Source organism: Pezoporus wallicus, unplaced genomic scaffold, assembly GCF_028554395.1.
Source record: "Pezoporus wallicus isolate ANWC-B61680 ecotype Strahan unplaced genomic scaffold, APGP_CSIRO_Pwel_v1 contig_6644, whole genome shotgun sequence".
NCBI lineage: Eukaryota > Metazoa > Chordata > Aves > Psittaciformes > Psittacidae > Pezoporus > Pezoporus wallicus.
The window spans coordinates 306904-451082 of record NW_026637098.1 but is presented as its reverse complement, the minus strand read 5'-3'; the positions used below and the strand labels follow the sequence as shown (position 1 = coordinate 451082).

Genomic DNA, 144179 nt, shown 5'->3' with positions numbered 1-144179 from the left:
TATGGCTGCTCCAACAAAATCCACTTTCCTAGCAGTTTACGGGGTCAAAACTCTTCCTTATGGATGGTCTGCTCACAGCCTGTGCAGCTAAATTATCTATTCCGAGTCATTTGCCCAGCAGAAGACATGAATGAATAAATTATTGGCACCATCTATTGGTGAAAAAGGCAAATTATACAGGACTTGTAGGTTAGGTTATATATTTGGACTAAATATGGCTTCAGATGTTCCTCCTGTTATGATTTAATGATACAACCCAATAAGGCCACTCAGGCTTTGCCTTTCCCTGGGCCAGGGAAGTTTGACCATGAGTTTGACCATTTGACTGGAGATACAACTGCCACAGGGGTCACCCAACAGAAGAGGCAGGGCACAATGCTATGGGTGAAACAGGTCTCACTAACCTGAATTTCAGGTTCTTTTAGGTATTTTTCTGCTAGGATGCAAGCACAGCTCTATAGGACTTTTTTCCCCTCCATCACCACAAACACCAGCCACAACTAGTCAATGGATCTGAGCAGCCTTAGCTGCCTTTGGCTCTTGTGACCAGGAAAGAAGCTGCATGATACAAACATGCTGAGGCAGATGCCAAACTATGAGAGTCTCATAAGCAAAGCCCAAAATAACCTGCTATCTTTGCAAAAGATGATGATGTGAAGGTAGCCACAAACATTGAAATCATGATGTGGGGGCAGAAGAACCTGCATTGTTAGCTCTTGTGCTCATCCTGATTCTTATATCTGCAATAAGCTGCAGCTATCAAGTATCTCTAGTATATGTTTTGCTAACTGAAACACAGCTATGTCAAGTTATTTTGTGATGAGCCCATAGAGCATAAAGTAGTGGAAAGGATCTGGAAATATTTCAGGTGTTTTTTTTATTTTTTCTATCAAGAAGTTCTGACTTGTATTGTCTATATTAGTCTAGAACAAAAGTGATGAAAAACCTCTGGGCTATGGGACATGCTGGTTCTTTGGGGCTACTGGTGAGCAGACTTGTTTAAATGATTTGCATTGCCATTGAATAGAAGAGAGGGGGAAAGGGACATTTTGCTTCAGGCTACTTTTCCTCAAATCCCAAAGAGTTGGTTTGGGATGATATTAGCCCTAAGTTATTTACTGATAGGAGTTTTTAGCTCTTGGTGTGATAAACTATGTATTCAGGTAACAGCATTATGTTTTGGTGCAGCATGGACTAACTGAAATGTGGAAGAGGTCTGCTGGCTACTTTAGCACAATCATAACTTAACCTCTGAAGTTTCCTTGAGTTTTGCTTCTTTTTGTCTTCCTAGATTGGCAAAAACATTGGTATGGGTGAAGCACTTCTCCATCTCTCTAAGATCTTCCAACCGGAGGATATGTACCTCAGCATCCTGGCTCTCTTGGTGTTGCACATGAGTTGATTAACTCGTATAATCATAGATAAAAGTAATCATTTGCTGTTATTACCTTGCCCAGCAGGATGGGCTCCACTGCTCCAGTTCTTTGAAATAGTAAGAAAAAGTAAAGGACACTTGATGGACACAGACTCATGCAGACTTTCTGAAAGCATAAAGCACTGCTCGATCTCTCTAAATGCATATCTACACACTGCCATGACCTAACCATCACAATATCTGAGTGCTTATACTCTGTGGAGGAGGACTGGCTGTGATACATAGCAAATATTTAAGCTCAAATATCTTCCTTCCTTAGTCATTAAAGAGAATATTGTTCTACACACTCTTAGATGAAAAGTGGTTGTGGTCAATTTTAGCCAACTAGCCCATGCATGAGGCAGTGCTAATGGCAGAACAATTTTCATTTGCCAGTTGATTATATTTACCTGATAGAAAGAACATTAATAAAGATGTCCTATTGTGTCTGAGCTTCTGCCTTGAATGATTAAGAGAGCAAATTCAGCTCTCAAAAGATCAGTTTTCTCTTGGCAACACACCTTTCTCTACTTCTTTATAGTTAGTGTCTGTTATCTTTAGAGAAGTTGATGATAAAATATAAAATCTTGGAGACTGAACTTAGAAAGTGCCAACTTTTATTATTATTATTTAGATTTATAAACCAGCCAGTAAACTACGGATCACCACCACTGTATCCTGTTTAAATGAATTGAGAAGAAAGCAAGAATTTAGCTTTTCCTTAATGCAACTGTAAGATACAAAGCCCTTTTCCTGACACCTCTATTCTTAGGAAGACTTAGGGCATCCTGCACAGTTTACACCCATAACATGCAGTAAAGTATTAAGCATGTATTGACCAAGGAGTGATCACACAGTGTGATTAAATGTCTGCAATAAAACCCCAGAGATGGTGGTATAGAGGTAAAATGTCAATGAAATCACTTTCTCCAGCTCTCATCTGGTCTTCAGTGTGCATATTTAGGGGTAGGTGGGGTATGTATAATGGCCTGTCCATAGTCTAACATCCTCCATGGGGTGAGAAAAGGCCTGCCATGCAAAAAGCCACAATTGTTTCGGTGTGTGATTTATCTGGTCGAGCCAAATAGCGTCGTACTTAACTGATATTGACTGCGCAGCCAGTTCTGTATATTCCTGGTCAGATGGTGGCAGATGAGTTGTATGGATGGCCTTTCCCAGAAGCCTGCAGCTGTTTAAATAGCCACCCTGCAGGAGCCACAGCACAGCAGCTATGTTTGTTTGGCATTATTATACCTCAGCAGGGACAGGGAGAGCCATGGGGACAAGGAGTCCTTCCCATTTCCTGGCTTCCATACATAACTTTGACTGGTAAAACTATGTTCCTGTCATTGGAGATGACATGTCATAAAACAAAACATGAACAAAATCCTGAGCCTAAGAATTCATTAACCCTTCTGGATAAAGCTGTGTCTATGGCGAGCCAGAGCTCCAGCAGAGAGAGGAATCCCTTGGAAAAGGGACAAGCTTGTCACACCTCTCAAAGGGGGACATCTAAACAATCTCTATGGCTTCCTGCCAGCCTTCTTCTTTTCCCCAGTGATTTTTGGCTTTTCCACCTGAAAAAGTACATTCATCCTTAATGCAGAGTCATCATCTTTCTAGTGTGAGAGAAAAATAAAGCTGTTTATCTGTACGTGTGTGTGTGTGTCTGTATGCATAGATGGATGTAAAAGGGACATTGTTCTAGTGAGGTGCCTTTTTACTGCTTCCACGTTGAATTCACTTATGGCAAGCATGAAGGCATTACTGAAAGTGGTGCATAGTAGCTCTCACTTTCAAGCACATCTTTCTTTTCTAAACAAAAATGTTTTACTGGAACAAATACTTCTGATCTGTGAGTAAACTTTAACAAGTGCTGTTAAACGGGTTCTAGGGACACAATAAACTTTACGGTTTTAAGAACAGAAAGAACTGGGATTTGAAGATAAACTATGCTCTCTATATCGTAATCTAACAGTTCCCTGGGTACTCTGTCTCATACAGCCTGTATTAATCCCATAATAGATGTGAGATAAAAATCATCTTTAGGTGCTAAAAAGATAAAGCAATCCTACTACAATCCTGATATCGCCTACAGTTGTTCTAGAAACTTACTCTCCAACATCTCTGCACTGAGTTATTCTGTATAAAATCAGTAAAGAAACTCAGGTGTTCTTGCCTTTAAATTTGCTGCTGAATGATAACTGCTGTTCTCCTGAACCTAGTTCCTTGATTCAAACCCAATTGATTTTCCTGTTGAAAGTGCCTTTGGCAGAGTGTGCTCAGGTCCTGTTCCTCGAGTTCCAGCACAGCCTGGGCACGTCCTTGCTCTTCAAGCATAGAACTGCATAAGGTGAAAGGGTTTCTTCCACCTCAGTTTTCCTCCACAGTACTCAACCATTCCCCTTTCCAAGCTCAAAAGGAAATAATTTACTTTTCCAGGGTCTCCAATGGGGCTATGAGACCCTTTCTCACTCTCCCAAAGATCTCTGCATAGTAGAATAAGACAGCATGGTGGAGGTGCTCATATTGTGTGGAGTTTTCCATGGACCTCAGGCAATATCCTGTAACCTGAAATCAGCAAAGGTTCAGTAACTAATACGTTTTAAAGGCTGGTTTTGAGCTTGCTACTCACTGAACTTTAGCAGGATGGAGCTACATCCATAATATTTGTTTCAGTCGTATATATTTTAGTTTAAATTAAAAACTTCAGGTATCTTCAAGATTAGTTCATTGAAAGCAAGATTTGATCAACAGTTCAGTGTTGCTCTGATAAGTCTGGTTTACGGGTATCTGACTTTATGTCATTCATGCAATAAAGGAGAAACAGAATAGTCTTTAATATAAGGGGGAAATGGTGTATCTGACAGCCTTTAGACTGCAAATCCATGACACAAAAGCATGGGAGATATTGTCGCAACATCTCCATGTCTCCCACTCTATAAAAGCTCACTGTATAAGAAGTTCCCATGACCGGAACCCCAGTTTCATTCCATAAGCATTTACTTTGGAAAGAAACTTGTTCCTGCAGCTTGTATCCATGTGATCTCTTCCAGCTTCTAAATGCAACTTGGTTTTGTTCCAGAAAATGCTGCTAGATTGAAAATCCAAGAGTGAGAGATTTCCTGCCTCTATCACATAATTGCAGTCGGATGGAGACAGAATCGGTGTTTGATCTGCAAGCTGGCTCCAGATTTTCCCTCTCCACCATGAACCGTCCCATATCTTAGCTCCAAGCTTTCAACCTATTTGTGCAGCATAGGAAGGACAGCACATAATCATAATCAATCCTTTAAAATTTACTAGATAATAAGGTATAAATAGCCCTTGGAACAGGAACTGGAAACCAGCCTCCGCATTTCAGGTGATGGTCCTACTGCTCTGGCTAGCAGATGGCCTTCCTGCTACCCAGATTTGACCCCAGATTTGCTGCATAAAGGCTAGTTTTCAGCATGATAGGCAAAGAATGCTTTCCTTTGTCTCGTCAACACGTAGACTGTCTGCTGACAAAGCCATTAGCAGAGCTTTGTAGGAGAATTTGAACCTCCACAGATGATAGGGACTGGAATGCTTTCCACTTGCCAGAATATGATTGAAAGGGGGCAGCAAATTTCTCCTCATTTTGCAGGACCTGAAGAGAACAGACAAATCCTGCTTCATTCTTTTAACAGCAAAAATGTACACATTGATGCTAGAAGAGGTGGCCTTGTGTCTAAGACACAAGAGTTTAAGACACTTTTGGAGGTAAGACACTTTCAGAGGTTATTCTGATGTCTACCACCTTGTGTCTGTCAGACACTGAATATCCCTTTTGGAGCCATCTCTTTTACCTGGGCATATTAAAGCCCTGAGGCTGAAGGAACCAGCTCAGGACTCGGGAAACTCCAAACTAGATGTTGTGAGTGGTGTTCATCTCACCTATTAAATTCCTTTTAAAAGAGGCCTTTGGTCAAAGACTGTTAGCTAACGTAAGGTTTGTGTAGAAAGGGGCTCTTCCAGGGTAAGACTGGTTGGATCATACTCACAGACCCAGTGTCTTACATCAAAAAGTTTTACTTTTGATGAAATAAATCCTATCTGATTTAGGTGAAAAATCCTATCGAGAGCACTTAACTTCTGCTGGATTTAACCTTTTAGCTTGTTGAGTGAGGCTTTTATAAAAATGGAAGGAATGAATGAGCTCACACAGATTTTTGTCTGCTTTCTCTATTTAGATGGCAATTTTCCCACAGTAGGGTTGCCTTTTAGTGTGTGTCTAACTTGCTTGCACAATGGCATCTGAATCTTAGAAATGTGACAGGCTGGAGGTGTGCATTTGTCGTGTACAACCTGTTTCATGCTTAAAGGCAGACTTTTAGCTTTCCCATAGACTTCAGCTTATCTCAAAAGTGATGTATCTACATCTTTTGTAGTAGGCACTTTAAATACACAAATTATCCAATGAACGACAATTATGGCTGTTCCCAAGTCTCCTCTGTCTCCATTGTTGGTTTATTGGGGGGGGTATTAAAGTAAATGTTTATTAAAACATTTCCACAGGGTTCTTATTGGTGAATTTTAAATGGATGTATCAGATGGAAAGTATTGATTTTTCAGTCAAATTCTTTAAACAACCCCACACAATGTGGCATACTTTTTACAATGGAAAAGTTCACACAGGAAATAGAGAAAAATGTTTCCTTCCCAGTTCAGCACAGGAGCTACACAGCATGTTCCAGCTCAGAGAACACACAAACAATGTTCAGTCTTCAGGCAAGGTCAGCAAAGCAGATGTGACTTTAAGTTTACCGCTTGTATAGCGTGAGAACAATCCCCGGATAATGGAAAGACCTTATGGGGAAGCTATGAAGTTCTCTAAGTGTCTTGGCTACACACACCATGTGATTCACTGTGTGCCATTTCCACATTGCTCAATGCTCTTGGGGCTACTGGAACAGCAGTGATTGAAAAAGAAGAGTCACTTTGAGATAAGTATCTTTAGAGATTGGGGTGGGGAGGGAAGAAGAAAACATCAAGACTCCAGAGCTACGGTTGCAGTCTTCCATCTCCTAGTGAGTGCAGATCACTTTGCAGGATGCTTTTCTCTCCATGTACTAGTTGCATTACTAAAGAGGTGTGAAGTCATTCTAGGATAAGATACAGCTACTCTTGGCTCTCTCCTTGGCATCAGTGAGACAAGATCTTTAGCATAAAAACTGTATGTACACAGGGCCTTTGTGTTTGTTTAAGTGATTTCAGGCTCAACATTTAGTTTATTGGAACCTTGATCCTTGCCAGAGATTTGTGTATTGTATTTCAAAGAGAACAAGGAGATGAAAATATGAGTTAATGTTAGAGCAAAGAAATGGGGCATTTTCCTTGGAAACTTCTCAGAGACAGTTCAAAAAGTGAGACCTGTCCAAATAAATATGCAGCTCACTGACAGTTAAAGCTTATCCATTTGTAGTTCATTAGCAGTTTATCATAATACAAACGTTAAGGAGATGATATTCCCTTTCAAAAGCTTGGATGGGGGAGAGCAATAACATTGTCAAGTGATGTATGTGAGTAAATTAACCTTTCTCACTCTGAACAAGGCCAGGTGACTAAGGTTGGAAAATGCATCATAAACCTCCTCTATCATGTGGGTGCTAAGTTTTGCTAGCTCTGGAGCTCACTAGTACACTCATGTGAATCAAGCTCTAGCTTCCTGCTAATCTCCTATTCTGTAAAGTAATAATGAATTGGAAGCTGAAGCTAGTGAAGCTCTAATGTGATATTATACAGTTGGGTGTTTTTTCTCTAAACATACTTAATCAGTAGCACAAACACCCACAGGCACAGTCACATTCTCCTTCATGCAGGAGACTCTGAACTGGCAGTCTGTTTTTCCTGGAAAAAAAATTAAATTAGGCAGAATTGAAAAATCACTGGCTTGAGGTCTGCTTTTTATCAGCAATCAGCCTAACTGGTTTAACAGCATTTATTCTGCAGTTGAGGAGAGTAATGGATTTGGATTCATTTGCACCCCTTAGTGAAATGAATATCTGTGCAAATTAGTGTAGAAAATTAACTAGCAATGATCCCTTATCTAAGATACATGTCATACTTTGAAGACAATTTTACCTTAGTCCAGGTTCTGGAGCACAGATATACACCTCTTAAGAAAATAACCATAGATAAAATTATGATAAATAACCTTTCTGATAACTCACTTGTTTTTCTTACCTGGTCTTCAGCTGTACTTCTAGCTTTAGCTGATTTTCCCAAGATGAAATCTCTGGTAAGGTGAGGTGGAAAACTTGACAGCTTCTGCAACACAGTCATAGAACCATAGAGTGGTTTGGGTTGGAAAGGACCTTAAGACCACCCAGTTCCAACCCCCTGCCATAGGCAGGGACACCTCACCCTAGACCGTGTCACCAAGGCTCTGTCCAACCTGGCCTTGAACACCACCAGGGATGGAGCATTTATCACTTCTTTGGGCAACCCATTCCAGTGCCTCACCAGCCTCATAGTAAAGAACTTCTCTCTTATATCTAGTCAACTCTTCTGTGAAAAAATAGGCAATTGAAGTCTTACAAGACTGAAGAGCTTTGAATTCATTTTCTTTCTTTACACACAGAAAGTCTTACAGATGGATCGGTTCTCAGTTGCCCTGTTCCAGAACATGGGCCAATGGTTGCAGTGACTGAAAACCTCTTGAGCATCTTTAAAAGTTTAGAAGTCCGAAATCTGGTCTGTGATTAATTCATAGTCTTTTAGGTGCTGTCATAAAAATAGTCAAAATTTTCCTTTTACCTCCACTCTGTGCTAGAACAGAGACAATTGGAAATCCAGAATGGTTTGCTTTTGGCATTTAATTAACTTTTGCACACCAAATTTAATTAACTTTTTAGCACACATTTAATTAACTTTTTGCATTTAACAGTAAGGAGTGAGATGCACTTTGACTCCAAGTACACCAACTTCAAAGCACAGCTCCTGAATAAATGCATCATCATTTTCTGCATCTTTCATTCTGGGGATACAGCACTGAAAAGACCTTGCCTTGAAAGCAGTGAGGTGAGTTCAGAATTAACTTTCCCCATTATGTGCTTGACCAAAAAGACATATCACAGCAGCTATTCCTCCTCCTCTTATTCTCTATAGGACATAGGAGATGGGGTTGGATTTTGACATTAAGCAATTATTTGTGTAGCAATAATATTAATATGTGGTTTTCAGACTCAATTTTCATGGTGGATTGCCAGATTGCTCTTTGCCCTAAGATCAACTATGGCAGCTCTAGATGTCATCACTCTCCTTAGTGGCCTTAGATCAGTGGGTGCTAAGCTACTGGTGAGAAATTACTTCTTTGCAAAACAGATAATACCATTATTATCAGCGGATATGGAATTGAAGGATATTTTGAAGTGCAAGTCAGTGGTGGTGGAGGATAAGGCAGGGAGCATCTTGCATGTTGGTGATCCATGGGGACTTGGCAGACTAGGTTTTAACTTTCTAAAGATAGATGGGAAGCAATTACACCTCAGTGCAAGGACTGAGAAAATAAGTTATTTTTCTCTTGACTTTCCTGTTCTTGTGTGCGACCATAGCAATACTGCACAGCAGAACTACTAGACTCTATGCAACTTCACAGGCACTGTGTGTGTCTGTCATTTCAAGGGGTTTTAATGCCTGACTTGAAGATATGATTCCTTCATGCTTGCACTTTATGTAAAATTGCCAATAGCAGTGAAGATACAGTGAGAGATCACTTAGGATGGGGGGTGGAAAATGGAAGGAGCAACAATTTGGGTGAAATAGTTGTGAAAGTCTAGATGAGTTTTAATTGCTGCAATAGCTATCATGTATTTTTCTCTGCATTTCTCTAAATATTGGAATGTCATTCAAGCTCATGGATATGAGAGGGTATACATGTTCAATTTAATTTATCCAGCAGAAAGTTAGAAGCCATCCTGATAATAAGTATTTGGCCAAGCTGAGTAAAGATTTCTGATACAACTGCATACTTTCATTTATCAGAAAGATTCACAACAAGATTGAATATCTGCCAGGAAAGTTGAGCAAATTCAGTTGGAAGATCAAGACTCTCATTTTTGCCTTCTAAAGTAACTAAGCATTACGTCCATTTACCGCAGGACATAACAAACTCACTTTTTCTTAAGTCTTTAAATCAAGGCAGGTTAGTTTTCTAAAGCAACATGAAACAGCTCAACCATTTAGTGCCCTTAAAACTCAGTGAAATTCTCCCTCCTGCCTTTGTTCTGCAATACGTCAGTCATTCCAGATGAATCCTGACCTTAAAGCATAAAAATCTTTGAATGTTCAAAAGACTGAATTCAAAAGGTACAGAAACATGACATTTAAAGGACACACATGTATTTGCTAAAAATACATAGTCGGTAGTCACCCATTTGGATGACTGCTTCTGTGCACATCATTCTGTTCCCCAATGTAGTGATCTTTCTGCCTTGTTTATAGAGGAATTTATTGCATGTAGCAATTATTTTCTTTAAAAAAACCTAGGAAGACACGATCCTTAAACAGTAATAAAAACTTGTCCTTTTCTTCTGAAAAAAATGTATGGGATTTTGTGGTTCAGTGTAGCAGCATTGCCCATTGGGATGACTTTCTCTATCACAGTGTCCTCACAAAGAATAGTATTTCTACTGAAGCATCAAGAGTCTCCCTGTTCAGATGACTAAAGAACACAAGAACTAAGATAATGAGTCTGATGTCCACATTAACACGTACTTTACCCTCCATGGTTAACCAAGAAGTCAACACTTGCTCTACCTCAAACCTGGAAAGAGACGACTGTCCATGCAGGAAGGGAAATGCTGGTCTTGGAAGCACTCAGTCTCAGTCCTTGCATACAATGTGAGCACTGCACAGCCAGGACATTTTATGTCCCCAGGAAAACCACCTGGCAACACCAGTGGATGAACCATCGCGAGGCTATCACAAGAACAGTCCTCAATTTGCCAAAAGAGAGCTTTCCCTATGGTGGTGTCTTGAATGTTTACATCATTCAAACAAGCTCAATTGAAGGATTTTCCAACTTAAACCCCAGAGACACATTGCTACGCTTTCCATGATGACTACGTTGTGAAGATGTAGAGATGCTGGGGCACACAGGACATGTCTTTTTCTGCACCTCTGTCTACAGGGCGTCTTGGAGCAGGGAATGGTGGGCTGTCTTCCCCATTGCACTGTCCTGCCTGTAGAGAAGAGATCTGTTACTCCCATCTCTTACAGAGATATAAAAATGAACTGAGTATGATGGCAAGATAGAGGAAAGCTGGACAGGCAGAAAGGAAAGCAAAGGTGAAGGTTCAAGAGAAGGCATCCTAGCTTCTCCCTGCATCTCTTCTTTCTGAACCTTCACTTTCCCCCACACACCTTTCATCACTTCATTATCCATATATGACCCCTGTGCCACTTGCACCTTTATAATCCCTTGGTACCATTATCCTTGAAGAACTGAGAAAAATTTATTGGCAGGTCCACTGATGGGTCTTCGTTTATGGTCAAAAGTGTTTCTTTACAAAGATTCTCTGTTCATGTATGAATAGATCTGTATGCACAGCCCCTTCCTTGCTTAAAATCCTGAGCCTATAATTACACAGTAAGTATTTCAGACTCCCTTTCTTCTGCTGGGCTTCATACCAAGCACTTTTGGTTTCATCTTTTCTTTGTCTCCAACAGATTAATGGCACATTTTTACAGTTTCAGCATTTACACAGGAATAACTTTCTCAAGCTGTCTGCTTCTGTAGATGACTGCATCCTGATGATTTTGCCCCACAATGGATTTTTTACAATGTTCTCCAGACAGTCATCCAGATAGTAACCACTGATCATCAATGAAGATGTTGGTATACCCAGATACACCTCTGCCCCTGCCCAGGTGTTGAAAGGATTACCCAAAGCATGAAAACCATACTCTGAAAACCATGGAATGGGCTTGGAAATGCCTTTAAAACCTTTAACTCAAGCTGTGAGGGGACAAAAATTGGCTAGTCCTTAGCTGGGTTGTTTAACTTAGAAATATAACAGTGGTGTGAAGCTTAGGAAAATTAAGAGATAATCTGTTTCTTTCTCTTTTATACGCTGCCTGATGGAATATAAACTGTGAAACAACTGTAGCTGTATTAGGGAAAACAAGTGTTTCAACTGATCTTGCATGTCTCTGAAATAAATGCTCCAGAGCTGTCAATTCTTCAAGCCTGGATTAGACACTGGAAAAAGACTTGTGGAAGTTCAATGTGTGAATGAAACTAACACTGACAGGCACTTCCCCTACTCTACAACTCTTGAGCCTGTAAGCCAATGTCAATAAAATGTAATGGACAAAGAGCAGTCTCAGATATAATACAACTTCTTACGCTGTATAATTATGTGACTACACAGAAGAGGGAAACACTGCTTAATGACCTCTCTGAAGGAACCCATTCAAACGCTCACAAAAAAACCACAGGTCAGCAAAGCAGAGTCCACCATTCCCTTGCTCATGAACTGACCTCTGCATCTCATTGTAGTATTCTCTTGGAGATATAGGATTCCTGGCACTCAGCCACAGCTTGTGCTAGAGAGAGCTATCTTCAGTCCTGGAATTGTGTTCTCCTTCACGTATGACTATGAAACATTTTCAGTTATTTTCTTCTAAACCCAAAAACTTCCTTAGCAGGATAGAGAGGAAAATATGAGGCTCTCTCAGGAATAGATAACAACAAAACTAGAGTCAATACCAAAAACAATAGAGGTTTGACATGATGCAGTGTTGTTTTTGAATGCTTGTGATTTAGATGAAGTAGACTCGAAATCAGACCCCAGGACTCCTAACAGTTTGTGGCAGGTGTCATGCTAAGAGGTGCCAGACATGTAATTTTCTCCAATTAAAATAATTACATGATTGGTGATCAATTACTCCACTTCTGAAAAATAACGAGGAATCCTTCATCCATGGATGTTCTGAATGACTGTTTAAGACTTTCCATCAAAGAGATACGATAACCACTGCTCTGTGTGGAGTATCATATCCACAAGCTCTCTCATGACCAGTTGCCTTTTGGCAGGTTGTTTCCAGCTGTATTAAAATGGCTTCACAGATGAGAGCAAAATTCCCATCTCTCTCTGGCTGCAGTTTCTCTTGCACATTATCTTTTCCCCTTCTTAAATCTTATCCCAGAGGCACTGCACTGTTGCTGGTGAGCTCAGCGTTGGCCAATGTTGGGTACATCTTGGAGCCAAATGCATTGGCTGTATTGGACACATGGGAAGGTTCTGGAAGCTTCTCACAGAAGGCACCCTTGTAGCTCCCCGCTTCCAAAGCCTTGCCATGCAAACCTACTGTATTCCCTATGACAATCTCAGCTCCTGCACATCAAACTCAGCTACAGCCTCAAGACAGTGCAAAGCAAATGGAGAAAACTCTAGGATTTGTGTGAAGTCTTTATTGCCCCAAGACACCCACAGAAGACCAAAATTGAAGGTGTAACCTCAGGCACCAAGGCCTGAATGTGGACAAAGCATCACTGAAAGCACTTTGAGCTCTTGAGATGTGTAAAGTATTGTGTAGAAGTAGCTTTAAGTATAACATTCTGAGTGGCAAGGCTGTTCTCCAAACCACTGTGGAACTTGAGTCTTTGGCCACAAACGTTCAGCCTTCATGTGACACTTGGTTTTCATAGAATATAGTTTCAAGACAATAAGATGTGCCTCACAGAGCAAACAAGGCCAAACATTTCCTGGTTTGCCTTGAGCTCTATGCCTGATCTGGGATACCTAACTCCTGTGCTTATTCCATTTTCAGTCATGAACAGCTCACAGCCAAGGGCAGCCTTTTTTCCAATGGCTTTTCTTTTAGGAACAGGGTCTAAAGGGTTAAATGTTCTATTTATGACTCCTGCCAAGATGCTGGACTGTTTCAAATATATGGTGGTATTTTTAGACAGAGAATTCTAAACTTAACCATTCGGCCTTCTTAAAAATACCCTGCCACACTTCAATAGTTCCCATTGATGAGTCGTGAATACAAAATACACTTTAATTTCCTACCACCAAACAGAAGTGAAGGAAAAGGTTTCTCCCTCTAAACAGAAGGAAAGAAGTCTTTTCTTGAAGAGAGAAGTCTCACATCTCAACCCTGACATCTCTAGAAAGCCCTGCTCGGTGAATCATTGAATTTATGGAAGAAGGAGAAATAACCCTGCAGACCTCTGCGCTTGAGATATCAGGTGGAAGGCACATCTCTTTTGAACAAAGCATCTCAAAATCAGACGTAAAAGGGGAGAGAAATATGTTGTTTGTTTCATAAAGTGTTTGCTAGTTTTTCATGATATAATCACACTTTGTCTAGCATATCAGAGGTAAAATCCTGTCTCCATGGAAGTCAGCATTTCTGATGGATTTCCAAACCTCCAGAATTTCACCCATCATCTTTTCCTGTTTCTTCTCCAGTCTTTAAAGAAAGAGTCATGTGTGCAAACAAAACCCTCAGCTCCCTCACAGCTCAGGCACCAATAATAATTGCTGATTAAATGATGTAATTCCTTTAACATCATTTAACGATGATTAGAGCTATGATTATCCCTGACTTGATTGAAGCTTTCAGCCTTCCTCTGACGTCTTCAGAGCTTTGATACTAACTGCAACCATAGTCCAGGCTCAGGCAGGGGGACTACTGTAGCTGACACTTGAGTAGAAAAAGATGTATGAGCTTGGGAAGACAGCTCAAATACTTCCAGTTATGAAGCACCTTGCCCACATGGCAAATTGCCATAACTGCTTGGGGAAATAGGAGACTGGGACTATCCTCAGCCCTTTCTATCAAACAGCTGAACTCCCTGTATTGGTTTCAAAATCCCATATCATTTTCTCTGTGTAAAATCAATTATAAAACTCATATATGTTCCTTGGAGACACTTTTCCAGCTGATTTTTTTGGAAACTTCAGTGTTCTCACTGGTAAGTTGTCATCTTGTTGAACAGAATAATAATCACTGTCGGTTTTGTTCAGATCCATGCCCATAACTGAGCTTCCAGAATAATTTAAAACCAGGCTTCATTTTCCTTGATGGAAACTTTCTTCTTGAATACCTGGAATCAGCTTGTCCCCCACACTAACCACTTTCTGATTTCCTACCATGTTATTACAATCAGGGGTATGTAAACGTCTCTTTTAACAAGTAGCTATCATTTCAATGGCCAAAAGGATCAGTGCTTACGGGGGTGGGGTATCAATCCAATGTTTCCTAATTACTTTATGTGTTCAAAGTATTTTTACCATCAGGATGAAAGCTTTCTGAATAAATGACTTTTAGATGATGTTTGTTAGCCCAGTTGGGTTTCTGAAGAGCTCCAGAGAGACCTGGTAGAGAACTATTTTTACAATCTGGTTGAGAATACTTTAAATTGAAATAAACTGACTTTTAAATCTCCATCTCAGGGATGTCTTCTGAGACTACCACTTGTTTGTGCATGCAGGATCATACGCACTGGCTGATGAGTGAATCATCCTCCCTGCTACCTTATCTGCACAATACCATGCAATCTGGAGAATATGGTCACATCAGAAAGTGATTTTACTACTTGTGGCTGCCCAGGCTAAAAGCTGAAGCAGAAAAAGGAGACTTTTTCCTTTCCATGTGTTATGAAAGGCCAACATACTCTTCTTAATTTCCGATTGAAAACTGCCAGGAAATAAACCTTCCTTTCTCTGCAGCTCTTTTGCTCTTCCTTGTCTTAGAACCGCATCTCTAATTCATTCTGGTAATTAATGTGGCAGCCTTCCAAAAGAAAAGACCTGTCTTTACATATCTGAAAAGCAAGCAAGCTTACTTTCATGTTCCTAGCCATGTAAGCAAAATCAAGGCCAGGTCCCACATGCACTCAAGGTTAGGCACAGATGATGAAAGCACTCCTAAGACCAGACAAGAACCATGCTAACATCTTTACTACTTCACACATGCCAACTGCTGGGGCACCCAGTACAATTCCTGGCTTGGGCAATCCGCTCTGTTTAAAACAGAAAAATGCATTTTTATCCAAGCTAACACTTCTTGACCCATAGAATCATAGAATCATAGAATAGTTAGGGTTGGAAAGGACCTTAAGATCAACCAGTTCCAACCAGATAGCAGAGCTGGATGACAAAATGCCCACAGCTTCCCTTTGAGTGAATACGTATCTTTTAGGGGGAAAAAACCCCAAACACAGTTCCCTTGTGATTTAGGGAAAACAGGTGATGAAGAAACATGCAATCCCTAGGGGAATTGCTCCAGTGGTTAATTTCTCTCCCTATAAAAACATCTTTTCTTCATTTTTAGCTTGAATTTCTCCAACAGTTCTCTCTAGCCTGTCCCCCACCTATTACAGCATCTTTTTCTCCTAGATTAAAGAGCTTATTTCTGTAGAGATACTTGTAGAAATGAGACCAAGACAACTATTAACTCTCATGGTGAAGCCAGACTCTCTTTAGTCTCTTGATTAAAGCCATCATTTAGAGCACACTTGTTGCTGCTTTTAAAAATGTCCTTTACATATTTCAGTATTCTCACTGAAACACAAATATCAGGCCTGAATAAGCGCATATGTAATCATCCAACTAAGGCTGAATTCAATATAATACAACCTATCTGAAAATCCTCTGTTAGTATGTCGGAGCATGGCTTTGGCCGCATATGAAAGGCTTCATGCTTCTCAACAGTTTCTCCACCATAACCTTGTTGTAATGCTCGGTAGATGTTATTGACCCCTTTAGCACTGCAGTTTTAAATCTTCAGGAAGACAAAGGAAAATGCCGGTGTTCATGCTCCCTGTGATCAGAAAATACTGTTTCCCACAGCAGTGGAATAAAGTCATAGATGCAGGAAGTATCACTTCTCCTCAAGAATGGGGGGAAGATAAACCAGAAGAAGGTGCAAGTGTGTTCCTACTGCCTCTGAAATCCCGTTATATTTAAGGGTTTAATGACACAAAGTTTGTTGATAGTATCACTGCTTTTGCCTTTCCTTGTTTAATTATGGGAAGGTGCCTGCCCTGAAAGTGCCTGGAAAGGGGATCTAGCTTTGCCAAACAAAACCTGCCTATGTGGGGATGCCACATCCATCAGAGTATTGATAGCTCACCTCTCACTTCAGCTGACGAAGCCCTGAAATGCTTTCATTTCAATCAGCAGGCATTGCAGTGCTATTTCTTCACTGTGCTCTTGGTGACACGGTACCACACTGAGATGACACCTGACACAAGGATTTGGGCACAGAAGCAGTCACTCAGCAGGGTGTTTCCATTTACCTTTGCTATTGCCTAGTTTTGTGGGCTCCCTTTTATTTTGGGTCTATTCTCCCAGACTATTTTAATTCAAGGAACAGAAAACTAACAGGTGAATGGATAGTGAACCACTTCCATTTCCCCTTCAATATAGCTTAGCTCAGTCTGGAAGTGTCTCTGAATCAGTATTCGGAAGTCAGGAGCCTGGTACAGTTAAACCTTTTATTTCACTTCTCTATTACATTGTCTGTCTAGACAGGATCTATTTATACTTGGCTGTAGCACCTGATTTAGACAAATAAGTTAATTTTGGCAGAAGTCAAGTCATAAATGACACAGACGTTTCTTTCTTTGATCTTTAAACCTAAGCCATTTTACTATATACCTATCAAGGTTACTGCAAATGAGGAACTGCCAAGCAAAAGCAGATGGCACACTAATAGGAGGGGATTTAATGTCACACAGCTCCTCCACTGAATGCAATATCACAAAGAAAATCTGTTCTCAATGTAATTAATCTGTGGAGTCTCTTAGAAACCCCTCTTTTTCTCCTCTTCAGATTCCTACCACTGTTATTAGGCTTCATTCTCTGACCAGTGCTATCTGCTTCAAAAGAAGATGAACACCTGCAATGAGTCACACCTACTTGTAGTATCCTGTATCATGGGTTGAATCTATTTTCACACCCATGTGATAGATTAGCAAAAGCCCAGGTTGCTTATGTCTTAGTAAACTGCTGTTATTCTTTGTCCTGATAAAAGACCAATGCCTTCTTAAGGGGCAGCTGCAAAAGCTGTTTCCTTTAATAATACCTTGCGGCAGCAGCCCCTTTAATCCCTTTCTTCTCCAAAATGCTAAAGGAGGTCCCTAAAGGACCTGGGAAGAGGAAATGCTCAACTATTTCCTATGGCACAGGATGCTTTTGATGAAGTTTATGATGTTACCTGTGAACAGGAATCAGGGAACTGCGTGTGCCAGGGCACATCAGTAGCTCTAAGATGGGCTTGCTGGTGGTATTCACATTGCACCATTGAGTTCAGTCTACTCAGGACAGCAGCTATTTCCATCTAATTGCACAGAAAGTGTTTGCACAGGGTCTCTTTCCACCCCAAGCATTCTGTGATGCCACGAACCATGTCAGAAGTAATTGGAGAGGGCTGAAAAACACCTATTCTCTGTGTTGCTATAAAACTCTTGCCAGCAAATGGGGGCACCTAGAGGAGGCTTGCTAGTTAAAACTGTGCTGGGCTATGGAGAAAGCTGTGTAAAGCGAGGCTGATAACTCAGAGGTAGGAACAGACTGGAAAGAACTCCTTAGCATTCTCTATTCATAAATCATAGAATCACACAGTCACAGAATGGTTTGCGTTGGAAGGGACCTTAAAGATCATCTAGTTCTAACCCCCTTCCCTGGATATATCAACAAGTTGGTGGGGGGTATTTTTCCTCTCATGGTTGTTTTTCTCCTCAAGAGCCGCATCCCTCCATCCTCACCAGAGCTAGCTGCTGAGCAGGGGCTGTGACAACGTGCAGTTGTTAATGAAATGAGTTTTTCTTTCGCCTGCTCTGTCAAAGGTTTTCAGGGCTCACTACGATGTTCTGGTAAGCCAGGAAGAGATCTTGTACCTGCAGCTTCTCTTTGTCTATTTTTCATGATGGTGGCACCCTTTAATGGACAGAAAGGATCACAACGACATTCCAACCTGCTGCTGTCCAATGTCTGGGACACTTTTTGTAGGTACAGATTAAAAGCTCAAGGTTAAGGGGGACATTCGCAGACCGAGGAGAGCTCCAACACCTAAATCACTGCTTACAAAAAGGGGACCAATGCCTCTGCTCTTGGGTATGGTTTGAAAGAGAGGGATAGTGGCTGTAAGATAACAAAAGGATGAGAGAAAATGGCCTTAGGTTGCACCAGGGGGTGTTTAGATTGGATATTAGGAAAAGTGATGTCAAGCACTGAAACAGGCTACCCAGGGAAGTGGTGGAGTCACCATTGCTGGAGGGATTTAAAGGATGTGTAGATGTGACACTAAAGGACATGGTTTTGTGGTGGCCTTGGCAGTGCCGGGTTAATGGTTAGACTTGATGATCTTAAAGGTCTTTTCCAACCTAAACGATTCTATGGTTCTACTGCTCTTTGCTTCGCTCGGTAATGTCAGTCTGTAAGCATGGTATGATCATACCCATGGGCAGAAAGATCTATCCCATGAATCCCAAGATTATTTAGGCTCGCCATGGTTTTGTGACATTCTTCAGTTTCAGATCCAGCTTGGATGAGTAGCAGAATTTAAACTGTAGAAGGTTTTCTGAGGAAAAGAACATAAAGCCCCTTGTTCCCTCTTAATTGCCTAAAAATGCAAAGGTAAAAATTAGACATGGCTAACCATGGGCTTTGTCTTTGGGTTCTCTAGTGCTCAGTGACACCTCTGCTGCAGTTCTTGCTCTGCTCTACCTTACAAGGATGTTACAAGGATAAATGACATTTGAGTGCTGGTCATGCCCATCATTAAGAGGACCCTGTCAGTTCCAAGGTGCTTTTGAAGCAAGCCCTGGGGACATGAAAGAATAACTTGCACAGAGCATGTCTTCTGTTAAGTTTCTCTTTTGTCAAAGTCTCCACTTTGGGAAGGCATAGGGACACCAACTGAATTTGTTGTGATAAGAAAAAACATGGAAATGATTCAATACTTAAGGCATTTAAGCCATTGCACTGAAAAGGTTCAAATGCAGCCAGTTTCAGCACCCAATGTTCTTCTTTCTTATTTTTCTAGGGAAAAATAAAGAAGCGGCAGACAATATACCAGCCTCTGAGCTGTTCATTTTGTTTGCAATACATAAATAAAATGCCTGAAACTGGAGAAGAATTAAAAAGGGCAAATTGCTGAATACAGAGCTCCTGTCCCATCACATCTGTTTCCCTGCTTATGCACTTGCTGCACAAAGCTATTCTATTAAACGGGCATTTCCCCTTCTTCAAATGGAAGCTTCGTGATGGGACAGGGTCAGGAAGACACACCAGGTGAGCTGCAACCGTCAGGAGCTGTTTGGGTGTGTAGTGTGTGTGTGGTGGGGGCATTTCACTGGGTGTCCAGCAGTCAAACCGTGTCCAGGCTAAGCTCATTGTAAACCTATTGCAGCTGGGAAGACATTTTTGCTTAAGACTAGTGTGAGATTTTGGGTTTTTTCTTCTCTTATGACTGTACAAAAGTGTTCAAAAATTACACAGAAATCCTCATTCTGGGGCTGAATGAAGCTGATTTTATCACTTCCTACAAATAGTAGGGAGAAATGAGAATAATGAGCCTGAAAAAGCACAACATTTACTCTGTGCAGTGCCTTTTACTAATAACCCTTTCTCTAATGCCTCTAATCATTATCCATACTGCAGCTGCTTAGTTAGATGACTTTCTAGCTAGACTTGAGGACTGAAAGTAACTCTGCCTACATGCTGAGGAGAGCAGGGATGAGGCTATAATCAGTTACCAGCAACGAGAGCTACATAACATGCAAAGAACACGGTGTTATAGCACATTTGGTAGAGGTTTCCAGCTGCCCAAGAGGACAGTTACTGCAGCAAGGCTCCTATCTTTAAAACACCCTTGCTCTTTTGTACCTTTTTTTCTTCCTGTCTCACCCAGTTCCCACATCCAGATGGTTCTTCTTAGCTGGAAAGCATCACCTCCAGAAGCATTGAGTCATCCCACCCTCCAAACCTGGCTACTGCTGACTGCATCTAAAAGGCATGTCATGAGTGTTGTAAGAATGCTCTCCTAATCTCACCAGCCCTCTTTAACTTGTTATTTTAAGGGGACAAAAACATGACTATTGATATATCGGCTGTGGATGTCCTAGGGGAAGTGTATTCACAAGTCTGACAAAGCATGAGAGAAGTAAGGCTGTGCTGCTACACTCTGTCCCTGGGTATGGCTTTTTCTAGCCCTTATGTTCATGCAGAAGTTTTCACTAATTAACTTTTCTGCCCTTGATGCTGATTTGTTTAGTGCCATCATGGAAAACATGATCAATAACACAATCCCAAGTATGTTCCCGTGCAGCATCTGCAGGCCCTGCAACAGTTTGGAGACCCTCCAAAAGGACTTCCTCTGGGAGATGGCTCTGCAGCCAAATAGCTCTCACTGCTATGAAACGTTTCCTGATAAGCTGTGTGTTTGCCCCCGAGGGGACACCCTCACCATTTCCTTTCCCTCTGGTATCTGCCCCCTTCACACACTTCAGATGGACCCCTGGGCATCCTCAGGCCTGGCCATTTGGTGACGTGCTTATGCCATTGCAGCTTCGGAAAGATGGGTCCCACGTTTATATTTAGGTCATTAAATACAAAATCCTTTGCTTGGTGATGGTGCTGTGATGAATGTTCCTGCTCATGGATGCAAGCCCATGCCCTCAGAAATTCTGCATTCTGAGCTGTATAATCATCTCAATACAAACTTAAGGAACCCATTGCTGTATTTTATCTTCTGATGTAACATCAGAGGTTATCAAAAGACACTAGGGGTCATGAAATAAACTTCCTCATATGTGTCCCATAACTCCATGCAGTCTTGTTGAAGAGAAGGATTTACTTTCAATAACAGCTAGAGGACGGAATGTGAAAGAGTGTCGTCGTAGGGTATCATTAGGATATCATTTAAGGAAAAGTTCTGCATAGTCAGAACATGATAAACCAGAGCAGCAATGTACCTGCCCTGAATGAGAGGCCGAATTCCTGGTGTAACAGGGCATTTCCACTGCTTTCTATCAGTAGCAAAGTCCCAGTCCATAGCAGGATGCGCTGCCTTGCCTCTGCATGTGGAGTTCAGTGAGCTCCTCTCAATGCACTAAGACTAGAAGGCCTTTTTTTTTGCAAGGTTAGGGTTGGGGTTTTTTTTTGGTCTTTTTATTTCATATTGTCAAATAAACCCTAGAAAACCCCTGAAAAATGATGAGAGAATGAGATATCATTTAGGCTAAGAAGTTTTCATGATAGATGATCTTAAGGTCCTTTCCAAACCTAACTATTCTATGATTCTATGATTACCTTCATTCCTTTGAAAACAAGGAGGAGGAAGGCATCCTCCAATGTCAGTTCCTGAAGAAGAATAAGCTACTTCAAGAAACCAAAGCAAAACAAAAAGTGTGAGAGAGACCTGTTGCCATGGCAACAGTGTGCATCAAACTGATGTCAAACATCCCGTGAAATAACCTCACCACGTTGTAAGATGCGAGGATGAAGCAGGCTACTGAAGGAGTCAGTGTTTCGTTTATACCATCATTTATATACCCATGTGCTTGTGTGGTGTGGGTCTCTGACATTACCACCCACAGCACACAGGTGTACTTCTGGACTGTCTTAGCTCTGCTGTAGAAATTCAGGGTACAAAGAAGGAGGAAGGACAAGGAGAGGAAAAGAAAACAGCATTCAGATTTATAAAGAGAAAGAAACACTGCATCTTTTTAGTGCCAGGTGAACATTAGGTGAATGGGTCAGTTCTCACCTTGGTTATTTGCTGTACAGGTTTCAGTAGTGCAGATCCAGATTTTTATGGCAGTAGAACTGAGATCAGAATAAGCCTAATATATGTTAATAACTTCCTCTTTCATCTGTGTGCAAGTGTCAGTGCATGGACATCAATCAATCTGAAGAAACGGGGTTGGGGATGCTGTGTGAAGCAAAGTCATGGAATCACAGAATGGTCCAGGCTGGAAGGCACCTCCAGAGGGCATCCTGTCCACCACCCCTTCTCAGGTAGGGCCACCCAGAGCTGGTTGTCCAGGACCATGTCCAAGTGACTTTTGAAGATCCCCAAGGATGGAGACTCCACAACCTGCGCCAGTGCTCAGTCACCCTCACACTCAAATGTGCTTCCTGATGTTCAGAGGGACCCTCCTGAGTCTCAGTGTGTGCTCATTGCCCCTTGTCCTGTCACTGGGCATCCCTGCGAAGAGTCTGGCTCTGTCCTCTTTGCACCCTCCCCTCGTGTACATTGATGAAACCCTCTGAGCCTTCTCCAGGCTGAGCAGTTCCAGCTCTCTCAGCCTTTCCTCATACAAGACATGCTTCAGTCCATCCATCGGCTTTGTTGCCCTTCACTGGACTCTATCCAGTATGACCATGTCTTTCTTGCACTGGCGATCCCAGAACTGGGCACAGATCTCCAAGAAGGATCCCCTTCCTCTACCTGTTGGCAATGCTTTGACTAATGTAACCCAGTACACCACTGGCCTTCTTTGCCCAAGGGCACATTGCTGTATCATGGTCTACTTGGTGTCACCAGGACCCCAGGTCCTTCTCTTCCAAGCTGCTTTCCAGCTCAGTGGTCCCCAGCATGTACTGGATGGTGACTGGATACAAGAGGCAGCAGGAGCAGACTTCAGTTAGGCAACAGAACAACTGACTTGTCTTCATCCCCTCATGTTTCCAAAGGAGAGACAAAAGCTGGTGATGCGCTTTTGTGCTTGTAGACACAATGGGCCCAGTGAGCACCTCAGAGGACAAAACTGAGGTTTATAAACACTAGCATTAGCGTTTCTCCAGTTGCCAGAGGAAGTGTCTGGGCCTCCTGATGGGATCTTGGGAAATCAAGAGGAGAAACCGTGATTTGCAGCAAAGCAAGCAGAAGAGAATGAGCCATCATCCCTGAAGGCTGGTGTGAATTTGGAAGCAGGCAGCAGCTTTAGCAACCAGCAGCTGTTTTTTCTGAAGAAAATAAGAATGTTTTTTTCCCATTCGGCCTGCACTGACCTCTGTGTATCTTGCACTTTTTGACCTTCTGTATCTGTCCTAACCAGGTATAGAGATGCAAGCACATGTATCCATCCCTACACATTCTCTCCAAACCGCCCTGATATTCCCTTTCCTTTTTCTGAGAGCATTCCTTTGATTCATTAATGCTCACCCTTGGCCCCAATAAGCACTGGTCTCAATACCACAAGAGTTATTCTTACATAAGCTTTTGACTCACCTTTGCTGTGCGCTCAGACATGCTCCTTCTTGTTCATACATCTGCTCGCTGCCTTGTTGCCCTACCATCAAATCTCATACTGTGGAGCTTGGTAAGCCTAACCAACTTCCTCAAGCTCATTGTGGTCCTTCTTGTCCCACCCATGTCCCTGCATGGACCAGTCCTCTTCCAAAAGCTGGGCCGATCTCCATTCCATTCCATTCTTTGGCTACCAGACAATGCCCCACTTCACCTCAAAACACATCCTACTAAAAGGTCTCTTGCGAAGGCCAGATACCCAAATTACACCACAAAGCCAAGTCAGAAAAACATAGATGGGTGGTGTTGTAAATACATAAAGGGAAGGACAAAAATTAGAGCTACTGTACGTCTCAGCAGCTTCCTTGTTCCAGGTGACACTTTGGTTCATTACACATCTGCAGGGGACATGTGTATATACGACACCTCCTTGATGACCTTAACAATCTATCAAATTTAGGGGCATAAGAGCTGAACTAAAATATTGTACAAAATTATTCAGATTCATAGAATCATAGAATAGTTAGGGTTGGAAAAGACCTGAAGATCATCCAGTTCCAACCCCCCTGCCATGGGCAGGGACGCCTCACCCTAAACCATGGCACCCAAGACTTCATCCAACCTGGCCTTGAACACTGCCAGGGATGGAGCATTCACAACTTCCCTGGGCAATAAAACTAAGAACAAAGTTCAGAAGTTTAGAGCACCCAAAATGTTATCCAACTTAAAGGGACTTTCATACAGATATTCATAACGAGGTAGGATTTACTAAAACCTGGTCAGGTTCCACTCTTTGTCTTTTATTGCTGAAATAGGATTTTGTTCTACACAAAACCAAATGGCTTTTTATTACCTTTTCTCCTTTATTTCATGTTTCAATGGATCAAACCTCACGACAGACAACAATCCTGCGGAACAAAAATAAGGTTATTTTGGATTTCTTTTCAGGAGCACACCAATTTTGTGCAATCAAAGCTGTTTACAGGAAGCACCTGATTTCAGTGAAGTGCCTGGGTTTTAAACAGAAGATTTGTGAGAAAGCAGGAGGAAAGCTGTGATATTACACATCCCACCTTTGACACTTCCACAAGAAAAACTGATGTTTCCTCCTATGGAGCAAACTTTCATGATCAAACAGCTGGTGCTTCATACAAGTATATCCTCTTAAAGGTTGAAACATGAATAAACAGATCCATCTTTCCTTCTCTTTAGCAACTGGACTGTGATTTGCAAAGTCAATTTACAGCTTTGAACTACATGCAGAGTGTTGGACCAGTAAAGCCCAAGCAGACCCCTTCAATACCCACCTTTGCTAGCAACCTTACTCTGAAATGAAGATGAAATATCTTCACTATGTGATATTTTGTTCTTCAGTCCTAGACCTTTAGATTTAACAGGGATCTTGCTCATGAAATGCAATGCTAATCCAACAATAAAGCTGTGGGGTTAAGCATACAACACTCAGGAAGCACAGAGAAATGTTCTCTCAACCATGCATGGGGCTACCTAATGCTCTGTCACTGAGCCATGACATTGTCACCCTGGTATCTCAACCCTTATGCATGTTAGGCTTGGGTGGCAGGGCTGTATGAACACCTGATCCCAGCTGATGGGCTGGAGCTCTGACAGATGAGGAGCTCCTGATGTGGTACTGTAGAAGGGCAAGTTGTCATGTTCTCTTTCAAACATCTAGGAGATACCATTATTATAAGCTGAAAATGAACATTTTCCTGGAGCTTGGCTTTATTCTGTGGCTTTATTATCTACCTACTGAACTCCACATGAGTTAAAAAGAAGAGAGACACCATTACACCTTCTTACGTTCAACATGAAATCATTTGGAAACATGGAGGAGCAAAGAATATCTCCTCTCTATGTAACTGCTGTGTTCTAACATCTGCTAGGAAGTCTGGAATTCAGTGCCTGGAATTGCAGAGAGGATGGGGGGAGCTTTCATGTTTTGTTTATTTGGGGGGGGGATGTTGTTGGTTTTAATTTTCCCTCTTCGGAAACAAGCTGGAATGATGAGCCATTTAGAGCTGGCCCTTTGCCATGCAATGATTTCAGAACTCCAAACAGCCTGAGGGTTAAGCTCAGGAGAGAGTAAATCTTCTGCTTTTGCTCAAACAAATGAACACTAATGCTGTTGTTTTTCTGGCTTCCAGAAGAAGAGAGGTAGAGGAGTGATGTGGTTGTGATTTAGTCCAGACTGCTCCATGGTTGGAGTGGAGTCAGCAAAATGATGTTTAAGTCAAGTCTTCCACTCCCTCTCTTGCCACAGTTCATATGCCATTGCTTGAGAAGCACAGTGTCAAGGAATGAGACGGGTCTTCATGCTTTAGAGCTTTAGGAATGAATTTTCAAGTGATTCCAAAAGGAAAAAAGAGGACTTTTAAAACTCAAATGATGTCATGGGCTATTTTTGGATATTAAATCCCCAAGCCAATTTGGTGAAAAGCCCATGAATGGCAGTAAGTTGGTCTAGGTGGAGTTTAAGCCCGTTGAGCATCATCCTCACATTTTATCCATTAATGCCATCCAGAGGGACCTTGACATGCTTATGAGGTGGGCTGATGCCCACCTCATGAAGTTTAACCATGCCAAGTGCAAGGTCCTACAGCTGGGTCGGAGCAATCCCAGCACAGCTACAGGTTGGAAAGAAAAGAGATTCAGAGCAGCCCTGCAGAGAAGGACTTGGGGGTGTTGGTTGATGAGAAAATGAACACGAGCAGGCAGTGTGCACTTGCAGCCCAGAAAGCCAATCATATCCTGGGCTGTACCAAAAGGAGCGTGACCAGCAGGTCGAAGGAGGTGATCCTGCCCCTCTCCTCTGCTCTTGTGAGACCTCACCTGGAGCATTGTGTGCAGTTCTGGGGTCCTCAACATAAAAAGGACATGGAACTGTTGGAACAAGTCCAGAGGAGGCCACGAGGATGATCAGGGGCTGGAGCACCTCCCGTATGAAGACAGGCTGAGGAAGTTGGGGCTGCTCAGCCTGGAGAAGAGAAGGCTGCGTGGAGACCTCATAGCAGCCTTCCAGTATCTGAAGGGGGCCTATAGGGATGCTGGGGAGGGACTCTTCATTAGGGACTGTAGTGACAGGACAAGGGGTAACGGGTTCAAACTGAAACAGGGGAAGTTTAGATTGGATATAAGGAGGAAATTCTTTCCTGTTAGGGTGGTGAGGCACTGGAATGGGTTGCCCAGGGACGTTGTGAATGCTCCATCCCTGGCAGTGTTCAAGTCCAGGTTGGACAGAGCCTTGGGTGCCATGGTTTAGTGTGAGGTGTCCCTGCCCATGGCAGGGGTTGGAACTGGATGATCTTAAGGTCCTTTCCAACCCTAACTATTCTATGATTCTATGATCTTTTGTTAACTAGATATTGTACTTCCTTTCCCTAATTCTCCTGTTCACTTCTCTGGTGATCACAGATGGGAAGAACAGTAGTGCCCGTGGATGGGAAGAGCTTTAGTTACAGAAAATAGAAAGAGACATGCTGATATTTTTTAATCACAGGACTCTGATAATAAGATAATAAAGCCACACTGGATTCCTGGAATGACATGTAAAATAGGCATTGCAAGGAGGTGACATGATAGGTATAGTGCCAAAATTTCCTTGGGGTCTTCGTTTGATGAATGTATTTAAGTAAACCTTATGGATACATAAAAAAACATCATCAACTGGACTAAAAATACTTTACATAAATATCATAAATACATAAATACCTTTATATAAAAAGATCATCAACTGGACTAAAAATACTCCATGAACAAAGAGCTGTAGAAAATAATGGGGTTTGGTGTTTCCCTTTGTTTATTCCGGGTGAAAACTGGAAGTCTTCCATTTGTTTGGATTAGTATTCATGTCAGTGAACGTAGAAAACTACTAGTCTTGAGTTGCCAGTGGTTTCCAACTGTGATCCGTGGACCTCTCTGATGGGTGTGGGAAAGATCCCTACCTATTGTCAGTCAGCTGAAATCCATAACACAGATGCCTCTAATTCCACTAATGCAATTTTACAGCTGCGTAAGCTGGAGGAGGTTGGGAAATCACAAGGTCCAGATGCTCAGCTGGTGCAAGCTGATAGTACTCCATTTCAACGTCAGCAGACTTGGCTGTCTCCCCTTGGCTGTATCAGGAAAGCTCTCATTATTTGCCGTCGTGTAGTTCTTTGTACTCACAGCTATTCAACACATGTTTAATCAAGAAGCCACATCTGCCAGGCAGACAAGACTCTGCTGCAGAGCTACAGTGCATCTAGGGTCAATGTTACCCAAGCAGTGGTCAATAAATCAGGAGATCAAGTTGGCAGGCCTGATTCTTACAGTACAAGTGAAGTCCATAGCTTTCTGTACGTTTTAGTGTTCTTATATCCAAAAGGCTGAATATAAACTGTGTGTCACAAAGCCAAATGCTTTGCCTTATTTCTTGAACAAAAAGTGTGCGAGTGAAAGAGTTGGAAACTGGAAGGTGTTTGAGGATTTCTCCCTTAGGCTACCCTGAAGCACAGACTAAACAAGTGAACAACCTTGTTCTGAGCCAGCCAGACTATAATAGCTTCATTGCATCATTGATTCTGCCACAGGGGCTTCTACAATGGAAAAATGTATTTTACTGAATTATTTTTTTAGTAGAACTTTATTATTCCCTGGAGAATTTCTTTCTGGTGAAGAAAATCCCTTTTTGGGGAGGTTCTACAGAGCCCTCTGTAGGCAGTTAATGAATGCAGATAGTGGGTTCCATGCTGTTTGTGAGTCCCCCACTCACAAAGGGGACTTTTGGAGCATCATAGTCTGATTCATCTGCCCTGAATCACCACTTGTAGCCCTTTAACTCCCCTCCACTGGCCACATTTAGTCTCCTAGTGATGAACCTAATATGAAGCAGCCCACAGGTATCAGGGTGGCACAAAACAAAAGGTGATCTCCAGCACTGTGTGTGATGGCCTCAGCCTCTAAAACACAAAGCAATACAAAAGAAAAATGGTCAATGCGCAAGTTGCAGAGGAGAGATGAGTTTGCACCCCAAGTGGGTTGTGGCTTGGCTGAGCAATGCTCACATTACAAACCCTACACTGGGTGAGGCCAAAGCTGGTGGATCAGTTCCTGCACCAACATCCACCTTACTTCCATATGCATCATCCTGGTACCAACTGACATTCAATCCCCCTTTCTCACATCCTTTGTGGTCTGTGGGCAGGGCCACATACCTCCAAAAAGGTTTCCTTGCACTGCAAACAATACTGAAGTCTTCTTGGCTGTACTTCCAGCCTTGCTGAAGATTTGCTGTGCAGAAAGCTCAAGGAACAGTCATCATGGGGAGGAAATGGCTTGAATAAAGTATGATATCAAACCAGGCAGCAAATGGTTGGCTGGAGAAGAGACTGTGAGTAAACACCAGTCCTCCAACCTGATTCACCAGGGACCCTGGGACCCATCCAAAGCAGCTGCTGCCCCCAAGAAGATGCAAAAATGACACAGGAGCTTTGGGACCTAATTAAACTGTAAGGGTTGTCAAGCACTGCCCAGGGAATTGGTGGAATCACCATCCCTATGGGTATTTAAAAGGTGTGTAGATATGGCCCTGAGGGATACGGGTTAGTGGTGGACTTGGCAGTGCTGGGTTAACAGTTGATGATCTTAAGGGTCTTTTCTAACTGAGATGATTCTATGATCCTGTTATCTGATAAAGCATCACAGCACAGTGCTGTACACTGCTCTGCTGCTAGTGCAAATTCAGTCCTTATGTCTTTGTTCAGAGGTGCTGGCTCCTCTGAATGGGGACTGTCGTATTTATAACCAGACAGAGCAGAAAACACCATGCTGTAAAAAACAAACAACTCCAGACTGCAATTCCTTTTACATAGAAAGCTTTGCTCCCTGCTCAATAAAAGCTACAATTTGTGGGTGGGCAAAGTGTTGGTTAAAGCTGATTCTGTCTTGGTTTTGGCTTAACAAGGAACACAAAGGAGAACAGAACCAGAAAAGCAGATAGAAAAGAAAGGCAGGATGAGCATCTCTGTGTCGAGGAAGGGAAGGAGCTACTGAAAGCTCTTTATAGGAGCAGGAAAAGAAAAGCTCCGTGTCTCCCCCTTTCTGCCACAAAATAACCCTGAGTCACCCAACATAATACCACCACTGCGAGGAGTTTTGCCCTGCTTTAAGGGGAAACTGGGAGAATCTGTATCAAGATCTCATCCCACAAACCTCTAGAAAAGTTTGGCAGGAAGGGCTGTCCTCACAGTTTACTTGGGCAGACGGGAGCAGGGAAACCTGGATGTAGAGCAGCAAGGCAGCAGAACAAGCTCGATGATTTCCTCCCTGACTGATGCACCACGTTCTGAGTGAGCTCATTTTATAAAGCTGAGCTTTTCTTGTCAGGGTGGGAAAACCCATCCCTAGCAGGGAACAGTTGCACCAACCAGATATGACAGGGATAATCTCAGTCTTTGCTATTCATTCCAAGCTGGTGTTCACATATTAACACTGAAATCTTCACTGAGCTTTAAGTATTCCTAATCAAGCTAGACTCTGTGCTAAGTCTACCTTGCCAGATCCTTATGTAAGACCAGGGTTTGCACGCCCTGATGTAGGCCAGATGTTTTCTGCAGTGCATAAAAGAACACTTCTCTATCTACGAAAGAACATACTTTGTCCACATCTGTTGAAAAGATTAATGAGTCCTCTTGAACTTGGTTTACTGCAACTCAGATTTGCAAATTACAAACATTCCTTTTTTCCCCAATATATAACAAATTGAAAACAAAACAAAACAAACAAAGCTAACTTTTGAGGTCTTAGAAGCAGTAAAACTAACCAGCATAAAAGACAAAACCTAGCTGAAAATGAGATTTAACCTCGAAAGGGAACTTCATAACAATTAAAAGTGTTATTCCAAGGCTCTCCAACTTTATCTGTATTTGGTGTTTTCATCATTGCCATCTAAAAAATGCAGAATTAGGGCAGGGCTACAAAACACTGCTCCAGCTGGGAATACAGTGGGAAAACTTGCATATCAGTTTGCTTTTCCAGGCATGCTACTCAACCGTGCAGCCAGGGCATCAGTCAACAGTGCTTGGATTTCAGCACTTCTTTCACTTCAACTCTTTGCCACTGAACCCTTCCCGGCAAATAGAAATGTTTCTGCTGGGCTTGCTGGTGTCCCAGGCCTGACTCAACCTTTAAGGGCATTGCCTTGTGCTGCTAAATTGTCCTCAAGTTCCTCTTTGCAGTGATTCCCAGTAGTTGGATGGAGTGAGCAGGAACTACTGGGGAGGAGCAGATGCTGATTATTTAGATTTTCACATGATTTGTCATCTTTGGACCATGAAACCCATTTACCCGGGCAGTCTCTGTCTTCCTTCATTCTGCCTATTCTCTTGAGCTATTCTAACTGGAAAGAAGGTGCAAAGTGCCCATATCAAGGATTAAATTCTCTCTTTATTTTCAAATGATCAAGGGGTTTTAGCCAAGGCAGGGAGCAAGCAGGCAGTGCAGAAACCTCACACCCTTCTGTGTGGACACAGAGGGAAGCAAAGACTTCTGAAGTCCAAGCTAGTGCAGAAAGATCGGGTGAGAATCAGCAATAACATCAGGAAGACAGACCAGAAGCTGAAGACAGGTTATGAACAGTAAGGTTATTTAGGAACTGGCTGTGATTTTATGACCAAATCAGAGAGTATCTGTCTCTCATTTTCCTATATCTGCTTGGCTGAGTCTTTTTCAGGGCTTTTTTTCATGCTCTTGTAAGAAGGCACATATTAGTCCACAGGGGCGATGTAGCCATCCAGAGGATACTGGCACAACTACGTTCTGTACTGGGGGGGAGAAGGAAGACCCTCCATGTCTTCATCTGTCAGGCCAGCACATCCCACCAAGCAGAAGACGGAAAGCATAGAAAGGGAATCTTATTTCTCCTTCAACAGCAAATCCATGCTCCCCTGCAGTGAGTATTTTGTCAAAGCTAGCAGTTCCTACAGTTTGATTTAATGTGAGGGGCTGTGTCAGATCTCAAAGTAAAGCACAATAACCTCAGCGTAGCACCAGTAAAGAAAGCAGCACCAAAGCAGTGTTGCACTGACAAAAAACAAGTGTAATAGCAGGTGCTTTCTGTTGAAACAGGCTCTGTTTGTTGCAGTTTGACACTTTGAGACCTTACAAATCCTTATTCTCCACATTTCCAGTATTGTATTCAGTTTAGTTTCTATTAATAAGACATCCATTGACTTGAGTCAGTTGGGAGCAGAGCCTAAATGCATGTCTCAAATCCTCAAGCATGCTGCTGAGTGCTGAGATGAAGCTGGGCAGTACTAGAAAATAAAGATGATTAGAAAATAAGAAGGATTTGGGGGTTCTTAGGTCTGTTCCAGACTCAGCAGGTGAGTCTGAGTCAGAATCATCAGTTTGCATGGCGCAAGTTAGTCACCCTCAGATCACTTTAGCATCCATGAAAAGCTGTATAGACATAGTGGAGGGTGATGCATCTTCTCCTAAACTTGGTTACCTCCAGTCTGTGGGAAGAATTTTCCCCTGCAGGCACCAGTTGCTCCTTTTTCCTCTAATGGAAGATCACAGTGACTGGCTTAGAGCATTTAAGTTTCCAAGAGTTAAGTGAGATGAATACCCCCGTGTAAACTGTCCTTGGTGCCGTACCTGTAAAATGAGAATAAGGATTCTGTGCAACTCAGGGAAGCTTCAGCAGTGAATGGTTGAAGACAAAAAGAAAGCTTCATGGGAGAATGGGAAATTCTTGATGATAATGTATGTCACCCCAGCTTTCAGCCAGCTCAGTCTTTGCTCATGAGATTTGATCTCATCAGTGTATTTGCAAAGCAATATACCCAGGTCTGCAGTGAACAAGAGTGCGTGGCCAGAAGAGCAGGACTGCTGTGGTGCATCGTTCAGAGCCAGCCTGGAGGGACAGAATCTTGTTGGCAAAGGAATGGTGGGAGGTGGTGGGGAGCTTGCAGAGCAGCTCTTCTGCAGCCAGTCCCACTTCTGCTGCCACTGCTCCTTAGGGCCTGTCTTAAGGGGAGTCTTCAAATCCTCTTTTAGTTATGACCCTGGTTTAGAAGATCACGTAGCACTGAGTTTGCCCTTGTTGGGACATCATTCTTCCAGTCTTGAACTAGTAGAGGACAACCCATAACAGCCCACTGGTCTGCTCACCCATTCCCATTGCTGCCAGGGGTTTCTGCCCCTCATCTAGCACCCAGTGCCTTTACTGTAGTGCTTTCTCCAGGAAGTGGAGCAGAGTGTGGAGCTGGCAGGACCTGCTGAAGGTCGATTGAGTTGCAGTGGGACTAGGATACGGCCCTGTTCTTGGCCAGACATGCCTTGCTTCAGCTGCCTTCTGCCCACAGCAACCTTCAGGGAGGTGACTTCACTGACACGCTCCCTGGGAGGATGCAGCTGCAAGTTTTCTGACATTGGAGCCGTTGTTGTTTACACCATCGTCAATGCAGAGAGGCAGGGATGGTGTGGATGAAGCCCAAGGGAAACCCTCTGCTAACATCCTACCCTGAAATGACAGGAAGGTCGGAGTTAGTTTCCCTGCATCTGCCAGAGTCCCTCCCTCCCCACCCCTCCCTTTCCCATCCTTCCCCCTTCTCTGCGGTCAGACAAAACACCCATGCCAAAGGCAAGTTAACCCCAGGGTTCATCACAATGTTTCTGAAGAGCAAATTTTCTGCTGCAAGAAGCCAGATTGCACAAACAGGCAGATGTTTGCAAGCAAAGGTCCCAAGGAAGACTAAAATCCCAAGACACATTCTTGTTGTAGCTCGCATCTCAACCACTGTCAGGATGCTCGGATTGCTCACTGGAGACAAAATATATAGAAATCACCAGTGGAGACAAAAAGAGGTGGAAATTTCCAAAGGATGCCTTCATTCGTGATGAGAGATGAGGTTTGTCTAGAGAGAACCACAAAGGAATGATTCTTGTTGATCAAGAGTGTGGCAGTGCTCTGAAAACCCACCAGAGACTGAGACCTCGATATTTGTAGAAGCAATGAAAGTCTACCCCTAATCCGAGAATAGGTAAATAAAACATTTTCATCCAGAAGAGAAAAGTACCTTGCTGCACTCCTTCACCTGATAGGTGTCAGGCAGTGGGGACAACCCACCTCTGCTGTCCAAGACAGTGACAGCCAATTGTGTCCTTTTTAGAAGATCCACTTTACTTTTATTATGCATCCTTGTTCAAGACCTCAGCTTTTCTTTGCTCAAAGGAAGTTCTAGGACACATTTCAAAGCATTTGTATTGAACTGAACCATTTCTTCCTTCCCAAAGACATTTATCTGTCAATAAATCTCTGCAACCCAGCATGCTGAAACACCTTTCAAGTCTCCAAGGTTCACCAGCAGACTGGCCTTTGAAGCATTTCCTGACATCCAGGAAACAAAAGCTGGAATAAGTAGCTAAGTGCTTCTCCTAAAGGTCTGTAAGATGCTTGTAAAGCTCTCCTCTCCCATCATCTATAAAAGCAGGATGACTTACATAGACCCTACAGCTAGGCAGGTGAAGGTTTACCAGGGTGCTATGTTCATCCCTCCTCTTCCAGGGGAAATCATTCAGGTTTGTGCATGCAACTAATACCAAGCATCTTCACAACCTAACACATACTGCAAAACTAGCATTTGTTATCCACACATACACATTTGCAGTATTCTCACATGACTTCCCTCAGTTCCTCAGTCTAATGAGACAAATAGAGTTGATTTTCCCATCAGCTGCATGGGCTATCTGTGGAGAAGTGCAGTAGTGTCATACAGATGTAGACGCATTGACCTCTCATAACAGAGGATGTTCTTTCCCAGCACGAGCAGGAAAATATAGCTGAACAGTCCCCTTTTGGCCCTTCATTTCTCCATGTGCATTTGGGATGCAGGACCTTATTTGGGGCTGGTTTTAAGTTTTGGAGCTCCCTGGCTCTAAATAGTGCCACCTTAGCTAGCATCTCTCATGCTGATGGATGTGAGTATTGAGAACTCCTTAACTCAGCACAATTGCATTTGATTCTTGTGTTCTGTGACAATCTCAGTCGATCCCCACAGAAAATGGGATAGAGGTGTTAAAGTTAGAAATTATCCTCTCCATATTTGCAGGTGCTAGGAAACCTTCTCCAGCAGAAGTTTCTCCTCCTTCACTTCCATCCTTTCCACAGGACATGCGGCTTCTGTGCGTTCCTGTTTTCCACCTGATGTTCCCATCTCTCCAGACCGGCAAAAGCTTTCCCATGGCTTCAGGCAACAGAAATTGCAAACATATTTTATTCAGCCTCTGAGGGGACTGGCAAAAACTGTATCCAGCAAAGATGGCTTCATAAACAGGGTCAGAGAACAGTTGTACCCGATAAGCCGCCCTTCGCGTAACTATTTATTTCAGCACATACGAGGCTGCGACTCCAGTTATGTAGTCATTGCGCAAAGGGCTGCGTGAGACCTTGGTGACTCACGCTCAGTACTTTCAATCACCCCATGAGCTATTCTCTTGATACCATTGCCTAAATAAAACTAGTTTTCATTTCACTGCGTAGAGTGCAATACATTAATGTCACCAGACCACGCTTTGGCTGAGGAAGGAGCTCCCTTAGCCTTTTGGAAGGACTGCAGTCCTCCGCCTGTCTATCTACCTGTTGTCTTTCCAAACAAGCCGGGCATAAGCAACCCAGCCAAGCAACCAAGTGCCCAGTTACTGGGGCGAGACTGCCTGGAGCCTTGCATAAAATATGCTTGGGAGGAGTCTGAAGCTTGAAGCCAAAGCTGGTTAGGGAATAAAAAAGCTCCTATTTTGGGTGCTCTTGCTGAACATTCCACTTGAAGGAATTTCCTTCTTTTAAGAAGGAACGTGAAATGGTCAGACACCATCAAACTGACAATTGCATGTTTTGATTTTGTGTGTGGCTTATTTATAACCATAAATCTGCATGGCAGATCAGGTAATGAGGAATGTCCTAAGGGTAACCCTTAGCCATATCATCCTTGTGCGTTTTCTTGCTTATGAAAGTAAGGTCTCACAACCTTGATAGGTAGGGTTGGAGTTTTCAGCTTTTATATTCTGAATGCATTATAAGAACTTCCTTATAGGTTTTCAAATATAAAAGGAAAGGGAAGAGAAAGGAAAGGGAAGAGGAAGGGAAGGGAAGGAAAAGTGAAGGGAAAGGGAAAGGGAAAGGGAAGGGAAGGGAAGGGAAGGGAAGGGAAGGGAAGGGAAGGGACGGGAAGGGAAGGGAAGGGAAAGAGAAGGGAAGGGAAGGGGGAAGGGAAGGGAAAGAGAAGGGAAGGGAAAGGAAAGGGAAGGAAAGGGAAAGGAGAGGAGAGGGGGGAGGGGAGGGGAGGGGAGGGGAGGGGAGGGGAGGGAAGGGAAGGGAAGGGAAGGGAAGGGAAGGGAAGGAAAGGAAAGGAAAGGAAAGGAAAGGAAAGGAAAGGAAAGGAAAGGAAAGGAAAGGAAAGGAAAGGAAAGGAAAGGAAAGGAAAGGAAAGGAAAGGAAAGGAAAGGAAAGGAAAGGAAAGGAAAGGAAAGGAAAGGAAAGGAAAGGAAAGATAAAAACAAGAGGAAAATATTTCCAAGTCTCCAGAATGAAGCAGTTCCTAGTTCTGCAGTTCATCATCTTCCTGGAACCATCACTCTTTTGTGAAATGCTAAACTGTGTGTGGCTGAGATTTCACATAGCAGCTTTCAGCAGCATCACATCAGAGTAGCTGAGTAACCACAAGACCTTTGCAAAGCTCTTGTGATTTATTTCACCTTTTGTAATATATAAGGCAAAACTAGTCTGAAAACCTACTGCCCCAAACAGGTCAGGTTTACACTTTCCCCAGTATTGCATAGAAGAATCCTGGCTGGCATAGGCTGAAGATGTGTGAGGAAACATTCAAAACTGAAGTTGGGTCAATCACAGACTGTGTCCTGGTTCCATTTACTCTGCTAGTGGAGGTGCAGCAATAGGGTGATGTGAGTGTCTGTTTTTCTCTGTGTACACTTAAAAAACAGGCCCTTTCTGTCATCAGACTGACTTGCAGAGGCAGATCCAGTTACAAACTGCAATCTGACTGAGCACAGATAGTTTGCTTAATCCTCTGCCTTCCCAGTTCACACCAAAGCGAAGGCCTCTTTGCCTCTGGAGATCTCAGGCTTTTAACACCACGATGCAGTGCACATCATGCGATGACAGTCCTCAATCACCAGGTAATTCTCTCTGCTAATAATGGTCTGATCATAGAATCATAGAACCATAGAATAGTTTGGGCTGGAAGGGACTTTCAAAGGTGGTCTAGTCCAACCCCCCTGCAATGAGCAGGGACATCTTGAACTAGATCAAGCTGAGCACCAGCAACACAATAGTTAAGACACTGAATTACAGCCTCTACTTCTTGCTACTAGCTTTCCCACTTGAGCTTAGGATAAGATTCTGCAAGATGGAGACATCCTTTATTCTAAATACCTTTCCTCACTTCATCTCCTTTTTTGCACCCTTTCTTGGTTGTCTGGCGTTAGAGGGGTGAGGAGTGCTTGATTCCCCCATGCCTGTGCTGTGCTAAACACAAGTGTCCCAATCTGACCATGCATTACTGCAACATCATGAACAACAGCATTGCAGTGGCAGATGCTGGTGTATGGAACTCAAAGGGTTGCCTGGTTCACTGGAAGAAGAGGTATGGAAATATAGAGCATGAGCTCTATATGGAAATATAGAGCAGAGCATGACAAGGCAATACAAGCAGTACCAGTCAGAAGTACAATACTGCCAAATATCCCCTATGCTACAGAAGTCAGGTTCAGGTTTATGTTACCATTTCATTAACAGTATCCCATAGGAATCCTTCCACAGGTCTGGGATGGATATAATCAACTTTTCTTTCTTGGTGATGATTAAAACCTCTGATCTTTGGCTTTCTCATCCCCTTCACGCAGCCTGTTTCCTCCTTATGTTTGTATTAGCCTTTGCTGAGGCTTTCAGCAACATTATTCATCAAGTGCTGACAACCTTTGTGTAACCACCTTCTTCTTTTTCTTGGCTGCTCCATGTCCTCACTCCTTCTTTTTTCACCTGTGGAGGCAAAGAAGCCTTTGCTCCTTGTACCTCATGCCAAAGGGTCTGATTCCCCTGACACCTCATGCTGCTCAACCCAGCATCCTGTGCCATTTGCTGAACCTTTAGGTTTACTATAAGAGAGGCTCAGAAAACCACAAAACCTTTCCTTGCATATTCCCGATGTAAAAACAAAGCGTTAACCATTTACTGCTCCATGAGGCTGTGAAGAGCTACGCTTGCCCATCTAAACAGGCAGCGAGAACTTTTCCATATCTGTTTATAACTAACAATTCAGTGTGGCTGCTTAATGTGTTTAAAATTGCACCATTTTTTTCCCTCACAGAAGAAAACACCAAGTGGTCAGATTCCGTTCTGCTTCCCACTTTGAACAGGAAATTACTCCTTAAATAGCCTCCTCCAAGCAACCCTGGCTGAAAATAAAAGGCACACTCCCTAAGGGTCTATCCCATGTGGAGAAATCAAACTCCATGCAGGAATACCTGTCCTGTTTCAACAGTATTCAGGGAACAGGCTGATCTCTGGCAACCACACAGGGTTAGCAAGCACTTGCAGGGGCAGAGGAGAGGTAAAACAGGGAATTTTGCTTTGGGAATCCAGTGCTAACGCCTCCCTGATGGAGGCAGATGGGTTGGTGATCACCCAAGCAGCTTCACAGCCGCTGTCTTGTGCTGTGTGCAGATAGCCAAGGTTTTGGCTTTGTTTCCATGTGCATACCTCCTCCAAACTGCTTGACAACCTCATGAACAGGGATACTCACTCTGTAAATACTCATGGCTCTCCGTATCTGCGTGCCAGAGGGTGAAGGCTCTCCATAACCATGGATGGCCTCCATGCTGGTGTCAAAGAAAGAGACCCTCACTTTCTCAGAGTTGTTTAAGGGATGCTCTGTGGTCCAGCGAGTCCTTTTTGTTGCAGAAGAACTGCTCTTACTATACTTACAATGCACTTATTGGTGCTCAGATAGCTGTGCCCAATCCAAGGCTGGGCATAAAACAGTAAATTCCACCACCAGGATCTTGGGTAATTCCTGACTGAGCAGACCCCACACAGCAATAGGTTTCCAACACTGCTTTTCCATTATTTTAATTTTCTCGTGAAGATCAAGCTCTGCAAAATTCACTGATGACATGAAAATAAATAAAGTAGCAAAACATCACTAAAATACCCAATCTGTAAAATGGCCAAAAGAATGTAACGCAGACAACACAGAGAAGATTCAGCATGGGTAAAACAGAGAAAGGAAACCAGTGCAGACAACAGCGATCTGGTTCCCCATCAACTTATGGCTGTAAAGATTTGAGACTTAGCACTTTTTCATCCCCAAGGCACAACACCCACTTCTAACACGCAGCTTTTGAAGACTCATACCTATGGAGCCAAACATGCAATGCATCAAGGATTCCTCCATAGGTTTGTAACTGCTGTCATCAGAAATCGCAGGACCTCACTGATCTACTGAAACATCCAAGAGATTATCTCATATTTTTCGTACGTGAACTGCCATTTATGAATGCTTTCACACTGTTAGAACTTGTTTATCACCATGCTGCACCATCATCTTCTCAACCTCCAGGTCCTGAATAAGTCAGCTTACAAAAAAAAACTGGAGATAAACTGGTGATAACTCAGTGTATGGGATGCGGCACTGACAAGTGTGATGCTCTTTCAAATTTCATTGACTTTATTGGTTATAGTTGTTGAATCCCAGGCACTGTTTGTGGAAGGAGAGAGTTCAAGGAACATCCATCAAAGTGATTAGGCTTCCATCCTAAGAAACAAGAGATTTATATAATAACATACTTCACAATGTAAAAGGTAAATCAAATAACAATTTGCTGAAACTATGATAGGACCAATACATATATGGTGTTGGTGTGAAATGTGTGTGGGTATAAAATACAAGTGAAAATAAAATAGATACGTAAAATCAAAAGGTATTTATAAGGATACTTGCAGGTAATTCATAAACCAAGGCAGAAAACCCTGCTTTGGTGGATTTTTGGAGCTTATTGTGTCAGAAGGAAGTTGCGTTGTGGATAGATGGCAAAGCAGGTGGAACGTTCCGCAGGTAAGTTTTTCATCCATCAGAGGGTGTGCACTGTTGTTGGGCACAGATGGATTGTGGCAGCTTGCTTTCTCACCCACCCTCATGTCTCATATAGATTAGAGGATAAAGAATATGCAGGCACTAGCATGCCTTCAACAGAATTCACATTGCCTTGCAGCATCGTTATAAATCCTCACTCCTGGAGTGCTATCTGTGGTGCAGATACCACCCTGGACACACTCAGCTCCTCTGCATGCAATAATCAGGCATGCAATAATCCCCATTTTTCTCTCTCTGGAGCCACCATGAAAGCAAAAACCCATCACCAGCTAACTTCTACAGTACAGATTAAAACAGAACATCATCCCTTCAAGTCTTACAGGCCCTCTCCAGGAAGTGGGGACCCCCAGCATTGCTTCATGAGGCTTTGGACCCACTCCTCCTGATTGCTCGTTGGGTACCACTATGTGTAGCCTGAGCATCCAGTTCAGAGGAGTATCTCTTCTAACTAGCTGTCAGCCACATACTCCAGTTGCTGGCTGGATCATGGCTCACAGGAGTTGTACGTGCTGGGCCCAGCTGGGAGAGTGAGTATTGCTGGGCAGAGGACTGGTTTCATGGGAAGGCCATTCTTCACATCCTCTCTCATTTGCAATGTCCCCGTGATTAGGGTGAGTTTTCTGACCGGCCTCGGAAGGGTGGAGGGGAAATCAGAGCTATTCCTTTTCCCCATGGGAAAGCCACTGCAGGTATTAAAGTTAGTCAGGACTTTCCCTTTGAATACAATAGGAATTAATTACTAAGTTGCTGTTGGTTTGGTTGGGATTTTTTTCCTTCATCTGAAAACCAAATCTGCGCTAATACAAAGAATACATAAAATGTTCGATTTATACAGTTGTGGGGTATTATCAGCAGCACAAATGGAAAGTGATGATCAGGAAAACACTTCAAACAAAAACCAAAGCAAGCAGTGATGAACCTTTCATTTTCTTTGCACAAAGAATGACTGCTGCCGCTATCAGGATTACACTCAGAAAAGGAAGGTTCACTGCAGCCCCTGTTTTATGAAAGGATTACAACAGGAACACATCTGGTTCAGGCAAACGGAAGCAGCAAATGAAAAACGTCTTTCAGCAGACAGAAGTGACACTACTGTGATTAGATGCACTGTTTGGGAAATGCCAGGTTGTATACAAGCTTGATTTCAACTCTAGGTTGCACCAACTCTTAATGATCACACAAAGGACACCCTGTGTAAAAAAAAAAATCTGTCAAGTTTTAGTAGGAAATTACTTTTTAATTTAGTTTGGAACATTTGGAAGTTGAACCGAAGACCTCCATTTGAACATCCCTTATGAATATTATCCCCTATACGCAAGGATCTCTGGTGGCCCTTTGCTTTCCAAAACAATTCTCTTTTTCTTTGCCTCCACCTACCAAAAGAGAAGACTTTCTGCCCTTGAGGCTGTAGGACATCATGTGAAATGCAGTCTGGTTGTGAGAAAACATCAAGTAGTTGCAACACGATGTACCTGAGTAATAACCCCTGGGAGGTTTGGCTGGACACAGAAGAGTGTGGAACACACCAAAACAGTATTCACTATGAAGCAAACCAAATAGAATTGATTCTAGAATAGCTCAAAGACTGTGTTATCCCAGACGCAAGCAATCTCATGACGATGCTCAGCTCCTCATTTCTAACTTGCATAAGCAGAGAAACCCCAGTGATAAAACAGCAAGGAAAAAGGCATCAATTTTAGTCCATACAGAAACACTTCCCTTTGAAGAATAAAAGCTGCCTTGAAGTTTAATGCACTGAGTTTAGAGTCCAGCCAGATTCAGATCATCAAGGATCATTAAGGATTTCTTTAGGAGATTGGAAACCCCAGTCTGTTGACATTCTTGTGTGTATTCAAGACTGGCAGATGCAAGGGAGAGGGAAGGTTACCTCTGGTGATATTTCATCCCAGGTACAGCAAAGAATTACCCCAGAAAACATAACCTTAGCTTTGTTCTGGGAATTGTTACATATGTCTTGAAAAATGTACAAGAAATTGTGTATTCTCTCTCAGCCTGAGGGAGGACGTGGTGTGAGGACAAAGCAGTTTTGAAGCTGGTTCACTACATCTGCCTGTATTTGCAGTAGGGTTTGGGAATTGGTGGGGTTTTGGCTGTTTTTTAACCATTGATGTTGTTCTTGAGTGGTCTGGGATGTGTTAACTGCAAACAGATGTTGACTTATCAATGCTCCAGCAATGCTTTCTACCATTTCGACTCCCTTTCGACGAAGGATGTGTGCTTCTGTTTCATGAATTATAGTCTGGTTTTCCTTTTCAGTTGGAAACCTTACAAGTAGCAATTTATTCTGAGGTGACGGAGGAAGGTTTTGGGTCATAAAGTCTTTGGACTCCTGCACTATTGCAAAAACAGGCTGAGATTTGCTCACCCTGAATGAAACCTTCCTCTCCCCACATCTATCACCCCAGACATGCATGGATGCGGTAACTATTGGAGGAAAACAAAGAGGGGTGATGAAATAGAAATGCTGCCACTCCAGCTGCAGGGAAGTGATGAGACATCTCATTTGAAAACCATCCCTGCCCGTTTGCTAGTATACATCCAAAAGTTTGCCTACCTTGGCTTCCATGGGGTTCTCCTGAAGGCTTTGCCTTCCATTCACCACTAATGTTGGTTTTCAAAGGGGGTGGCTTAGAAGCAGGGAGGCAAAGAGGATTTTTTTCTGGAAGCTTGCTTCAGAGTCTAAATTGCAGATGAACTCTTCAGAAAGCTCTTGCTTTGATGGGAGGTGATGAGCAGGAGAGCTTTAGAAAAGATGGGAGCTTTAGAAAAATCAAGCCTATGATGTTGAATAATAGACTACATGGATGGGAAAGAACTGATGTCTTACTGAGCCTCCCCCCTCCTCAGCAGTGCAAAATTGCTCTCAGCAGCACGTTTTCCAGGCTCCATTTCCATGTTAGACAAAGGGTCAAGCTTTCAGTCCATGCAGGGAGAGAAAAGACAAGAGAAGAAACACCTGCTTCTTGGGCAAAAGGCTCCTTAATGAGCACAGTCTGAAATACAAGGACAGGCAATGATTTCCCTTCTCTCATGTGCTTGCTAAGTCCAAGGAGTGCTTGGTGGTCCACCATAGGATGGTGGCAGTGATGTATTTGACCAAGTGATGGAGGAAGCGCAGGCATTGGCCACAGGGCACAGAAAAGGCAAGGTTTGTAAGTGCTGCAATGTTCTTTATTAGGTCAGCTGGTGCAGCTGAAAAAGAAACAAACAAACAAATCCCATCCAGTAATAGCCGAGGCTGGGGAAAGATCCTATCTCTTACATGAGCCACAGCCTAAGGAAATAAGATTCTTTGTTTAGAACTCGATAATCTGACCTCCTTTCAACTACAGTCCCCTGTACCCTTCATTTATTAAATTCTGTTATGAAACTTCATTAGGGCAGAAATACCCAAGTGTAGATATATATAGATATATATATATTGTTTTTCAATTACTGAGATTGGCTGAAGATCATCCCACAAGATCATTGAAATCCACAGAGCCAGACTCACTGTGCTTGATTCCTTAATGTACATTCTGCAGTTGTTTATGCTCGTCCCAAAAAGCAGAGGATGCTGTTACATCCCAAGGCCCTTGCTGGACCGGCTTCTGCTCAGAGCCTCCTTGGTAACAATCTCAGCCCCACAAATGCAGCTGTCCTGCAGTGGTGTAATGAGACTGGGATTTGCTCCAGGTGTAAAGCACTGGAGAATGATGCAGAGAGCAGAGCCAGAGACATCCGTACTCTTTCTTTTCTCCGTGTGCGCTGCTCGTTACTTTGCCCCATTGAGGTCAGTGCTGATCTATGCCATAAGGCACAGAAAGAAAATGGAGGAGAAAAAGCAAGCATCAGGTGCTTTTGAGAAAGCAGAGTTCTTTTGCAATAGAGCAAAATACTCACTTCATTACAGGGCCTGAGTAATTCACCCCCTGGATCTGAAAGAACCTCTTAATCTAAATGAAGATGACAATAAGAACATTGAGCGTGTTTTTACATTCGTTGAGAGAAAACACTGACCCTATCCTTTAACTCCCTGAAGATGCATAATTGGGTTCTGGAGTTCAAATGAGAGCTTTTGAATGGGAACTGAGGTTTTGTTTCTCTTTTATAATAGCAGGAGTTAAGTTTTGAAGGGCTATGGCAAACATCCTCTTCATTCCTGAAGCCTTGCTATCATGCCTGAATGACGTGGCTGAAAGTACTTGTTTAAGAAAACAAATGACTGGACTGGGTTCAAAAGTCAGCAGAGGAAGTCCTTTCTCTGCTGTTAGATAGAGGTTAAGCACAGGCAAAACCCCCTGTGTGTTTGGGGTAAACAGTCACTTGCTTCCCTTGCCATGAGCCCAAGCTGATGAAGAATGAGTTGTCTACTTTCCCAAAGGTGTTCACCCATAACAAGCATGAAACAATGCCTGTGCTGCAATGCACCATCCTCCACAGCAACATGTGAACAGCATCAGAGTCCCACTAGCTTTATTCAAGAGCAGATAATGGGGAGGGAGGACAATTTCCTCCCCTTAAGCACATATGCAGTGTCACTAGACTATTAATAGGAACTGCAGGGCTTCAGAGTAACAGCAGATACCTTAATAAACTTATCAGTTGCCTTCAGGCTGCTGTTTACAAAACCCAGGGGCAAACTGTGGTCTCTGAACTGCCTCTGAGCCCATGAAAAGTAATTAAGAAATCAGAACTATTGTCAGCAAGCTCAAGTTTGCTACTCAGGGATCAGCTACTCAGCAGAAACTGCTGAGCTACCTGCACACCAAAAAGATATTGAGAGCTCCTGCACTAGAGAAAGGGCAGGAATTACCAAAATCAGCATCAACCTCTGTTGAACTGTTCATTCGAAGACCTTCACTTGACCAGAACATCGCAGGGGATAGCGCATTTCTGTCTTCTCAAGCTGGAGCACCTCCTGTATGAAGACAGGCTGAGAAAGCTGGGGCTGTTCAGCCTGGAGAAGAGAAGGCTGCATGGAGACCTCAGAGCAGCCTTCCAGTATCTGAAGGGGGGCTATAGGGATGGTGGGGAGGGACTCTTCATTAGGGACTGTAGTGACAGGACAAAGGGTAATGGGTTAAAACTTGAACAGGGGAAGTTTAGATTGGATCTAAGGAGGAAGTTCTTTACTGTAAGGGTGCTGAGGCACTGGAATGGGTTGCCCAGGGAGGTTGTGAATGCTCCATCCCTGGCAGTGTTCAAGACCAGGTTGGACAAGGCCTTGGGTGCCATGGTTTAGTGTGAGGTGTCCGTGCCCATGGCAGGGGGGTTGGAACTGGATGATCTTAAGGTCCATTCCAACCCTAACTATTCTGTGATTCTATAATTCTATGATCACAATCCCTGCAGAATAGTTGCACTGCTGCAACTCCTACCATCCATGGACAAGCTCTAGCTTTTTCCTGCTGTTTTACTCAGTGAATAACACCGAGCACTCTGTTTTTAACTTGGCTGTGTGAAAACTCCCCAGCAGAAAGGTCATTTCCAGCCTGTGCTGATTTTTATGGGCTACCTGCAATCAGATGTGTTTGCTTCTTGCTCTCCCTGTTACTGTTCCATCTTTACCTTGTAACTGAAATGTCATCCCCTTTTGGGCAGATGTGGTTTTCTTGCTCTCTTATGCAACAGAGATTTTGCTGCTGGGGCAGTGAGTTTCTTTCCATTGCCACCTCCCGTAAGTTGCTTTCACTCACGTAGACGTGTGGTGTCTGTAAGATAAGATAATGAAATAATCCCCATTATTAAAGGCAGATAGAAACCATTTTTATTTGAGCTGCAGAGACATCACAGCCCAGCACAGCTGGTTGTGTGAGGCTGTACAGGACAGCCCCTGCTTCCCAAGCACAAATGCCCTTACAGAGCAAGCATGGGGAAACTGGTGCCTGCCCGGTTGCCTATTACCTGTGTCACAGCGCATTAAGAGTGGCAAAGCTCCAGACAAGGAACCACCTTGCTCCTTGGGGACAGTAAAGTGAGAAATGCATGAGCAGAACAAAACTGAGCATACTGGAGTCACAAATGCTGATGGGTGAGCCTTCATGGGAGCAGACTTTGCAGAGACAGGGAGGCAGGGTCAGATCCTGACTGATGGACAGGACTGGCTGAAATGCAGGGCACTCAAGCCCTCTTGAAACACAGGGCAACATTCCAGTATCTGAAGGGGGCCTATAGGGATGGTGGGGAGGGACTCTTCATTAGGGACTGTAGTGATAGGACAAGGGGTAACGGGTTCAAACTGAAACAGGGGAAGTTTAGATTGGATCTAAGGAGGAAATTCTTTACTGTGAGGGTGCTGAGGCACTGGAATGGGTTGCCCAGGGAGGTTGTGAATGCTCCATCCCTGGCAGTGTTCAAGACCAGGTTGGACAGAGCCTTGGGTGCCATGGTTTAGTGTGAGGTGTCCCTGCCCATGGCAGGGGGGTTGGAACTGGATGATCTTAAGGTCCTTTCCAGCCCTAACTATTCTGTGGTTCTATGATTCTGACTGAAGGAGATAAAGATGATTCTGCCTAATGATGCAAACAGACAAAGCCTGGGTCGAAACGACTGCTCTTCCCCTTTTTCAGCAAGCAGGGGAAGATGCTTTCTAACACATCTCTGTATGAAGCTAAAATAAGAGGCTATTCCTCAACACCTCAGCACCTCAGCAACTATGGTGGGTGAATTTTTGAGCACTAAGAGTTGCTGCTCACCTCTGTGCACAGGGAGATCCCTGAAGTAACAAAGACAGTGAGCTGCAGCCACAGGTCAGAAAGCAGCACACACACCATGCTACAAGTCATATATTCTGCTTTTCATTCTTTTCCTCTTCCCAGCTCAGCATCATTAGTCTGAAAACAGTCAGACACGGGGATATCTGGAGTTCCTCTGTACCAAGGTAACTTCTCTCAACAAGGGGATCATCCCTATTGACCGTTGAATTTAACTCTGAAGCATGGAGTCACAGTTTCTCAATCAGCTGAGGAAATTGCCTTGGGTGACATGGTCTAGTGCGAGGTGTCCCTGCCCATGGCAGGGGTTGGAATTGGATGATCTTAAGGTCCTTTCCAGCCATAACTATTCTGTGATTCTATGAAAGGGCCTGACTGAGAATGGGTCAAGCATATGAGGATGCACCATTCTCACGGAGTAAAGCTGTCGTACTTTGATGACCTTGAGTGGATGTTTCTTCAATGACTTTTTTCCTTTCATAAGTCCATCCACTTGCTTTCTGAAGCCTTGTAAATGTTGGGCATCTGCAGCATCTTGCAGTGAGGGTTGCTGCAGGTGACAGGATGACTTGTGAATAGAGTTCTCCTTTTCTCTGTGCCCTTTCAGTTTCTTTTCACACTGTTCCCAAAGAAAGCTAATAATCCCTCCTTGGACCTTTAAAAAGGTCTTTGTGCTAGATATGAGAAGGAACTAATTCTCCATGCCTAGAAATGGGTGCAGCTTTGCCTCCAATCTCACATCCTGCCTAGGGGAGTTCTCCTGAAGACAGTCAGAAATGATTAGGAAGAATTTCAGGGTTTGGCAAGAGTGGCAAGTGTGTTAAAAAGTGATTTTAATGAATCACCAAAAGAATTGAGCTTTATTAGCCTAGAAATAAGAATACCGAAGGGAGGATATAATGTTCTGCTCATTTGAAAGAATACCGCATGTAAAAAGAAGGATCCTTGTTCTTTGTTTCTGTGAAATACCTTTTGGGGCAGGACATAAGTAACCTGCTTCCTTTTCAGGGAAGATTTTGGTTAAAGGTGAAGCCAATCTTCCTGACTATAACACTAAGCAAATGGGCTGGGAAGCATGGGGATCGCCACCATTCCTGCCACCCCAACTGCATTCAGAGGATGATCAGTATTTGATAGTGTCATCTTAGCTTGCATGGAATCATAGAATCATCAGATGGTCTGAGCTGGAAGGGATTCATCAAGGCCCTGGACTTAGAAGGGCTCATCAAGACCAGATTAGATGGGGCTTGGAGCAAGCTGCTCTAGTGGAAGGTGTCCCTGCCTGTGGCAGGGGGTTGGAATTGGATGAGCTTTAAGGTCCCTTCCAACACAAACCAGTCTGGGGTTCTATGAGAGAGCTTTAACCTGGATTTGAAGGGGAAAAAGGATCAAACCAGGGTCACTAAGGGTAAGCCTGGGGGCAGCCACCCAAAGTCTGAAAGACAAAGAAAGGCACAAGCAGATGACAGCTATTGAGAAAACTGAGCTCGTCACTGAGCACACACTTACTGTGATGACCCCAGAAATAGCTAAGGACAAGGGCCTTAAGAGAAATGCTGACAACACTGAAGATTAAAGGAACGGCATGCTTGAAGTGATTTAATAGAGCCTCAGACACTGAGACAAAACTTTTGCAGGGCTCTGTAAAGTCCCCAGACCTGTGGAAGGCCAGATGTTCAATAATTATAAGAATGTCTTGCAGACATATGGATCAGAATAGCTCCAGTGAGGGTATTACTCATTTGCTAGAGGAGCAAATGAAATTAAGTCTGTTTTAGTGGTATTGATTTGCAGTAGTCAAGGAGTTCCTGTTCACTGCTCTGGAAAAGAATAAGCATCTTATAGCATCCCTGTAGAGCAGGGAAACTGAGGAATAAAGTACTATGAGCCAGGTTTCTTGCTTTTTAGCCTACTTTCCTATGGAAATAAGGCTGCAGAGTCACACTGGGTGTGTTATGTCCTCCTGTGTCAGCCCTAAAACAGTTTTAGGCCTTTTTACAGTTAATACCAAATTTGACACAAAGGATAAAGTCTGAAAGCAATTCTGTCACCCTAAAGACAACATTTTCATGATAATGCCAGGTGGAAATGACCTTCAGTGCCTCTGTGATGTGTCTGTAGCTTGTTTCGTATCAGATACGCCCCACTCAGGAGAGGTGGACATTATCTGGGCCACCGCTTTGCACCTCTCTTCGATCTATATGAGATGCTCTCTAGCCACATGTCCAGTGTTTCTCTTTAAGGAAAAAGAGCTTTTATTTTCCACTAATCCTATTTAGCCCAGAGTGGCAAAATGCTGCAGACACTATGTTGTGAGCTAAAGGCTAAGGAAAATTAAAGCATAAGCAGGAGGAGTGCGTGGCTTTTATCTTTGCCTTGTTATTCACTGTTCTGTCTTTCTCAGCACTTCCCTCCCACTTGTCTGGCAAATTAAAAACATAAAGAGATAAAATAAAAGGTTTCATTTCCAAAAGTTCCTTTTTTATTGCGAATGGCTTCCAAGCCCTTTCTGTTCTGCCGTGGATGGAACTCCTACAGCCACACTTTCTTTCAAGCATGAAAGGACTTCAAACGTTCAAGAGCTGTGCTAAACATTTGCCACATGATGCAGAAAATCAATAATAGCATTTTGGAGAATCCCCAAAGCGGAACAATCCTGCTAATGGGCAGGTCAGCATGCACAGCCCTTGCACCCTGGGACGGTCTCTGTTTTGCTTCTGGGTAAACTGAGGTGCAGAAGCAATCTGTGAATAATTGAAGAGTAAGCCAGTACTCTTAGAATAGGAGGTGTAGCTGTAACTGTCCTAATGGATGGTTTTATCCTATTTCAGAGCTGAGCCATAAGACTTCCTTCCTTTGCTGTGCTCTGTCCTGCAGATCTATGTTTGGAGATGGCATGGGGCTGAACCGGGAGGCATCTGCCAATGAGCCATGCAGTCAAATAAACTCCCATCCCAAATGTGATCAGCCAGGGCTGAGCACCCTCCTGCCCACAGGTGCCAACTGCTGCATCAGTAGTAAAGAAGGAATAGACACAGATTTCACAAATAATCCAATGGAATCCCAGATTGGTTTGGGTTGAAGGGGACCTTAAGGCTACTCCAGCTCCAACCCCTGCCACGGGCAGGGACCCCTTCCACTAGAGCAGCTTGCTCCAAGCCCCTGTGTCCAACCTGGCCTTGAACACTGCCAGGGATGGGGCAGCCACAGCTTCTCTGGGCACCCTGTGCCAGCGCCTCAGCACCCTCCCAGGGAAGAGCTTCTGCCTAAGAGCTCATCTCAGTCTCCCCTCTGGCAGGTTAAAGCCATTCCCTTTTGTCTATTTGTATATTTTCAGCACATACTATGGTGAGTAAAAGGAGGCAGAGCCTGTTGTCTGGCTGCAAAGCACACGCTGTTTTCACACTTTCTGTCTTCCCAAACAGGATTACCTTGTCAGTCCTGCCTTTTGGGAATGGTCTTTGGCAGATGTCATCCCCCGAAGTTACGCACTCTAGGAAAGCACTGGCGCAGGGTAAAATCCCACCAAGGCGTACAGCATGGTGAGCCAAGGCTGGAGGATGTGCCCTGGGATTGTTCAGGAGCTCAGATACTTACAGTGCTGGTGCATAATGACATTCTTAAACCAGCTCTTTTGCACAGTGCAGGGATGCATAGATGACAATGAGCAGTGCCTTGGGTGCTAGAACATGTCCTGGCTGTCTGCAGCAATGCATGGCAATCCTCAGCTTGTGCTGATGATGGACTCTTCAATCAGCTTTTGATTAACTTCAGTTTTGGCCCCAAGACCTCTGCTGTAAGGAGGTGGCCAGCCCAAAATCACAGCAGCAGGATCTGTCACTTAGGATTGATGATAAACCGGCAGAGAGCGCAACTCGCCCTGGGAATTCCATACCACTCATTTCCATCTCTAGAGACTACTAAAGTAAGGGAGAACAGAGCAAATCAAAACCATATGTTGCCTTTATTCTCTTGTCATGTACAAGAGAGAGGGGAATAACGCAAATCACCAGTAAACCCAATGTCTCTTCTGGGAGAAAACTGTATTGCATTTGTAAGAGGCTGCTGACAGATAACTGGAAGCGTTGAATGCATTTTGTTCGAGCTGCCCCTCTATAACCATTGACAGTGCAGGGGAGTTGAAGGCGGATTAAATGGAGACACAGTAGCAACAACCAGAGTTTTAAAGCAGATGGAAGTGTACTTAAGATGGGGATAGGTTTTTCCCCATGCTCTGCTTTAACTGCTCCTGAAGGCTCCTCTGAAGTTAAGCAAAGTGACCTTCTGTGCCAGGTTTTGGGTTGGTTTTCTTTACTGCATCTTCATGGCCAGCTAAGTTGGGCAAGCGTTGCACAGTGTGAAATCAGCAGGAAATGAGAGACATCTATCAGCAGCAGGCTAAAAATAAGATAAAGCAGGCAAGAGTACTACTGTACCACACAGCCCAAAAGTGGTTAGCATCCGAATACCAAATCGTTCTTTGCTTGTGTTCCAAGGGAGCCTGTGGGGGACATGTGCAATGGCCCCTCACAATCTTTATGGTCCATGAAAGGTTCATTGTGACTACTTTGGGTGAGAAGTCCTCTCCCCCAAGTTCTGTGCCTATGTGCTAATTTTCAAGCTACCTTGCCCAAATTCCACTGCCATTTCCCCTTGATGAGTCCCTGCTCATAGGCAGAACCTGGCAGGACACAAAGATCATCATGCCATGGGGCACTGATGACACAAAGGGGTTTTGTATTGTCACTATGGGGCTACCAATCACCAAATGCTAGAAAGGCCTTTCCAGCACGGTAAATGACCATTTTTTATGCCAATGTGTTATTATGGAGCATTTATTATAAAGTATTTTGGGGGTTAAAAGATGTTTTCTTGCTTTCTCAGACAGTGGAGCAGAGGGGGCAGTGCATTGCACTAGAGACTCAGTTCTATTTTCAGCTCTAACAATGGCCTAAAATACATATCTGGGAATAATTCACTTCACCTGCTGTTAAATGAGGTAAGGAATCTTGCTTTACTTACTCAGAAAAATGTTTTGATATCCACTGATTTAAAACAAATAGATCAACATAAAACAGCATTACTAAAGCGGGCTGCTTTAAAGCATTCTACAGATGAATGTTCCTCAGAGGCAGCAGGAAAGAGCAAAAGAGGCAGTAACAGCTTTAAACAACACATTAATGCCACCTCTGGCTTTTCTCCTGTTTTCCTTGCTCAGACTCCCCTATATTTCTGCTTTTCCCACAGGAAATTCCCAAGGTGTGACTGTGCCCACAAGCAGACATATTAATTTGAGACTGGGGGCAAGAATTATTCTGACTTTTGAGGAAGAAAACACAAGATTTGTAGAGGATCAAACAAAATGTATGTGAAAAGCAGTCTCCGTTTCTCTGTTGAAGGAGAGATGTGCTGGAGGCAGAAGGTGAATCGCAGCATAGGAAAAGCTTTGTTGGGACCCATTTCTGCATGTTCTGATGACAATAGACTCCGTCTGGGCTGAATTTTGGGCAGTTCTGCCTGTACAGACTGTGATGGAGGGGGAAGGGGATGCTGGAGAAGAGGGAAAGGGAGGTCAGGATGTTCTCATAGGAACTCCAGGCAGGAAGGGACCTCTGGGGTCGTGGAGTCTTGCTCAGGGTCTCACATCCCACTACATCCTCTAGACCCTGCAGTCAAATCAGCAAGCTTCACATCACCCTCAGCCACCTTAGCTTACGGGGTATTATAATGCAGATATCAGAAGTGAAGGGCTGTGATACAGCCATTTTCCTGCATTTTCAGATATGTAAGAGCTGAAGCAATTAAGTTCTTTGACTTTTGGGGGGATTTTTCTCCTTATTTTCCTCCTTTAGGAACCCACCCAGAAGGCTCTACATTAATCAATAGCAGTGAGGGGGCTCTCACCCACCAGGAAATGCAGAACTGGAACTTGCATGCACTGAAACCCAGAAGTGCAGATCCCATCACATGTACTTGTCCCAGCAAGGACTTGCATGAGCTCATTGCCTGCTCTCCCAGGAATGATGCAGTGCAACTTTCAAATTGGTTTCCTGCAGGTTTTGCCCTTTTTCTCCCTTCCATTTCCGAGTTTACCTGAATGGAAAATGACTGTTATGTCTGGGTTTAACTAAAATTTGATGTAACAACTTTCTGAGCCCACGCTTAGATCGAGGACTCTTTGGGGGCATTTTGTTGTGCAAGGTTAAGCTGCTGAAGGGATAGTCGTGATTTCTAGGTTGGATGGCTGATGGAAGGGACAAAGAGCTTTGGGTACATGTCAGAGTTCACAGGACTGGATGATTGAAACTATTTCAGGGGTAATGGTTACCAGCACACCTGAAAAATCAGTCCCATTTTCCAGAGGGTAAGAGCTAACTAGAGTTCAGTGCTTTGTAGCTTATGGCCATCTTTATTAGATCTTTAATGTAACCACACATTGACCCTATAGGGGTCTGCTCAGAGCTGTTCTGCAGCCCAGGCAATTGGGTCAAATTTCCCTTCTCTGGGCTCCTCTCATGTAGTGAACATCTCCTAAATGGATTCCATTGTGAATGCCACGTCCTGGCGCTCTCCTGCTCCATGATGCTGAATGTGCAAACAGTTTAAAGCAGCAAAGCGAATGCTGTGTGCTGTGCTGCCTTTTAAAGTGTATTCTTGCTGGGATAAGAGCACTTTGATTGACACAGCTGGAGCTTGAGGTGTTTTATTTGCCCTTCGAAGTGGTCTGTGACCTGACACCTTTCACAGCTATATCTCCAGTTCACCTCCTGTGTGCTGAGACTCTCATTAGTACGTACAAAGGGGGGGAGTGGGTTCTGCAAATTGCTCCCATGTATTTGGCTATTTAATGGTTATTGATTGTACAGTGGCATGGTCTTATAAGTCCTCTGTTGTTCTCTGCTGGATTGTGACACTGCCCCCTCTCCAACTCATGAGCCGCTGTGAGATGGCACTATTTCATATTATGTAAATAGCCACAAATGCACAGTTCAATATTAACGACACTCCAAATTTCAGAGCTGGGCTCAGTCAATAAGATTATTAGTAAAAGGCACAGACAGCTTTGCAATGGATTAGACATAGCACTCTCCACGGAGAGCAGAGTCACGAGGGTTAGCTCAAATCCGCTCAGCAAAGGATGCTCAAAAAAGACACATGGTTATCCCTTTGGACTTAAACTAAGCACAAGATTCCTAAAATGCTTCAGATTATACCCTTATCTTATTTGTCTCTGGGAGATCTTTACATATCTCAAAGTCAGCAACTATATAGTTTACTTAGCTTAAGTACTTATTAACGTGACAAACCTGTTTTCAGTACTAGTGGAGTCGCCTGCGGCACAATGAAGTCTGAGAAATGCTGTGATTTTGGACAAATTGAACATAAATTAAAACATTGCATGGCTGCACTTCACAGTCCTTTGCTTAAGTACACTCTGCTAAGTAGACATTGGTTATCCTTTCTTCCCCTCCAACCCTATAACCTCAGTTATTCATTCCCTTGACATCTTTGCTTAATGGGTATAAGTGACAAATGCTAATGAATGCCTGTGCCATTCACACAGGTCAAGAAAACAAGCAAACATAAGATTAATACGAGTTAATCAGTTACTGTTCACAGAATAATTCAAGTCTTGAAATGCAACCTCTCTCTGGTTTTCAAAATGGATATTTGTAAATCACTGCTGCCACAGATGCCACATTCAGCATCTTTTCTGCCTTATAACTTCCAGCTTAATTTTAATAATGAAAGCCTTTTCAGTCAAACAGTGTTCTTTAGATTTAAAGTCAGCAGATTAATATGCACATAAAAAATAAGTACATCACCTCTAATATCTCCCCGGTGTTTAGGTTTTACTTTGCATGACTGACTCATTATAGATCATTAATATTGGCATGATTACAGTTTGGCAAATTAAACTACGTGTCCATGGAGTAAAAACAGAACGACAGAATAGCGCCTTTGCAAGCAAGACAGATGCATAAAATCTCAGTGACTTGCTTCCATGTACTACAGACTGTCTGCCCGGGAAGTCTGCTCTCCCTCCAGGTCATATAATTCTAGTGGATATAATTCTGGTGAGGTTTAACAGATAAGTGGTGTTGACATCCCTCATGTTGATCCATGCCAAAGCCACCGCATTGCACAGGAATTAATCCCTCTCTGTCAAGCAGCAGGCTGCCAGCAGTGCTCTAAGGGTGCCAGATGCTGGGTGAAACTTCACCATCTCTGGTAGATCCAGATGTCCTCTGCAGTGCTATTCGTCCAAAAACAACCCCAAGCTAAATAAATGCAGCATTTAATATTCAGCATTTCATTATTTCTTTATAATAATTCTAGTCTGGTGTGGTTTATTCTATTTTTATTCTTACTCTTACGTTTATTATATCCTTATCCTTATTCTATTCATATTCTATTCTATTCACCAGGGGCAGTGGGCACAGAGTTTAGTGGCCATATATGAAGTAACCAGAGATCTCATTCTGACCAAAAGCCTTTGCAGCAAACCGTGCCTCAGTTTACCCTGTGATGTTAGTGCCCCAAAGTACGAACTGAAAGGTATTTGTGAACAAAATCTAGCGTGTTGGCAGTTCATAGAAGCTTCTGTTATGAGCAGTCTTGTAGTTTCTGGTGGTCACATTCATAATCCACAGCTCCGATGCTTCAGCCCGTCGATATCCTGACCAACACGGGTCCCATTCATGCAGCTGTAAGGGATGATTCAGATTATGTGTTTTCCTTACCATCTATCTCCCTTGATTTTCAGTTACACATAATAATATCTACAAAGACGACCACTTTATTTGTAACTTTAAAAGAGCCCCAACAATATAAGGTGAACACTAAAGGAAGAAGCTTGTTCTCACTTTTGTTCTCCATGCTTTTGTTCAGTGCAAACATGTTTTTGCGGCTCTTTTGAATTTTCCAGACTGCTGACTGCCCACGATTGTATTTTCTGAGTGTGCCTGGTAACTTCTTTATAAAAAAAATCTACTATAATTCCTTTTACATGTCCAAAAATTACTTTTTTCTTCCTCACAGAAAACACCCTAACTTGTGCAAAAATAGGAAGCCAGGTATAAGAGACACATCTGTCACTGCCTTCTCCTTTCTCTTCACCAGCAAAGCAACAAGTTGGTCTCATCTCCTCCATCCTCCCATCTCTTCAGTTATCCCAATGCAACCACAGCTTTAAGTCTGTGTTTGTTTTTCATACCTTTTGCCTCTCCCTGACACTCTCTGCCCAGGCTGCGGGCTAAGATGTTTTAAGACTTCTTGATGGTTTCAGAGAGCTTTTTTTAACTCCTCATGTTCTTAAAAGCCTTATTGCCAATATAGAAACACAGCCAATATATAAACCCTTTTCCCTTGGCTTCACCTTCTCTACCACCACCCCATTTTGTGTTCAGCAGCCTATAATGACTGTATCTTCTGCAACTGGCACTAAAAATGCCCCCCATGGTCAACTATGGGGTAAAGCATGAAGCCCCCAAGGGAAGTTGTGCTTCACTTTGGTGTTTGCTGTGACTTTAATGCTGTGAAGCATTTCAGTGTACCCCGTGTCCAGAAGGCATCATAACAGACAAAAGTGGTTTGCTGCAGTAACTCAATCAGTTGGTTATTCCTAGCGCTATTGCAAGCTCAGTCAATGTCAGGGCGCTGTGGCTGGCATGGGGTGATTATGCAAATAAACCCCAGAGTTACCAAATTGTAATCACAGCACAAACACTATCAGCACCTGATTCATCAATCACTCCCTTATTAACTGCTCTGATTAGTATGAGCTGCGAGAAAACCCTCTGGGTTTCATCTACGTCTAAATACTGTCATAATTTTGGTGGTCCAATATTGGAACCATCAGGTTCACACAATTACTTCATAAATAAAAGCAAAAGGCAGCATGTCATCTCCTGCAGCATTAGGCAGGTTAGAGATATATCACAAAACAAATAAATAGCCTAACGTACCTGGTTTTATCACTGCTCTTGTTTGGAAGCTTTCTTTCACTATTAAATTTATCTGCTGCTACTGTAAACTGGGTGATATGTCCCAGAAACAAGCTGCTTTTTGTCTTGGGAATCTTTAGCGGTTCCAAAATGTGATGTGGATGCCAGATTCCTTGGCCTCAGTGAATTCCAGTTGCTCTTCTGCTTTTTTTTTTCCCCTCAGTTTCACAACAAATTATTTTGCTTGATGCAGTCTATTGTAAATCACTGCAAAACAAAAATGTATGTTCAATTAATAAATACCTAAAAAAATATAGGCATGCACATAAATCCTCCTCATATACTCTGCTGGGATTTTCAGCGTGGTGCTGGAGAGCAGGAATGATTCTTAGTGAAATAAGTAATAATTCCTAGTGAAATAATTGTCTGCCAAGTTATTGTGATATTCTCTGGATTCTGGGATTAGAAGTGGATGTACATGCACCGTTCTCGACAAACTCGCAATGAATAGCTCTCACGTATTCCAGACATAAAGTTTTTGATGACCATGGAAAAATGTGTGCAAAACCAAGACAAAAAATGCATATCAAACATTTTTAATTGTTTGTGGATTGAAAAAGATTTCAGGTTACTTCATCTCTTTAAAAATCCAGGGATATTTTATTCATTGACCTAGCATTCCCTTTCCCTGCTAGACAGCTGATGCATGTGATTTGTGTATCTGGGGTAAGTTGGTTTAGCTGAGAATTTTAGAGGGAATCAAAGGGCAAAATGTGTTCTGACACTTAATTTTACAAGTACATTTGTTCTGCCAAATAATTAATTCTTCAGATTCTTCCAAAATGGGAAATCATGCTTTCTGGCCCTTAAGCAGGCTTGTTATTCCTACCCATAGAGTATGAAAAATAACAGCTTTTTTTTGCAGCTATCACTCCATGTGACACCTCTAATTTACAGCATTGGTAAATACAAATGGAATTAATGCCAGGTAAGGTTTCCAAAGGGCCTGGGAATTGGATATGCTTTCAAAAGACTGTTGACCAAGGATCACAAACTAATCTGTTTAAGGGACATGCCTGGCACACTGTCCTGAAAACTTTCCTTCACCGAGGCAGCGGTGTTGAACTCAGCAGTTTAACATGTCTGGGTAAGCACTGGCAGGATTCACCCCTCCTTAAGTGTCTATATTTTTACAGAGCTGTCTGGACATGTAGGAACAAGTTCTAACCATAACTGACTTATTTACATTGCTCATGCCAATCAAAACGTTAAAGAACTTGGGATATTAGCACCCCCTTTTCTCTTTGTCTGCACAAATCCACACAAAAGAGGGATTAACTCTTTACCCCTTCTTTCCCACCCTTTTTCTTTCTTTGCTTTAATTATCTTACATTTTCAATTCATTCTTTTCAGCATCTTTAGATATAGGGAAGGAATTCTTCCCTGGGAGGGTGCTGAGGCGCTGGCACAGGGTGCCCAGAGAAGCTGTGGCTGCCCCATCCCTGACAGTGTTCAAGGCTAGGTTGGACACAGGGGCTTGGAGCAAGCTCCTCTAGTGGAGGGTGTCTCTGCCAGTGGCAGGGGGTGGAATTGGATGAGCTTCAAGGTCCCTTCCAATACAAACCATTCTATGGTTCTATCATTCTATGATCTTTCTGAATTAGTAGGGACAGCTTATCACAAGCCACAGACTTTCTGTAGACTGAAGTCACCAGGATTTCTGTGCTGAAATCAGTCATAGCCATGATCATATCATTAGACAACATTCCTATTGTCTCTCTTGTGCCCTTTTTTAGTTAGTATCCAAATTAAAAGTGCAATAAGAGTAAATAAATTATCCTAAATCCTGCAAAATCATAAAGTGGTGAAAAATTGGATTGATTTCCAATAGATTCACAGCAATATGATTCATAGAATCATAGAATGGTTTAGGTTGGAAAGGACCTTAAGATCATCCAGTTCCACCCCCCTGCCATTGGCAGGGACACGTCACACTAAACCATGGCACCCAAGACTCTGACCAACCTGGCCTTGAGCACTGACAGGGATGGAGCATTCACAACTTCTTTGGGTAACCTGTGCCAGCGCCTCACCACCCTTCAAGACTATCATGTCATATTAGAATGCTTTAAGTGAGAAAAAGAGCTGTTATGAACCTAATTTACTTTTACTTACAACCTGATGGATTCCCATCTCTTCAGGACAGTTTCCCTTTCCGCAGCAATGTGAATTATGACAAATGTTCATTGTGTGCCTGCCATGGCCACAATTCTCCTCCACTGGCTGCTGCCACTCAGACTATTGTGGAGCTGATAATTCCTTCTGAGGGCTAGAATTTTGCATGTGGCCTTATTGAATTGGACTTCATTTTTTTCCAGATGACCTTTCCAATCTGTCAAGACAGTTTTGGACATCAGTCTTGTGACCTCGCTTGTTCACATGGATTGCAAATGCCATCAGTCTGCAAAGTCATGAATAAAAACGTTGACTGGTACCTGTGCTACAGCAGGCTTATGCTTTTATTTCTTAATGCCTTGTTCTGGTCTGATACTTCTCAAAGAATAGTTATTAATGCTTTGCTATTTTCCAGTCAAATGCCACTATAATAAATAGTAGCATTATCTAATCCTTCTTTCCCAAAATTGCTTAGGAGATTATCTAGTGAAATAATGTCCAGACCTTAAGTCATAATATTTGACATCTATGGGTTTTTTCCTCTCCTTCAGGCCTATTGCTTTGTCAAAAAGAATAAGAAATCCAATTTCTTCAACAGGGCTTGTTATTTAAGAAGAAATAAAAGTGTTTTGGCTGTTATTCATCCCTCACTTGTCTTTTTCACACTTACAGACCAAGTATTTATTTCAATATTATTCTGAAAACTGAAATCATGCCAACTCACTGCATCACCTCACCCTTCTTTCTAAAGGTTGGCATTGCATTCGTCTTTTGCCATCTCCCTTCCCCCTCAGTGTTCTCAAAGGTCACTAGCTGGATTATTCCAACTATCTCCCAGAATACACATGGGTGGATGTTGTCTAGTACAGATCATTCGAATTACCTATCTTTTATTCTCCCATTGTAACCTAACTCCTTTTCAGTGATGTCCATTGTGCCAAACACCCAATCACTTCTGAGATAGCATTATTGTTTATGTCTTTTTCTAACATCCTCCTCTCTCTTGAGATGAGGAGCAACTACGTCATGGACGTTTATCTCATTCTTCTTATCAGATGCTTTCTATTACTCTTTGCCCAACTGATTTTTGTCCCTCTATCTCTATGCTTGTCTAATAAACTTGTCAGTAATGTTTTGATGAACTTTCTGTATATTTTTTACCTGTCTCTGAGATCCTTAAAGTTCTGCGTGGCCAAATAAATATAAAAGGTAGACCAAATAAGGTAGTCTGTATGCCTTCCTTTAACAAAAATTTCTTAACACGTTGCCAGTTCTCCACAATTTTTCTCTTTAAAATAGTTCCCTCCTGGGTCTTAACTATTCCAGTTTGAGAAATGCCTTTTTCTGAAGGCCATTATCAGTATCTAGCCTTCTTTTCCAGACACAACCATGCTGTTTCATTCTCATCCAAGCTGTCTTCTATCTTCATGTCCTCAGCCTGCTCCTACCCATTCTATTAAAAGTCATAACATTTCCTTTTCTCCTTGGTTGGGTTTTTTTTTTAGTTGCCCATCAAAAATTTATGCTTATTACAGTTCAGATTTTTCTGGGTTCTTTATATACCCTGCTGTACTCTTCCTCCCAGACATGTCTGCGTCAAAGAACTCCTGTCTCACATCCCTCAGGTACTACTAATAGGTATCACTACTACTAATTCTGTTAGTTTTCCATAAATGAATTCAAAGCTGTAAAGTGAGTCTTTCACACTGAGAGCTGGAAGATGTTTGCGGCACATGCTAAAGGTACAATCAGTGTTTAGCAAAAGAGTGAGTTGTTGCTACACAAGAGACCTTTCTGCAAGCATATCAGTTCTGGCACCCCTCTTAAACACTAAACCCAAATCAAACATCAAAGAAAGCCAACTGGTGCACATAGCAGGAAAGGCTGCTTTCAGCAGAACTGCACCATTGCTGGCGTGGTTTTGGAGGTCATTCTCATCCCAACTTTATAGGAAAGCCAAGGCTGTTCCAATTCCAGCATCAGCTCTGATTGTGGTTCTTGGGTCCAGTTTTACATAGACTGTGGCCAAGCTCCACAGAGAAGAGCTTTTCCCTAGTTCATTGGCTGGATTGTTTATAGTCCTTGTGGTTTATTTGTCTGCTTAATTAGTGCTCGAATCTCTTTGCGTTGTATTTCATCTACAGGCTGTGTCTTGGGTGTTTTAATATCCTCTAGGAAATTTCTTGTAATGCTTCAATTAGAAGCTTTCTCCCATTTAGCTTATTTTAACGTAGGGCTCTGTGCTCGGCTGACAGAGGAACAATAAAAGGAAAATTGGTTGGATCCTGCTATTCGGATAGGCTTAAAAGGTGAACGTTACTGATTGCATGGATTATCTCTTTGGTTTCTTTCCCATTCTGCATGCTCATCTGTATTATGCTCATCACCTTTCTGTCTGAGCAGTTCTTGGTAATGCACTAAGCTATGTGACTTGCATTATTTACATGGTCGTACTGTTCTCATCTTTCCCCTTCCATTGTGTGCATGGAAACTTTTCCTCTTTTTTTTAACTTATTTACTGAAGACACCATCTCTATTAGACATATTGCTACACACTAGTGCTTAAAAAGTCAGGATCAAGGGAAAGAAAGACACCGGTCCTTAACTCAAGAGCCTCAATGACAGCTTTTTGCTGTGAATGAAAGGAGACTTATCCAATTTAAGGAAATTTATACCAGAAGAGTAAAAGTATTAGCTGTAATTTTTGTTTAATGGATATTGTTGGTCTCCATAATTCAGTCCAAACTGTTCTTCACCTCAGAATCCAATCACTAATTCTGCATGATATAATTACCCATAAATGTAAAACTCCTTTTGAAACTTCCAGTTTACTTTCTGTTAGGCAAAGTGCTGCTGCCTATGGATTTTGTTGATATCTTGCACCCATATCAGTATGGAATGCTTGTCTCTTCTCCTTGATTTCAGTGCATCTAAAAAAAGTAGCTTGAGTGAAGTGTCTATGATGATTCATGGTTGTGAGTGCCAAGAGTTACAGGCAAGCATACAGTGCAAATGTACAAAATGAATCAAGTATTGGGTTGGTCAACTTGTTCAACATCATTTCAGTGAGTGCCCCACACACCTGAACACGTATCACACCTGGCACAGGTCTTACTTGGTGTGTCCTGCTTTGGCTACACCTCCCAATTAAACAAGCACCACTGTGATTTGCTACTGTGGAGCTAAGCTGGTTTCTGGAAACAAGCTCCAATCGAGCATATATCTCAGCAGTGTAGTTTTACTTACTGGGAACGTGTTGCTTCGAGTACAGTTTTGAAGGATACAGCATTGCTTTGGGAAAGTCAGCACTGCAAAGAATCCACTCAAGCTGTCCAGCAGAGATACTTGGGAATTAAGTGTATCATATGAGAAGGAAACAACGCATTTTCTAATCTTTTCCAGCCACATGGAGATCCATCTCTCTTATGTTTCGCATTTTGAGACAATGACCACAATGAGAATTGACTTAAATCCCACAAACCTTGTTTTTGCTTGCAAATTGGCTTAAGCTCATCTCCTAATCAGGTAGTTGAACCATTTATGTTTCTTGGCTGAAGTCCAGTCTGGGTTCATCTCTCATGAAATCATTCCACTTCATTAACCAGTCTAGTGATCCTGAACCAGCCATTATGGGAAAATACAAAGCACGCAGCCCGAAAAGAGATGACCAAGGCAGATTTCAGATACAAGCCTTTGTCTGTCTTGTGACTGATCTTCAAGGCTGCTTCCCAGAAGAATGCTCCAGATCCTCCCCACCTTTGGGATATAGAGCCAAACACCCACTGAGACAGTCATGGGATTATGAGTGGCATCAGTATGATGGCAGATCCACCTCTCTTCTTGCTGGTTCTGGCACACACAGCCTCAGAGCGCTGACCTCATCACTCTTAGAATCATAGAATCAAATAGGTTGGAAAAGACCTTTAAGATGACCAAGTCTAACCATCTCTTGCCCTAGACTATTCCTTGGGGTAATTCAGGGGATGGATTGGACAGGTCAGTGAGGCACATCAGCCCTAACTGGCATCTAAAGTGTGCCTTTTATTAGTCATAGAATCATAAAATAGTTAAGGTTGGAAAGGACGTTAAGATCATCTAGTTTTAATCTGCGCCATGGGCAGGGGCACCTTCCACTAGACCACGTCACCCAAGGGTCTGTCCAACCTGGCCCTGAATACTGCCAGGGATGAGGCAGCCACAGCTTCTCTGGGCACCCTGTGCCAGTGCCTCAGCACCCTAACAGGAAAGAATTCCTTCCTTTTATCTAACCTGAACTTCCCCTGTTTCAGTTTGAACCCATCACTCCTTGTCCTATCACTACAGTCCCTCTCCAGCATCCTTGTAGCCCCCTTCAGATACTGGAAGGCTGCTATGAGGTCTCCATGCAGCCTTCCCTTCTCCAGGCTGAACAGCCCCAACTTTCTCAGCCTGTCTTCATATGGGAGATGCTCCAGTCCCTGATCATCCTCGTGGCCTCTGGACTTTTTCCAACAGCTCCACGCCCTTATGTTAAGGACACCAGTATTGCACACAGTGCTGCAAGTGGGGTCTCACAAGAGCAGAGTAGAGGGGCAGGACTCTAATAAGGACTCTTTGCTGGTGATGTGCCTGGAGGTGCCTTTAAAATTGTCAGCCTTGCTCAGAGTCAGGGAGAATTAGGCCATGGCACAAAATCACGACACTTCCTTGTGCATTCTCACTACCTACTACTATTTTCAGCTCAGAATGTTTCCTGAATCTGATGTAATTTAGTAATCTATTTCTTCCAATACTTGTGCGAACTCTTCCAGGAGCCAAATAAACTTCCTGTGCCACAACATCCTCTGGCAAAGAAGTTGTATCCTTTTAATCTGACCTGTGCTAGCTTAATTCAATGGCTCCTATGTTTCACTTTGAAAGAGATCAGGAATAGCTGATTCTTATTGACCACCTCCATTCTCCTTTAGTTTTTATCTTCACTTTAAGCATCTCTTTCCCAAACTGAGGAGTCTTAATTGTTGCTCACAGGTGCATGGATTCATTGCTCTCATCTGTAGTTCTCCTTTATCTTCTTTGATGGTGCCAAACCTACACACAGTATTAGAGATGTAGGAAAGTCCAAATATTAAGGGTTTGTGCTGCTTTAATAGCATTCTGTGTTTTCTTTTCCACTGTTAACTTTTGTGGTGCTTTTTGTTTTACTCTATTGACCTTTGGGTTGGTTCATAGAAATCCTACGTGTTTATGAAACTATCGATTATAATTCCAAGAGCTTTCTGCCTGTTTAGTGTGAAAAGAGATAAACTCAGCAGTCCCTGTGGCCGATACCTTAAAGCATTCCTTCAGCTGAGTGCTTCACACTGTTCTCACCACATGCAGCTTCACAATTCCAACATGCTGTAAAGAAACGAAACAAACCAGGATTAATTTTGCTTCCAGGAATCCAAGGAGGTTTTCTTACTCTGAATCCAGCTAGTTACTTCCAGAGAATTAGGTGATGCCCATGAAAGTATTCCAAAAACAATTACATGGACTATGAACACGAAGGGATTTTTCACATTAAATTGTGCCGTCAGCTCCCTTCTGTATCAGTTTCATGTGTTTGAAGTTTCATTGCATCAGGACAATGAAAAGAAGATGAAACCTGTTGGAAACTCAGGAGAGCAGACATCTGTTCTAAGTGATAACCGGAGTCCTGCTGCCTGGCCTGTGGCATGCTGTTCTATCTCTGCTTTCTCTCCAATTATTTCTTGATTCTCTTTTCATTGGAAATCCTGGGGGAAAAGGTTAGCACATCTTCTCATGCAGTGGCCTCACACCTGTTTTACTGGTACAAACATGAAGAGTGGACTTGCTGGGAAAAGAAAAAGGTCCAGAGTCTTGCCTCTGACAGTAGCAAGCTGCCCAGGAAAGAGCATAACAACAGAGCCGGTAGGTCGTAATACACCTATATACTCTGGTGAGTATAAACCATCTATACCCTCACCAGAGTATATAGATGTATTACTCCTCCTCCAACCAAAGGCAGAGGTGAAATATTTGTGTTTGATGTACTTACCAGCCCCTTTTTCTTTCTTTTAGTTCATTTCTTGGAAATTTTGGCTGCATTTTGATATAACAGCCGATCTGCATCCAAGAAGATATTCATCCTCAGATACTCATCATCTGGCAGCAGTGTCACAGCCATCACTGCCAAGGTATACCCATTGTGCAGGAAAAATCCATACTTCCTCACCAGTACAGTACTGCCCCCAGGTATTTCATAGCATAAGAAGTGATCAGAGGTGGGTCACTGTTATACACAGTGATTTTCATACATTGTCATGCTGAAAAATATAGGAATGGGTGCTAAGAGCTCTCCTAAGCAAGTTCCCTTCCTGGCATTCAATAAGCTATTAGGATTCATTCTAATTTTGCTCACCTTCACCCTTTCTCCTTCCACTGCTGTGCTAGGGTACTCCCATCACATGGAATCATTTGGATTTAGGAAGCACCCTTAGATGGTGAGGACCCGAGTTCTGATCTTTGTTGGCTCTAGCAACTGGCTGCTATGCTCATCTTACATGCTAAGGCAAACATTTGCTTCCCACACTTTCTCCAGCAAATACAGCTTTAAACATGGGGTAAGAAAAAAACTCTAAGACCACCCCTCAGCTTTTGATATCTTCTGGACTCATTTTTCATGTTTTGTTTTCCTTCATCCTTGGAAGCAAAGCAGAGCAGTAGAAAGCATTAATCTCTAACCACAGTAATTTCCTGAATGCCAGAGAACTACTGTCAAAACCAAATGTTCACTCGCTGATGAAACATCTGTATTAGATTACAGCACTTCCCTTTCTGCTCCTGCATCATGGCCTGCAACCAGCCACTGCTCCAAACCAGGAGCTGGGGGCAGCTGCACGCTTCAAAACCATTCCAGGCTTCCCCTCTCTGATAGTGTTGCAGTGTGACTTCCACAGCAAGGGTTTTATGGATGCTTCTTTATCCAAACACCGCACAGTAAACAATAAATCCTGTTTCCTTCCTGGAACAGAGCTAGAAAATACCTGCATTGCGTTCCCATCAGTTTTAATGTGGTCTCAGTAACTCTCTACCTCACTTTCTAGATTGCTGCCTCTGATCTGCACCATCACCTTCCAGTGACTGTCAAGCTGCTCATAACACACACATACTTCTGGAAATGTATCTCTCCTTTTCCTCTCTGTATCGTTATATTGTACCCCCTACTAAAAATAATGATGATGGTTTTAATAATGACTGATCTCCCTTGCCCTGATTTAGCTCTTTAGCTGGCTGACGCAAGAAGATTATTCATTGTCTTCTCCCAAGTAATTTCCATGAGTCTTTGGGAGTCATGTCTCCTGTCTGATTGACTCATTAGATTTCAAGCTCCCTAATAGCCAAGGTCAGAAGGATTGATTTGGATAGTACCTTCTGGGAGTTTGCTCCTGACTTGCCTGTCAGACCTGGCTTTCTCTTGAGAGCAGTAATGTATTCTAACCCTGTGGATTTATCACCAGAAGAATGAATGACCCTACCAAATGCCCTGAGATTTACACCTGGGACATTGCTGGCATAGTGTGTGACAATCACCTTCTGTCAGTGTCCCCACAACAAGGACTGTCTAACTTCCAAGGAAAGGCTCAAACAGGGAAAAGGAAGGAGGTGCGGGGGATAACCCCAAGCAAAGAGAGCCTCTGTAAAATAGTGGCTGTTTGCACCTTGAACGTTGCCAAGATATTGTCAGGCTGTGTTCAACTCTCCCAGCTCTTGCAACCTGCAGCCTTATAGAATCATAGAATCATAGAACAGTTAGGGTTGGAAAGGACCTTAAGATAATCCAGTTCCAACCCCCCTGCCATGGGCAGGGACACCTCACACTAAACCATGGCACCCAAGGCTTCATCCAACCTGGCCTTGAACACCGCCAGGGATGGAGCATTCACAGCTTCCCTGGGCAACCCATTCCAGTGCCTCACCACCCTTACAGGAAAGAATGGGACAACTGAGCCCTGCTCACCGGGGACCATAGTGATCCAGGAAATCTGACACTGGAGACAGAATATTCGGCTCCTTTCCCTGCAGGCTCTTGGTTAATACCTTTGTTTCTTTGTCTTTAACTGGGGGATAATATGTAAAATATTTCTGAAATCTATCTCTAACCCCTTCCTTCCAGTTGGGATGTGTAATTTGAAAGACATTGAGTAAACGAGGCTAGGCCTTCACCAGAGGGAATGGAGATCTGGTCCCTCATTTGGGGTTTAGATCTCCCACCGTCCTCCCTCTGGAAGATGAGGAAATAGGGTATATGCTACAATTACCAGATGGCTTCTTGAGAAGTTCCAGGTACAGAAATACCCTGGTTAAAAGTTCACCTAAATATGTTGTCTAAAACCACCAGTGAAGGAATCTGGGGACTGCAGCTCTGCACCATTTCCTGTCTGAAGAGACATCCTGACAGTAGACAACTGGAAAGTCTGATTTAAAGCATCTGATTTAAGCCTAGCAAGAGCATCCTCTGCGTTATATCTTTGGATGGGCATTCACCTGCTACATACATCTGCATCTGGTCATGGGCTTCCAAAGCAGTTGCTCTTTCAAGCTCTGGAGGCATGTTTTTATCTGTCACTGCTTGTGCTCCTCCCTGGCTTTGCTTGCTAACAGAAAGCCCTGCCCTGGAAGGCCAAGTTCACTGACTGCAATGACAAAGCAGCCCCAAATCACTTGGGAATAACCAATAAGAAACTGATTCTGCCATCCGAACAGACTAGTCATTGCAGTAAGGCCATTCCTTTAGCAAAGCCTGTCTTAATAGTGCTTCTCCGACCTAGTTCACCTCCAAACTGGAGAGCTATCAGCAATGTTTTCTCACTTTTACTAACCAAGACAAAGCTGATATTCCCTTCTGGCCTCTAAATCAGAATACAGTCATGCAGTCACTTTAGAGCAGGGAGAAGAGAGCAAGCCTATCCTACATGTGTCATGCTAAAAGCAAACACCTGGCTAATGCTTTTACATGCCCATTGCTACGCTTATTGCTAAATCCATTACAACTTTTAACTCTGTAGGTTGCATCAGATTGCAATATTTGGAACAGCAACTAGAGATAGTGTTCTCTTCTAATTACTTTGGGTATTTATACATGTGCAACCTCTCTGTTAGAAACAATATTCCCACGCTAGAAAACTGTTGGGTTAACACCGCTCATGGGGATACTCCTTGTTGGTTTAAAGAGGGAATTGATAGAAGCCAAGATAAACCACATGAGAGTTCAAGTGAAAAGACCTAGAAATGCATTTCTGGCTATCAAGGATAAGGAGATATCCTCCTCCTGCTCTCAGTGCTGCCATAGATTCCACTTTGCAACGGGTTACACTTGATCAGAAGGAAAAAGAGAGGCATACAGAGGAGATGTAACTCTCTCAGACCTTAATCACCCATGCGATAGACCCAAAAATGATCTTTAAGGTTTTAAAGCAGCCTTTGCACGCTGTCAGGTATCACACCAGTTCCCAAACCAGCCACATCTGGAGCACAAGCAAAGCGCAGGCTGGCTGGTGTTTTGTGTCATCTCAACTGGCAAGACAAACCTCTGCCAAGAGGATTTTGTTTTAGCTGCATGAAGGAGAAAGCCAGCAGGTCAGCATCTTGGTATATTGGGCCAAATTCCTCAGAAGATATAAAACAGAATGGTGCTTTTATCTCTGTGGGGGAAAAGGTGCTTGGATTTGTTCCCAGAGGGCTGGTAAATGCCCTTCTTTTTACTGATCAAGCCCCTGTTAAGCATTGCCTCTCACTGTTGGCATTAAAAGCAAGAAAAAGAATGATGCCTTGTTGGTTTATTCCCCCACATCCCCTTTGCTTTCCAAACAGACAAGATACTCTTGTGCTTTCATCTAAGTACAAGCACAACTTCCATCGTTTAACATCTGGACTCTGTAATATGCATGGCATTAAATTGAAAAGGAAACTGAAAAAACACCACATAAGAGACAAACAAAGCTGGTGACTGAAGGTATTAATGCAAGAGACATCTTCTCCCAGATGGATTTCCACAGTGCATCAAGCCTCAGGTCATGGCTGTACCTTCACCACATGTCTTTGCCCCCAGGTAGCCAGCATCAAGCACGTGTTTTATTGACTCCCACTTCAAGGTGGACATGAGGAAGCCAGTCAGGGGGTGAAATAAGTGACCCTGCCATTTGTTTCTCATCCTTTAATATTTTGGTGGCTTGTTAAACACCCCCAAACCTCACACACATTGAACCCAGATCTTGTTAATCTGTCGTGAAGGAGCTGCTAAAGTAACTGGTTATTTCTCACTGAAGGCAAAGCTGAGGAACAGCACCTGGTCTGCACAGTTTAACTTTAGTCTCATGTTCTTGCATGTGTTCGTATTTGTTTGCATTTATTTGTGCTAAATTTGAGGGTGGAAACGTGGGGTGTCCCTATGTTCACTTAAGAAACAGATTTCTTTCTTTTACTGAGAGAAATCACAACGTAACTTAAATGTATAGAAGTAGTGAGTGTATATTTGTTTGTATTTGTAGCTATATTTGTGTAATTTATATTTATCATGTTTAGACTTCTATCTGTACTTACATCTATACTTGCATTTATGCCTGTACGTTTACATTTATATTCATACTTATATTAATACTTACATGTATATGCATATTTATTCTTGTATTTGTATCAACACATTTATAGCTACACTTTTATCTATATTTACACTTAGATTTAGATTGATAATTTATTTATTATTATGCAAACTGAATTACCAAAAGGTTTTAGGCTGTTGGTGTTTTATTAGACTCAAGATTATTACCTTGTTTCTAAAGCACACTCCTGGCCTGGACTAACACGCACAGATCAACTCACCTCTACCAACCAAGCAATCCATGTCCACCCTCTGCCTTACACTCTTCTTTCCTTGTGGCCACACCACTTTCACCTTCCTCCTCCCCTGACCTCCCCTTTGCCCATATCCATGCCTTCGTGTCCAGGATAACACATGGACAGGTCTATAGCAGGACCAAGCTTGGAGGTGCCTTCACACACATGCCCAGTGTTGGACACTATGTGGTCTCCAAGCCCAAAGACCCTCATACCCTGCCTGATTGCCAGAGAGGCATTATTCTCCTCTTCTTCTAAAAACTTCTGGTATTATAGTTGGAAATTATACTCCCAGACTTGGGAACTGTTAACATCACTCATAGGGACACCCCTTGCTGGTTTAATGGGGGGATTTGCAGAAGCCAAGCTGAACCACATGAGGATTCAAGCAAAAAGACCCAGAAATGCATTGCCAAAGGGATGTCCTAAAGCCAAGCACCCAGGATCCTCTTTGCAGACCCTCCCCTTCTCCCAGTGCTCCTGACATCTCCATTGCTCTACCCAGCTCCCATATCCGTTGTTCATTTAAACAGTAGCTCTTGGGACTATGACCTTCCCAAGCTTTATTGTTATCTTATGACTGCTAGGATGGAAAGACATCACGACAGCTTCTTTGCAGGCCAACACCAAGTCTGGTATCCTTTTCCAAAAGCTGCTTCTCCGGTCTTTCATTTATGAGCAGAAGGGTCAACCATGAGAGACATTCCTCATCAGAAGGGCTTTGATTCAGGGCTCAAATCATACCCACCGTTTGAGGCAGACGATGGTCTCAATTTCTAACTGGTAGTTAAAAATGGAGTAATGGCAAATGAATGCTGATGTCTCAGGAAGTGAAATCTCTCAAAGAAACCAAACTGCCAACAGAACCAGTTTTCTGTGATAACAGAGAAACTCTTCATTGCAATTTTGACCTTTTGTAGCATTTTTATTTACTTAGCTGTGCTGTGATTTATCTTTCATGCTATTATTCATTCTATTTTATTCTATACATCAGTGGCTGCTCTTTTTCCACGTCATTAGCAATTGTTCTGCTAATTGCTAAATCTGTTAGTGATTTCTCAAGTAATCTGCATTATGTTTTGTTCATTCACCCCCATGCTAAAAAGTGTTTTGATCTAAAATGTTCTTGGTATTGAAGCATTTTATTGTATGGCTCTTAGCAGTGTTAAAGACACACAAAAAAAAAGAACATCCCTGAGGAATGCTTCATTTTGAACACATCAACAATCCCACTGAAATAACAAACATGTCCAACCAGCCCAATAAGCCACACTTATCTGTTTGTTCTATCTGCTCATCCCACCTGCACTGGCTTCCCAGATATCAGCATGGCACTCAGAGCAATTCTCCTTGCACACAGAAAATAGAGCCTCTTTCCTTGGCTCCTGCCCACTGTGCTAGGCTGTGTCTGAGGTTTGGGGTGGAGGTTTGCTCCTCCTGAACTGCCCATAGCCCATGCATATCAATAGGCACCGATTGCTGATGGCCTGAAAGATGCTTTGCCACCTTGTTTAATGCCATTCTTTTCTTTCTTTCCTTCCCTTCCCCCCTTTACCCATCAGCTAAAATAAGCTATTTCTTATCCTTCTCACCTCATTAGTTAAGAAATAAGCATTCAGTGCAGCCTGTTTTTTCCTAGACTCCAAATAAAATCACAACACTACAACAATACCATTAAAGCACACATTCATCATTCATCACAAAGCTCATTTACACCAAAGAATTCCCTTCACCAAAGTCAAAATAGCATCATCACAACACCAGCAAAGGAGAACAACTCAGACACACTTCACCACTCCTCCTATAACCACAATGACAAACACTGTTCATCAGGTGTTAAAGAGCCCTGCTGCCATCACTATACGGCAGTACCCAAGCCCTAGGATAACCTCTGCCCAAAAGGTAAAAATAGGGAGGAAAGAGCTGTACCTCCTTCCACCTCAAGCCCACAGATTGACTCATAGAAACCCAAAAGCTCAGGTTGGAAAGGACCTTAAGGATCATCTTGTCCGGCCTTTCTAGGCAAAGAATGACCTAGGCTACATGGCCCAGCACCCTGTCCAGCCCAGTCTTAACAGTGCCCAACACGGGGGCATCCACCCTTTCGCTGTGGAGATTGGAAAACATTTTCCTCTTGTGTCCAGTTGGAATCCCCCCCAGGAGTAACTTGTGCCCATCACCCCTCATCTTCTCCATGTGAAAGGATTGGCAAAGTCCCATGGGCTTGTAGATCTCCATGCGTATTTACTTCAAGCCCTTCAGTTCCTCCGTGCAGACCTACCCAAACACTTCTATTTGGGGTTAAGTGCATTAGTATAAACCTGTTCCTCATTAGTTTCAATTAACCATAATAGCCCTGGTTTAGACTGAAACAGGAGACAGATGGAAAGCAATGAGGTAACTGGATCTTAATGAGTTGGTATTCGCAAGCTGAGCTGCAGTGATGACATGGGACGTGCTCTCTCTTGCCCTGGCGTGGAGGGGAAAGGCACCCATGCAACCTCAGAGGTTTTATGCATGGATGGGAGGGGTCCATTAGAAGCATTCACGGTGGCAATCTTACCCCCACATACATGAGATGCATGTACGGGGTACATGAGATGACGATGCCATACCTGCATCCCATGCAAACCCTGTAGCCCACACCAGCCCAACCCTCTCAGAAACATGGGCAAGTTGTCTTCAATGAGGTCAGGAAAGAAGAGCTCACCCAAAGAGGGCAAGATGCAGGGCAGATTCAATCTTCACCCTAATGGCATTTCCTATTGTGTCATTTAGGAGAAACCTCTCTTTTCTGACCAAGAAGGTGGTTAAAATCCCACTGTACGTGAGAAGTTCAGTCCAGCCTTAACTTTGGAGAAAGGCACATGTTTTCCTTATCTCTACATGTCACTGGATAGATTAGATGGGATATATTTATCTAGACAGCAATCTGCATAGCTGCAAAGATACAGCTACAAAATTCCATGGGTTGAGATCATCCCATGCTGCGTTTAGCATCCCAGTAAGAAGAGATACTTCATTTTGGGAGTTGACATGTTTTCATCAAAACAGAGGAAAAATGACTAATTTGACCTCAAGTGTTGCTTGTTTGAGCTTTAATTCACACTAAAAAAAAGAAATTAAAGGGTTTTTTTTTTTAAGCAAAACCATCCTTTTGAGCTATTCCTTGCAAAGTATTTGTTCCTTTTTGCTTGTATTTTCCAGTTGCTCTATCATGTTTGTCAAAACCCCAGCTCCAGGAAGGAGGGTGAAATCTAAAGGAAGAGAAAATGCATGAAAGAACTAAGGAGGATCAAAAATGTGTCATTTCCAGCAATGATTGTCAAGGAAAATGAGGGAATAAATATGCTATTGTATCTTTACTCTCATAGCCAGTGAATGAACAGGTCTCTGACAGAGCAGCAGTGATTTGAATCACTTTGCTGTCCACTTGGACTTCCGTTTAAAATCATATTTTGAAGAGAGAAAAGTTGACAAATTATGGACAAACACACTCCAAGGAAGTATTTCCTGTGTACAGTAGAATGGAGCCGAGGGAGAGCCCCCGTTCAACACTGGGGTCAGTCCCCATCGCAATGTATGGAGGCAGGAGAGCAGGGCCAGGGGGAGGAAACCAGTGTAAACAGGATCTGCTTTTATCAGTGGGAAAACAAAACAACCCTGTTTAAATTAGCCAGAAATCTGTGCCTATACGTTTTAAACACAAGCTGCTGCTTCCCAGTGTTGCAGCAGGGTTAAGTCACAGCCATGGGAGCTGCTGATCACACACTGGGCCTGAATGCAGGATGCTGATTGTCCCTTCTGCTTTTGGGGGGAACCAGCGATGGGCAGGCTCTGTTTGCAGCCCCAGTGGGGTGCCTGGGCTGGAGTGGAAGGATGAGAGGACCAGGGTTAGCAGGAAAAGGATGCTTGCTGAAAGCCCTGGATGCAAGGCAAGAAAGGAGACCTGCCAGCCCAGCAGAGCACCCCTCCTAACGGGATCATGGGGCTAGGGGCACATGCCAATCTTGCAGAGCATCCTCCTGGTGGGATACTATTTCTGGGGAGGGGGACACCTTCCAGCCTTTCAGGGCATTCTCCTAATGGGATGCTGGGGCTGAGGGGACCTTCTGTCCCTGAAAAGCATCCTCCTGGTGGGATACTGTGTCTGGGGGGACTTTCCAGCCTTGCAGAGCATCTTCCTGTGGGATGCTGTGTCTGGGGGGAACTTCTGTCCCTGAAATGCAACCTCCTGATGGGATGCTGTGTCTGGGGGGACTTTCCAGCCTTGCAGAGCATCCTCCTGGAGGGATGCTGCAGCCGTGGTCCAGGGCAGGGGTGGTCTTCATGCGAAGGTGAGCCCCGCTTCAGCGCAGCGCCAGGACCCCCGGAACAGGGAGGGACCGGGACCCACAGGGCAAACCCTGCGCTCTGCTGCCCCCTGGCGACAGCGGATGGCTCTAGCGGTACCCCCAGCCTCCCCCCGACGTGTCTGCACCCCCGTGCTGCCTGACCCCCCCCCCCCCCGAGGAATGGGTGCCTGGGGTCCCTTCTCCTATGGGATGGGTGTCTAACCCACAAGTGCATCCCCATCCCCCTCCTGGCGCGTTCCTTCCCCTCTCCCGTGTGCTCCTGCCCCTTTCACAGTGGTCCCTACCCCCCACGAATGGGTCCTGCCCCCCAAGTGCCTTCCTGCTCCTCCCACCACCTCGCCACCTCGCTTTACGCCCCCCCACTCTGGTTCTGCGCTGCTGCCGGCTTCACCCTGCCCCGGGCTCGCCTCGTCCCGCAGAGCAGCGCTGCTACCGCCCTCTCTTCTTCCTCCTCCTCCTCTTCTTCTTCCTCCTCCTCCTCCGGCACCTGACGCGGGGCTCCCGTCCTTCCCCCCCCCCCCAAACCGGCCCGTCCCCTCGCCGCTCCCGGAGCTCTCCCCATTGAACGCGCAGAGCAGCGGAGCCGCAGGGCGCAGCCCCCCGGAGCATGCGAGGGCAGCGGGGGGGCACGGAGCTCGCTGCCCCCCCGGGCGGGCCGGCGGCGGGGCTGAGCTGCGGCCGGAGCCGGCGGAGGGGAGCTGGAGCTGGGCAGGGGTGGGAGGCTCGGAGCAGCGCATCCCGCTTCCCTCCATCCCTCCATCCCGGCTGCGGGGACCAAGCCTTGCCCCGCCGAGGGTGCTGAGCGAGTCTCGGAGGGGGCTGCGGGGATCATGCCGGGGGGGCTGCGCCTCGGCATCGCTTTCTCCTCGCTCTCCATGGAGCCCGGACGTTTTCTACAATGACTTTCCCCGAGCTGAGCAATGGCAGCTTGAGTGGGAACAGGACGGGACAGGGCAGCCAGAGCGGTGCCAACCGGTCCTGGGGGCTGCAAGCGGAGGAGACCCCCGAGGGCAACGGCACCACGTTGACTTTCGCCTTGGACGTGCAGGCGGTGGGCGTCGGGGTCTTCTTGGCTGTCTTCATCCTCTCGGCCATCGTGGGGAACATCCTCGTCATCCTCTCGGTGGCTTGTAACCGGCACCTGCAAACGGTCACCAACTACTTCATCGTCAACCTGGCCATCGCCGACCTGCTGCTCAGCACCACCGTGCTGCCCTTCTCGGCCACTTTGGAGGTGTTGGGTTTCTGGGTGTTTGGACGCATCTTCTGCAACATCTGGGCAGCGGTGGATGTGCTGTGCTGCTCCGCCTCTATCATGAGCCTGTGCATCATCTCCGTGGACAGGTACATCGGTGTCAAGTACTCCCTCAAGTACCCCACAATCATGACTGAGAAGAAGGCGGGGGTCATCCTCGTGGTGGTCTGGCTCTCCTCCATGGTCATCTCCATCGGGCCACTGCTGGGATGGAAGGAGCCGCCACCGCCGGATGAGAGCATCTGTAGCATCACGGAGGAGCCGGGCTATGCCCTGTTCTCATCCCTCTTCTCCTTCTACTTGCCCCTCATGGTCATCCTGGTGATGTACTTCAGGATCTACGTGGTGGCCAGGCGGACCACCCGGAGCTTGGAAGCAGGGGTCAAGAAGGAGAGGAATAAATCCATGGAGGTGGTACTGCGCATCCACTGCCGCAGCGTGCTGGAGGAGCCTCTCTCAAGCACCCGGAGCAAGGGGCACAACTTGAGGAGCTCCCTCTCTGTCCGGCTCCTCAAGTTCTCCCGTGAGAAGAAAGCAGCCAAGACTCTCGCCATCGTCGTGGGTGTTTTCATCCTCTGCTGGTTCCCCTTCTTCTTCATCCTGCCTTTTGGTAAGTGAGCCTGTCCCCCTATCCCAGCCCCACTGCCCATGGCTGAGCCCCTGGGGACCTGCTCAGTGGGACAAACCTTCAGGACACAACTCATTGCAGGGAGATAACTGGTAGGGGAACACACCAGCAATGAATTAACTCAATTAATTAACACTTGCTCAATATTTATTAATCAGAGCCATATAATCAATCAAAGTAAATAGCAAACGAATAAAATAGCAGCACAATAATTGGTTTAATTAATTCTTTCTGCACTCAGCAGCTTCATTAACAGAGGCCAGGCGAAGGAGGAAGCAGCTCTGCTTCAAACAGGCTGGAATTGTGGCACAATGGTCTCCAAACAGCTTCACCATCCTTTCTCCCAGCCTCCCTTTGTCCCAGTTTGGGGAAGGGCCCCTGGATATGCCTCAGTGGTCCCAATCCCCTTCCATTTCCAATTCCATTGGGAACTGGTGATACTGTCGCACGTGAGTGAGGTTTGATCCCCTCAAGGAGCATGTCAGTCTGAAGCATTAAGTCCCACTGACTTCCCGGGATGCCAGTGCTGTGCAGGGACCTGGAACAGGACCAAGTCTTATCTACACAGTTGATGGTCCTGGGTGATCCCCAGGACTGATTCACCTCCCTCAGGAGCTGTGCCCTCAGCTCCTGGCCCTGCTATGGTGCCTGTATCACCGGGTGCTCATTTGGGGGTGCCCGATGGGTCGTGCTCTGAAGTTCTGGCAAGTTGTTTGCTGCGGTGAAAGGATGCAGCTCCCTGAGTGCAGAGAAGGACAAGCAGGCACAGAGCCCACTGGGGAGCTGTGATGGCCAACACAATGTCCCCTTTCAGCATCAGTGCTACCCATGGTCCATGAAGAGCAGGAAAGCCAGTGCTCTTCATCGCCACCTCACCCAGTAACAGGCACGGGACCTGATTAACTCTCTGTAGTGGAGCAGCTAAACCTAGGGCAGGGAAAAGAGATTAATGTAACCTGAATATTGATGCTGGGCTCTGCACAGAGCTCAGCAAAGCAGAGGGATCCATCACTCCATCTGCTGGGTGGGACCTATGGGTCCCACAGCCCCCTTGGGACTTGTATCCAGCTGACTCAGCAGCTAAGGAAGCATCATAGCTAGTTCTGTCCTTTCAATCAGGACTTTTCACATCCTCTTGCTTGAAGCTGCCTCTCAAGTCAATGGACACAGCATCATGAGCATAGATTTTGCCCTGCTGAGGTTTTGCTCTCCCTCCAGCTTTTGTAGCTGCTTCCCTGGGGGCAGCTAGAGCCCAAGGGTGTTAGATACCTAACTGAGGTCATTCAGTCCCCAGTGGGATAACTCCCCAGGACTGATGGTGCTTTGGGAGCTGAGGTGTCCCTGGGGTGGTGGATGAGGGCTGTGGGTGCCTGGTATCCCCATGTTGCTGTCTCGTCCCTCTGTGCTTCAGTTCCTCTCTCGGGGTGAGGGTGGCATTTGTGAGTTATCTCAGCTCTCCATAGGGGTGTTGTGAGGATGGAGGTTGTGGTGTAGCTCACTACAACTCTGACTACAAGATGAATTATCCCATCTGTCCGTGCCTCAGTTTCCCTTTCATTGATCAGGTGTATTGGGGAGGGGGGGGTGTAGCTTGCAAATAGTTTGGGAATTGTAGGGCTCAGGGAGATGCCAGTACCTGAAGGCAGAGCTCAGTGGGCAGCCCCAGTCTGGTACTTGCCTCCTTGTCCAGGGCAGGAACTAGCTCTGAACATCATTCGCAGCTTTATGCAGTGAAAGAAGCTGGGAGTTGGGATCCTGATCCTCTGCTTTATTCCCAAAACTTAGAGAGCAAACACAAGTGAATGCTTTTCAGTAGGAAAAAAATACTTTGCTTTACCATATCTGTTCTCCCTTGAAACCCTCAAACCAGCTTCTCCACTGATGTAAATCACAGCCCTTGCACTGGATTAAAAGGAGATACCCTGGGTTGCACCACCTAAAATCCAAACCTCATACTTGAAACACTTTAAGCATGAGCCCATTCTCTTCCTCCAAGCACACAACTTGCCAAGTCCTTTATAAACATGGCCTTGATCTTTACTTCCTGCTCTATTATATGGGTAATATAAACAGAGCAAGTGTTCATTTATTTTATGACTATGAAATATGCTGCCATTGATTTCACCCCCCCCTTTTTACTAATTGCAATTTCCTATTCAAACCCAAGAATCACTCAACGCTCTCAAGGAGGAGAGCAGAGGCTTCTGCAAGGTCTAATCTCTGATGTTAAAGCTCAGGAGGCAGAGAAAGCAGCAAAGTTCACTGTAAATCCAGGACCTGAATCGTGTTGGAGTCAATTCTGCTTGAAAAGCAGGTAGTAAATGGTGAAGTATAATGGCTTTTTTACTTGCCTTTTAAACAAACTTAGGTGAAACAGTTTGGAGCCAAGTGGAAGTGATATTGATACGCATTTAAAATGAAAATGGAACACTTGTGAGGAGCACAAATCACTTTCAACTCAAGTGAACACTGTTTCAATGGCAGTTTATTAAACAGTGAGCACTCAGATACACGCCAGACTGAGCTGTCACATGAGAATTAAACAAGTGATCTATTTTCTTATGAAAATAGCAAAATGTGTTGACTCTTTTCTATTGCAAGAAGTTGTCAGTGACGCCATTGACTGGTGAAACTTGTTAGGGATAAGGAAATTCATCAGCTGGAAAAAGACTCGAGCTCTACTTAGCATTGACTTAGCAACGAGAAACTTCAGCGCTGGCTCCGTCACCGATGTCTGTGTGAGTCTGCACACATCCCTGCAGAATAGTTTCCACTATGTTGGAAACTATTCTGGAAGGCTGCAGGGAGACCTCAGAGCAGCTTCCAGTGTCTGAAGGGGGCTACAAGGAGGCTGGAGAGGGACTCTTCATTAGGGACTGTAGGGACAGGACAAGGGGTGATGGGTTTGAACTGAAACAGGGGAAGTTCAGGTTGGAGATAAGGCAGAAGCTCTTCCCTGTGAGGGTGCTGAGGCGCTGGCACAGGGTGCCCAGAGAAGCTGTGGCTGCCCCATCCCTGGCAGTGTTCAAGGCCAGGTTGGACACAGGGGCTTGGAACAAGCTGCTCTAGTGGAAGGGGTCCCTGCCTGTGGCAGGGGTTGGCACTGGATGAGCTTTAAGGTCCCTTCCAACCCAAACCAGTCTGGGATTCTATGATTCTATTAATTGATGATGCTAGCAGTCACACAGAAGTAATATTTATCACATCGTGGTTGAGATGCTGCAATAAGCAATAATTTTAAATAACAGGGCCTATGTATGTGCCAAACATTGTCAGCCTTTTCTTTATGCTTAAATAATCTACAAAGATGCTTTACATCAGCTCAAACCCCCCAATACCTCTACAGTCTATTGATCAGCTGAACAATTTAGCTCACTCTCAGGTTTGTGAGACACATCTCTAATCACAGGATGCCATCACCAGGACTTTTAACACAATTAACAGCTTCTGTGGCTAATGGGACTCTTTAAGCTGCTGGCTGTTCAACAAGAGATGGAATTCTAATTACTCACATAACTCTGGTGTGGGTTGTGTCTCGTGCTGGGTGTGCAGTAGAGCACAACACAATGAGAGAGTCTGAAAGTCCTCACTATACCTGCTTCCTATAAAAATGGGGATGGGAGGGTTTTCTCTTTCTTATGGAAAGATCATTTGGCCCCAGAGCATTCCTGATCTGTTTTCCAAGACTGTCCTTAAAGCATTGCAGTGAAGGCAAGCCCATTGCTTTCCAAGGCAAATGATAGCGTTGCTTAGCAGTCCTCAAACGTGATTTCTTCTTCTTTTCCAGTTCAGAGTGTCAGCAATAACATTAGGCTTGTGTTGCAGCCTGAAGGAACGTCATTCCTAGGGCATGATAGCAGGGATGCACTGAACATGGCATAGGGACAACTGGAGTAGCATTGGAGGAAGAGTCCAGGCACAGGAGATCTGGCTGGGACTCATCTACTCTGATTGCGTCTGTCTAGAGATATTACCATGGAAAAGCAACCTGGGTTTCTTTCCAGAGAGAACATACTGACTTCCTGCAGAAGGGCACAGGATGGAATTCCAAGTAGGCACATGGATAACGACTCTGAGTAAATTAAGTAGCTAAAGCATTTGATGGTGTTGATTCACTCCTTGTGCCCTGGCGCAGAAGCCACCGGAGCGCAAAACAACAGAGAAACTATCCATGTGTTCTTGGAAATAGCCAGCAAAACCTGGTCATTTGGAGCCCAAATGAGTGCAGTGGTTCCCTTCCTACCCATTACCCTGCGTAGAAGGCCAGAGACAGATGGAAGGTTTTAGTAGTTTTTTTGCTGTTACAAGAGATACCGCTTTCTGGGTGTCAAATAATGATTTGGGCACCCAGGTTTAAACATATGGGTTTGCCTGGCAAAGTAATGCAGTGATTCACTGAAGTGACTGGGAATAGAACCCAGATCTCCCATGACCTATGCACAGGATTACTCTGCTTCCAGTCCACCCACCACATCACCAAATAAATCTATTTAAAGCCAAATGTCTGTTTTTATATCATTTTATGCTATCCTGACGCATCTGGATGCAGTTGCTATAATGGATGTATCACAAACAGGAAAAAAACAGACCTTGGAAAACTCAAAACCACTGTTGTTCCGTGGGCAAAACGCTATAAAACCTCTCCACAAGAGTTTTGGAAGCAGTACCAAAATACACCATATAACATTAAATGCATCTATATTAAGCTGTGCCTGATGGTTTTATTATATTTGTACACAGAAAACTTTGTCCTGGCTATTCTGGGAAAGAAATTTTAATTAGCCTGATCTATCTCCATTAATTTATATTTGGATAAATATTTGCTCATTAATTCTGTTAATCTGGTTAATGAGATGTCACAAAGATTGAGTAGAAGGGTGGGGATGCTCTTTGGTATGACCCCGCAAGGTGGTTGTTTAATCTCTTGTTGTTAGCTTGGTTCTAAATGGTTTTTACTACAACAGTATGAACAAAGTAATAGCAACCGTGTCACGTTAGCAAGTAAGGGTGTAAATGCTCCGTGCTACCTGTAGGGTTTTAATTAGAAGTGGGTAAATACAACGCTTTTGTTCAAGGCTCCTCAGAAGAAGATTATGTTTCCTTGAGAAAGCAGCATGAACTGTCTTCCAATTGATCAGTCGGGCTCAATCAGGTCATTACAGTGTTATATTCTAGGTAGGGCTGACAGTACCTATGAACATTAGGGGATCCTTCTAGAATAAAGTCCTAGTTCTGGTGCCAAATGTTATCTATTAGGTAACATTTTCTGTTCTGTGCCTTTGTAACTGGCTGAATTTGTTCTGACAAATATGAGACAAAATGAGACAGACACAACTGAGAAAGGTGACAGGAAAAAACATGGTGTTTGGTTCCTAGTAAGAAGTGCTTGAGTTTAAAAAGCTCTGGCAGTACCATGAGTCAGAGCAAAGATCTGACATTTCATTCCTTCATGACTGGGGGGTGCTAAAGCATAAATGTCAGGACAGGGTAGGAACTAGACAAAGGTGGCCCAATATGGGTCAGAAAGCACCTTTCTGAGGTGTTATCAAGAACGGGCAGTTTAGCAAAACTGAGATTGATGAGGAAGACCTTTAAAAGCAACGACCTGATGGTATCTGATGGATATTTTTGTTCCTCTGCAGTCCCCTGCACTGCTCATTTCCACACTGTTCCCATCTTCTCCAAGGTCAAGACAGTCCCTGGCATTGGGTGCCAACAGAATATGGTCTTCAGCCAACTGCTCTCCAGCTTTCTACATTATCAACACTAAAAAATAGGTGTTCTGAGGCTGCAGCTCATCTCATCCTAGTATTGCTATCTAAGCCAGTCAGATGAGTTGCACCCTAAAAGCACCACTGTCCTCTCAGTGCATCTGAGGGAGGCAAAGGTCACCAGCTGCCAGGTGCACAGTACATATCTCAACTAGCTGAGATGAATCCCAATGTGAAGGCAAATATGGGACTAGTTTTGCCAAAGTCCAACACCTTTCTAGCTTGATTTTGAGCTGATAGGAGTTAAACTTTAAGGATATGAAGTGCTCCATAACACAAGGGCTCAGGAATTGACATTGCTTTGTAGTTGGGATGGTAAAATGGCTCTAAAGCACCTTCTCCTTGGAGAGATGTGAAAAGTGTATCTGTTTGCAAACTGTTTGGCCATAACTGTGCTGAGTACCTTCAGATACCCATGAGGAGACAAATACTTCTGTCATCAGAGCAGAGCTGAGCTGGGTGAGGGGATACTCAACCAAGCTCAATTGAATACCACCTCTCTTTGCAATTGATGTGGCAGGGACACTGCATAAATAGAGCATGATCCTGAAATTAAACTCTTTAAATGTGAGAAAATGAAGTTTTGCAGAAGTGATTTTTGCTTTGACATGCTCAGTCTTTGGAGTCCTTAACTTTGCAAGCTCCTTAGTGTTCATTTAGCACTTTTATTACACAGCATACAGTATAACTTCCTTGCAAGACGTTGTTTTCTGTGTTCAATAGAAACCAACGTTCACCATAGTGGTAGAGTTAAACAAGACGTTTTTAAACACATAACCCAACTGCAAAGCAAAGAATGTGAAAATCTCTTAAAATATTTGTCCTCTGTATGAGAAAACACATCTTTGCTACAGCTGAAGCCCAGAATCAACAGTTACAAAGGCAGCAGTTTACACACCAGATTTGCAGCAATCATCTACCCATGGACGCTGGTGGGATCTCGCGTGGTGCCTGCAGCAATGTCTGTTTAATGTAAGCTCCTAAATTCAAGTGGCTGATGAGGGCAGGAGCTGCCTCGAAAAACAGGGGTTTTCTTTGAAATTTCTCTTTCCACATGAATTCAATTCAGGAAAATACCCTTGGATATTTTCGTATGGAGCATCCCTGGATACATATGGACCTCATTGCTTTTTATATGGTGATCGTCCTAACTGGTCTACATTTCCTGGTACACCCACATGTATAGTCTCCCACTGAGCCAACGTACAAGTGCTGGCTATGTTGTATCACAGGTTAAACCAATCTCCAGACAAGTAGTAATAGGAAAGCAAGTGAACTGCAGCTCTCAGAAGAATGATGTTATTGCTGACAAAATATTCCAGTGGTTGGTTGGTTGGTTGGTTGGTGTTGGGGCAAAACAAGGCTGTAAAAAGCTTCTGGCACAAAATGTATGTAGGGAAAAATCCAGTTTTCTAACTAAGAGATGTTTAGACATTTGTACTGACCCAACTTGCTTCACCTCCTCATTCTTTTTACACATAAAAGCTCCCAGAAGTCCTAGGGGAATGGTTGGACTTGATGATCTTAAAGGTCTTTTCCAACCCAGTTGATTCTATGATTCTATAAGTACTCCTAAAATATCTGGCTTTGAGGGTACAAAGCAGTGTTTTCCTTACAGGATAACTTGATTCTTCTTGTGTTCTATCAGCTCTCTGTAGGTTGTGAATCAGCTTTAATCTCTGAGCAAAGCTTTTCCCAGGAAAGCCTCTGTACTAACTACACTTTGAAAATGTGGTTTCCTGCTCTATCTGTGAACAAATTACCTCTTTTCCTTGTCAGGTGGTAATGAGGCACAGCTAAGTGTGGGGTCATAGCCCTGAAATAGTCATTCCCCTTCTCTTGCGTTGTCACCAAGGCAGATCTATTGCACACATCAACTCGGAAGAGCTCTTCTGAGGATAATCAGTGGGTTATTCTTCTATGTGTTGGCTGTTAAATGGTGGTGCAGGTGTCAGTGACATGTTGATGGGCCAGTACCTAGAGAAAATGGCTGATGTAAAGTTCAGGGTGTTGTCTTTTCGTTCTTCAGAGGAGGTGCTACATCAGGATTGCCACTGTATCTACTAGACAAATGCATCCATTCCATGAAGCAAATCTTGTGTTTTCCCCAGCCAAGCAGTGCAGTGACTCACATCCTCATAGCTTAGGGATCCTCCTCTTTGGAGGAGACTTCCACTTCCACATCAACACAGGGTCTTTTCCGGATTTCACAGAGTATCTCAGAGGCTTTAAGACTTTATGATCATTTTGAGCCATTTTTAATGCAAAAGGGTCTACAATAAAATATCAGCTGAAGGCAACCAGTCAAAAGAGGACTTGGGTAATCCAAGTATGCTATCTTTTATGAGGACCTCACACATGGGGCTCATCCAATCCATCAAATTACCAAGTAACACTTATTGGGTGGTAAGTCCCTGTGGACAAGGTCTCTGTGGGGTATGTGAGAGCACTCATCTCTCCCCCATCTCCTCAATTAGAGATAAGTGCTGTCATCTCAGCCCTCACATCTCTTGAATCTGACCATGGGGCTGGAGACAGCCAACTGTGGTGGAGCCCCTTAGCCACTATAGCTTGTTTCTGTGCAAGAACTGGGATGTGGGAACAAGGAAAGGAGTTGGAGATCTAGAAAGCACAGTAAGAGACGAGGAGGAACAGGAGGCTCAGGATGCAGTGAGGCTTGTGAGGTGCTAAGAAGGCTGGTGGCAAGACCTTAAGGTTCACTGAGGTGACCCCACAACAGAGGGTTTGCTGAGTCCCAGGACAGAACCATCCTTTCTCTCTCCTAATACTCAGACTCCCAAGAGTGTTTCCAAGAGCCAAACGTGCTTTATGGTCTTGGTTTTGCTTACCCACCTGCTCTTAATTTGGTTGTAGCTGAAAGGGTTTGGGATTTGGGAGCGAGGGTAGCTCATGAGGACTAGCTTCAGTACTAAATCTCAGCAGCTGGCTGAGTTGCTTCCACAGCAGAGCTACCTTCCAATTTGGCAGCTAATTGCCATCCTTACTTGCTGTAAATATTTGCTTTAAAATGCCTCTAGGAACAATAAGTGATGAGCTTTTCCTTCTGAAGGCTCTGCTTTTATGAGCATTTGCCATTCAGAGAGCTCTCAGCCCTTTGCACCTGTACCTGAGCACACATCCACAAATAGCCTCATCTCCTCCTTTCTCCAGAGCAAATTACAACCACTGCAATGCAAAAATGAAGTCTCAGGTGGGTATTGATTTGTTGCATTGACTGTCACAGTGAGGACCTACCATGACTGAAGGAAACCTGACTGAGTGGTAGAGGCAACATTCCCATCTTCCTGGGCAACGTGTGCTGAGAACAAACTTATCCCAGTGGTGCCAGCTCCATAGTTCACAGGACTAAATAGGAAGGAGAGGAACATGCACAAATGTCATCAGGGAGAGAGTGAGCTGTTTCAACTCTGTTCACCAGTGGACAAGAGGAAACGGCCTCAAGCTGCCCCAGGGCAGGTTTAGATGGAGCTGAGGAACAATTCCTGCCCCAGAGGGTGCTCAGGCATTGGAACAGGCTGCCCAGGGCAGGGCTGCAGTCACTGTCCCTGCAAGTGTTTCCACCCTGTGGAGATGAGGCCTCCGTGCCATGGGGCAGTGGTGGCCTTGGCAGTGCTGGGGAATGGTGGGACTGGATGATCTCTTCCGATGCAGTTGATTCTATGATTCTCTGATCATCATTTTTGTGTGGGGAAACTGAGGCAGCACTTACATACCTGTGGTCACTTGGTAGCTCTTCAGTATTGCAAACACACCAGCTGCTTCTGCCTGCCCTGCTTCCCCTGTTTCAGTGCTGTATAAAACTGTCTCATGGAAAGTCACAGAAGACATACTTCTCCCTGCACCTTAAACTAGGGGTGCGATTGGCCCAAGAATGGATCTCCTGAAATGGCTGGAACAGGATATGGCTTTTTAGCTACTCCTAATGAATAGCGTTTTTCTAAGAGACCTCCTTAGCTAATGCATTTGGAGCCGAGCCAGAGAAATCACCAGGTCTGGTGGCAGAAAACCAACTGCCAGCTCACTAAAGACAGGGCATTTCCTCCTGCTAGGAAGTTTCCAACTCACAACTCGGCCATTAAGGGCCCTGAGATGCAACTTTTATTTTTAACGCCTCCAGTAGTTGAAGGAAAACCAAAGGGAAACACCAAAACCCACAGAAGAGGCTGCTCAGGGCAGTGGTGGAATCCCCATCCCTGGAAGAGTTCCCACACCGTGTAGACGAGGCCCTCAGTGCCATGGGTTAGTGGTGGCCTTGGCAGTGCTGGGAATGGTTGGATTTTATGATCTTAAAGGTCTTTTCCAAGCTGGTTGATTCTATGATTCTAAAACATTTGCAAGGGATTCCTGCTGGGAGGAGTCCCTGCCCCAGACAAGTCCAAGGTAACTTTTCCATTGCTCACAGGGGGTAGATTGGTGGTACTCAATAAAGGAAGATCAGCAGGAGATAGCAAGTAGGGAATGGCCCCAGCCAGCTCTCTCCAACACAAATCTCACCAAGAAGTGTGCCTGGAGCAGTGTAAATGTGAGTTGGTTGGTGCCATTTGGGTTCAGGACCTGGAACCAGGCCCTGTTCTGTTCAGCAGTTAATGGGATCTATATTTCCCCTAGGGAGTCAAAGGCTGGAGCAAATCACAGCGGTTCTCTCATCTGATCTGAATTAAGGAACTCCTGGCTGCATTCCCCTACAATACTGTTGCAATGCAAAGTTGCAGGTGATGAAAAGCCTAAGAGCCAAGGTGTAAATCCTCCAAAATGTGTCCATGGTGGGAACACAAAATACGTAAGGAAGCCCTGCAAAAAATCTCCCATTCAAGGATCAGTTTTGCTATACTGAAGCTCCATGGTGTTCTGCCATGAAAAAGATATTTGTGAAAGCATTTAGGCAGGAAAAGATAAAAGAGAAACTTGTTTAGGTGGAAATTCATAGCCTAAAGCCTAAATTTGATGATTTGTAGTATAGAAACTATGTGAGTTCTCACTCTTAGAAATTATAGTGAGAAATGGGGATATATTCATGGCACACTTATCTTTTCTTGCAGCAATAAATCAAGAAGGGGTTAGGGCAACATGACTGGGAAATGGACAGGAGCCCTCAATGCAGCAAGAGGATGGTCTGGAGCCAGGCATTTTCAGGGCAGACTGAAGGGAGCAGGTAACAAGCACAGTGAGCTCATGGTAGATCTCACCCCTGGCTGTTTTCCAGATGCAGATTTCCTCAGATCACTCAGAAACAGCCCATGGGTAACAACAGGCATTATGGAGGGCACTGGTGCCAAAATCCAGGGACTCAGAGCCACTTTGGAGCCTCTAGGTCACCAGATGAAGCTGGTAATGGTGTTATCTCTTGCCCTCGGTGAGAGCCCTTCTGCCTGAGTCCCAAGCAGGGAACCTGACGTGTGTATTCACACCCCGGATGTGTGTTCAATTTGGAAGGTCACGGGGCTCACACATTCACAACCCAACAGTGGAGACACCATTAGATGCTCGCTGACCTACTTTGAGTGCAAAGAGCAGAGGACTTGGGTTCAGAGCAGCCGCCAGCTCAACTTCTGCCTTCCAAGCCAAGTTCTCTAGGAGACGCTTGTCAAACTGCACCAGCAAAGCTTTTCAGCCATGGGCTATTTCTGTTCCCAGGGTTCCTTCCATAGGAATTATCTGGAAAGCTGTGAGGATGTGCTGTGAAGTCGAGCTGGCGGGCAGCCACAGGCCTGGCTGCCTCCCTCAATAGCGAACTCAGGCTGGGGATTTGGGGAAACAACACAGAATAGGGGGTTGCTTTCCGTGTGTTCCTTGCTGAGAGACGAGCAAACAGAGACAGAGGAAGAGGGAGCAGAGCACGGGGTTTTCCAAACAGTGTATCTTGCCCTTTCTTCTGTTTTGCAACAGCAGAGTTATTTGGGATGAAATCACATCGCACTTCCATTGACACCACACAGTGACAGCACTTCAGGGCTCTCGCAGGCTGGTCTATCCGAGCACTTTAATGGTGCTCAAGCCCATTAGCCATGTGCTTCAGCCCCTTTTGTTAGGTGCTGTACAAACAGTAATGCTATTTCTAACCCAGAGGAGCTCAAAGTAGCGTATCCAGATGGATGTGGGAGGCAGGATTGCACCCAGTGGGATCTATGTGCAGGCAGACTGCAGTTTTGCCACCATTGAAGCAAAGGAAAGGAAATAGTGGTATAGCTATTGGTAGATAGCTTCTGCTGTCCCAGGAGAGCAACCAAGAAGAAGGGACCAACTCCCATTGGATCTGATCACCTCCTTGGCCACCAGTGTTCCTCCCTGATCCCCTTCCCTGAACACCTCCTTACCACTGTTTCCCTTTCCATCCATGCCTCTGATAAACAAGGCATGTAACTGCTTCTGGTTTGCAGGTAGACAAACAGGTTAGGCGTAGAACTAGGCTCACAGGTGAAGACATCTACGTGTAATGTTCTATGGGTAGCTGTGTGTATGTGAGCTGGTTGTCTCAGCTCCCGTTATTGTCCATGTCTAGAGAGCTAGAAAGCTAACCAGGTCTGGATTGCAATTTGCATGCCCCGTGTTGTTCAAAATCCCCTGAAGCAGATGAAGTGACCATGTGGGGGTTTTGGTTGCACGACAAGCCCTAGAGAAACCCTGTGCTTTCCTAGAGGGACATCCAGAAACCATGTGGCATTTATCTCCAGTGGTGCAAGCCACGGAGGCAACCTCAATGTCTACTTTTGTATGACCTGGATTGCATCCTGGCCTGCTTTCCCAAGAAATTAGAAGTAAAACCAGATAGCCTTGAGGAAAACACTCCTGGTAACCTGCCCACACAACCATTTCTTTCTCTGTCGCATAGACTGGAGCGTAGGTTGTGCCCTGAAGCTTGGAATCTTGGTATGCCAATATGTTTCCCTCAGATGCACCCTTCCAAAGGCTGATTCTGAAGCTGTGTCCCGAAAATAAAGGTAAAGAGGTCATTACTGCTTTCTCCCATGGCTTATGAGGAATCAGTTTGGCTTCCTTTACTTTGCTGGCAAGCATTAAAAGAATGCCTAATGCTTCAGCACAGGAATAGTAGGAAATGTATAGAAAAGTCTTTGAAGGAATGGCTTAATCTTTGATGACTGGCAGAGACAGAGGAGTCATCTGAGTGCCTTTACTGGTCTGACCTGTATGTTTCTCCTCTAGGCTCCTTCACTTTGGCATGTTTATCCAGGGAAGTAGGATCCAGCTGGCCAAATAGATGGAAAATACAGAATTACTTGCCAGCCTCTCCATTTAGGACATGCAGTGATAGTAAGGCTGTTGGATAGGGTGATGGTGTGCCCAAAACTTGTCGCATCACAGCTTTAGGTCTTTGCCCACCAACTAACGCTGAGATGTGAGAACCAGCTCAGAAACAGCCAGCATGACATGTGTGATGTGCAGACTCCTCCTGGGCTTTGATACCATCCCTTGATGACCCCAGCATGGCCACTGCTCTCCTACAGGATGGATCCATGAACTTCCCCCACAGGTCAGGGGAATCTGGATGTGGGTGGTTTCATTCTCCTGCTGCAACAACAGGGCAAGGGGAAGTATTTACACTGACAACAGAACTTTCCCAGTGTCTGAAGCTGTTTGAGTCAAAGGCAGTGAGGGCAAGGGGGGTGAGTGAAGACTGTTTACATTGAACGTGGCCATCAGCCTGTCAGCATTTATTCCACACGTTCAGCTGGAAAGAGCCTGCTCCTTCTCTCTGTGCACTCTCGCTGCACATCCATCAGCATGCACTTAGAGGAGCCACAGGTGATTAAATAATTTGCTCCAAAAGCAAGCCTGTACAGCTCAAAGCAGAACTGGGTGACTCACAGCAGAATTCAGACAAGCTGTTGGAGAGCAACATAGCCAGAAGTGTGGTCGCATCTGCCATCCCATCAAGTGTACTGGAAATCCCTCAAGTACTTTCTTGCTGTATATGCTTCATCTTCCTCTTCCTCTCCCTGTTTCTCCTCCTGTATGCACCCCTCTGTGGCTCTGGTGGCAGGTACCACAGACAGACTGCCACTGCCGATCACCATGTTGCAGAATCCTATCCAAAATCCCTTGAGCTCCATGTGTGTCCCAGTCCTTGACCCTCTGCTCCTGTGTTTCTGAGGAGGGCGCTCTGGATATTATTGCAGCCAGCTCTTAGAAGCATTATTGTTTGCAGTGAGAACATATCTGTGCCTCATTTGCAACCATTTAGTCTGGTGTCCATATGATCTTCTTCATTAAGTAGTTATATTCTTGCCTTGGCTTTCACGGTTACAGATGACAAGTGGCCTTCCCTAACAGTGAAAGGTCTTCTTCCCCTGTAGCTTCTTTTTGCTGCATTGAACAAGTGAAGATTCATCCCACTTAATGAATCCCCTTTTGCCTTTATCATCTATATTCCTCCACTGGTCCATCTGGATTTGCATCCCCTTCAGATATCATTGATGGTTTGGGAGACCAATCTTATACTTTACACTCACACCCTTGAAAGTGCACCAGGCAAAACAGTGTCTGGGCAAGGAGTCCTTTGTGTAATCCTGATATCCTTGTTAGCAGCAGTGCAGATCACACCTCCCACCCAGAGAAGAGAAGGAGAAGGCAACCACCATCAGTGTGGTGGTGGGTGTCCCCTGCGATTGCCACCATGAAACCTATGCAGCTTGGTGTGTCTGTTAAGTCAGCACTGGGTTTGGACTCTTGTAAGTCATGCCACAGAGATCTCCAAGGGAGAATGTCTAAAGAAATACATGGATCCTACCTGCCATGCCCAAGTGCATGCTCAAGGTTGTAGCATAGGATTTATTTCATAAGCCCACCCTCTTTGCTGCTGTTTTGCTCCCTAAGGGACTCTCCAAAGGACCCCCCTTCCCAAACCCATCTGGAAACAGCTCCCCTTGTCACTGGAGGGGATTTCCATCAGCCAGTGATGAAATGTGGATCAAGAACTGCTGCTCCACTGCCAGACATGAGTCATCCTGCATCCCTAACACCCGCTCATGGTCACCATGGTGACTGGGTCAAGCACCTCTGAAAAATTATCTGGGAAAGCCCATATTTCTTTCACCTTATTGATTTCTGGTCATTTCCAAATGCCTGCTCTAACCCTTCTCCTTCTCCAGCCCAGGATTGACCTGCATTTCAAGGGTATAGCAGCTTGCAGGGGACCAAGGAGACTTTATTTCATTCCAGGCTGCAATCATCAAGGAGGCAATTCTAGCACATACATGTGAAAAAGATGTCACGGTCCATGAGAAACCACTTTGCTTGGGAAGAGAGAGACAGAGGGACTGGGACAGCCATAGGTGGTGTCAGGACCTGGTTTCCCTACTCTTTCCATTAAATACTCCATCAGTAAGGTTCTCAGGTGGACAGGCATTGGAAGTTAGCTTGTGCTGTAATAAGGTAGGGTTTCTTTAATAGAATAGAATCAGAATCATAGAATGGTTTGGGTTGGAAAGGACTTTAAGATCATCCAGTTCCAACTCCCCCGCCATGGGCAGGGACACCTCACACTAAACCATGGCACCGGAGGCTTTGTCCAACCTGGCCTTGAACACTGCCAGGGATGGAGCATTCACAACCTCCCTGGGCAACCCATTCCAGTGCCTCACCACCCTTACAGTAAAGAATTTCCTCCTTAGATCCAATCTAAACTTCCCCTGTTTCAGTTTTAACCCATTACCCCTTTTCCTATAGCTACAGCCCCTAAATATCACACTTTCCTAAGTATAGGTGGTTACACATTCCACCTCTACCCAAGAAAAAGAAAACACCTTTGCATCAGTCACAGGAGCGAAGGATCTCAAGGTTAGGAACCCCTCTTAGGTGAAAAATTTAGGAACCTCTTTTCTTGGCTTGCCCTTTGCTTATGCTTATCCATTCTGTCCCATCCTCTCCCATCTACACTGCTCCAGATCTTCCCTGGGACTCACCTTTCTTTGCATGCACATCCCAGCCCCTTGGGAATGTGGCTTTGCTTTTCTTCCTCCTCTGTCCATTGCTTCTCATAGCAACTGACATCTCTATCTCCTGGTATTAGAAGAAATCCTGTTCACTTGTCTGGCAGCAATGGTGAGGTCATTTTTCATGGCTACAGAATTTAGGTGTCTGCACTGTGGTCACAGGCATCACCACTGTTGTCACCCTCACACCTTCATAGATCCTTGTACCCAGAGCTGGTTTCCTTCCTTCACAAGGTTGAGTCCTTCCTCATTTAGTGGTTGTTGGGTTCCATCCCACTCTGAATGCCTCTTTTAACCAACTCTGCTGGTGCCAGGCTGGTGACTCAGGAAAGTTCCAGTACTTAGCAAGTTTTCCCTTCATTTCTTCTTCTCTTAAGTTATCTTTATTTCATGTTGCTCCATTTTATTCCCTGCACAAACCAGGAACACTCTGGCAGGTTTTGACATGTAAACTGGCATTTGGGTCCTGCAGATTTTGGAGACACCACCAAAGCTGACATCAGTGCTAAGCAGTAGCTGTGCCTCTATTATCTGAAATACGGGTGAGGAGCAAAAAGCGTCCCACTAGACAGCTGTTTCCATTAAGTTTGGGAATGCCTGCAAAGCCCTGCAGAAAAGCAAACTGAGCTGTTTATTGCCATTAACAAACAGCAAAAAAAAACCCACAACCAACCAAATAGCAAAACAACAGAGAATACAAGAATGCGATCATTTGGGAACAAGTAATTATTTGTTATTCCTACTAATAAAGTCTATTTGTACTGCGGGAACATGCGTGTAAGAGCTGGAACTCCCATAGTAAAATGGGAATTCCTCACTCTAAAGGCTTTATTCCCTTGGTTTGGAGAGCTCAGCTGTGTAAATTGTTGACTTCTGGGCATCATTAAGTTGTGGGACTATCACAAGGGGTCCACAGCAGATGAACAGAGGAATATCAAGTATTAAGATGTGGATGTTGTCAGTAAAAGGCTCTATAATGAGGTTGGTGCATCACCCAAGGGAGATCCAGAAGGCTGATAATGGTCCTTTATCAGCAGGTTTAGGAACTAGGTTTAGGAAGGAAGAGAAAGAATTGTTGGGTCAACAAAAGAAAATTAAATTGACCCATAGTGTCCTATTACCTTTTGTGTTTTGTTTAGGTTCAGTTTGGTTTTGTAAGCTTAAATGTAGGTGAATTTTAATGCAAAGTACTTTGTGATGCCTGTTCCTCCATACCCCAAAAGAAAGGTTTTACTTAGAAAAGTTTTAATACTGACATTTTGCATTTATTTTTCACATAATCTCTTTCTCTCCCATCTGCTTTGGCCAAAATAATTGGATGAGTCTGGCCTATAAGAAAATCTGTTTGTCTCCTCGGGTCTGTATTCATATCAGCGAATGAAAGAAGCAACCAATATATTTATGCCCTGATACCATCAGATGTCTTATTTTTCTGGGAGGCTGCAATGCAAATGGTGTCAGGAGAGATATCCTGGTACAGGCTGGAAAGCTCTTGGGAATCTCTTCATTGTGTATACAACGATTAGGAAGGCTGGCTAATGAAGCAGACACATGTTATTGCTAGGAACAACAATGGCATTGTTTGGCCGTACCTATATTTGTCTTCCCTTTGCAGAACAATTCCCAGACTGAAACGCACCTTTGTTGCTCTGTGTATCCCAAAAGCCATTTTAGGGGAGCAAGTGACCTCTCTGAAAGGAAAGTCACAGACTGTTAGCAGTGGTAGAGAGTAGGAATGGATGTCACCCAGCCCTGACAAAGTAACCACCAGGCAGGAGGGATCAGTTTGCCATCGCTGGTCAGTGGGAGCAGCATCAAGGGCCAAGCACCAGCCATGGGGCCAAATTCTTCCCAATGTTACCTCAAAATCCCTCTCTGGAGCTCTGGGAAGAGATGGTATCACTCACACCTCCTCATATTGGCCACATTTGGGATACCTATGGCAGAGGAGGTGTGGAACAAGGGTAGATTTGGGACCATGAAGGCTCCCAGGCTAAGTACCAAGGGAGCCCTGCCAGCCTGCAGAGCCAGCCCATAAATTTGACTGTTTCCTCTCTCTTGAAGGGAGCATCCAGGGATTTCCTTGTGCCAGGACATCAAAGAGGGAATCATAAATAGCTGTCTTATGTAGCTAATTGATACCAGTCCTCTTTAGTCCTCTGGGGGGTCTCTGAGGGAACAAGCCAAGGGAGGATGGAAGAAATGAACAAAGGAGCGTGGATGTCCCCGGGTGTGAGGAGAGCAGAGACCACCTTCACCACAGGGTCTCCTATGGGAAGCAATGTCCCAGCTGGTTCAATGATCCCCCTTCCCTGCAGACAGAGTCCATCAGTAGGATCTGGACTGATTTGTCAGACAGCACCTAGGGGAATCTCTCATGTCACCCAACTCCTTCTTCTTATCTTAATAGCATAATACAAGGATGTCAGGATGAAGGAGTGTCCTGCAGAGAAGGCCTTGGGGTACTGGTGGATGGAAAATTGGACATGATCCATCAGTGTGCTCTCGCAGACCAGAAAACCCAACTGTATCCTGGGCTGCACCAAAAGCAGCGTGAGCAGCAGGTCAAGGCAGGGGATTGTCCCACTCTGCTCCTCTCTGGTGAGACCCCACCTGGAGTACTGTGTCCATCCCCAGCACAAGAATGACATGGACCTTTTAGAGTGGGTCCAGAGGAGTGTCGCAAAGGTGGCCAGAGGATGGAACACCTCGGTGATGGAGAGAGGCTGAGAGAGCTGGGATGTTCGGACTGGAGAAGAAAAGCTTCTTACAGAAGTTTTTCATTATATAAAGGAGGCTTTTAAGAAAGATGAAGAAAGATTTTACAAGGGCCTGTAGGGCCAGGCCAAGGGGAATGGCTTTAACCTGCCCAAGGGGAGACTGAGATGAGCTCTTAGGCAGAAGCTCTTCCCTGGGAGGGTGCTGAGGTGCTGGCACAGGGTGCCCAGAGAAGCTGGGGCTGCCCCATCCCTGGCAGTGTTCAAGGCCAGGTTGGACACAGGGGCTTGGAGCAAGCTGCTCTAGTGGAAGGGGTCTCTGCCCATGGCAGGGGTTGGAGCTGGAGGAGCTTTAAGGTCCCTTCCAACCCAAACCATTCTATCATTCGGTGATGATCTGTGACTGGGATTCATCTGGAAACTCTGGCTTAGAGGGGCAGCCATGATCTGTCTCCTCCACAGGGTCAGCATAGGATATTCTGCATCTCAGTAGAATGCCTCTGTGCTTTGATTTTGTAGAGAAATGAAAATTACCTTATTAGAGAGCCCAAATGGTAAATCTCGCCCTAGGACAATCTGAAAGCCAATGTCCATTTGTCACGGCATGGTTTGATCCTCTCTAATAACTGGAAGGGCTTTCTTCAAACAGTGAAATTTTCTGAGTAGAAGCATTTTGTCCTCCATTCTCATCAGTCATCAAAAGAATAAGAGACCTCTCTTTCATGCTGCTTGCATTATTTCTGTATTCCAAATCAGCAGCTTACCTTTGTGCCCAGTCCAGCATGGTTGGGAATGGAAGTGTTGGCTTTTGCAGCAGTCAGGAGTGCAGGGCTGAAACATCTGATGATATCCATGCTGCTGCAAATTACAATGTCCTGCAGACCTGCACGTATTTGTATTTGCAAACCTGAAAATGGCTATTCCAAATACAAAGCTGGCATCTTAACTGCCTGCAGGTGATTGATTGGCATCTTTTGCATTAAATGGCTGGGAAACAGTGTGTTACAGAAGCAAGGAAGGAGTGAGATACAAGTAAAGAAAACCATTAGGCAGGGGTTAAAATGGGGATGGAGAAAAGATCCAACTGTGCAACCTCTCCCCTTCTCCTTCATTTATCCCCTCATGCCAGAAGGTTTTGTGCTCTCCAATGTCAATTCAGAGTCATCAGCAAATACACATCAGTCACATTTGACCATCTTGTGATACCTGAGGCATGGATTCAGCTTCTTGCACACCTGCAAAGCTCTTGCCATTCTCCTGGGTGCAGTGGCCCAGAGTTAAGTGAAGCATTGAAGCAGATGCTGAACTCACGAGATGCCCAAGTGTCAGGTCTGGATGCAGACCAGAAAAAGGAGGATTTCATTGGAAAATGCCAGTTGGAAAACCAAGTGGAAACGTCCCAGGTTTAACAACCTCTGCTTCAATCGCTATTCACAGCTCCAGGGCAGCCCATTCATGCCAAGTTTCCATGGTTTTCTTACCATGCAAAGAGCAGAGTGAAAGCCTTGGCAACTCTGCTCTAACCCGGGGTTGACTCCTGGATCCAACACAAGTAACCTGGAAGCCCTGAGCATCCTGGCTCCAGAAGCATGAGTTTTCTCATGCTTCAAGGCTTCCTGATACAATTATGTTAATTCAGGGGACTTCAAGACACTCCAGATTCCCAGATCCATAAATTCCAAGGACCGCAGGACTTCCATTGCCTGATCTCCTGTGTTGCTCAGCCCAGGGAATGTTGTTGGCCAAGGACTTTGCATCTTTGGTGCCCTGTGGCTGGGAAGGCTTGAGAAGGGAAATAGGGAGACACTGCCCTACAGTGCAGATCCATCTTGTGGTGGCTGACATTTGGCATCGTTGTCTCCATGGATTAACAAGTGTTTCTACATCAGTTTTCCAGGGATACATCCCTTTCAGACATCAAATGCACTGAGGTTCTTAGAATTCTTCCTATTTCTTTCTAATTTATAGTTCCTTGGAAATTTTTATTATTTTTCTTATTACATTCTGTTTCTGTGAAAGAAAGCAAATATCAAACACTGAAATTTCCTAGAAACCAGATTTCCAGATAGCTCTGTTCCCAAGCATAGATTGACACACTCTGCGAAAGCTAAGTCTTAACATTCCATCCTGTCACGTTAAAACCATGGGGATTTGGGGGTTGGAACTGGATGATTTTAAGGTTCTTTCCAACCCTAACTATTCTATGATTCTATGATTTGCACCACTGGCTTTGTAGAAATACAGATGGTTGGGGCTGGAAATTGTCTTAAGGGATGATCTTTTCCATCCGTTGGGTTAGAGGAAATGGATCTAGCCTATAGAATGAGGATGTAGTAGAGTATTGCCATTACCTGGTTGCCCTGGTATGAACCTGCTCCCAGTGTGCAAGTCTAGTTTAGCTCTTTCCTGTAATTAGGCAGTACCTGCATCACTTTAAATCTGTTCTGCAGGGGTTACCATTGAGGGAAAAGGCTTTACCATCCAACAACAGTCCAAGTATAAACTGTGTGACATAAACTGACCCTAAATCCAACTCCAGATTAACACTTCAGCCTTGTAACTGTGCCCTAGTCTTGTAACAGGCTTTCTTTACTCTAGGACTATCCTACACACAACACACACATTGACATGCCTTCCCTGAAGCTGAGCTGATTGTCTTATAGCATGATTTGGCCATAAGTATGCCTTACCAGCAGATGTTTCCAAGCAGCATAACTGTCAAAGGAGTACAGGTTATCTCATGTGCAGGTTAAATGCATGAAACCAGTGTATCTGTTAGGCAGAAGTAATTATTTCACTTTAAAATACATTAGACACAAAGCCTGATTTGAGTTGGTTTTTAATATGGCCTGGTCAATATTGTCACTTGTTAGAAGTTCAGTGTCATTCATGTGATGCTGGAATTTTGCCACCCTTAACCATGGCTTTGCCATGCCTTGCTTGATTTAGGGACTTAGAAAAAAACCCAGCCTTCTGACCAGACACTTGGAACCCAGTGGAAGGGGTGGGCATCAATGCCTTGCTCTTTGGTTTTGCACAGAAAACCTGGTTAGCCATGGGTTTAGTAGCGGTTGGACTAGATACTTCCATAGATCCCTTCCAAACTCATTTGTTCTGTGTCTCTAAAATCAGATCCAAAAGGAGAACCATGCAAGTCATAAAAGTTATAAGTGATATGGTTTATTATACTTCAATTATTCCACTCTCAGTCTTTCATTCCAGTATGTTAAGCCCATATCATTGGATAGTTGGTGTGCACCCATGTGTCAAAATTTCAGTGAAATAAGCTGCAGTAAACCATTTTATCAGTAAAACAAATGGAAGTTGGAAGTTCCATTTATTGGAACAAATTGGAATTCCCCAGATGCTGAAGCCACCTGGGATATGACAGCCTTTATCTCTGCTAGAGAATTCTGTTAGCCTTCAAAACAGGGTGGCTTTGTGCAAGCAGCCTATTAGGAATGGACCTTGGGAGGTTCCTCTTCCACACTATGTCTAGTGCTGGTTTCATGGGCCAAAGCAGTTCTTCTTGTCTGTTCTAGTAGTGGGGACATTCATAGGCAAGCTTCAAATTCACAATGAATATATAAGGAGGGAAAATTGGCTGACATAATAATGCTCCAGAAGATAGATGAACACGTACAGGCATTCACATAGGAACCGCACACCTAAACTATCGTTACCATGACAAGGTGGTATGGGATGTCATGCTGTTTCCATTAAAGATGTACTAGGAAGTCCCAGCTAGCCTCCAATTTCTACTCAGAAAGCAGCAGATCCTGTGTCACAGTAGCCAGTCTTGTTTGCAAGTGTTGGGTGTCCTGTGTCATGCCAAGCAGCACAAGGCACTGCTGCACAGGTATCAGCACTGAGCCTTTCACTCTCATGCACCACCTAAATATGGGTGTCAGTTTGTGAGATTAATCTTTCCCTTGAAGCCCCCTGATAATCTGGGTCCTGGCTGTTCTGGGTCACTGAAATCATCTCTCTTATGCTTCCTTTCTGTCATTCAGTGGAGCTCCTTCTTTTTAAGCACTTTGTTTCAGTTCAACCATACAGATTAACACAGTCTAGTATTGGGCAAATAGTTTGCCCGCTCCCTCCATATCATTGCCTTTATTTATTCCAATAGCTCCACCTTTAAGTGAGCTTTGATTTCATGTTTGTACCTAGGTGAACATTGTGCAGCTCTCCTGCTTCTCTGGTCTTTGCTATAGTACCCACCACCTCCAGAGGTAACCGGGATCCATGGAGCCCATCCTTTGTTTTAAACGGATGTGCCACTATCAAGGAAGGATTGTGAGCTGCTATTCCCATTTCATTACAGGAGCAGGAGTGACACATGTCAGTCTCTTCATTTGCTCATGATTTTCCCTAAGCATGGCGTAAAGGCACATCTGCTGAACAGCTTGCTGCTTTGCAGGGAAGAGTGGAATGCATTTTTAACTGGGGAATTACATAGACTTCATGGGGCTGTGAAAAGCAGGTTGCTCCTTCATGTTTGCTTTGCTGGCACAAAGGGGATGAAATCCAACTAAACTCAGGAGGAATGACCTGGCTGCCCTAATGGGACACCCTTCCTTCTGCCTGGTGAGCCTGCACTGACACTTGGGGTTGCTTTGAGCTGCAGCTCAGGTCTGTGAGAGACCTTCATAGGAGAAGAGGTTTGGAGAAGCAGCAAAGTTTTGGGGACTGTCCTTGTCCAGAAGCAGCCTGAGCAACACAACAGCTTGAAATGCCTGCTACAAGCTGACCTTTCCTCTTCAAGGGGATTAAAGAGGTATGTAGGAGCCTCTAACACACTTTGTGCCATCTATTTGTCTTTGCTGTTGATATTGACTCTTCCAATAGTGATGCACTTCAGCCCAGTCCTGGTTATCTGCTCCTACATCAACACAGCATCTGTCGCAAGATGTTTTGTGCCAATACCTGTCAGCAACTCCAAAATGGGTTTGCTTGGATGCAGGATCAACTCCATGCCTGGCAAGAGGCTTCTTTTCTGCTCAGACATTGACTTAATAGTATTAGTAATGACAATGTATTGATGTTTTGTAGTTACTTCTAAGAGGTATTAAACCGATTATCAGACCAAGACAAGCACAGCTGGGTTAATCTGAGCTTTCAAACTTGAAGGACCATGGAAAAAAAAAATAAAAGACTCAGTCCTAGAAATCAGACATTGGGCAGTGCCATGTGTGCAGTTCTGGAACCAGCTAATCCCTCCTTTCATGGAAAATTCATCTATGGAGTGGAGTGATTTGGGCCTTTTAAGTATAATGGAAGCATCAAAAGCCACTCAAGGGTACTAGGGAAGGTCTCACCTCCAGATGTCCAAGGCTGAAGGCAGAAGTACCAAGCCTCCCTGTTTTGGGCCCCATATACAGCAACAGCAGCCCAAAAACCTTTTTCTTCAGGGATACATCCCAATACAGATAAACACATCCATCCAGATTTTAAGTAAGAGCTTGCTTCAGTTAGAAAAGCAAGGGGATTTTTAATACTAAAGGAGTTTTCTGGCTGCAAACAGTAATTCCTACCCCATTCCTGCTATCTTGGGTCACACACTCTGGAAGTCAGATGCATATGCTGAAAAGACATGGGGATCCAAGTGGTGCTACACTGCCTGATGCATAATAGGGAAAGAGCATCCATTGGCGTATACAGTTGGAAGAGCTTGGATGAGGGAACTTATCTGCTTTCCTCTGGAGACAAATGCCTGGAGACCACGCTGTGTGTCATCAGGCTTAGCCCAACAGAGAGCTCAGCATCCAAGGTACGCTTGGAATAAACGGTATTTATTGAGGCACTCATCAGCAGTGATTGCTTGGCAAGCAATAGAGACACAAGGCCAGGCCAGGCTCTATAATGACTTTCAGAGCTGCAGCTGGGTGCCCAGCATAACAAGACTGCTCATCCCAACAAAGGGATACAGCATTGAGGGAGTGATCTGAAGTGCTGGATGCACCTGCAGAAATGACTCCTGGAAAGAAGGAGTGTTGAGACATGGGTGTGAGTTTTTATAGTCTCATGTACCCCATTTCCAGCCGTTCAGGACAAGCCCAGGACTGCACTCCAGGCAGAGATCTACCACTATTATATTTATTATTATTAATATTATTAGTACTACTATTACTATTATCATGTTAATAATCATCACATTTTGGAAACTGGACCAGCTCTAGCTGTCCTGTCTAACATAGAAGAGCAGTCAGGTTTTGAAAGTACTATCCCTCAAGGATTTCCCTCAGCCCCTTGCTGAGGTCCAGATGACATTCACCCCAACTGAGGCATTGAGGAGAGCAGCCCCATCTCCTCTGGGCCATCAGGGACCTCTCAAAGGCAGAAGCAAGGTGGTCATTACTAAAGACTCACACCTGCAGGTAAAGGTGTAATAAAGGTTAAAGGATTAAATAATATCCCAGGTGGTTCTGTGCTGCAGTCATGGGATCTGAGAGCTTTTAAAGTATTTTATTTGAGATCTTTTTTAGTATTCATTTAATTTGAGACCTTTCTAAGAGTAAGCCCATATCTCCTCCAAGGTATCTGATACCTGGAGTCAAAGAACTCAGATAAGGTGAAAAAAGCCACAGTAACAACCTCCTTTTGCATGGATCTACATGAGCAGGTGTACAAGGGACAGATGCACTGAGAGACATTTGAGGATAGCTTTCTTGCTTTCTCCTCTTGACCTGTCTTCATGGGGCTGAGATATCCTTCTTGAGGGAAACAAGTATATTCCTGGGAAATATAAGAGCAGCTTGGCAGCTTATATGATGCCTTCCCATCACTTGCTTTTGTCCCTGTGGCTTGTCTTGAAGAGTTAAGCTGATTCGTGGCATGGCTAAATCCATTTCTGTGGCTCTCAGCATGTCTACTTCTGTCCTTATGGGTGGCAGGAGCATGGCAAAGGAAAAGGCCACAGGTAGCCTGCATTGGACAGGATAGCAAAAGAAACAAAGTGAAAACCTAGGCAAAAAGCCAAGGAAATAAGGTGGAAATAACTTAGGGAGAGGAATCAGATAGGGGGAATGGAGAAACAAAGCAGGAACCTGCCCACCACCAAGACCAGAAACAATGCCGAGTGATGGGAATGCGGGACACAAATCACCCCAGCTCCTTGTGCTGGTGCCTACAGGACTCCAGTGCCACTGAGCAGCCAGCAGACTTTTCCAAGTGCTTGCAGGCAGGGCTGCCCTGGGATTGATTGTCCTCATTTGGGCATGGCCAGGAGCGAGCGTGTGTCCTTTGGCACCTGTCCCTGCGAGAGCGAGACACAACTGCGGAGAGGAAAGCACAGGAGTCACTGGCAGAGGCGGTTTGCTCTCCCCAAAAGGGGACAGGGACCACTTTGATGGGGGCCTGCATCAAAAGGCTCCCCAGATGAAGCACGAGATATAGGAAGGATGGAGGGAGATATTATCTTTTTAACAAGCTATTTTGGTTGTTTGAGGGGTTTTTCTTCTCTTGATTATACTTTTTTTTCCACTGGACTGAAAGAGGAAAGCTCAAAGATCAGGAGAAAGGGTTGCTATTGGAAAAGCTCTTTTTCATGGAGTTTTACATAAATCATAGGATCCTGGAGTGGTTTGGGTTGGAAAGGTCCTTAAAGCTCCTCCAGCTCCAATCCCTGCCACGGGCAGGGATACCTCCACTAGAGCAGCTTGCTCCAAGCCCCTGTGTCCAACCTGGCCTTGAACACTGCCAGGGATGGGGCAGCCACAGCTTCTCTGGGCACCCTGTGCCAGCGCCTCAGCACCCTCACAATAAAGAACTTCTTTCTTATATCCAACCTGAACTTCCCCTGTTTCAGTTTAAACTCATCACCCCTTGTCCTATCACTATCAGGTGAAGAGTCTCTCTCCGGCATCCAATATATAACATAACAGATAAATACACATAGCAGTTCTTCCAGCTCCTTTGGGAGCCCTTAGAACCGCTTGCAAGTGGTCTATGAGCCCCACAAATACAAAGCAGATTAGGCAGGCATCAGAGTACAGCACAAGGACACCCCAGGCTGCTCCCACCAGCTATCCTCAGAGCTTCAAGGCTCCATATTAACACATCACACACTGATTTCTTCAGCAGCACAAAAACTGCAGCTTTAATGCTGCTGGGACCTGAAGGACTGTTCACATCTGGCTCAGGTCTCTGCTCATGGCATCCACAGGTCCTTGCAGACCATGCCACCAGTGCCAGCAGCTTGCTTTGAGAGGAAAGGCCCAGAAAGCACTCTATGGTGCTTATTTCTTCATAGCTCTGGGTAATTACAAAGCACACTAATGGATATTAGCTCGGGGTGTGAGAGTGCAGAGACACTTAACTGGTCTCAAATACCACCACTGTAGCTCACTGTAATTAATTAAATGTCGACATGGTCCCCAACAAGCAAAACCTTCATTACACTCAATTAAACCCCTTGATACAGATGCTTGACTCATTGTCAGTGCCTCTAATTGAGACCAAATGCATAGAAATGTAGACATCACAGCTTACATGTGTAAGACCCAGGGAAAGATCTTATAGCAGGGAATAAAGGTCCACTGCTATTCCCAATTAGAGCAGTTTCTGAGACAAATCAGCTCTTTCCCAAACAGTTCTTGCACTTACCACGTCTGAAGAACCTCTGTGGTAATGGTGATTTTTACAACTCTTCTATATTGAAGACCTACCCCATTTTGGAATGGAGTTTGCTCATTGCAGCCATAGTTTGCAAGGCTAGAATGAGCTGCTCCAACTGCCTACTGTGATTTACACAGGACTACAACCCCAAGCACCTTGTTCAGCAATTTCTTCAAATCCCCCATTACTCAAAACCAGTTTTCTCCTTAGAAATACATTCAGCATTAATTCAGGACTGCAAATAATGGAGGAACCATGTCCCTAGTTATCTTTGCTGTTAAAAATGACTCTTTCTTCCCAGAGTAAATTTATGCAGCTATAGCTTCAAGTCATTAAATTTTGCTGCCTTTCTTGGCTAGATAAAAGATATGTTTGCTATCAGAAACAGCTTCCCCTGTATTTCACCACAATGAATGTGCAAGTTGCTTCAGTTTCTCCCAGATAATGCCAATAGATCAAGATCCTTTAATCTCATGCTCTACAAACTCAAGTTTCCCAGTCCCTTGTGCTGTCTCGTAGAGCTCCTCAGAGCATTTCCTGTCTCCTTGGCTTCCTTTCTGCACTGTGGGCACCAACATGGGACGTGATTTTCCATATGAGCAACCTCCATTTTTCAGTCTTCCTTGGTCTAGTTCCTTTGTTTCTGTTCTTGGCTTTCTTATGATCTGAGCTTGTGTCGTAACTACCTAGGTAGATGACGGATGCCTTTTTGCCAACAGCCTTCACAGCTTTTCTGTGAGGGAGGTATCTGTAAGAGCAATTAATCAGCTGTAACTGGAAGGGAAGATATTCCTGTAAAGAACCATTTCACCAGAATGCTCCCATATGCTACTCTTCAGGGAGTGCACAAATGCTGATCCAGAACTGCCAGTATTGCTAGTGTATGCAATGCTGGGATTGATACTGGGCATCCTTGCGTTGAGAAGATATTTTCATGCTTAATGCCCACGAGTTTAATGAGAAGTCAATATGTAACTACCTTTAAAATCTGTTCCTTGACATTTATATGCGGGATCATCAGATGGTTTTGCTTCACCCAATATTACAAGATATCTGTAGTTGCAAGCAAATTGATAGTCTTGAAGAAGCGTATCACTGGCATCTGAGACAGATGGTTTCAGTTGCCAGGGAAATTGCTCTTTTTGGTGTTTTGAATATCTGGAGGCACTTTGTAGGGGATCTGCATTGTAGGAAAGTTGGGTCCTGTCTCACAGCAAATGTAGAATCCCTTTACCCAGCCATAGATCCATTGCACAAGACAAGACTGAACACCTCTGCTTGAAGATCTACTGACCAAGACATCCTGGGGACCCACTGGTAGTTCCCCACTGGACCCCCAGGCTCCCTTCCTTTAGACAACACTGCTGGTGGAAGTGCACAAGCAAAGCAAGTTATATATATATATATGATATATATAGATATAGGTATAGATATAGATATATAGATATATAGATACAGATAAATATATAGATGTACATCTACATACACATACACACATATACCCATATATACATATATAGAGACAAATATAGGTAGAGAGAGAGAGAGAGAGGTAGAGGTAGAGGTAGAGATAGAGATAGAGAGAGATAGAGATAGAGATAGAGATAGAGGGAGATAGAGATAGAGATAGAGATAGAGATAGAGATAGAGATAGAGATAGAGATAGAGTCTAGATAGATGCCACAGTTTCTTGTTCCCTTGATATGAAGACCCATCAAAGTTTCTTAAAAGGGAGGGGGCAAGTCAGAATCTAGTTAGTGATGATGGAAGAAGAGGACATAACAACTACCTGGGATGATGTCTGCCTTGACAGGGCTTGTCCACAAAACCAGCACTTTCCCTAAGAAGGGTCGGAAAGTCCACTTAGGGCCATTTCCCTGGAACAAGAAGTGAATATGCAAAATTAGCTTATCCCAAAGTTAATTAGGAGTCAAGGCTACATCAAGACAGGGAGTGCACCCCACATACCATGTCTGCTCCTTCTGAGCAGTGAGTGAATTGCACAGGAGGCAAAAAGGCTTGCTTACCTAATGAAAAGGCAAGAGAGAGGCAGGCAGATATCTCATAGGAGGTACTCAAATTGCCAGGAAAACTGAATGCTAATTTCCATCCTTTCCCTTCAGGATCAGAGATTAAAAGAGAAATAGAGATAGGGCAGAGATGGAGCAGTCAGTGAAGAATGTCAGTGGAGAATGAGCCTCATCTCCATAATGAAGCTCTTTGAGATACTCATCTCTTCTCAGCAGAGATCCCATTGCCCTGCGCAGGCATTTAAACCAGGCGATGCAGCAAGTTTCTGGTGTTCTCTCTCCTGAAATATCTCCTTAAAACTGCATGTAGCTGTAAAGCTTATACAAAACCACCAGGATATGGTGGTTGGTCTGCTGCTATGTTTCTTGATCTTTCCCAGCATTGTTTTCATGCTTGTTCTAGGCCCAGTTCTATGGCTAAGACAACCAGGCAGGCAATTTTGCCTCTTGTGTCATTTTACTTTCTATTCAGCCATGACATCCAGGTGCTCAGCTAACAAAAATGTCTACAGTTTGGGTTTTCTGTGCTTGCCACCCCTTCCCACTGAGAGGTACTTACACCATTGTGCATGGTTGTATTATTCCACCAGCTCTGCTGGAGACTGCTCTAGTCTGGGCAGCACAAGCTCTCTTCTCTCCTGACGTGGTGCTACCCATGCAGTCCCTCCTATTCATGCTGTCAGATGTATTGCTGTGGGGCACAAATTGTGGGGTACAAGCCTTGTGTGTGCTGCACAAGTGCAGGAAACCCCTGCTAAGCATTATGTGGCAAACACCCCCTTTGGGGACTGGTCTTTGATTGCACAGCACAAAGCACAAGGAGTTTCCCCCATCACATCACTGCTAGCAAATAAAAGGGATTAGTGTTGATTTGTTGGCTGTGTGCCTGGCGTTGCCACAGCTGAACACTCCCAAACAGAGACCTACATGCAGGTAAAACGCTTGGCTCTGCTACCACCACACAACGTCCAGGCCAGAGTTATGCCAGGGTCCATGCTAACAGCCTGGATGCCGAAATCTGGTCCCTTATCCTGTCCCTGTTTACTGTATCCACAGAGATACGGCTTAAGTGCATCACTGCTGAACAACCAGATAAGAGATGCACAGCTGGTCACATCAGACAGAGGACATGACCCTTCCCGTGGAGAAGGGAGAAAGGACTAAGAAGGATCCTTTGCAGTCAACCAATGCGTCATTAAGCAGGAGACTTTATCCCTTCAAGTTAAGGGCTTCAGGAACTGTTGGAGCAATGAGGATGTTGTTATCTCACCATTCCTGTTATATTTTTGGAGCCCTGTTACATTGACCCATTGTTTTCTGAGAGGGGGGAAAAGTCTCTTTTTGAAGTGCAGTGTTTTCAGAGCTTGGTAATCAGCTGAAAGCTGGGTGTCAGGGCTGAGGAGAGACGCAGCAACTCTTTGCTATCTATGTCCCCTGAATAATTCCAGGTTGGGGGTGAAGACGGAAATACTCATTTATTTTAAGTTTCCCTTCTTGTCACAGAGAAAAAAAAAGCCAGAAAGAGAATGTAAGTGATGAGAAACTGCAGATTTTTCCATGCAAACTGAAGCCAGAAGGGCTGTGCCTTGGAGCTGGGTGCGGAAACAGGGCAGGCGTTGGAGGATTTTCCCCTCCGAGCTTGAAAAGAAACAAGAAGTTGGCTGGCTGGTCTTGAATAACCCCTCCTGAGCCTGCGAAAGCTGGTCCTGAATTCTTCATCAGAGCTGAAAATACCAACCTCCCCCATCCTTTCTTCTCCACCCTTTCCTCCACGATATTGCAGCACCCCAGCCCGGCGGTGTGGCTCTCTGGAGGATGCTGTGCAGCATCTTTCGCAGCCAGCAGCAGGGCATGGGCTGCCAGTGCTTGTGGTGCCAGGCTCCACAAGCCAGTGACGTGCTGTCTGACCAGTTCTGACATAAACAGAATGTCCTTGGGACCGGCACGGTGGAAACGCACTGAGGAAGCTCCCACACCTCCCCTTGATAGCGTGTTTTCCAAACGCTGGCCTCCTGCCACTAGCAAGTTCTCCAGATTCGGGGCCACCAGTATTGCCAGCAATGAGCTAAACTAAACCTTCCATTGTAACATCATCCCTTTAGATCAATGGTGTTATCCCTGCTTGGGTCTTGGCGATGCTCACGCACTCAAAGTGAGTCCTTCTCACCCCGCACTGTAAATTAAAGCCAAGACTCAAGCATTTGACTTTGGGGAAGAGTTTTTAACTCATTTGGGTTGGGCCAATGAAAAATTGCCTTTTTCCTTTGTGCAGCTCGGATCTGGCCTCACTGTACATAAAATGCCATGTGTTCCCAGCAGGATTCAGCCTTTCCAAGGCCTACCCTGCAGCCAAATCTGATCGACATATTTACGAGCTTGTAAACAGGACGGGGTGGGTGAGTTCACATTCTTAGAAAACCAAGTGCAGAGAAAAGAACTGAGTTGGAAAAACAAAGAGTAGTCTTGGGTCCGACCCAGCAAACACAGTGGTTTTTCCAAGTCTTGGATGAGATGCTTGAGAATCATTCCCCTCCATCCTTTTCTACAGGATTTCCCAAGCTTGCTCTTTAGTTGGAAAAAATACACATTCTCAATGCTTCTGAACAGAGTGGAGGAGATAGCTTGATAGAAAGGGACATTTCTTTTGGAGGTGAGTTGAAAGCAGGCTTATGTTTGAAGTAGACAGCGAGGAACAGCAATCACTTGCAATGGAAGGCTTAAGGAAGCTATCAAAAGGAGTAGGGCAGAAGAAGCCAGTTGGAGCATTCACCACAAAGTGCCATTTTTTCTACCAGTGAATGCAAGCACCAGGAGCTAGAAGAGTGGTCTCCAGATCTTGATGATCCATGAAGGCTTGGTGAACGGTTCACAGAAAACTTTTGAGTATAAGGGATCAATCCAGTCTGCAAGAAAACGATGAGGATTAACAGGTTTTGGTTCAGAAAAGTTGGAGAACCACTGGTTTATACCTTGTGCTATGTCCATTCAGAATTTATAGATACAGAAGCAGAGAGCTCTTTGTGGCAAGGGCTGAAGAAACATTTTTGCTAGCTTGCAAAAGAAGCTTTGATGATATCACATTAAATATATGTGTCAAAGGAGTTATCGCAGGGCTAAGTGCTTCTACTAACTTACCACCTTGCTTAGAAGTTTGTTATTGCTTCTCTTGCTGTAATACCTAGGGTTTTTCAAGTGGATTGTTGTAGTGAATCTTCAATTGACCCTCCAAAGTCACTTTTAGCACCACTCCTCCTTGGTTATTGGGGTTTATTCTTAGTTCAGTATGGATTTAAGTAAGTTCTTTGCCCTCTATATACCATATTTTTATCTCTCTAAATAATAATGCAGATGATCATGAAGTTCTTACTGACTTTTAGGAGCAGTCCCTGAAAATAACATTAACAAAGAAGGTCATGCAATGTTTCCTAATATTGATTAGATGTTACATTAGCTTAACATCTATTGGGAACCTCTCCCAGCATTTGTCCCTTCTACAGTTTGCAACCTCCATCCAACCAGGAGCATTGATTCTTTCCTCTGTTTATCCCAGGCTTTGAAAGCTAAACCCTGTAGGATGGTTTCAGAGTGTATCAGGATAGTGTCTGAGCTGGTTGGTCACCCACTGATGTGCCTGGGCAAAAGATGGAAACTCAGATCCACTGGATTGCCAATAGGAGCTAGTTGGGACCTCAAAGAAGTAGAAATTCTCCCATAAGCCACACACCTCCTTCTACAGGAGGTTTTGGACGGGCAGGGATGTGAAGGTTAAATTCCTAACCAACCTTACAATGAATTTTGCCTCCATTCCTAAGAAATCCCACATGAGAATTTACTTTCCCAACTAATCGTGCAGCCCACCATGTAGGAAACAGAAACCTGTGGCAGGCACTGATGATAGCGATGTCTTGTGTTGCTGGGTGGCTTGTACTGGTGTCTCCTAAAAAGGGGTCACTTGAGGCAATTCTTCATGTCACAGAGTGAGGAGAGGAAGACTTTTGGGAGTGATCCACTGCCCGCCCAATCCAACTGGAACAAGACTCCAAAGCAAGGAGCTAATAGCAGCAAATCTTTCTTGCTTCTCTGTGCATAAAAGCACCAGATTAAAGGTGGTTTTGGCTCCAGCTCTGACTTGGCACAGCACAGGTTTGCCTGGGAGATGGATATGTCAAAGCCCAAGGTAGTTTGTCACCAGTTGCATGAGATCATTTTGCTGAGCTGGATTTGTGCTAGATTAAAAGCCACACATCCAGGGCTTAATTCAGTAGCCTAAACACCACTCTCTAATGCCATCTGAACCACTCCAGGGTCTCAGAGTCACCTGCACAGATCTGGCTGATATGAGGCAATTTAGAGAAGACCCACACCCTTTGAGAAACATCAGCAGTAGATCAAGATACACTGGGGTGTCTAACATGGCTCTAGCCTCTTGTGTTTAACCAACCAAGTCACACCGGTGAGACAGGAATGCAAGCATCAGGAAGCTAAGAACATAGTCTCCTACTGCAAAGAGTTATTGTCAACTAAAAGAGAGCATTATGCAACCCAGCAGTAATGGACAAAGTTAACCAAGGCCAAGAACTTACATAGTTTGGTGTCATACTGGCAAGCTCACACAGGACTTGACTAAGCAACATAGAATCACAGAGTGGTTTGGGTTGAAGGGAGCTTAAAGCTTCTCCAGCTCCAACCCCTGCCACGGGCAGGGACACCTTCCACTGGAGCAGCTTGCTCCAAGCCCCTGTGTCCAACCTGGCCTTGAACACTGCCAGGGATGGGGCAGCCACAGCTTCTCTGGGCACCCTGTGCCAGCGCCTCAGCACCCTCACAGGGAAGAACTTCTGCCTTATCTCCAACCTGAACTTCCCCTGTTTCAGTTTAAACCCATCACCCCTTGTCCTATCACTACAGTCTCTAATGAAGAGTCCCTCTCCAGCCTCCTTATAGCCCCCTTTAGATACTGGAAGCTGCTCTAGGGTCTCCACACAGCCTTCTCTTCTCCAGGCTGAGACCTGCAGTAAGCAAAACATCTTTGCTTACTATTATTTACAACCTATGCCTATGGTTGGATTTCTGCCCATGAGAAGTTCTACCTATGGCTTACTCCTGCTGCAGGTAACAGCTAGACAGCTTGCCCGTAAATGCTTCCCTTCCCCAAGAGCTGGTCATGCTGACTGCACTACCCAGCAGCATGCCTGAGATGCCATCATGCAGAGAAGACTCTCAGCCTCAGATGCAGCAGGACCTTCACGCTCAGGAAGCCATGGGAATGCTCCTCTCTGACTGACACGCTGCTTTGTGCATTGCCCTGGAGGGAACCTAGCAACCCCACAAGGCCATTGTGTTCATCCCCATCCCGAGCCAGATGGAATGTTTCTTTTCACAGCATGTTTCCTCTGTTGAACCATACAGGGAATAATCTCACTGTGGTCTCTGCCGTGCTTACTCTATAGCACATGGATTCCAGTCTCCCTGCTCACACAGCAAGACCAGAGCTCTTGACACGCGACTGGGATACCATGACTTTTTCCTTCTCTCAGGAGACTCTTATTCTCCATTAGCATCTGGCAAATAAGAACCTTCCTGAGATGTTCCTTTGGATTCGACAGATTGGCCGATCTTCCAGGCATTATATTATTATTATTATTTTATTTATGTCCTTTTCCTGAGTCTCATGATCTACAGATTTGTTTTAAAATCCCCTTTGGGACTGGAGTCAGGCCCCAAATCTGGAGTCAGAGTCACAAAAATCTGTGAATTATTCAGGAATAGGCAGTTGGATACATATACGTCTTTCCCAAACATAGGAAACACTGCAAAATATTACCTTTAAGGGAATTTGTATTAAAAGCCAGATGAAAAAAGCCCACATATTCATTTTGTGACTCCAAAGCCCACCTTACTGACCCTTCTGTGTTCAGCATTGTCTGTGGCCCTGAATCTACTTCATCTTGGAGGACGAACCAAGCAGCTAAAAAGGCAACCCCTGGGCAAGGCAGGGCTGCTTTTACAACATGCTTGTCTTTAGGGCATGGTGAAGGCAATGTCTAACACCAAGCTTGGATGTCCCAAGCCTCCTATGCAGTCTCCTGTCAACACTGAACCAGCCATGCTCTTCACCACAGAGTAAGAAGAGCACTCATGGTGATGAGTGGCCCACAGTTAATGGTCATTAGTAGTTCTTAGACAGAGCCCAGGTCCTGGCTTCACAACAGGCATGAGAAAGCTGATGTGCCAACATTGCCTTCCACAATGTGAAAAGGAGATATTTGGTCCTTCTCTTCATTCTCTCATGAAAGCATTGCCTTAACCATCTTCAAAACCTTGTCATTCACCCCCACATGAAAGAGTAGCCATGGATAACTGTAGTCTATACCCTTGACAAGCTGTGGCACCCTCTCAGCAAGATCTCATACCGTAGCTCCTGGAAGGCAGCGTGCCTACCATGACTCCGCATCAGGCCAGCAGATGCGCATCTCAGTGCCCATACAGAGTCACCCACTACCAGCACTCATTGTTCCCTTTGGTGGTATCAGTGTGTGCTGCTGGGGCAGTTTCTCCTTGAAGACCTTGCTCGTGGGGGTCTACAGCTTTTAAAGTTTCATGTCTAGTTTTGGTACTAATGTTGGAGGGCAGAGACTGAAGCAGAGTCCTGCTTTCATGGGTTGCCAGGGCCCAAGGTGCCTCATTCTCTGTGGTGCTCACCACAGGAGCACGGTTGAAGGGAATCCATTCTTGGCCCTTCTAGAGACCCAGAGCTCTATATATCTATACATCAACCCCTCTGCAGTAGCAGGCCACAATCCCTTAATTGTTCCTTTATTATCTTGAGCACAACTTTCTCCTTTATAGATCCTGAATGAAAGATATTCAGTATACCCAAGGCAATGAAGCTTTGTGTGTAGTGCTAACATGGGACATTGAGGTCCTTGGAAAGAGAAGGCAAGAAATGTAATGACCTTCTGGGGATTTACCGCTGCTGCTTTCAGCACTGTGTTTCCTAATGAAAGGGCAATGCCCTCCCAAGAAACATGGCATATTTAACCTTCTATGGGTCCCCTCGCCCACCTACATAAGCACATTCCTAGTGGTATCCAGCAAATGAGTTTAGCTACAGCTTGCTCAGGAGCCAAGCTAACTTCTAGGGGTTATTTATATTGCTGAAACAACAGCAACAAGGAAATAGAGAACAAAAGAGCCAATTTTTGGTCACAATTCCCCAGAGCAAGGGCTGCAGAGCAGACTGGCGCAGAATAAGTCCTTCATAGCTGTTGGCCTGAAGCCTTTCTTGGGCCCCATGCAGTCTCCCAATGGTCCTAAAACATAATTACTCCCTGGTGGAGTTGTGAGTCTCTGGAAGAGCAGGGGGTGCTGTGTGGCAGCCCACCAGAGTGGATCTGTCCTCTGAAACACATGGTTTGCATTGCACGCCCTGTGATGTGGCGTGAGGGCAACTGGAGGTGATTAAGGATGCTGGGACAATGTCGGAGGGCTGCATAGTGGGGTCCTTAAAGCTTTTTGGGAATGGTCTCTGAAGTGAACTGTTCCCTGGACCGAATTCATCTGGAGAGGTCTAGCTGGACCATGCTAAGCTGTGCACAAGCCAAGACTAGCTAGGTTTGTGTTAGGTATTAGTATAGATGTACCTGTGTGGCTCTTCACTATGTCACTCTTCACCACTATGGCAGGCTCAGTGATGAAGCTCTTCCACTGATGAAAGTCCTATCCTGCACAGGAGAGAAACTGATGCATGAGAAGTTTTGACAACTCCTCCTAAGAGCGGAGACCAATGACATTAAGGGTGAAATCCATCAAGAGTAACTTTGGATGCCCATGAGCCAGGAGTCTGAGACCTTCTTAGATGCCTAAATTCAGTTTGGTGGTTCACAAAAGACTCACAGTTTTCAGGGTTTTGATACCTCAGAAACATCCCCATGGCAATGACTCCCATCAGCGGTCCAGATTCATGCGGTTGCTTTGAGAAAAGCTCTAAAGTGAGCTTTAATGGGAATGAAGTGCAGAGGAATGAAGAGCAATTTCAGTCAAGTCCTGCTGATGTGCTGCAACTTAGAGGAAAGCTTTGGAGACGTCACTAGGACTGCACTGCCTAGAAGTTAGGGGCCAGTTTGGTTTGGGGACCATGAAATAGACCAGTAGATGATCAAAACAAGGCTCTACTGCATTATCCTTCTGTTGCTGCCAGGCAAAGCCACATTCAGACCTCAGCTTTGAGATCCTGCTTGAGAGTGTTGGTGTTTTCCATAGCCCTTCACCCCCTCCCAGTCTGGTCTCTCCTGCCTTTGCAACCACACCACAGGCTGCCCTCATTCCCCACAGGGCCCATGCATTCCAGATAAGCACACCCTACCATGGACTTTGGCATGGCCAGGGAAAGCCTCTCCAACCATCAACTTAGGACAACACAACACTGCTGAGAAGGTCAGAAATAGGCAGGGAGGGGTGGTTTACCCCTGGTTTTGGCCAGTCAGGGTGCAGAAGTTGGATCAAGACAACTGGTAGGACAAGGGGTGATGGGTTCAAACTGAAACAGGGGAAGCTCAGGTTGGAGATAAGGAAGTTCTTCCATGTGAGGGTGCTGAGGTGCCGGAACAGGGTGCCCTATCCCTGGCAGTGTTCAAGGCCAGGTTGAAGGGGCTTGGAGCCAGCTGCTCTAGTGGAAGGTGTCCCTGCCTGTGGCAGAAGGTTGGAACTGGATGAGCTTTAAGGTCCCTTCCAACCCAAACCATTCCACGATTCTATAATTCTATGGTTAAGCAGGCAGTCTGCGCACATTGGGGCACGCAGGCAGCTCACTGCAGCTTTCATTGGCGTGATGGAAGCTGTCACTTAGCTGTGACGCTGTTTATGCCGTCAGCTGAAAGGCTCACAGGCCTGAGGAATTCTGCCTGCTATCCCAACACCATCGTCCCACGGGGAAAACGCTGGAGTCACTGTGAACATGCTGTCCTCCTCCCCACGCCAAGCAGCTCTTGGATCCGTCCTGGGAGGGCAGTGAACTCCCTCATTGCTCCAAGACACACCATTAGCTGCAAGGAGGTATTAACCCTCTAGGGACCCTGAGATGTACGGTGGAAGTGGTCATAGAATCATGGAACGGTTTGGGTTGGAAGGGACCTTAAAGCTCACCCAGCTCCAACCCCTGCCATGGGCAGGGACCCCTTCCACTAGAGCAGCTTGCTCCAAGCCCCTGTGTCCAACCTGGCCTTGAGCACTGCCAGGGATGGAGCTGGTTGACAGTGGATGGAGGAGAAGGTCAGGAAGGACTGGTCAGAAGCTCAGGCTCGCAGTCCCACACACAGGCAGAAATCAATGCTAATGTCCAGCTCATCCTCCCATAGCTTGGCAGCTGCATCAAGAAGCTTGTCCATCATGGGAGCCTGGGAAGGAGCTGGCAAGGCAGGATGCAAGCCGGATGATGACCGTAAAGTGGCAGCTTATGATTACTTTGGACCAGATTTAATTATTTTTTTGAGAACCAGAAGAAAAGAACAAAGAGAATGACTCTTTCTTTGGCCAGGAGAGCCCACAGTGAGCTTCGGCAGCTACAGTACCTCCTGCACCAGGGTTTTTCCTATACCAGCTGAAATTCTCTTAACTTATTGCTCTAATACATCCTGAGGGAGTCCTCAGAGCCCTCCTGGCCTTTGAGGCCACATCCAGGAGAAGCTTGGGCGATGGAACACTTATGGCCTAATCCTACATATGGATTTCTGGAGCTTCCTCACTCAAGAACAGAATGGTTTGCACCTTGGGTAGATTTTCCTCTTTTCCATGAGTTTTGCCTATCATTTTTTAACATCAACAGTCATGCAGCAGCAGGGACATCCCCAGCTGAGCAACATGCTGCGAGATGAACTCTCTTTTCTTCTTTGCTTTTAACCTATAACCCTAGTCTCCATCTCCTGTGATGCTGCTTGCTGTGGAAAGGCAGTGACTAATAGACTTCTATTTACCTTCTCCATGGCATTCCAGCAACACCCGCAGGTCCAGCTCTCCATAAGCTACTTTTGTCCAGGGATTGATACAAAGCTATCCTGATAAGGATAAAGGGTTCCTGATACAAAGACCACCCCAAGCAACAGCAAAGCCCCTTGTCAGTGTGAACAATCCTGCTTGTCCTCACATTTCCCATATTCCTGATGGGACAGCACTGGGGCATGACTTTGGCACGTTGTTTTTCTCACCTGCTATCACGTCTGCAGCATTTCTGTGCCATGGACTCCAGTACATGCTCTAAAGCATGGACCTTTTAAAACAAGGATGCCCTTGCCAACTGCAGCACAAAGCAAGCCTGCTCACAGATTCTGGCTGCGTACTGGGAGCCAGGGCCAGAATTTAGCTTGGACTGGGTCCATTTTCATTTGTGCATTTGTCTTTTCTTCTTGTTTTGCTTCATTTTTCGGAGGGCTGAACACTGGGACCAGCAACTCTCCAAGCAATCCAAGTGATATCACCTTCGAGTGAGTCATGGGGAGGGCAGGGTGGAGAAGGGCAGGCAAGGAAAGATCATGAGATTGTGCTAAGTCAAACAAGCTGAAAACTAATGGGATGTGTGTTTGGATACGTGGAGGGGAGATTGCATCCTGCATCCATTCCCAGCCAGTGCAGGGTGCAACAGTGATGGGGACCATTTCCATGGCTTCAGAGATGTGTACCTGGATGGTTTTGCCCCAGATGTGAGTCGAGTGGTATTAACTAGGGGAAAAAGTACACACAGAGCATATCAACACATATGTCCTGTGCACACACACGGTAAGGACAGCAAATAAATCACTCTTTTGCTTTCACTTCAGAGCACATACTTTATCGGCTCAGCTTTGGCACCACCAGGAGAATGAAATCCAATCTTCAGCTCATGTTTGGTCTGAGTCCAGTCTCTTTGCACAGTGCAGGATGATTTTCCCTGAGCTCATCTGCAGCTTTCTTAATTTCTTAGTGATCCTGAGGGAAATTCTCTAGGGTTACAACAGGACCCTCAGCTAATGCTCAGACCAAGCTCTGTCACCAGGATTCAGGCTTTGAAAGATGTGGAATGAACTCCTATAAACTGATGAAAGTTATAAAGGCTCCAAATTGACTTTCAAGCCCCCAGCAGTATTAGAATCATAGAATCACAGAATAGTTAGAGTTGCAAAGGACCTTAAGATCATCCAGTTCCAATCTGCTGTCATGGGCAGGGACATCAAACACTAAACCATGTCATTTATTAGAAGACAAAGTCTTCAGCAGGATCCCATAAGCCAACATGGAGTCATCTCAATAAGGCAGTGGAGAATGTAAAGGATGAGGCTCTACATCCTATCCTACATGATAGTATTCTACGTTGAGATACAACCAGGATCCTCCATCCACCAGGAGAACAAGCATCACTAGGTGGTCAGTCAGGGTGGAGAAGGTTCACCTCGGAGGGTCTGTCCCTACTCCCCAGGCTGCCTCTGTGTTAAACATGTGGGTTTGATTAGGTTGGATGTTGAAGCAGAGCAAAGACAAGCCAAGTCTCGGTTGTCTTCTCCCTGTGAGGGCTCTGGGGTCCCAGATGCTCCAGCACGGCAGGGGGTTGTTGGATCCCAGCACATATACTGCATGTATTGTCAGTGCTCATCACACCAAGACCACCCCATGGATGTCCCCAAGGTGTGGGTCAGCACCTCCTCCTTTGGAGAGCACACAGAGCTTTGTCCACGTGTTGAGCTGGATGCTCAAGAGAGGCGTCCAGAGGGCTGATTATGAGTGAGCAGGAAGAGCTCCTCTTTGAAACAAGACCAGGTTTCACAAATCTCTTTGATGATCCCAAACAGCATCAAAGCCAGAACAGGGCAGTATCAAAGAACGGGAAGAACAAGTACTGTAGGACTGTGACATACAAAAGTGCTCTTACACTGAGATATCTAGTGCTGGTGCAACACTCTCTACTCCTGTACCTGAGGTTTTACTCATATTTTCTATTTCTGGACCTTGGACTCATCCAACTCCTCCTGAGCTCTTCAAGTGCCCATTACTCCACACAGTCTTTCATGAATCCTAATAATATCTATGCTGTAACATAATAACTGTTAAAAAGCCCAGCCCAAAACCTCTCCCTCTCTCAAAATGTTGTCACATAATTGTGTACATGAAATCAAAAGCTAATTTCTTCCATTCTTTACTCATTCCCTAAATAAGTCCCTTCAACTCTTCCTTACGTGCAGCCTCCCAGTGCCTATCAGGAGTCGGATGCTCCAGCATATACAAAGTTAGCAGCCAAGGACCTGTTCTGAGGCACCCCCTGCCTAGTTCTGTTCATCCCAGTGTGATCAAATGGTGAAACTATGGATGCACTCAGCACACGTCTCTTCCAAGGGGCACGCTTATTTGCATGGTAATGAGGATGGCAATGAGCCCCTTGTCTTCAGATGAACACAAGGTTCTAGCCAGTGAAAACCAGCCAGAGCTGAACTTCAGAGAATTCATAGAGTTGGGTTTTAATTCTTTTCAATTTGTGGGTTTTATCTGGACAAAACTCGTACAACAGAAACTTCAAGGAGCTGCTAAACACTGGATGTGTTCTTAGTTTAGCAACCATCGGGCTGCTTAAGCAAGCACCAATCTCTTAAGTAGCCCGGCTCAAGCAGTAATCACCGGTCTCATTTCTAAAGGGACCCTTCTTTTATTTGCTTTGTTACCATCGCTTTTTGTTTTCTTTTCCTCGCTCTGAAAGTTGAAAAAATACTACATAAATCCTCAGCTCCTCTGAGAACCCAGTGTGCGCTGCAAGCAGGGCTCACAGCAGCGCTGCGAGAGGGGTTATGGTGATTAATACCCTTTTCCAGCGGGGAAACTGAGGCACAAAACCTCTCCCTGACAAAGGAATGAAAAGGATTATGTGCTTAATGAAGTCCGTCACCTGCTTTGGCTCCAAACACACTGAGCTATGGGGGGGTCAAGCTGGGACAACGCAATGTCAGGACCGAGAGACAGGGATTGCCTTGCAGAGAGCACAGGGTAGAGGCTGGTAGCAGGCAGGATGGAGAGGGGGAGTCTGAGCAGGGAAACAGACCCATTCGCTATTGCCAAGACCTGAGATAGAATCCCAGCCTGGTTTGTGTTGGAGGGGACTTTAAAGCCCATCCAGTTCCAACCCCACTGCCGTGGGCAGGGACACCTTCCACTAGAGCAGCTTGCTCCAAGCCCCTGTGTCCAACCTGGCCTTGAACACTGCCAGGGATGGAGAATTCATTTTCACTGGGTACCCTGTTTCAGTGCCTCACCACCATCATAATGGAGAGATGGAGGAAAGGAATTGATGTCAGGCTTGGAAAACCACCATTGGTCCTCATTGCCCAAAGCATCAGATGGTGCCTGTAGGTCCAGGGTGATGGGCTGGGGACAGTGCACAACGTGGGGAGGCTCAAAGCCATGGCTGGATGAAGAGCAGAGGAGATGCTATGTGCAGCACAAAGGGGGATTATCCCTAGCACCACTGGGGTGTTTAAAAGCTCCTGGTTAAACACTCAGGGGTGCTGTTTCTGCTTTGGATGTGGTGATCCAAGCAGCCTTGCACCAACCTATAAAGCTCATCATTGCACCAGAAAGAATAAACCCCTTTAATCAAACACAACCAAGGTGGGATCATCGCCTCTACAAAACCTAACCCCGGTGCTATTGCTTTGCTCATAACCACAGGCTACACCACCAGAGGCTGCTCATTTAACTGCAAATACCATTCATTTCCATGAAGACCCCAGGTCTTGCCAGCACAGAGACATCAGTTCTGCTTATTGTCTTTATCCAATGCCTCCTCAGCACATATTGACACCCAGTGTGTACTCCAGCCCTAAGACTTAGGTTGGCCTTCAACATTCTGCATGGCTCCATCTATGCTTTCTCTCCTAACCATCAGTAAATGCCGACATCTGTCTATCTTCTCCCACATCCCCGTGATGGAGAAACCCACATACCTAATGCTGAGTCTGGCTGCAATTTGGCCACTTTGTAGGGACGAGTGTAAGGAAGCTCTGCTGGAACCAGTGCTCTGGGTTTCCTGGATGATGTTTTTCCCGCAGCAGTCAGCTTGGAGAGCTTTTATGCAGTGTCAGTCCCAAATTTCTTGTTCCTGGCACTTGTTTGACTGTTTTGACACCAGGCTTTTGAGCGCAGGGCAAATAATAACGATATCCAGAGCTAATGTTATTTACTAAAATACAAATTAACGCTCGGTCACATGGCGGCACGATTTGTCATCCAGCTAAAATTACAAGGAATTAAGGCTGAGTCAGAAAGTTGTTTCAGATGGGAGTGGGGAATGCTGAGAGCAATGGGGCCATGCGGGAGCAACACTGACATCTTCTGGCTGCAGGAAACACCTCCTGCTTTTCCATCAAGGAAAACCCACCGGGAACCTCCCGCGCTAAAGCATAAATAGGGGTTGGAGTGGATCAAGAGTTTACAAGCAGCAAGTAGGAGTGGTGGATCTGAGCCCACTTTAACGGTATACATGAGCATCCATATGGAATTTGAACAGAGGGTCTGTGACAGTGATGACCCAAAATACATATAGGAGGTGAAGAGGTGTTGCTCTTAGATCCATGAGGGTGACAGGGCTGCATCAACCTTTTTACATTGCAGGGTGAACTGTGCAGTGCAATAGGTAGGAAAAGCAAGTACCAAGAATTGATCCATGCAAAAAAGCCAAGCAACAATTTTCTGTCTTATCTGCAATGGGACAGGGCCTGTTGGCCTTGTGCTGATAATCCAGGGAAGTGTGGGGACCACTGAACCTGTTCCCCGATGTGATGCCCTCATCCCCTGCTCTAAGGTCTCAGGAAGCAGCTGGCACACAGGCATGGAAGATACCTCTTGGGTACAAGTAACCTGCATCTGTTCAGAGCGGGATGGCTGAGCCCACGGTGATGCAAACAACTTTGGCCATGGGGCTGGTGGGTCCTGCACCAGGACCTTCTCCCCTAGAGTGGATCCCCTTCAAAACACAGTGTGTGCTGGACTGGGGAGGGCAGTAGCTGGATGGTTATCTGGAGAAGGTGTGAGAAAAGTCCTCCATCCCCACCCCTCATACTTGTGCAGCTCATGAAACAATTACCAGCCTCCCTCCAAGCTGCATGTGGTTGCCATGGCGGCTCACAGATGTATTTGAGGGTGCTGGGTCCATTGCTAGCAGCCTTTTTACAGTGGGGACTAGGAGGCTCCTGCCAAAGACATAGTATTACCTGTTCTTATCACTTTAGGGTTGATGCCTTGCAGTCCTGCAGTGGCCAGCTCTTCACTGCGGTTGTAGGCAAGGATCTAGTGTCAGAATCACACCTTTTTCACAGGTCTCTCCTCTTCCAGACTGCTCTGACTATACCCTGCACCGCCATCCCCTTCCCCTTCCTCTAACCGTATTTCTTGTCATCTCTTCCAAGGTTCTTTCTTCCCATCCCTGAAGCCCTCCGAAGTTGTCTTCAAGGTCATCTTCTGGTTGGGATACTTCAACAGCTGCGTGAACCCCATCATCTACCCGTGCTCCAGCAAAGAGTTCAAGCGAGCTTTCATCAGGCTGCTCAAGTGCCAATGCCACCGCAGAAGAAGACCCATATGGCGCGTCTATGACCACCAATGGAGAGGAGCCTCCATGAACAGCTCAGTGCAAGACTCTGAGACAGACCTGAGGCCCAGGATTAACACCCTGAACAGCTCGTTCCTATTTAACTCCTCCTTGCAGGAGAGACCCAGTAAGAGGCGAACGCTCAGCTTCAAGGGCTGGAAAATGCTCACTCCTTTCCAGAAACCAGCGTCCACCCAACTGAAGGAGAAGATGAACAGCCTTTCCAACAAAATCCGGGGTGGCTCCAGCAAAGGGGGGGTGACAGCCACCTACAAAACAGAGGTGGAGTCTGTCTCCATTGGGATCCCTCATGACTTCACGGAAACCATTGACTATCAAACCTATGACTTAACAGACTGCTGCGGGCTGAGAGAAACAGATATTTGAAGCCACTGGGCCAGCTTTTGATGGTTTCTTTAGAGGTATCTAGCAGGAAGGTGAAGGGATACCATCTGTGGGTCTGCCAGGTGGACTGCAAGCAGCAATCAGGTATAAAATGCAGTTGCCCAAAGGTTATCAAAGCATCCCCCACGCAGAGGTCAGCTCCTTCTGTGGGATCATGGGCTCCTCAAGTAAGAGCCAGTGGCACATCCCATCTTAATGAGCTGCAGAGGGAGAGGAAGATATGGGGTGGATATGGCCTTAGGACGAGAGCTGTTTCCTCCAGTGGATGGTTATCTTTGACTCTGGAAGAAGCTGCGTTATGAAGGGAAACCAGGATGTCTCCTTTGCCTTAAAAACACCACCATCAAATCTAATGGAAAGATCGAACCCCAAAAGACGCCAACCCTGCCTTAGTACATAGGGTCATGTTCCTACCCAGAGGCAGCACCCAGAAAGGACACTGCTGAGCAGTAGCTGGCAGCTCATCCTTTAGATAATGGGTTGGGAGCTTGCAGGTCTACGGGGTTGGATAGGACCTCCAGGAGAGGCCTTTGTTTTGGGGGACAAGAAGACTGTGGTATTCCCAAGCAGGATGGGGTATCCTGACTCTCTGCCCATCGTTGTTTGCAGTGACCACAGCTTTGCCCCTTACACGTAACCTGGTTTTAGGCCAGAGGAGCAGTCCAGATGTGTACACTGATGCCAATGGGTGTGCAGGTCTCTCTTCTGTAATTTCAACCTGTGATGCATTTCTCATTTCACTTGCAACTGAAACACTTGCAACCCATCTTGCTCTAGTGCACATCTGTCTGTGATACAGAGAGAAAGCAGCTCCTTTTGGTATTGGTCATCCCCAACCTTTTCTGTCCCCTTCTTGCTCTTGTTGTTGTCCCTCTCAGACAACACAGAATAAAGGTGTATCCCAGGGGCTTCTCTCAGGTCTGTAGTCAACCTGCTCTGTGGCTCAGGAATGGTGGGATGGCTCACTCTGAGCCCTCTACTGCCCATCTAAAATGGAGCTGAGGTGCACTTGGAGCTCCTTCATGTAGATGGGTCTTCTCCCCCATCAGGGTCATGCTCATGACCCTTCTCCAAAGTGACTTCCCACATAGCTGATCCATCAAAGCCTTTGGTGGCTGTCAACAATGGCCCTTGGTTATGGCCGTTAGCATGGTGAAAAGCAATGTCAATAAGGTGGGGTTTTGCCCTGCTCACAGCCCTAGAGTGTGAGTTGTCCTCAGGAGGACACCATGGTCTCCTGGGGGACCTCAGGGAGGTTGGAGCCATGACAGCCCCACCTCAGCCAGGCTCACACAAGTAGTGCTTTGCAATTCAGAAGATCATCCAAAATCGACTTGACCCTGTATTGCAGGCACTGGTTTTGTCACGTTCCATACATCAATGAGCCACAAAAAGTGATCATCAGATTAAGCTGTGAGCAGAGGCAGGAGGCATATAGGTGATGGAGGCAAAGTCTGGATGTGATGTGCAATGTCTCAAGACAAGTGACTAAAGAACAGGAATATGAAGTTGAGGAGTGGAAACATGAAACTGAATGTGTCCTGGATGGAAACTCATCCACATTAGCACTTTTCCCAAACCACATTAGGAGTCTTTCATGAACGTGCCTACAGCACATCTAGCTAAGAGTGGCTATCAAAGGAGGATGAAAGGCTCCTAGGCACAGCACAGAGAATGTCACCTTTCTTTTTTCTGCTTTAAAAGAAATCAAATCATAGGAAAAGTCAATCTTTGGTTTCTTACTTTTATGTACAGTGCATACTGAGACGTGACGTGTGGAGCTGGCCCTGTCTCAACACCCTTAACACCCTTCTGCCCTTTCCTCAAGGCAAGACTCCAAACTGGACAAATTACTGCACAAAGACCTGCAGAGTTTGTCCAAATATCTTCATCCCAGCAGCAAATCCCACCAAGGCACATGGGCAGCATTACACTTACATTGAACCCAGACTCCTTACTGCCTGCATATTGCCCAGTGTCTGCAGAGGCTGCCAGCTAGAGAGGTTCAACCCTACTAAAAGCAAAGGTCTGACACTCCATGGGAACCTCCATGGGGAAATGCATCTTACTTGTCCCTGTTACTTTGGATGTCAAGGGAAGTGAGACCCTACAGAGGTGATGGGGTGACACAAAAGTCATTTTGCAGTGTAAAGACTGCAGATGCTGATGGTTTCCTGGGCTTTTTTGGGATCCTGATGGGAAAGCATGCTGCTGGCACTGGGGATGTAGCAGAGAAGGCATTAGGGAGAGAACAGAGATGCCTGGAAGGTCAAGGTGAAAGCATTACTTCTGCCTTCCACTCACCTCTCAGGATGCATGTGCACAGATGCCACTATCAGAGGGAGTAAATGCACCCAGATCTGCATGTCTGGACCCTGTTCTGGTGACAGTGCTTTGCAGGTCTAACACAGGCAAGTGCGTAGTGTAAGTGCTTTGGGGCAGAGTTTAGGACAAGCTGATGCAGGTATTATCAGAATTGAAAGTCTATTCAAGGGGGAAAGATGGACACTTGCCGTTAAATGCTCTCTGATGCTCAGGAGTGGGTTTATCTGGTGTCTCTCCACAGCCAGATGTCCACAGCACATGGTAACATCTGCATCCATGACCATAAAGATACACACACACACTTTACTATATTTATATATGTCACCTCCAAAATAGCACATTCTCCTCTAGATGGGCAGACATCCTATAAAGGGAGAACTTGCAGGGGCTTTTAGCAATTGCTGGCAAGCAGTTCATTCCCATGAATGAGTTGACATGATTGCTTCCATTTACAGCCTCCAGCCCCTTGAAAGCAACCAGAAGGGAAATAAGGATTAGTCTGGAGGTTTACTGCCTCTCCATCTCAATTCCTTACAGACCTATGAGGGAGAAAATGAGGATAAAGGCAGTTTAAGCACACATGCATATGCACACATAAAGGCCCAAACTGGCTTATTTACTTACTGCATCTGATCTGGCACTGAGATATACCCTAGAAGATGCTGTAGGGAAGTCTTGAGCTCTTCTGTGCTGCATTCAGGCAAAATGCTTGTTTCTCACCTAAGGTAGAGCCCCCTTTTCATTTAGCATCTTTCATCAGAAGAAGCAATGCCAAGACTAGACCCTGAGGCTGTTCATGTAGAGCTTCATTTAGAGTAGACAGGGTTGCCTTTGCTGGCAGGGAAGGAAGGACAGTGTTGTGTGAAGGATGACCCGAGCATCTAAAATTGTGCATTTCTCTTTGATTCTTTTTATCTCCAAACTCTCCAAGCTTGGAAAAATGGGCTCAGACTTTCAGGAGGTAAATCTGGTCTGATCCCACTCACTTCTCTGGGCCCACAGTGGTGTGACCAGCCAAGGGTATGGCCCCGTTTCTCCAGCTCTACCAAGCAGGCCATTCCCAAAGCCCGCATACCTTGGTTATCCAGCAGCTCCCACCTCATTGCACTGGCTTTGTGTCACTAACATCACCATCAGACCTCGCTGCTTCAACAGACCGAGCGATGAGGATGGTGAACAGCAGCTTGTGCGTCAGTAGCCTCTCGCGAGTCCTATTTCAGGGGGAAGGAAGGTCCCTGTCAGCCTGAGCTGGACTGCAGTTGGGTTGCATTCCTATTGTTTACAGTGTGTATATAAGTGTACATTTTCTTTAGCAGACATTGGGATTTTTTATGTCTAGAGTTTTATTTTTCATCCCCAGATGTATTTATTAGCCGGCGTCTTTCTGTTTTGTGATTCAAGTCTTGTCAGATTGATGTAAGCTCTATGAACCAGAATGCACATATTTTTGTTCGTTTGTACCAAATACATGCACAAACCTGTCTAAAACCTTGCTGTGAGTTGTGGCCGTGTCTTATTTTCACAACAGAGGTTGTGGGGGATGAGGGAAGAAGGGAGAGAAACCTGCAAATTATCCAATATTGGTTTTCCTTAAAGACTTCTATGCAATTTCACAAGGATAATTGTTCCTACATGCAAGGACTTATGGTAAGAATACACCAGAAGGGGACACTTTCAGCTTTATGCTGTACAGGGATGAAGGGATGAAGCCACATCTTATCCCAGATGATTTATGGAGCAGGAAGAATCTGAATGCAGCCATGAGCAAGAAGGCAGAGAGAGGGGAAGCTTGTTGCGTAGTTGGTGGTCTGAAACAAGCTCTTGTGAAAGGATTTCCATGAAAGTAAGGGTTTTAGTTGAAAACTGAGATTTTAACTCATCAAACATTTCATTTTTCTTCTAACATTAAAATCTGAGCATCACTCACAAAACAACTACTCATGGTGAAATGGAAATAACATTTCCTATTCACCCACCTCACTCTAAGTGATTCACAAGATGTAGCCTGATGGCACCTCTGGATACGGGCACTGGTGTGTCAGGGCTGGGTGTCATGCAAAGGACTCAGAGTGGAAAGCCCAAAGGGGAGAATGGCAATAGAAGACAAATCACCTCTAGGATGCTAAAGCAATGTCATAAACTGCTTTAAGTAAGGGGAGAAACAGAGCTTTGGAAACATACAAGTACCCCATGAATATCTCTTTGCAAAACAAATGACACACACAGCCCAAGGCTGGCTCATCCTTCGGGGATGGCTCCAGGCAGAGGCAAAACATGCACCATATACAACTACAAATACATATACAAATATAACTCATCAGCTCCAGGGAAGATGATTGTCATGACTTCACCCTGCATTTTGTAATGCTCATATGTGGCTGAGTCAGACTGATGCTGGGGAAGGGGGATGGATGCTGTGTTCCCTGGTGAGCCCGCAGCAAAGGATGCTCCTGACGGATGCTACTCATGTAAAAGGGATTTCTTTCCCTCCTGTATCACTGTCAAGACAGGCTGCTGCCTCGCTTGGATGCCACGAGGAAAGCCTCAGGTGCTTTGCTGTTGAATTCTCCAAGAGTATGATTAGAAAGACCCATGCCATGGCCACAAGGACTGAATGAGCCTTTGGAGCAACATAGGCATGTTGCTCTTGGCATCCTTCCTTGTCCCATGTTTAATGCATGAGAACATTGTGTGGCCTGAGCTATGCAGACAGGATGAGGGGCCATGGCTACACAGTTCTGGTGTCTGTCAGACCCTGGGCTGGTGCTGGGCTGGCTCAATCTCACCTCACAGCAGCCCCCAAAAGCCCATGCATCTGTTAATGCACCCATCCAACCTGGCCTTGAACACTGCCAGGGATGGGGCAGCCACAGCTTCCCTGGGCACCCTGTGCCAGCGCCTCAGCACCCTCATGTAATATATGTATTTATAGTAATATATATTTTTATGGTACATATCTGAGACAGAAAAGGGAAAGGCAAAAGGGAAAATCGAAAGGGGATATAATATGGAAACATTGGATCAATATTTGATAACAGTCACAGACAAAAATTGCATGCTAGAGAATCTGGGAAACAAAACAGAGAATGGAAGAGGTGGACAATGACCTTGAAAATATCTTTGCATCTCTGAATATATCGATGATGTAGATGCGATTTGACTGCTGTTTGCTTTTCTGATCAGCCCAGGTTAAAAATGATGGAATGGGCTTAGAAAGGGTTCAGAAAAGGCTGATGAAGATGACCAAAGATATGGGAGAGTTTCCATCCAAAGAACAATTAAATCAAAGGGCACTTTCCTGGAACACAGATGGCTGTAAAAGAACACGATGGAAGTCTATAAAACCTGGATTGTCAGGGAGAAGACAAACAGTGGATGATCGTTCAGTTTCCCATAATACAAGAAGAAATGACATCAAATCCAATTATCAAAATGAACAAAGGGAGGTGATTCTTCACACGGCACATATTGAAACGGCGGAATGAGATACTACATCTGCCAAAAGTCTATAGAGGTTGGAAGAGCAATTAGGTGCCTTCATGACTGAAAGTTCTATATCATCTCTGAGCTGAGCCCCTGAGGCAACGGTTGTCAGATGGGAGAATATTCCAGGGGATATTCCACTGTAGGCTTTTTCTTTACTTCTATCCCTTCCTGATGTTTCCGTCATCAAGGAGCAGGGACTCAGATAGAAGGACCCAGGCTTTGCACTGGTACAGACCTTTGCACACCCTTCGTCTTCATGCTGGGTAGCCCATCCATGCCACAGCTACATCATTCAGTTCTCTGCCCATAGGTTAAAATCTGAAAACCATAGAATCATAGAATAGTTTGGGCTGGAAAGGACCTTAAGGACATCCAGTTGCAACCATGCCGTGGGCAGGGGTGCCTCACACTAGACCATGTTGCCCAAGACTCTACACAGACAGCCCAAAGTTAAGTCTCCAGTGCACATTAAATGAACGAGTTCACACCATTCTGCCATCACTGCGTGTCAATTCCTGCTACTGAACACCACTCACCAATTGAAAACCATCTTCTCAACAGACTGACTTTTAAGATCTTTCCATAGCGATCTGGGAGCTGCCCAGAGATTTCCCAAGAAACTTCAGTCATCTTGTGCAAAGGTTTAATTTCTTTCCCACTTTCAGACCTCTAAATGACCCTCCATAGAGACACACATCATGAATGGTGGCATTAAGGCCGCTGACAAGTAGGTTTGCTCTTCCTAGGTACCTTTAGTGGGATTCAGCTCACAGACTGGGACATCTCTGTTCCGATAAGGTGTCCATGTATGAGCCAGGTGTTTAAACTTCATTATGGAGCTCTAGGGCAAAAGAACACTGTTCCCTGATTATAGCTGTTTCATGCTGTTTGAGCCATCCTAGGCTATCCAAGACATCTGCACATGGCCAGGAAATAGGACAGAAAACCTCTTGGGCAAAATTTACTCAGGAATATGACAGAAAGACCCATCTGTACACTGGGAGCAGAAGTAAATGTTGGGCAAAGAACAGGCAGAAAGCGAAGGTCTGATCCCCCCTTTTCCCTAGGGGAAAAAGGACACGGGATATCTACTGTGGTTGAATAGATCATCAAAAGTCAGACCAAGGCTTGCCTTGCAGGAAGGACCACACCACCCAGTCCCTCCGGCATCCTGGGAGACAGAGTCCTGCCAAGAGGGTGGGGAGATCAAGTCAGAGGCAGTGACCTATCCTGAAGCCCCATGGGGCCAGAAAGAAAAGGGTTTATAGCAAAATGTCCAGTTCTGTTCAGTTCAATAAACCAAACTTAGCCAGCTGTAAAGGCTTCCTGTGTGCCATGTTGGTGGATAACAGATGCCTTGGGGTTTGAAGGGCAGGGTGTAGGCATCGAAAATAATTTTAATGCATTTTCTGGAAACCTTCTCTTGCATTTATTATGCCCAGCTCTCCAGTTGAATTTTCACAACGCAGTCCCAATCGGGACATTTCACACAGTTTGGAGATTGCTGGGCTTGCTGCACTTCTTTCCCTTCAAAAAGACTGAGGCAAGGAAGGGGCTTTGGCCATGGCAGGTCCAGTTGACCAGTGTTAAGTATCTCACTAAGACCTTAAAGAAAGCATTTGGGTATTGCAGAATCAAAGCCCATTCCACCTCCTGTGCTGAATATTTACTCTCTAGATGGAAAAGTAAAATCTCTTAAGGGCTATACTTATTTTAGTTATTATACTTATTTATATATACATATATTCAGAATAATATGTTTTTATAGAGATAAATAATATATCTATTAGATATAACTGTATATAATATATATGTACTAATATCTAACAGTATCTGAAGGGGCCTACAAGGATGCTGGAGCTGGACTCTTCATCAGGGACTGTAGCGATAGGACAAGGGGTGATGGGTTCAAACTGAAACAGGGGAAGTTCAAGTTGGAGGTAAGGCAGAAGTCGTCCCCTGTTAGGGTGGTGAGGCACTGGAATGGGTTGCCCAGGGAGGTTGTGAATGCTCCATCCCTGGCGGTGTTCAAGGCCAGGCTGGACAGAGCCTTGGGTGCCATGGTTTAGTGTGAGGTGTCCCTGCCCATGGCAGGGGGGTTGGAACTGAGTGATCTTAAGGTCCTTTCCAACCCAAACCATTCTGTGATTCTATGATTCTATGAATATATATCTTCAGAAATCTCACTGAAACCTGACCATAACAAAGTAGCAGCATCACTGCTCAGAGAGCCAGTATTGCCTGTTCAAACCCTTCTGCTCTTTCCTAGCAGAGCTATGGTTGTTTTAAAGCCTGATAGAATAGCACATGGATCAGAAATCTGAGTTCTGCTGCAGCAGGAGGGTGGTTTTGGAAAGTGAAGCTTCCCAAAGCCTCATCCACAGCCAAGAGGCTTCAGATGGCATGGTTAGAAGTGGAACACCACTGCAAGAGCCTTTCTCCTTGTCAATAGAGACTTTCCAGTTCCAGAGTTTCCCAAAAGGTGTTTGAAATACAGAAACCTGATAGGAACCCAAGACAGAACAAGGGATGATGGGTTCAAACTGAAATAGGGGAAGTTTAGGTTAGCAATAAGGAAGAAGCTCTTTACTGTGAGGGTGGTGAGGCACTGGCAGAGGCTGCCCATGGAAGTGATAAATGCCGCATCCCTGGCAGTGTTCAAGGCCAGGTTGGACAGAGCCTTGGGTGACATGGTCTAGAATGAGGCATCCCTGTCCATGTCAGGGGGTTGGAACTGGATGATCTTAAGGTCCTTTCCAACCCAAACCATTCTGTGATTCTAAGAAAAGACCCCCAAAGCCCCAAAACCAAGCATACACCGATTAGAACACGCAAAGCAAAACTCCACTTACATCGAGTTATCCCCAAAAGCTCTTTGCCATTTCCAAGTTGCCTTGACAGATTGGAACTTCTCCACAAATCCTTGAAATCATGGGAATGCCCTTGGGTAACCTTTGTTTTTATCACACAAGGTAGTTTTATGGATTTAAAAGGTTTGCTACTTTGACAGCACTAATATTAATCCGCGAGTAAATTGCCACTAGTTTATGCATGGTTATTACTACAGCCTGCAAGAGATGATTCACAGCAGAAATCCAATTTAACTGTGATTGCTGCAGTGCTTTCATTTCTAGCCTGTTTTAGACTTGCAAGTTTAAATGACTTCTCAAAGCTTTATGCTATGGGGGGTTTGGCAGGGTATAAATACGGGTTTATGCAAGTGAATATTCATCTATATGCATTAATAGATATGGCTACGTAGATCTATACAGACACACATACAAATATGCATAAATTTTATCCTTCAAATACTTTTTTGTGCTCTCTCCTGTTGTCTGTGGCTAACTTCATACCCAGGCTGTGTCCCATCTCCTCCAGAGCCAGAAGTTACTACGCCAAAGCTCACATGTGGAGTGCAGGTGCTGAATGACTTTATGGTGATGCAGAAATCAATAACTAGCTGTCTAACATTCCATTACTGAAATCAGTTACCCAGAATGGATGTGGCGTTCCCATCACTGGTGTTCAGGCAAATATTTATCTTAGGCACCATTTTAGATATGGTACCTAAGCAGAATGTGTCCTGCTGCAGGTGGTGGGGCGATTTCATCCTTCTGAGGTTCCATAGAATAGTTTCAGTTGGAACGGACCTCAAGATCATCCAGTTCCAACCCCCGCCACCTCCAGCTTTTCAAACCAGGCAAAGATGAATAATTGCACTAACAAACTGCCTGTAAAAAGGAACAAATTTTCCCCTGCTGATTCATTTGCTAGTAGACATGGTTTAGCTTTTCTTTCCAGTCTCCAATTTCTCCTATTAGCCTGAAAATGATCACCATAGCAGCCTTTCAATATCTGAAGGGGGCCTACAAGGATGCTGGGGAGGGACTCTTCATTAGGGACTGTAGTGATAGGACAAGGGGTGATGGGTTCAAACTGAAACAGGGGAAGTTCAGGTTAGATATAAGGAAGGAATTCTTCCCTGTGAGGGTGCTGAGGCGCTGGCACAGGGTGCCCAGAGAAGCTGTGGCTGCCCCATCCCTGGCAGTGTTCAAGGCCAGGTTGGACACAGGGGCTTGGAGCAAGCTGCTCTAGTGGAAGGGGTCCCTGCCCATGGCACAGGGCTGGGACAGGATGGGCTTTAAGGTCCCTTCCAATCCAAACCAGTCTGGGATTCTATGTTCTTTCCTCTGGCACAGTGCTATTCGTGACAGCCTCACATGCTTCAGTTGAGCCCCTCACTCTTGCAGAGCACACCTACAGCAGTGACCTCTTGGGATCTGGTTCAGCAGGTCTGTCATTCAAGGACAAGGAAATACACAGGCAAAGGACTGGGAAATCCACCGGCAGGAAGGTGAGATTGGGCAAATTGACATTAAAAGCAGAGTGAGCACAGGGAGCATTTAACACATGGAGCAAGTGTTCTCCAAGATGTGAGAGGTTCCTGAAGTGCAGAACTTGGGAGAAATGAAAAGAGAGAATTGCTTTATAATGCATGATCTGGCTCAGAGAGAAGTAATGGGATCAATGTAAAAGTTTGCCCTCGTGCCCTGCCTAGACAGGAGGTCAGCCCAAATTATCAAAATATGCTGTCTGCCCTTGAAAATAAGTGGTTTCTTTCTGCCTGACTTGGCAAGTCCTGATGAGCTTAAAATACTGCCCAAAGAGTGTACCTGGTTTGCTGAAAGGAGAAAACACAGTGTGCTGGGTTGAAGGAATATGAATGGGAAACCATCTCCTCTTCTCTTATCCTCTCTTCTCTTCTCTTCTCTTCTCTTCTTCTCTTCTCTTCTCTTCTCTTCTCTTCTCTTCTCTTCTCTTCTCTTTTCTCTTCCCTTCCCTTCCCTTCCCTTCCCTTCTCTTCTCCTCTCTTCTCTTCTCTCTTCTCCTCTCTTCTCTCTTCTCTTCTCTTCTCTTCTCTTCTCTTCTCTTCTCTTCTCTTCTCTTCTCTTCTCTTCTCTTCTCTTCTTTTTCTCTTCTCTTCTCTTCTCTATTCTCTCCTCTCCCCTTCTCTTCTTCTCTTCTCTTCCTCTCCCCTCCTCTCCTCTCCTCTCCTCTCCTCTTCTTCTCTTCTCCTCTCTTCTCTTCTCTTTTCTCTCTCCTCTTCTCTTCTCTTCTCTTCTCTTCTCTTCTCTTCTCTTCTCTTCTCTTCTCTTCTCTTCTCTTCTCTTCTCTTCTCTTCTCTTCTCTTCTCTTCTCTTCTCCTCTCCTCTCCTCTCCTCTCCTCTTCTTCTCTTCTCTTCTCTCTTCTCCTCTCTTCTCTTTTCTCTTCTCTTCTCTTCTCTTCTCTTCTCTTCTCTTCTCTTCTCTTCTCTTCTCTTCTCTTCTCTTCTCTTCTCTTCTCTTTTCTCTTCTCTCTTCTCTTCTCTTCTCTTCTCTTCTCTTTCTCTTCTCTTCTCTTCCTGACTGACAGCATGAGAGGTCTCTCTTTGTCCTCTCTTTAAGCCAAGGAATTGGATTGTGACACTCAGGGCATGTAAAGACGTGGTCACCAATGGGCATCAGATTGCTGGATTCTTCTAATTCCCTTTTTATCCCATGTCTATTTTCAGCTTCCAAGACACCCTCTGGCATTAACTTCTGCCAGTCATAGATGGGTTGCTCAGTGCTTCTCCACTCGTGACCTCTGACATGAGATGAATCACTGTTGCTGCCTGATGGCTATAGATGGGTGTAATTTCACTGTTTATACCATCATGTGCTTCCTCACCATCTCTTTTCTGATGAAGGACTGCTACCCTCTTCAGTCTATCAGAAAATGATCCAGATCTCTTGATGCTTTCCTTCCTTTCCTAGGTCTATCACATCCTTTTTGAGAGTGTGTGGCCAAAGTTAACCTGACTATTCCTCTTGTAGTTCCACCATGGATACCATTAGGTGCATACCATCATCACACATAGAGCATGCTGATATTTTCCTTTATTCTCAATTCTTTTCCTAGTAATTCCTAACATTTTATTGGCCTTTTGGACCACCGCTGTGCACATTTCTGCTATTCACAAAAATTCAGCATCTCTTTCCTGAATCCTGATGGCTTCTTTTTTGAGTGCATGACCCCCTATGCATATTTTTTCCCTCATCTACATGATTTTGCATTCATCAGTATTAAATTCACCACCTGTTCATCCAATATCATGACGTCTCATCCACAAATACTCACATTGAGCATTAGCACTGACTGCTCTGGATAATGAAGGTTTGACAGCAAAGTGTCACCAGCCTATTTACACCTTTCCCCAGATCCTTTTTGGAATACAGTGACCCAGCACCAGCATTGCATTAAGGAACTTCACAATAAACTGCCTTCACTATGAGAAACAGCTGTTTAATCACACTTCTTTGGCTTTTTCCCTGTTTATTCTATTAGGATGCTGAGGTGCTGGCACAGGGTGCCCAGAGAAGCTGTGGCTGCCCCATCCCTGGCAGTGTTCAAGGCCAGGTTGGACACAGGGGCTTGGAGCAAGCTGCTCCAGTGGAAGGGGTCCCTGCCTGTGGCAGGGGTTGAGCTGGAGGAGCTTTAAGGTCCCTTCCAACCCAAACCAGGCTGGGATTCCATGATTCTGTTCCACCCATTATTAAACCACAGGAATTTTTACCTTAGCCCATAAAAGCTTAGAGAGATAGGAAGTTTATCAGAATAGACTGCTAATAACAGATGCAAGACTAAACACTATGAAACCTTCATAAAAGAAGGCAATATTGACTGCATGGGAAAGAGAAGAGGAAGAGGAATGGATGAGATCACTGGAGGGGAATGTGCAAAAGCCACTAGTGTGTGGATGCTGTGCACAGTACGTGCCACATGCCAATGTCACCAGAGCAAACACGTTTTTCCATGGGAGCGATGGACAGCCTAACAGCAAAAGTCAATGTGACAGGGAACTGCAAAGGAAAAGGGTCATGCATTGGTTTTAAGCAAGAAAATGGTGCTTGTGCCATTGTAGTCCCAAAAATACTGTTAGCAGCAGAGACATAAATAAGTCCTGAGCATTGAAGAGATGCAAGTCAGGCTTTGCATGAATTAGTTTATTCCTATTAATAATTCAGGCAAATATGAGATAACAAAATCCATAACAGCAATAGGTTAGAAATGCCTAATGTAGCTTAAAATAATTCCAACCCTTAGGACTCTTTAGGAGGTAATATCTAATGGGGAGATCAGGTACCAAAACAACTGAAACAGTACTTGGAAGTATCTCCAAATGCAACTGGAATCTCTCAGTTGAGTGCAGAACAGAGACAAAGCTTTCCTGCTCTATAGCTTACTACGAGAGAGGCTGAAAGAGGACTTGGATGAACCTCTTGCTTTGAAAGTCTTGGATCAAGCAGAGCAGTCAGAATGTCACCAGTAGTTGAAAAGAAAAGGGGAAAAAAGTAAAAAGAGAGGACAAAAAGTGACCTTTGCACAGGCCATAAATAATCAAGGAAAAGAACAGTTAAACGAGTATTGTGGTTCCTCATCCAGGGCAGAGATTGATCCCGATGCATCAGCAGATGTCTGGATGTCCCTGGGATCCATCAGTTAGGGGAGGGCTGTCAATTCACTGCCCTGCAAGGGGACCTGGGCAACAGAGACCAGGGGAGGCCACAGTAGTGGTCTGGGGTCTGGAGCAAGCACACAAGGAGATGCTGAGGGACCTGGGTTCATTCGGCCTAGAGCAAAGAAGGGTTTAGGTGGGTATCTGGTTGCTCTGCTCTAATGGGGTTGCAGAGAAGACAGAGCCAGGTTCTCCTTGGAGGATGCAAATTCCTCTACAGTGATAGCATCCATTCCTCTTCCCTTTTCCATAGCGTCAATATCCCATTAGATACCAAGTAAGAAAGATTTCCTCTAAGCACAGTGCATCCCTGGACCATGATCCAGGAAGGCTGTGCAGCCTCCATCCTTGGAGAGACTCGAAACTAGACTGAAGGAGACCCTGAGCAACCTTGAGGTTAACCTGATGTTGACCAAGGGGCTGAAACAGAAACTTCCAACCTTGGTTATTCCTCAGGTTTCTGCAGAAAACAGATCCTATATGTGTAAGGTTTCCAGCTGTCCCCTTCAGGAGATGCTTTTTTGGTAGGCTCCCATTTGTGCTGGGTTAAATTCCACTGAGGAATGTCATCCTGTTTTCCATGGCATGCAGAACACAGCTTTATAGCTGTCGTTTTGCTCAGGAGAGGAGCAACAGGAGGATGTGATTAGAGGCTCTGAACAGCCTTAGAAGAAAGCTCCAGAGTAACCACAGGGACACCCCTCAAACAGCCTCCGAGTTGGCTGGGCACAGTTTTTAAAGACATCTCATTGGGAAACATTGAATATCCAGGACATTGAAAACATAATAAAACCTAAAAATGCTGGTTCAGGTTGGTTTGTACCAAGGGGAAAACACAGTCCCTGTTGTTTCATTTCAGATGTGCTCTGAACATCGGCACACCCTGCGCTCCCATGTTGCTCAGCATCTTTAATGACCTAAGTTTTCATCACCCCGCCTTTGTTCTGGCTGATTATAGCTCTTCATTCCATCTGTCCTGTCATCAGAAGGGCCAGCAACAAAAGGGACACTGAGGTCAAGCCATGTACTTCCAAGGGAAATCCTTTGCCCATCCTGACACCCCAGGTTTTACCGGTTAAGTCTCACCAAGGGGGGTACCGGGAGAGAGGAGAGGAGGCAGTGATGCACAGCACAAGCTGGTTGTGACCCATATCTCCAGGACACCCCACATGGGTGACAGCCAACGTCTCCCAGAGCTCATGCTTTTAAGCTCAGCAGAGCCTGGGAGTCATTTGGTGGCATAAATAGCATTTACCCAGATAACAAAGTTAACCAAAAAAGCCAGTTTTTGCTGAAGTCACTCCAAAAGTTGTGTAACTATCAGCAGTTAGGCAAAAATTGCTGATGACTGGAAGTGAAATTTGCCATTAAAAGGGGAAAATAAATGGGCTGTACTCACAAGAGTCACTTTATGCTGATACACCTTCATCAGCCCTCCCCAGGGAATATGCGCAAGGGTCTTACTCCTTGTCGCTGAAGTTTATGATAAAAGAGCTTTCATTTTCTTTGTGTACATAGCAATTCAGAGAAAAAAAACTTGTTTTCTCCCCCTTTTTGTTCTCTGTGACCTCTCCTCATTCTTTTCCCTTTGGAAAGCGTTGCTCTCAAGCAAAGAAGAGATACCTGCTCGGCTGTAGAAAGGCAGAGGTTGGCCCAGGTGGGTACCACACCTCCATCTGCCTTGTCCCTGGTCACCTGGGTGACGCTGATTGTGCCTCACTGCTGAAATGCACAACTCCATCTTCCATGGTTTTCTTCTCTTCATCCTCCTCTTAATGACTCTGAGCAGAGAAGAAGAAAGTTGCAATTACTGCAAAGCTGTTACTCTCACATAAAACCAATTCTGGTTTAATAAGGTTGAGGGCAAAATGCACCCAACTTCAAAACTCTGTGTTCTACAGTGGCAAAATCAGCTCCAAAGGAAATAGATATAAATCCTACAGGTGTTCTGACCTGCCTGGAGGGTTGCCTTGCGCATTCCCGTGTTGAAGTCCACTGATCCTGCAGCTGATCTCTCCTAATGCTTTACATCTCTTAGTTGTGGCTGGCTCAGATCCCCTTCTCACCAGGAGTGTTATGAACCCCATCAGCATCAATCCTCCCCTCTCTACCTCCTTTCAACAATCTTGATTGTGGTCAGAGTACCCTTGGGTCATGTGGGGATTGGGACAACCTCCCCACTCCCAAACCCCCTTCCCCACCATGTCATTTAACCGTCCCCTCCACTATAGCAAAGACATCTGCTCCAGGCCACCATCTCTGCCTAAGGACCACATTAATGACCTGGAATTCATTTAACCTTGACAGATTTATAGTCTCCTTGCACCACAGACCAAGCAACCCATGGGCAACTTGGATGAGCATGGAGACAACCGCCCTTCCAAGTCCCAATGGTGTGTGTAATCCTACTGGGATTAGTAGGTCCAATGAGCCCTTCTGGGATCCTTCCTACCATGGGCATCACCCTTGGTGATGCACTCCCCATCATCATGCACATTGGGTATGTTCCCAGCTCAAGAGCAAAGATGTCCGAGCATCTCTGCTCTTGCCCTGGCACAGAGGTGGGATGAAACCAGAGGATACAGCAGTGCCAGGACCTGGAAAGCTGTCTTGTGTCTCTGTTGGACACAAATGTCTCTCAAGGACCTGCTGAAGACCTAATGTGACATGGACATCACAAAAAGGCACCAGATTAAGCCGGAACTGCTGCGTTCCCTGCCAAGCACGTGGGAGGGATTTCAACATTCTGATTGCACCCACATAGAATCATGGAATATTCATGTTGGAAAGGACCCATCAGGATCATCGAGCCCTGCCCAAATCCATCAGTGAAGGAAGCTAAATAATCACACATGAAGGGACAAAATCAAGAGCAGATCCACCACTAAGCGCCTACATCAGAGAGAAAGAGCCAGCAAAGTGCATTTTTATCCCTCTGGTATGACTTTAAACATGCAGAGAAGCTGTTTCATATGGTGGTTCCTACCAGAGGTTCCGATTTTCTGGAAGAGGGACATGGCTTACGGCCAAGCATTTCAAAATGGAACTTCTATGGCTCGTCTATGGCTTTGCAGCTGCCAGAAGCAAACAGGCTGGACCAAGGAGACATAGGGATCCACAGGGGTTGTCACCATCAGCATTTGGAAGCTCTGAGACACCAAGTCCCAGCACTCCTGCGATCTTCAGCATCCTGTGACTCCAAGCAGTCTGCATTATTTCATCTGTGTTCACAAAATACCCCTTATTTGTGCTGTAAATAACACAAATGCTTTTAGTCTCTCCCCGTGCGTTGTACCTAAGCCCTGGATTCCAGTTACCAAATCTGGGTGACTTTGCCATTACTTGTTTGAGGACCACACCGTGGTCCTCATGTGAAGGCACCATCGGTATGAGTCAGCATCTCAGCATTTATGAAACATACTCTTCTGTTGGCTTTCTTGACTGCAGCTATAGAGTGGAAAGGGGTTTGGATTGAACTGTCTGTCCTGACACAGATGTCACTCTTGACCAATGTGCTGAGTTTGGTTGGGATGGAATCATAGAATCACAGAATAGCTAGGGATGGAAAGGACCTTAAGATCACCCAGTTCCAACCCCTGCCATGGGCAGGGACACCTCACACTAAACCATGGCACCCAAGGCCTCGTCCAACCTGGTCTTCAACACTGCCAGGGATGGAGCATTCACAACCTCCCTGGGCAACCCATTCCAGTGCCTCACCACCTTAACAGGAAAGAACTTCCTCCTTATATCCAATCTAAGATAGAGTTAATTTCCTTCACTGTAGCTGGTATGGGGCTCTGTTTGGATTTCCAAGGGATGCTCCATAGCATACAACGTCATGCTCAGCATACAAAGCTGGGGAGGAAGGAGGAAGGGGGTACATTGGGAGTGACGGTGTTTGTCTTCCCAAGTCACCATTACTCGTGATGGATCCCTGCTGTGCTGGGTACGGCTGACCACCCGCCTGCAATGGGAAGTGCTGAATGAACTCCTTGGTTTGCTCTCTTTGTGCACAGCCTTTACTGGTTCAACTGGCTTCATCCCAACCCATGAGTTCTCTCTCTTTTACCCTTCCCATCCTCTTCCCCATCCCATTGGGGCAGAGTAAGTGAGCGGCTACATTGGGCTCAGCTCCAAGCTGGGGTTAAACCACAACAGCCAGGCACAGGTTGTCTTTATCCCAGAACCCCATCCAGCTCAGGCTTTGCTTTATCTCTCCTCTCTTCTGTGCTGGTTTGCTTTCAGTGGTGCTTAATTTCCTCTGCTATGGTGATGCTAACTCCCATGGCTTGCTTAGGTGTCTCTGAAGCTCATCCTTGCCTTTGACTACCTACATTAGTGCTCTGTCATCAATGGATTCACCTGCCTCTATCTCCAAGCCACGTATCAGCACATTAACCAGCACAGCACGCATGGGACTAAGCACTGAACTGTGACCTTGTGCCATAATTGACCATTTAACCCTCTTTGCTTCTCCTCAGATAGCTGTAGACCCATGGCAACAGTTTCCCTCTCATCCCATGACCCCTGAGCCGCTGGACCGATGCTCTGTCAAGAGCCATCTCCCTGAAACGTCATTATCCTGCTTTTAAATGCGATTTCCAACTGATTTCCCCAGGACATGTGTAGGGAGGGATGACCTCTAATTCTCCCAGTCTCACCTTAAGGCTCATTGAATATAAATGTAACCTTCCCTATATCCCGTCCCTGCTTCTTTTCCTTAAAATTCAATCAAATCCTATTTAAATTGCTTAAAAATGCCTGCCCAGACAATGCTGACCTTAGGAAAGGCCTCCTGGGATAATCTGGGCATGTTTGAAGCTCATGGCTGGGTTCCTCCCTGGTGGTCTAAAGGCAGGTCTACGGGGCAGATGTGTAACATACCCACTTCATCGACATTTAACCCCAAAATAAGACTGTCAGAGAGCCAAGAGTGAGCCAGCTCATCCCAGAAACCATGCTGGAATATTAGTATAGAGCAACGTTCCTATATTATCTTACTGTTTGGTCTGTTTTCCCCTTACCCACGGAGAAACACCATTGGTGTCCCCTGGAATGACTGGCCACATCCATCCCAACCCATATCCGTTAGCACAAGGGAACCTACCGCAACCCAGGATGAATTGAGGTGGGTTGCTTTAGGATGAGAAGAGCACATCTCAGTTACCCTCAGAGCAGCAGCGATGGGCAATGAGCCTCACTTGGCTCAACAAAGCTCCTTCTCTCCCACTGCTGCCTTTCCCAATGGAAGTGTTTGTCCTGGAGCAGGCACAGCTGCAGTGATGCTGCCGCACTGCACAGTGCAGTGTGGGGAGTGCAGGGCTGGAGCTGGCGTGGGGAGGGATCCTCATGGACAATGAGTTCAGGGAGTTCTGATGGGTTCAAGGTCAGGCAGACACTTTAAAGTCCGTTGTGTGGGATAGACTCTGCTTAGGAGAGGCCTGGGAGTGAGGATCATGGCAATTATATATATACATATTACACATATATATACACACATATGTGTATATACATATATACACATTATCCAAATACATAATTACATAAATATATATGAAATAAAACAAATATTGATGAAAATATAAAGAAATATATATTAAAATGTAAAGATACATATAAAATACATAAGTTTATATGAAGACAGGCTGAGAAAGTTGGGGCTGTTCAGGCTGGAGAAGAGAAGGCTGCATGGAGACCTCATAGCAGCCTTCCAGTATCTGAAGGGGGGCTATAGGGATGCTGGGGAGGGACTCTTCATTAGGGACTATAGGGACAGGACAAGGGGTAATGGGTTAAAACTGAAACAGGGGAAGTTTAGATTGGATATAAGGAGGGAGTTCTTTACTGTTAGGGTGGTGAGGCACTGGAATGGGTTGCCCAGGGAGGTTGTGAATGCTCCATCCCTGGCAGTGCTCGAGACCAGGCTGGACAGAGCCTTGGGTGCCATGGTTTAGTGTGAGGTGTCCCTGCCCATGGCAGGGGGGTTGGAACTGGATGATCTTAAGGTCCTTTCCAACCCTAACTGTTTTATGAGTCTGTGATTCTATATGAATATATTCGGTCTTTATATGTGCATATATATACATAATACATATTTAATATATATATATTCATCAAGATGATTTAGTTCAAGGAAATCCAACTGTGACTCAGCTGCAGTGATAACTGTGTGCAGGCCCAGATAACTTTAAGGGCATTTTACCCACATCCACCCTTTCCACCCACCTCTGACCTGTCTTTATCTATTCCATCCCTCTTCCTACCCTGCTGCTTCTTGTTCATGCACAGATCATCAGAGAGGACAATTCAGCTGAAGGCAAGCATCCCGTAGCAACTCCCTCATGGAGTGAGGCTTTGTGCAGTGTTCTAAATGCAGCTTTTCCACCTAAAAATGTGGCTCTGTGAGGTGCAGGCCAGAAATGGGTCTGCCCAAAGGAGCTGTTCCTTGCCACACACAATACAGCAACCGCATTGCCTCCAGAAGTGACTCAGGCCTAAAATGAATCCTTGCCTGAAAAGGTGTTACAGGTAAAAGCTGTCATTCCTCTGTCCTGATTGTGCTGAAAGCCTGGCCCATTTAGAGCCAGCTGTGGCAATAGGCAGCTTGATGGTCCTATTGTTGGGGATGGGAAAGTTTTCTGCTGTTTAACTGTTATAGGAGAAGGGTTTCCTTGGGCTCAGCATCGGATGACCCAGCCCTTCGCAGGAGCCCCATTGAAGGCAGTTATATGGGGATTAAATCAGTGTTTGAATCTACAGGACACGAGGAATTGGAGGAACAAACCTTCGTTTCTTTGTTTTTAAGCTGTAAAAAGGATGCTCTGCTTGGGAGGGGGGAGATGATGCACGAATGTTCCTGTTGGTGCATACATGAGTCCTGGCCCTGTAATGAAGGTGATGGGCCTGGGCATAGAAGGAAGGTATCAGGATCTGACAGAGCCGTGATGAGCAGGTGATGGATGAGCAGGATGGGTGCAGCCCCATGCACTGGGACCAACACACATCATTCTGTGTGCCCAACTCATGACAATGGCAGCCATGTATCATGCTCAGACATGTGATGGGACATTCGTAAAAGGCAGGATCTGAGTGCAGCTCCTGTAGGATACAGCTCCTTCCTTCTCCATGCTGGATGGGGCAGCCACAGCTTCTCTGGGCACCCTGTGCCAGCGCCTCAGCACCCTCCCAGGGAAGAGCTTCTGCCTAAGAGCTCATCTCAGTCTCCTCTCTGGCAGGTTCAAGCCATTCCCCTTGGCCTGTCCCTATGGATATGCTCAGGTTAGGAAGGAGCAGGCAGGTATGGTCCAGATCAGAGCAGGCAGCGATATGGGACTGAACAGGAGCACAGCTTCTGCTCCTCCCTTCCTACCACAGAAAACACAATGGTCGTCATCACAAAAGGAGGTAAAATTTCCACCCATTCACCTGGGATACAGCAGCATAACCAGGAATAAGCAGGCTGCTGCACATACTATGAGCAATAGCAAGTCCGCCTGTTAGCAAGGTGGTCTGAACATCCCCAGGTCAGGGAGAAAGCATCAGTTTGGGCTTTGGAGCCTGCTTAAGCGTGAGCAGTGAATTGAGGGTTTCCAGCCGTGCTGTAAACGCAGGGAGCCCGGGCAGGGAAGAGGCTTTGCACTGAACTCCTGGAGCCTGAAGGCCCTCAGCTGGTGAGCCTCAGCACAGCGCTGCTGCGGGCATCCACGTTCCCAACGCAGGCTGTGGGTCCGCTGCGTGCTCAGCTCCCACCTCCTGCATCCTCCCCTCAGCATCCACCAGCTCCTCCCGCGTTCCTGGTGCCCCTCCAGCTGCCCAAAGAGGGGAGACTGAGATGAGCTCTTAGGCAGAAGCTCTTCCCTGGGAGGGTGCTGAGGTGCTGGCACAGGGTGCCCAGAGAAGCTGTGGCTGCCCCATCCCTGGCAGTGTTCAAGGCCAGGTTGGACACAGGGGCTTGGAGCAAGCTGCTCGAGTGGAAGGGGTCCCTGCCCGTGGCAGGGGTTGGAGCTGGGTGAGCTTTAAGCTCCCTTCCAGCACAAACCGTTCTAGGGTTCTATGGGTGTTTTAAGTCAACATTTGAATGCCACAAGATGGCAGCAAAAAATCACCTTTCCCTGCTTTGTGTTCTGCTCGCAGCTCCCCTGACCTCGTGCTATGGAGAAGTCAGCAAACACCCAACCCCACCAGGGCCAGGACCCACTCTTTTCATCACTTCACCATCTGCAATGACAGCGTCCGCTCATCGCAAGTCCTTTTGCTGTATGTCCATCACGCGTTCAAGCACTCATCTAATACCTCCTAAGTGACTCTAAGCCTGGTTTGGACACCCAGAGACTCCTCATTCCACCCCACAGCACAGGTGCTGGAGGAGCCAGTTTGATGTGTTGAGGGGTGTGAGTCACTGCAGGTGAGGCAACCAAAGGCCAAGGACATTACTGTGCATGGGCATTACTGTGCAGGACTTCATAGCATCACAGAATCAACCGGCTTGGAAAAGACCTTTAACATCATCGAGTCCAACCATTACCCCAGTGCTAAGTCCATTGCTAAGCCATTGCAGATCAGCCCTGAGGACACCCCAGGAAAGCTGCAGCTTCCACCATGCTGGGTTTGTCCTTCTTTTTTTTCCCAGTTTTCCATCTTCATGCAGGAAAAAATCCTCCAAAAGGGGATTTGGGGGCTCAGAAAGAGGAGGTGAAGGCTGCAGCGAGCCCTGAGCAGCCGCACATACATGAGGCAAGGTCACACACAGGGGATCACACCACCCCCTCCCACTGCAACAGAAGCTTTGAGCACTCCAACTGCTCAAACAACCCCTTCTGAAGTGTTGCTTGCCACCGAGTTCAAGGATCAGCGGGGAATGGGCAGCCTGGGGTAGATGTGCACATCCCTCCATGGCATCATCACTTGTGGGGCTATGGAGACATCTCCACCAGCACCCTGCCCTTCCCACCACTGCATTCCCGACTTCTAATTACTGCTGGGAAAGTAGAACCCATGAATCCCAGCGGAAAGGACCTCAAGGATCATCTCATCCAACCTTTCCAGGCAAAGCATCGCCTACACTAGACGGCCCAGCACCCTGTGCAGCCCAGTCCTAACAGTGTCCAATGTTGGAGAGCCACCACTTCCCTGGGGAGATGATTCCAACGGTTGTCCTCACTGGGAAGCATTTTCCTCTTGTGTCCAGTTGGAATCTCCCCAGGAGGAACTTGTGCCCATCACCCCCCATCTTTTCCATGGGACTCCAAAGGGAGTCTCCATCTTCTTTGTAGCCACCCTTTAGATACAGAACAGCATTTATTAGGTCTCTTACCATCGCAGCACCACGTCTCTTTTGTACCAGCCTGCATCCTGATGGTGTTCCCAGTGGATGCTCTGGAGACATGATGCAGGCTTTGGAGAAGGGAGAGAAGGGACCAGCCACAGGGGGTGTCACAGAGCCCTGTGGTGATGCCAGCTCCCCTCATCACATGCTCCAGTGGCCTCTGCTGCTGATTTTAGGCATCCCTTAGCAAACAGCTGCTGAATTTAGAGCATCTGTGAGAAACAGGAGCCTCATGTAAAGGCTGGGGTGGTGGTGGTGATGGAGGCAGAGGTGGAATTGTCCTGCAAGGTTGATCCTGAGACACCAGGCAAAGGTGGGTCCATAGAACCGGGTGCTAAGAGCAGCACAACACCCATGGGGTGAGTGTTGCTCACGGGGTGTACACCAGGACCCAGAGCTCAAGGGCACAGAGGGAAACAAGCCACGGAGGGAAAACCCTGTATGAAAAGCCATGGCCCAAGGACATTTGACTCTGGGTGTTTGAGGTGCATCAATTGAGTGAGCACTGACATAGATCCCTCCTTAGAGAACCCAGGCACCACCATCATCATATTGTGGGCACAGAGTGGAAATAGGAGCTTTGAAACCCTTACCAGCACAGCAGCTTGTCTGGGATAT

The 144179-nt window shown here is 45.0% G+C and overlaps 1 protein-coding gene across 1 annotated transcript; it reads left to right on the top strand.

Moving 5' to 3' along the window:
- Positions 1-74420: 74420 nt before the first annotated feature.
- On the top strand, positions 74421-124701 carry ADRA1D (adrenoceptor alpha 1D). The gene is made up of 2 exons (XM_057403212.1): positions 74421-75755; positions 120298-124701. The coding sequence occupies exons 1-2, from the start codon at positions 74789-74791 to the stop codon at positions 120864-120866; spliced, it is 1536 nt and encodes a 511-aa protein (XP_057259195.1). The 5' UTR covers positions 74421-74788; the 3' UTR covers positions 120867-124701.
- Positions 124702-144179: the final 19478 nt, after the last annotated feature.

Coding starts and splice junctions, on each gene's coding strand:
- ADRA1D (XM_057403212.1), top strand. CDS start 74,789: ATGACTTTCCCCGAGCTGAGCAATGGCAGCTTGAGTGGGAACAGGACG. Junction 75,756..120,297: donor CTTCTTCATCCTGCCTTTTG/GTAAGTGAGCCT, acceptor ATCTCTTCCAAG/GTTCTTTCTTCCCATCCCTG.